This window comes from Copadichromis virginalis, linkage group LG7 (assembly GCF_057382275.1).
Source record: "Copadichromis virginalis isolate Kocher_CV1m ecotype Utaka linkage group LG7, C_Virginalis_male_GT1.1, whole genome shotgun sequence".
In the NCBI taxonomy this organism is placed as follows: Eukaryota; Metazoa; Chordata; class Actinopteri; order Cichliformes; family Cichlidae; genus Copadichromis; species Copadichromis virginalis.
This window is the reverse complement of record NC_140624.1, coordinates 21,456,012-21,577,907: the sequence shown is the minus strand read 5'-3', so window position 1 is coordinate 21,577,907 and position 121,896 is coordinate 21,456,012. Positions and strand designations below refer to the sequence as shown.

General features: G+C 39.9%; 1 protein-coding gene and 3 long non-coding RNA genes across 5 annotated transcripts; 2 read left to right on the top strand and 2 right to left on the bottom strand.

Moving 5' to 3' along the window:
- Positions 1-2,116: 2,116 nt before the first annotated feature.
- cspg4 (chondroitin sulfate proteoglycan 4) lies at positions 2,117-74,698 on the bottom strand. Its single transcript, XM_085462448.1, has 11 exons — positions 74,483-74,698; positions 31,147-31,310; positions 25,333-28,866; positions 23,787-23,975; positions 23,312-23,587; positions 18,205-18,381; positions 10,943-11,141; positions 10,319-10,450; positions 9,185-9,345; positions 6,575-6,752; positions 2,117-5,595 (listed from the first exon to the last, which is right to left on the bottom strand). The coding sequence occupies exons 1-11, from the start codon at positions 74,556-74,558 to the stop codon at positions 3,770-3,772; spliced, it is 6,912 nt and encodes a 2,303-aa protein (XP_085318574.1). The 5' UTR covers positions 74,559-74,698; the 3' UTR covers positions 2,117-3,769.
- On the top strand, positions 64,818-66,349 carry LOC146704969 (uncharacterized). Its single transcript, XR_014921676.1, has 2 exons — positions 64,818-65,389; positions 65,589-66,349. It is a non-coding gene; the product is annotated as an uncharacterized LOC146704969 (long non-coding RNA).
- Positions 74,699-100,051: 25,353 nt separating the features above from the next.
- Positions 100,052-101,345, top strand: LOC146704967 (uncharacterized). The gene is made up of 2 exons (XR_014921675.1): positions 100,052-100,465; positions 101,015-101,345. It is a non-coding gene; the product is annotated as an uncharacterized LOC146704967 (long non-coding RNA).
- A 3,649-nt stretch (positions 101,346-104,994) lies between these two features.
- LOC146704966 (uncharacterized) lies at positions 104,995-108,700 on the bottom strand. Of its 2 annotated transcripts, XR_014921250.1 has the most exons (5): positions 108,646-108,700; positions 107,880-107,945; positions 107,374-107,529; positions 106,830-106,922; positions 104,995-106,529 (listed from the first exon to the last, which is right to left on the bottom strand). It is a non-coding gene; the product is annotated as an uncharacterized LOC146704966 (long non-coding RNA). The 2 variants fall into 2 exon arrangements; XR_014921249.1 differs by lacking the exon at positions 108,646-108,700 and having other exon boundaries at positions 107,880-108,636.
- Positions 108,701-121,896: the final 13,196 nt, after the last annotated feature.

Here is a 121,896-nt window from a genome sequence, read left to right as displayed (position 1 = left end):
TATTCCTTTAAAAAATACATTTATTTTGCCAGAGCGCGCGACTTGTCATGCGCGGCGCTCCTCTGAGTTATGACCTAAGCACACACATGTGGAGGGACAGCTGTGCCAGGTAGCTTATGAAACCTGCGTGACGTGAGCTCGAATCCGAGCTGCAGCGGACCAATGAGAAGCCGGGAGAAGACAGCAGAGCACATGAAACGTAAGGAGCTCGGAGAAAGCATGAATGCAAAGGCCATTCACTGGAAAGAGTGACGGATGGAGACAGAGCGGGATTTTGAATGTGAGCTCACAAATTCAGGAACACTTCAGCCCTCCACACTGGCCACCTGCACCCTAACGCCACCTGGTGGCCAAAAAGGGAAACATTTCAATTCAATTTTATTTATATGGGCCAAATCACAACAACATAAGGGATCAGTCAAGGAACTTCTCTCCGCGGTAATCTCGTTAAAAAGAAAGTCTCTTTGTAGAAATCACTTTGTTTATGCCTGTAAATATCAAAACAAGCACATGAGCAGCAATGCAGGATGATTTGATTTCACATTTGTAACTGGCAAACTACTTAGTGGGAAAGTGCAGACTTCCTCTATTCCAGCATGCAGCAGAGTCTGGTTGGCCAAAATGAAATTTAAACGGCTCACTTCTGAAATTCAGAAACATCTGTCATAAACATTTATGTTTATAGTTTTGCTTTATGGTTCAGCTTAGAGCCCAGTGATCCAGTAGTGTCCAAGAGTGTAATAAGCACTAACTTAATATTAATGTTAACTAAATATTAACTAAAGCATGGAAGAAGTGGGGTTACTGGTAACTGTATTTTGCAGTCTTGGCACTTATAAAAGTCAGACAGATTAACGAACACAGGTTTTGTTGCGCAAACATTTTATTTCCATTAGTACTGAGAAATAAAGTCCGAGACATACTGAGGCTTTAAAGGACATTTCTACTGTTCCAGAAACAAGTTTTCTCCTAATAGTGCTATTTATTGTTGTGAATGCACCTGCAGTTTACAGATAAGTTTCATCTCTGACAAAATACACATAGCCTGAATATGAATTGATGCGTGGGGAATGACAGAAATAATAAATAATGAATGAGGAGAGGAGGTGGTGATGAAACCTGCAGTAAGCAGGAAACAGAGGAGTGACGGGCACCTGCACAAACACACACACACACACGCACACGTCATATCTATATCATTTCAGTCTAGCTGAATGTAGTTCCATGTACATACAGAATACCTTATGATGCAAAACATGATATACACTCTCCCCTTGCCACTTTATTGGTTATATCTGTGAAATCTATCCATGCCACTGCAACAGCTGTGCCTATTTTTTTCAGTGTTTTTTGACCTCAAAGTATTATGAAAGCATGGGACAAATATCACCCCACAGTATGTGTGTGAGAGCTTTGTAAAAGTGTAAAAGAATCAAAGGCTGAAGTCTTTTACTGGACTGGAATAAATCTCACAGTGTAAATAAAGTGGTCCACGGGTTTAGATTTCAAAATGTTAATAGGGCCCAAAACCGTACTCTAAATCACAATATTTACACATAAAACAGGAAAAGATGCTGCAGGAGGGAAACTAACTTTTCATTTACTCAGTACGCTACAAAAATAGACGATCAATAGAAGAAGAATACTCCATTGTATATTCAGTATATGACTAGAAAAACAAAGCTGTCATTGGTAGACAGCATGAGGAAAAATGTACAGCAAATAATCAAACAGTTTTAAGAAAATAAGTTGTTTAAGTCTTTTTTTTTCTTCCTTTTTTTAGTGGATCAAAAGTTGTATCCAGTATTTTTATTGTGCACTTTCACTTCCTCTTGCTGTGTTTCATTTACCTTAAAAAAAATAAGCGTCACAGGTCAGAGTGACCAAAAAAATGCACATTAAAAAGAAGTTTCCAGTTTACAGTAGCACTCCTCTTAGTTTTAGCATACATATATATATTTATAGATAAAAGTTGAAAATAACTTCTATGTATTCCACTTACATATGGAATGCTTAAAAGCGAAACTAGCTTCCAAAGACCTCCTGTCAGCTACCTCTTTAATCAGCATAACCTAACAAGTGGATTGTTATATTTATTATTCCCAGTACAGTACCAAATACACACTGTGTTCTGTTGATCTTATGTGCTGCACAATAATGTTTAACATTTAGTATTTACTGTCATATTCCCATATATCATTGTGATGTTGTTTATTCTATTACTCTTGTTCTCTTCTGCTTGCTTTCTTTTTTCTTTCTCAGCAGGTGATCCAGGTGATTGATATATGCATTTTTTTTTCTCTGCCCGTTCTGTTGGTTTTTGTCTTTTGCCCTTCTCCCCCGTCCCTCTTCTCAGCTGTTTCTCTTTCCCTCTTTCTTTCTCCCCTTCTTTCCCCCAGTCAAGTCTGTCCCGTATTCAGTAAGTGAAAATAAAATAAACAATAAAAGGTGAATCAAATGGACCATTACGGCAAGGCTGGGATGGTCAATTTGGTAAAGTAAATCCGTTGGGCATCTTTCTTTGCCTTTAGACAACAATTCTGATGGCAAAAGAGCCAAACGGGACAGGCCAAAAAAAAAAAAAAAAAAAAAGTACCAAATATTATTATAGCCAATATTTTATTCATTTCATAATTGCAAACCCAGGAACTGGAAACATCTCATTCTGAGATGACCTCACACCCGCCTGTCGGCCAATGCGGATGTCTTAAAGTCCAGCATCACTGAAATAACGTCCTGCCTGCGGTCTGCAGACTGTGTAGTGTGTATTTATGCGGTCAGTGCTGTGCCAGTCCAGTAAATATTTACAAGTATTTTGGAAGCATTTAGAAACAATAACATATGGCAGATGATGGCGTGACTCAGAGCTAAATCCAGTTCATTTTGTGTGCGCTGTCACAAGGGTTTGATTATAAACGCCTTTTAAATAAGCGTCTTTTCTCTGTAAAATTAAAGTCAAATCAAATCACAATGAGATTAAAGTTCTGCATTTCAGGGAAACACGTGTATTCAGTCACTAGATGGAAAGCTTGGTACAGCTTTTTTATTTGTGTATTCAGTACAGCAAGTAGACCATTAGCTTAGCTTTGCCTAACGTAGCATAAAGACTAAAAATGAGATGAAACTCGAGACTTTAGCTTTAGTTCGTGCTTTGATCATTGACATGCGATGTAGCGAAATGGTATCAGTCTTTTTATCTGTCTTTTTCAGTAAGAAAGTGAATGAAGGCGTGTTGGCCTTTAAACTAGATTTAGCCCTGAGGTGCAAGGACCTTTAAACAATTAAAACAAAGAGGCAGTTTTCCATCTTCTTGAAAATATTACATTTCATTTCATATTCATCACCTAACACGTTTAGCTTTCCTGAACCAAGAAAATAAATCTGACCAAATCCGGGACTTGAAAATTTCTAACCGCTCACTGAATAATGTCAGCTTACGATAAATATGGAATACACAGACAGAGCACAACCTAAATACTTCTTTTCAAACATATGGCATGTTTATGTCTTAACGTGCGACCTGTGACAAAGAGGAATGGTAAAACTAAAATAAATAGACATGGCCCGAGCACCTGTAGATAAGAAACTGCCTGTTTCTTTGCCAATAAGTATTCAGTGTTTCATTGCCTGAGAATCTGTCCAGAGTTATGCTGAGTTGAGTAAAGGGCTTAAACAAAATTAGCCTCGTATAAACTGCTGCTTTTAATACTGAGAGGAATGATTTGAGGAGACTTCCCAATACTCCCTCTGTGTCCGATCTCAGAGTGCTTCAGACCCAGTACTGGTTCTTTTTCAAGGCCGGGTTTGTTGTCCGACAGTGCTGCAACAGCTCAGGGTCTGCGTCTTTGGAGTCCATCTTGGACATTGGGATGTTATTGGCTGGGTCAGTTTTGCGAAAGGTCTCTGTGGTGGCCACCTCGCCGTTTTTGGGCTTGGATGCTGCCGTCTGGACATTGTGCTTACCCGTCTTGTTTTTGCGAATCAGATAGTAGGCCAAGACAGCCGCCAGTAGCAAGAGAATGAGGATTACCATGATAGGGATGATAATAGGCCAGATGTTACTGCGCTTGGCAGCTTGTGGTCTTCCATATGAGCCAGATCCAGAAGCTGTAGTGGCATCTCCGTGGGGCCAGAGAGGGCTAACTGGAGTGACTTGAGGGATCCCAGGAAGATGATCAATGTCTTTGGAGGGAATCCTCAACAGAGTGACAGGGTAAATTCCAGAGGCATTGTAGGGACCGGTTTGGAAGGAAAGCACACATTCTGCAGGAGGGACCCCGTGAGCTTTGAGCAGGAAGCGAGCCTCATCCTGAGTGGCACCACTAGGTGATCCAGAAGAGCCATTTAAGATTTCCATAGCTACACGACCCTCATCCAGGTCCTTTTGGCTAAACGACTTCACTGAGTCACCTGCGTTTGGGCCTCCAGACTTTACAAACCGAGCACCTCTCGGTTGCTGGATGACAGTGAACGTTGGGGTAACTTTAGTCTTGTTGGCGAGGGAAGTTGCATCTAGAAGCTTTTTATCCAGTTGGACAAGCGCACCCTGGGGTAAGAGAGGATCCCTAGCAATGTTGGCCAGAGGTTGCACAGTGATGTTGAGGACAGAGGAAATGTTAGCAGCCCGGCTGCGGGCTGTAAATGAAACACTGTCTCGGGGTGAAGTGGACTTGACAAAGCGGACACTGACTCGGCCTTCCTTAATCAGTTTCTGGGTAAAAGCAGATGTAGGCTGCCGGTCTACCATGACAGCGGCGTACTTGGGAGCACTTGTGATTTTATAAAGGATGTCCTCCTCAATAGGGCCACCAGTGCTGACCTTCAACATCTCTTCAGTCACTAAGGTCTCATCGTTGCCCTGCTTCACCTTGATCTCAGGGGCTATGTCAAGAAGCAGGGTGTGGGCCAGTACGACGATGTGCAGCATGTATGCTTCGGTTTGGTGTTCTCCATCTGATACTACGAATTCCATGACGCTATCTACAAGGCTGTTGTCACTGTAGAAGCCCACCTCTCCACGATTGACCATCTCTTGTGTGAATTCAGAGATTGCCTCCATTGTGCCTGAGTCAACTAGTCGACCATTGCTAGGTGCTTTGGTCACCTTGAAGTGCACCTCATCTGGAGGACTGTCCTCATCATGAGTGTTAAGTTGTCTCTGGGTCAAGAGGGTCATGGAGCCTTGAAGAACCTCAAAGAGTGTTTCTGTAGTGACTAGTTCAGGGGGGTCTGAGCCCCTCCGTTTGATTGAGATGTTAAAGACTTCCTCCAGGACCACAGACTTAGCAGGTGAGGCCAAACTACGGCCCTCAGACTTAAGACGGGCTCTGAAAGCAAAGCTGTCAGACGAGTCTGCCAGATCATCATGGACATACTCCACCTTTCCTTGAATGACATCTTCTTGCATGAAGGACGGGGTATTACGGGGCAGGTCCTGACCATCCAGCATGATACGACCACGACCGGGGAAACGCTTAATTTCAAAAATGACATCCACTTCCCCTCGGTTTTCTTCTGGTAGGCTAGCCAGAAGGTTTGAAGCATCAAGAATTGAATCATCGATGGTTTTTCTGTGACCCTGCACAATATCCAGACCTAAGCAGAAAAAACACAAACGAAGAGAAATGTTAAATTTAATCCAGTTGTTTTTCCCCCCCAAAGATACCTACTATCTATTTTTGTCTCTCCTGTTGATATTTAATTATGCAGGAGATTGAATCTGGAATACATTTGGAGAGACAGATGGAGCAGGGGGCTTGTTGTTTTGGCAGCAACAGAAGTACGGCTGACAGGTCCTTTTGTGACTTCAGACTCTTAATAGTAAATTACTGTAAAGAATAAGGAAGAGAATCTAAAATGAAGAACAAGCTGCAACTCACCAGCACACTCCCCAGAAATAGAACTTTTTTTCTTCCCTACTCAGTAACAAACGCGTGGTTGCTGGGTGAATTACAGTATGTTTCCAAAATGTCTGAGCACAGTTTTAATTTGAATTTTTTAACCAAAAACAAAACAACATATCCTAGAAATAGCATCTCTTTTTTGAAATGTATCACTAAACATTTATATGTAAAGTGTGAGAATGACAAACTGCATTCAAATCATCACTGATGCACATTATTTGAATCTTTGTGCTCTCTCCAAAGATATCAGCAATTACAGCATTGTGCTGTATTCACCAACATATTCAGTGACTCTTACAACACTTCGCAAAATGCCAGCTCCAGGATACAATAAAAAAGACAAAAACTATTTTAAAGTGCTGCAGGAACGCTCTGCACTCAAACACACAAAGTAACCCTTTTTACTTTTACAGCATACAACAACGTGTGGTAAGGATAAACTCAGCTAACTAACAGAAAAATACTTGAAATGTCTGTTTGAATAATGACTTCGCTGGAGTCTCATCTCTGCTTCCTAACATCTGTGCACATGTATTCATAATATGTATGCTTTTGGTAAGTACCAGAGTGATCATTTAGGCAGGCTCTCATTTATCAGTGTGGCCTGTGAAAAAAAACATGCAATTTACTTAATTGAAAGTGTTGCATATGTCCCTCATTTCATCATTTACCTTTGTTCCTCCACAGCTGTGAGGAGATGTTGCTGTGAGCAGCATAATAAGACACGGTTATGGGCAGGATGTGATGGACGTCTGATGCTGACTGGGACAAGAGCTCGATGGTGTCCTTCACTGCCCAGAATGGTTTCTCGGGTAGCTGGTGCTCATAGTAGACCATTCCTGACTCCAGCTGTGCATCAGAGGAAGCGAAAACAGAAGGTGGTAAGTTGTTTCAAATAAAACCATTTCTTAATTTGGCGATCACTTCAAAGCAAGTTTTATTTTAGCAGATACTTTATTTATTTATTTCATTCCAACTAACTTTTGTAGAATCTGATAGAAATGTCGAGGATTCATTATCTGACATGTGGCTCACTGCAGTCAGTCACTTGTTTGCTTGACTAACTTTATAGGCAAAGACTGGTATTTTAGCTCGGTAAGATATTTTTATTCGGAGCAGTGGTTTGGCTCAGCTCAGCTGGATTGCCTGAAGTCACTGTTGCCTCTTCTCTCTCTCTCTCTCTCTCTCTCTCTCTCTCTCTCTCTCTCTCTCTCTCTCTCAAACAAACACAGAAAGGTGCACATATGAATTTCTGCATGCAGGAAAAAAGCAAACACACGCTGCCGAATAACTCAAATCATCAAATGCTTTCGGCTTGACGACGTGTTAGATTTTCTGTCACAGTCCAAAAGGAGCAGTTTTCGGGGAAAGAATTTGTTCTCATGCTCGTCCAAGCACGGTCAGATGTCAAGAATGGAAATGAACAGATAGTCTTGATCCGACTGTTGCCAACACAGCTGCACGTGCGGCGCTGCTAAACTATCGACGCCGTGTGCCTCATAGTCCTAAACCAAAGCCATTAAAAGCTAAAATTAGCATCAGTAAAGTTTCAATATTCTTTATTTTTTGTAATCTGAATATTTGGTTATATAATAATAATAATGCTAGACAAATAAACATAAACGTGGTTATGGAACAGCGGAGCTCTTTGGAATCAAGAACCCCACCCTGATGAAGGGTGTTGCCAAATTGGTTTTAGCCACAAAAAGCCACAGAGATTTTATTATACTCAGAAATCCTTACTTTCTGCCCTTTCCATCTCTGCCCATTGCATGTAGACTTAACAGTCATAAAGGTACAGGCAGAGCAAAGCTGCACACACCTACTCTTCAAACAATATTAAAAGGATTAAAAGGATATCAAAGAAACAAAAACTCCTAATACCAGTGAGACATCACTAGCAACGATGCCCCCTGGTGGGAAAGAAATGTTCATGCTTCACATGTTGTCAGTTTGAAAGAAAAATACATTCAGATTCAACAAACTGCAGTTACAGACATGAACGTGGAACAAACAAAAAAGGGAGTTTAGACAGCATTAGACAGTAAAGCTCATCATTCATGACTTTCAGGGCTAATAACTTTTGAGTTACTTTCCTTATGAAAATACAGTTATTGCTATCATCATGAATATGCTTCCTATTTAAGTAGTAGATTACAATTAATTTTACAAAAAATACATATACATTTACAAATCATTCCTTATCTGGATCTGTGAAGATGCTGATAGGGAACGTAGGAAGGAAAGGAATGTGGATTGCAAAGTTATCTTCATATTCATTCATAAATATCTAAAAAGAGCATTATTAAATGCTACGTCCAGTTGAACAGAATCAACTTTTTGGGAGAGCGTTATTAAATTCTCCCCAAAACAGTCCAAATAAACCTTTGGAGACAAAGTTAGATCGGGAATCCTGAGGTGGAGAAGAGGGATAGTAGATTTACTGGACAAAGGATGTTGAACAGACAGGAGGAAAAGAAGGATACCATTCATGGATGGAGTAAAGGAGGACAGAGGGCTGGTGTGGCAGAAGAGGTGTTCTCAAATCTTGTTTGAACATTTGCTAAAACTGGACAGCATTGTTGCTTGGTTAACAGCAACTGACACCACTAATTTGTTCCTTGGAGCCAAAGTACAAACTGAAACATTTAGTGCCAGCAATCAGAGGGCTGTACAAGAGGCTGGTTTTCAGGAAGCAAAAACAACACCGAAAAATCAGCACTATTGATTGTCTGAGAACATTTAATACAGCAAGAAGACATTTTCTATCATGTCAAAAAGGTATGGGCGTATGCAGAGGAAATAAAACTGTACATAAAACTGCACAAGTTGATCCTGTGCTGCCAGCTTGTGCTGATAGGATTAGCTGTCTTACACGCATGGAAGCAGTTTTATGTCTTATATCTCCCATGTGCGCTTGATGGTCTGTGCAACAGATGAGTGACGTGCCTTTTACAGCTGTCACTTCTTAGACACGCTGACCTGCTATTAATAGTGATGTTAAATCTCAAAGTAAAGAGGATTTACTCTGCAAAAAAGAACAGAAACACATATTTTCACTGAACCCCAAAACTCTAAAAGTAATTATTAAAAGGAGATAACATTAAAGGATCTAACGTACATTTTAGTTTCAATTTCATTTCATGGTTTATTATGTCGATCTATATCTCCCTGCTAACATAAAATCATTTACAACTTCTGATAAACAGAAAGAAATGTCTCCTAAAGGAAACATATGCCAGAAATGCACATTTCGCAGCTCCCGCAGAAAAAGCAATCACCTGTGATTGTGAGAATTGACTAATTTCCTCGTACTGGTTCCTGTCATTGGCCAGGATGAGTCTTCCCAAACGAGGCGGGCGGAAAAGCAAGTAGCTTATCTCATTTCCATCCCCACTGGTTACAGCCCCCACATTGGCGCTTGTGATGGGCTGCCTTGTTCCTGTGAAAAGACAAACACACACACATAGACAAGCGGTCCTCTGATGAGTGCTGATGACTCTACTGAATGTGGCCTCTTTGCAGTCTAGTTCAGCTTGTAAAATTACAGCCCCAAACTTTAGAGGTTACTTTAACTCATGCACAGGGCAGATGAGCTTCCTGGGGGCCAGAATCGGTTCGACAAAGACTCCAATAAGGCCCACTGGACGAATGTGGAAAATGTGAAAGAGTATACATTTTGGACTCTTAACTGTATTGTCAGATGTTTTTAGAGCCAAGCGATTCATACTACACCAAAGTAATTAAGTAACAAAAAAACAATGCCATGACAGAAATGTTGCTGTTTTTTCAGTCTGCTATTGAACAATCGACAACTTTTTTTCTTACGATTCGAGCACAAATAACCTACTACAGCAGCATTTCTTTGTCATGTATAAAAAGTGTAAACTGTATTGTTGAAACTGCAATGTCTCATGGATTAAATGCACTGATGAACTTCTTTATACTGACAGAAAGGGGTGTTTCACTGGCTCGATCCACTTAAGATCAATCATATGTGGCCCATGATGTAAAATGAATTTAACACAGACAGGAAGGCAAAGGAAATGGAAATAGCATGGACCCAGCAAGCTGTTACTGGCTGAGGGATTCACACACACCCACACACTTCCTAAAGAGTGTAAGCCCAGAAGCATCCCAAACAGCAAAATATGAAAAAAGTAAGAAGATTACACCTCAGAAGTTCATAATTGAAAAATGTTGTTTTTTAGGAACATCCTGTGTATTACACGTTAAATAAGTTTTCCACACACTTTTATTCTGTGTGTTATAAGTCTGACTAACAACCAGTTCTTAAAATAAAGGTTGTCGACGTAACTATACTGTGTGCGTGACTGCGCATTCATCATCATGGTTATCTTTCTATCATTGTCATCTTCAGAAGGTTTTTTTTTTTTTTTTTTTTGGCATCTTACCTGGAAATACCATGAGGTTCGCCTGCGTTACCATGGTGATGGTGTGTGGCCTGGCTGTGACGACAAATTTGTAGAGAGGAGACGTGTGCTCGCCGTCTGTCACTGTGAAACTGAAGCTGCCAGAATCCTCACCTGGAGCAGAACAGATTGCACAGTTTTAATGGGTCACTTGTTAAGTTCGAGCTTTGAATCTGCTTTTGTTTGTTTCTGCCCCTTTTTTGTCTCTCTGAAACTTTATTGTCTTTACACTTGAAAAGGCAGAACATTGTTTAAAGCTTGCTACACCTTTATTGCCTTGTTAGAACGTGAAAAAAAACCACCACGTATTTGTCACAATAAGGTACAAATAAATATTACATGTACTACTTATTTAATTATTTTTTTTACAACCTAGCCACAGTATATCTCTGGGGTTTAATTGGCCTATTGATCAATACCAGTGACATTCTGATTACATTACAAGTTTATTGAGATTTCTGCTTGGAGAAACATAAAGACCTGTGTTTCAGCTCGTCGTGTTAGCAACACTCTGAGGTAGACGCAAATAAAGGTCACAGAGTAATCAGCGTGTCAGCGGAGATACAGCGTGATCGAGCACTTAACCTCTAATTCTAATGAGCTCACCCTCGTGGACGAAGACGACCTCGCCTTTGTTTACGTGAGCCTGCGTAAAATTTAGGATCTCATCATCAGGCGCCTCTTTCAGTGCAACCCTCCCATTGATCGGCATTTCAACGTTGTAAACCAGTTCCTCTGCGGGAGTGTCAGCGTCCTCAGTGCTCAGCATGCTGGAGGTGATATCAGCTTCCTCACCAGCAAAAACCTGTGAAATACCAAAGACAACAGGAGAGAGAAACACAGTTAAAGACACTTTAGGGGTTGGGGAAAAACATCAATACAGTATCATGATATTTTGTGCAGTATTTTTATTTAATATATGAAAATACATACATAAATAACAAATAAAAATAAGAGATGGATAGATAGATAGATAGATAGATAGATAGATAGATAGACAGACAGACAGACAGACAGACAGACAGACAGATCGATTGATGGTAAGTACAAAAAGAAAACCCAGCCTATCCGTGAAACATAAAGCAGCCAGCTCCAAAGTAAGAATTTAAAAGGTTAATTATTTCTCCATGGCAGTCTGCACACGCCTGTTATCAGAAGATGGAACACAGCAGTGCAGACTGAATGACTCTCCCTAGGTGGAGGGCCCTTAATGGACTTCTAATGGTCGGATGGCTGAAAAGAGCATTAATTGAAAGAAATGGGCCAGATCTCTAGAAAGACATTCCTAAATAGCTGGAATCAGTTGGGAGAGTGTGCTTAGGGTGCCTTGCAGTGAGAAGTAAATATCGATCTAGAAAGCCACTCACCCTTCAATACCACACTCCCTCTTTTTACAGACCCGGGATAAAGACCAGAAAGCCTCTGGGCAGAGGAAAAGAGGACACTTCGGTGGTAGATGTTAATGTGGTAAGTGTCAGTCAGTGGGAGACAGAAAGCGACAGATCCTAACAAAGCACAGACTCAGTGACCAGAAACTGGTAATCGAACTGGGGAGGACACAATTATTGCCCTCTGAGGACAAAACAGAACATGTGATCACTGTTTAATACGTGAGGTCAAACCAGATATGCATTTCCTCCTAAAACGAAAATCATTCAGTAACGCAAGGATCACTTACTTTAACTGATTCAATGCTGTAATTGCAAATTTCAGTGCGCTAAACAGCGTCTCTTAATAAAAAAAATTATCCATAGTAGAAGGAGACTGGGCACATCTGACTGGACCTGGTTTTTCAAATCTGTCTGTCAGTGTCGCATAAAGTCTCGGTATGAATTTCTGGGTGGAAGTGCAGATTAAGACACACTGACAAGAACACAGCCAAAGCCTGGAGAGCGTTTTGGTGAAAAAAAAAAAAAAAAAAAAAGACAAACTATCTCGATGGGATTCTTTTCTAATGAGGATACTACCAAAGGAGAAAAAAAAGAAATAGTTGCTCAGCTTCTGTGACCGATTTCTCTGTACAGATTAATGGTGGCTGTTTATCAGAAACCCTGTTGCTAATGGACGATGTCTAAAGAGAAAACTGATGCTACTCTTTCTGCTATTATCACAGCCATGGTACTAAAATCTTTTAGTAAAGTGTCTACACTGCTTTCACATCTTCTGTTTTTTCACGAGGATTCAAAAACACACCACCAAATATTGTAAGTAAGGCATGGCACACAAACAGTTTCAGGTCTTAAAGTGGGATTTAGTTTTACTCTAATAGCAGGTGAAACTCCTAAATTAATAGTTAAGTTTATGCTGTAGGCAATTCACACATTTAAAACCAATACTGCTTTATGGTAGGAAACACTCTTAATGAAATATAAAGGATTATTTGCAACAAGATGAAGGGCCTGTGAGAGTGTAACTGGGTGCAGTAGTGCTTTTAGCACGCTCACACTGAATGTGGCAGACTACAGATGTTTAGCAGGTCTTCTGGTATAATACTGACTGTGCATGCTTACTAGGTTTGGTCTCAGGGTTTATGTGTTTCTCAATGGAGGGTCCTTTATGGGCTCATTTTAGTTTGGGTAACTGTTTGGATTTGATTCGTTACAGAGTTTGAAAATGTTGATTCCTTTTTTTGACTTAACATACTAATAGTGAGCTGGATTACTATGAATAGTCCTGAGTTTTCATTTATGTCTTTACTTCATCTACATGATTTTTGTAAACAGTTTCTGTTTTATGATGTTTTGGGTCATGATTTTATTGTTATTCTAACATGAAATAGATTTATTTGTACTGTTCAGGTTGGTGTCTCGGTTTCAAAGAGTTACTGATACAAGTTTACAATTTACTCTTGTGGTAAATTTTAGCATATAGGAAAGCTATATGCTAACAATGCCATACCGCTGTATTTAAAACTAGGTTCTTTACTGCTGTTGTTTGTATTGACAACATGTAAGCCTATGGGGAATAATATATAAGGATTCTTTTATTATGACTTTGTTACAGTAACAGGTCATAACCATTTAAATACAGAACAATTTCAGTAGCTGTACAATCTCCCAAAGTGTTTTTCTTTTCTTCTGGAAAACAAAATTAAATTAATATTCCCTTAATATTCGTTACAAAACATTCTAATGAATTCTGCTAAATAAAGAAATGAATTCCATATATGCACTACATAATTATGTCAAGTATATGGGTCTTGTCTCTTTGTCTAATATATGTATTTTGGCAACTTCCTGTTTTTATTTTGAAAGTTTTTTTTTTTTTTTTATCATGTTCTGGGTTAGTTTTGCTTCCTGTCCTCCCATTTGCTGGAATTTACATTAAAGGCTTCTGTTACTGATGTCAAGCTAGCTCATGTGTTCACTGGACAAATTAAAATAATATGACTGTCAATAGAATTTAAGCAGTCACAGGCAGAAAATCATCTTTAGTAAGATGTGTACAAAATAATTTGCCAATTGAATCTATTTTTCTCCATATTCTCCAGAAATGTGGCGCTGCTGCAAATATCAGGGAATAGATGTTGAGGGAAAACCTTAAGACTCATCAAGCAATCAACATCCCCAGGGCCGCATTATCTTCCATTTCCCTATTATAGACGCTTTCAGAGAAAGTTTAATCTTCAGTTCTGAAGCTTTTGTCTTTTTAAGTGCTTTATGTCACTTCTGGTTTTTCACATACCTCCAGAGTTCTGCAATGTAACAAATGTTTTATGAAGTCTATAATTTAGTTGCCTTTCAGTCCAGTGCTTATAACATCCCACTCAATTTGACACTCCATCAAAGCCCTTTCAAAGCCCAGACTGCATCAAGAGTTCAAAGCTGTGATCCATCATTATACACTTACTGCTTTTTCTGTTGCTAGATTTAGTCTTTGTTGCTCTCAAACGATAACGCTTAAAAAATGGTGATGAGCGCAAAGATAAGTAGGCTTTGAGTCAAAGATAAATCAAGAGTCCCATTCATAACAAAAGCCCTATGTCTATAGGTCTAATCTCAGTGTCGAGCGGCAGAAAAGACCAATATTTGTCGCTTGCATAATAAAAAACGCATTTAGAATATGCAGAAGTCTATTATTAACAAAGGAGACATAAGCAAGATATAAAAGAAGACTTATGTTTGCAACAGATAAAAAGGAAATAAGACGGGGGTCATTTCATGTGAAAGTTACCCATGTGTTGCGTATTTCTGCGCTGAAACATGTGCGTGTACAGTCAAACAGAATTAGCACCGACAAGTTCATGTGTAGTTCAAAAGACGTTTCGACACCTCAGTTAAAGAGAACCCAAATTTATTTGAATGGTAATGTTTTTGAAAGTCTAAGTTACACATAGTTATTGCTTCAAAGGCATCTATATGAGTATATGTCTACTCCTTGGAGAGCAGAGTTGGTTGTTTTGAAGCAAATATGTGGCAAAATTTGGAATAATGCCCAAACTGTCAGCTTGAATTTCATGAATTTTGAGCCAAAAAAAAATCTACTAAACATGTATCTCACACTGTGGCACCACTGGCACTGCTGGCTGAAGTCCCTGCTGAGACTAAGATTGTGACTGGACCTGGTGATTTTTTTTGGTCTTTTCACCATAGAGGCTGTGGACTAAGAAAAAGGAGGGACAATAAGCTTACATGTGTCAAGTTCCTTCATGAGCAAAAACATGTGTCGCTAGGTAGGTGCTAGGTAGAATCGACAGCTCTATCACATCAGCCTACAACAACAAACAGGAAAGCGTTTTATCCTCGCTGTTGCAGAAACCTGCAGAGATCTTGTGATATGGGGCTTTAGAGGAGCTCGTTCTCCTTGGGGCAGTTTTCTTCTCGCGGCCTGCAAAAAAGCACAGTCTGATAGTTTGTCCAGGGGCACACCGATGGTGGGGGAGTGCAGACTAACCCAAACGTTCCCAGCCAAATCTGGACTCTATCAGAGAGGTTTGCAAGTGGATTGCCTTAAGGCAGAACACCCACTTTTCCTCTTTGCACCATGGATGAGACGGCTGCTCAGTGCATGCCCACCCCTCTATTTTAGCCCTATTCTCGCAGAAGCCTTCGGTGTACAGTATGCAGACATGACTCAGCTGAAAATAGCACCACCCACCTGGACAATTTCTCAGCTTTGAGCAGCACTGCAGACAAATTTGGTGTCCCATCGTTCAAGCTGAGGGGACAAGCTACTGGCAATTATCTGTGGGAATAATCATGTTAATGCTGAAAACTGTTTGCTCGACAGCAGCCTAACACATCCTCAAGAAAAGCTCTCAAGTCATCTAAAGCCCAGGATTTATTCACCTTTACAAAGAGATTGCTGTTAAATGCCAGCTCTTATAGGAACTAGGTTTAACTAAGGTTTTCCAGAGGCTGACATGAGAAGCTTTCCTGTTGGTCTCCAGCAGGATTTAGTACACAAACAGTTTTTTCCCTGTTTCCCATTCAAATGTTTTCTGGTGTTGTCCAAGAGCCATCAGATACTAATTAAATGCTGAAATGTGTACTGTACCTTTTTCACAAAAAGGCATATGTTTGCTAATGGCAAACAGAATTTACACTGTTAGAAGGCTGAGCGATGCTATTACAGAGCAATTCCCGGTCCTTTACACTAGATGGCCACATTAGCCCATTCTCAACCACAGCCAATCTAGGACAGGCAATCTGAAAATGGTCTCGCAAACTGATAGTTTATATAACAATCAATGCATTTAGCACCTAGGAGGACGGGCCGCAAATTCAATCTGATTGGAGATAATGGCTGGCATTTCATTTTGAGGGAGTAATGAAGTAGCTGCCATAGGCAAATGACTTTGTTTGCCAGTGACTCAACATCATCCTCTAAACGTCTGAGACTCTGAGGGGCGCCAGATGTTTGCAGCTGCATCCAAAACTGCCTAGGCATCATGTTTAAGTACAAATCCACCAGTGTGTTCGTAATTCTATACTCGGGAGCTAAAGTTGACAGCGGGAATAATGCTATTTAATTTCGATTTCTCCTCCCCTCGTCCAGCCCATTCCTCTCAGAGATACAGGTTAACTACATGCCCTCGCTCCTACTTTGTGTCGTAATGAGAGATTAAACAAAAGTACTTAGCGAGGGTAATGAGGCTATCACTCAAAGTCAAAGTAATCTTGTAAAATGTGAGAGATGCAAAAGCAAAATAGATTGGCAGGCTGTGTTTCTGCACAGAAACACAGCAAAGTCAGGCGGAAGCAGACAAAGACAGACAGGGTTTAAATTCTAATCAAGACCAGCTGTATCCTGCAACACCAGGCCAAATGTGATCAGACTGAGCAGAACCCGATCACGGTCGTGTTAGTCATCATGTCTACAGAGGTCACTACACACACACAGAACACACACACACTTCCTGCTCTAAATCAATCCAAGTGCCACTGGGCCAGCCCCTTGCTCTGTGCGGGTTAGACATCCACATATTATTATGTTACATTCTGCAGCCGCAGCAGAGGAGTCGCAGGGATTGGATGCTGGCCTCACTCTGCCAGAAAGCCGCGGTCTCATCGACCATCTTGGTTTTCCAAAAATACGGGTTGCCAGGGAGACGAGGAGCCACAGGCAGAGCGGGGAGGGCTGAATGACACAGTTGGTTTCCAGTTCTGTGAGCTGATTACTGTCAACTTTTTCCGACTGCGTGACTACTCCTGCTGTAGAATCTACGTTATTCATCCCCCTAAACGTTTCTTTCATGACTGACGTAAATCAGTTTAAAAGCTTGCCACAAACTCATTATAAGCCTTCAGCAGAGTCATTCAAATATACACCTTTCTTCTTACAACATAAAGTTCTAAGAATTCAGTGCGGAGGTGTTTCGTTCTTTGACAGTCTGCCACTACCAACTTATGAAACATTATCCAAATCGCCGGGGAGAAGCAAATATGCACGTCCATCAAACTTCTGTGTCGTTATGCTGTAATTTCACTTGGAACCCAAGCACAACTTACCCCTCAGAAAAGTGACAGTACAGGATCAAAATGGAAAATCTAGACACATACTCAGAAATGTATACCTGAAATTCCGCCTGATGCTTTATAGTGGGCACAGTGGTGAATCACTGCCCTTCTATTGTAACGTGACTTTGCACAACTTACATTCTGAATTTTCACTTTATTAAAAAAGCAAATACTCTTAGGGAGACGGTGCATGTCTGAGATCTGTATAGTTCAGACTCGATGTACAAATTCCATGCATTCGTTTGCCTTACTGCGTGGAGAACATTTTATATGCAGGTCATACAAGATTCATGATTTTGGACTGTTACTGCGGCTGAAACTATAGTGTATGGATGTGAGAACTGTCAGCAAAGCATACACATTTCATTCAGAGAAGATTAATCTATCAGCTTCTATAGACAGATTGATCTGTCTGTTATTTTGTTGGAAAATCAAACTAAATGAAGACTAAAGCACAAAGCACTATGGGGTAATTCTGCTAAATTGACCGCCTTTCAGCACGCCAGAATCTCATCAACCGTTATAAAGCCATTAATCTGTCATTCTTTCATATTTTGCACGGCTTGAGCATCAGACCAGTGTTTGAAGCAGGTGGTAATGCCTGTAGCCTGTCAATCACGCATGCACGAGTCAAACTAGGTCTCTCTTCCTGCATACTGCAGCAGAGAGACCAAATACATACACTTTCATCTAATAACTTGCTCCAATAATGTTTGAAATACTGCAATAAACATGTGCTCTTTTCTCTTTCACAGGGAATGAAAGCTGGTGGTCAGCTTGAATTGATATCGGGTAAAATGTACAACACTTTATAAGCATAAGGGAGTTTCAATATGTTAACTTTTCTGGCTTGATGAGCATGTGGGAGAATTGGTCACCTATCACACGTTCATAAGAGCAAAGTATTACCTCTGTTCCGGTGTTGCGCGTCAGTTTCGGGGGCTCGTCGTTGACAGGTATGACAGTAACCGAGATGGTGAAAGGGAGGCTCCTGCGGTCAATGTCATAAGCAGAGAGCGAGAGTGTAAAATTGTCCTCGGTGCTCTCTGTGCTGTCGTGCATGTAGTAGACTTCTCCACGTCTCATCTGCAAGAGACCAAAAGGATGCCAGTTGTTATATAGATCTCATCATGATTCATGAGTGGCAGAACACATAATAAAAGGTTAGATGAACTTCAAAGGTGGGATTCAATTTTACAGTGTGATTGTGTCTCTTAGCATCTGTACACAGTGGAAACCAGGGAGCCGTAACTTCTCTATAAATCTGGTTAAATCTTTTAGGAGGAATTCAAGATCATGACCTGCACACAGCATTATTCAAAAGTCTTGAGCCATTCCTCAAAGTGATCTTGAACAATAGCTTTCTCAAGGTATTTCAAAGACCTTAGCTACTGGCTCCAAACTTTGAACCAAAAATGTATCACTCCATATAATCTATTGCCACTCATTGTCAGACCAGTACTTATAGCTGTGCATTGTCAGAGGAATGCTTTTTCTTCTTTTTTGTTTTTGTTTGTTAAGCCACTTAACACCTATCATTTAATTATAACAAAATGCAGCTAACTCAAGGTGACAGGTCAACATATGACAGACAACAAAGAACCATTCTTAAGGAAGAGACACAGAGAAAAGGACAAGGAATGCAAAATTAGACAAGTACTGGAGTAAAAATCAGTGGCAACAGATTTGATGGAGTGATGAATTCAAATTTTTGGTTCCAATTGCTGGTATTGCTTCAGCAATTATCTCAGTATTTTCCTGACTGAAGTTTGGTCCATTTACAGCATCCTGCCATGCGATTGCATTTGTCCCTAACCACCAGGAACCCTCATGTTAACTTTTATTGAATGGAAAAAAGTTAGCTTTCATCCTCCAGCTTCAATGTGTTTGCATTATGCTAACCATAGCTGCGTAGCTAGCCACCATGTGGCACATCATTATATCAGCTAGCCCAAATTCAGTAACCATACAAACGTCACTGCTGTTTTCTGTCTTCATTTATGTCAGAAGTGATAGCAGAGCTGTACGTTTAAATTTTTCAGAAATCCCTCAATAAGAACATGCTATATTATTTAATCTTAATTTTTGGGGGGAGACTTCCCGCAAACCACTAGAGGGAGCCCACGTACCACCAGTGGTGCGCATACCACAGTTTGAAAATGACTGCGATACAGAAAATGACAGAAAATGTCTGATTGGCAACAACTTCATTCTTCATCATGACAGTGATCCCAAACACACTGGCAATGCAACAAATGATACCTGGAGAGAAAAACAGCAGTGTGGGATCATCTTTTTCAGAGAAAAAAATTCAGAAACATCCAAAGAAGAGGTTTGAATGTCCTTCAAGAAATCTGGAGAACTATTCCTGACTACTGGTTAAATAAATTATAAGAAAGCTTGCTTGAGGGAGTTCAGATTGTGAATAATGGTAGTCATATCAAATACTGACTTTCAAGCTTACTGAAAACACTGTTTTTGCTTTGTATACTGCATTTCCATTTGTGTTTGCGCATTTCAACAAAATCGCTGCAGCTATTTCCCATTTTCGTAGAAAAATAAAACAAAATGAGGGTCGGCTCAAGAGTTTTGCGCAGGGCTGTAGTTTGAAACGTGGATGGATTCAACGTGTTCGTCACATATGAAGCACAATATGCTTATTCTTCACAGCAAGTGAGACAGTAAAACTACATCCACAATACTGTATTATTACAGTCAAGTGTAACGAAATCAAGGCACTGATAAGGGTAGTCCACCAAATTGAGCTTGGAACAATTTGCAACTGCACTTTGTTACAATGCTCTTTGTAACTTTTAAAAGCAGTCTACAAATAGGCTCTTTTGCTTTCTTGCCTGGAGTTACTGTAGATGAGAAGATAAATACTATTCTCTGGTCTGGGTCATAAATCAATTGGTTAAATATGCCAAATTTGCCAGGAGACAGTTTCCCCAGCTCAGCATAAAGATCGGTCTTTTGCATTGATTAAATAAACAACTTACCGTATGTAAGCGGGCAGTAGAGTTGCTGGTAAGTGGAGTTTTTGATAGACTTTTTTTTAATGTGAAGCCAGACCCACTGTCTTCTAGATGTAACCTAATATTCATTGGACACATCTTTGCAAAGAAAGTGTTTCAAAGTATAGTTTCAAACATTTTCTTTAAAAGGATTATATTTTAAAAGGATGAGAAGAATATATTGTTTATAGCGCACCCTGTATTATTTTTGTTTTTCTCCAATCAGATAATATGATACCAGCTTTCAAAGTCGAGAAAAGGCTATAATCAGGATTTAAATGTCTGTCTGATAGCAGCTCAGGAGCAAGTGAGCTGACACCTTGAGAGAAACCAGATGTAGAAAAGAGTCAGTCATCCATTGTTAAGGGAACTACATAGAAAACAGCGGCTGTGGCTGGGCCGAACAAAGAGCTTTACCTTTCTGCATTCCTGTTTAAAATCTTTGCCGAATGGCTCGAATAATTTAACTTAAACATCCGTTTTCGCTGATACTTTTTGACACATTTACAGATTCAGAACACTTCTCTGCAAAGAGAACAATTAGATCTTTGTCTAGACAAAAGCCAGAAAGCCACAGAGATGAAGGGACCTGCTTCAGAGAGCAGCAATTGGCGAATGGATTCCATATGACGGGCATCCTTTTGGAATAACAACCTTCATCATCATTACTGATCAGGGAAAGTCGGAGAGAAAATCAGTCTGCTTGCTGGAACAATAAACAGTTGCTGGTAATTGGACACTTGGCCAACTCAGCAAGGCTGATGTGTATGGTTGTGTTTATTACTAGCTGCAGACTTTATGTTAGTCTAATTTTAGGCCGATGAAAAGTCTCTTGGTCTGGTTGGCTATTGAACTATGGAGTATAAATGGCAAAGGCATGCTTGCAGTGTTCAGAAAACATGCACTGTGTGAAAATATAAAGAAGACAATGCAGACTTTAATAGGTTACTGCAGACCTAATGGAGACCTGATGGAAAGCTGAAACTGATTAAAACAAAGACATATTGGAACAAAGTGTTTCATGTTACTGGATGTTCATATGACAGATTCTGTGCTTATGTCCCATCTGGACCACATGGCACATAAAGTAAATTGAAATTATTGTGGCAGGCGTTCCTGTGAATCTGTATGAGTCACAATTTTTTCTCAAAGTAGACTCTTCTGTGTAACCGTAGGCTTACATAACCTCAGTGCCCAAACTGATGTCTTCATTGCAGCACTACTACTAATAAGTCCAGTGTGCATTCCCAAGTGACATCTGGGGACTTTCCTACTTGAGCTTCAAATAATATTGAACTTAGCAGAAAAAAAACACAGCTTTCCCATGTGGCACCTTTGGGATGGGAAAAATTAAGCCAGTGTACAAAGTCCCCCAAAAAATGCAATTTGTCTAATGGCCACTTGAGGCTGGCTCCAAAAGCTAGTCAGTCCTTGTCGACTGTAAATTTCCTAATTTATGTAGGAATGTTTAAAGCGTAGTACAAAAGCAGATTTGGTCATTAGTGTGTAATAAAAGCACGCCTGCTTAGAGTGAAAGGTGACTGTCGCTGCGAGCTGTCTACTGATCATCACCTCGTCTAATTCAAGTCATTCAGCTGGACTTCTTGACTTTATGTTTTGGATTATTTTACAATTATCTAACGAATAACATGACCTGCTGTGTGGCTAATTGTGCTAACAGATGGCCGAAGAAAACGGCACTAGTTTTTTTCCCCTCTAAGCTGTTTTCATTTATTATTTTATTTATATATTATAATGTTTATATATATATTTAAAATATTTATTTTATATTTATTTTATAATAATTGCGGGTTGACTCAAAAAATATTCAAAATTAGGCTTGAACCTGAATTCCTATTTGGGATAACTAACTGGACTGGATTCTCTGAGTATAACATTTGAAGAAAAATTAAAGAAAAAGTACAAATATGTCAAAAAAAGTATCACGATTTTTTTCTCTCCCAGCGTTCATTGCAGCAGACTCATTGGAGCTGCACATTAGACTCTTAAAGACACAACATGAGTGAGTCTAGTAAAGTGTGGGAGAGCTTGTGTGCACTCACATATTATTATAGGAATTTAGCAAGCCAGTTTATTTTGGCTGCAGGCGCTCCAAAGGCATCGTCAGTTTTTCCACAATGCTTCAGCAAAGTAGAGCAGAGCAGTGGGTTAGATGTAGGAGCTATAAGATATATGTCTAACTAGCTCCACTCAACTATGCGGTCCATTCAGAATGCATGAGGTTTTTCCACCGGTAACTACTCATGCATTTTTCATATTTTCCTAAAGCTGGGGTGTCTGAACCACATGGAGTGAGACGAGCTAGCTGTGCTGCAGAAGCTCCCAGATTTTCTCTCCTCTCTCCATCTGGTGTAGCTACACAAATCCAAACAGCACCGAGTAGTAGCTGAGAAAAGTTCCAAAGTGACGCATTGTTGTGGTAATCCTCTTGAACAACTGCCCTTCCCTACTAGTGTGAGAAAGATGTTACACTGCCCATTGATGGCTTTTTTTTTCTTGTGAGAATATTTTTGGACCCAGTGTGACAAAAATATATGAATCTTTGTCCAAATGAAATTCAGGTTCCTTGTATGGACACAAGACACAAAGAAATCTGTTTAATCCTTACAATGTTATACTGAAAATCAAATGTTTTGGGCCACTTGGCACCACATGTGTTGCACATAAGCTAACCATTTGGTGCAAGCAGCCATTTGGTAAATAAAAAGTTTGCACTGCTTCTTCCTGCCAATTTGCAGGGCAACAACAAATGTCAGATTTTTAATAGAACTTCAAAACCCACTTTCCGAGTGGCTACAATAATGATTCTTCTTCCTACACGTGCTCGTTCCTCATGATGCTGGCAGGTTAGACATTTCTGGCAGGTAGTAACAGTTAATGGAAGTGTATCATTGGTGTACGCATGTACTGCAAATAATGAACATCAAAAATGACATGCATAGAGCAGAAGAGCTCATTAACGATGTGCTTTGTCTGCTTACCTCTTCTAATGAAAAGTAAGAAAGCTCCTGTCCACTCAAGGAGCGGATATCCCCGTGTTTTGGTGGTTCATCCACAGAAATGTCAATGGTTGATGAGTTGTAGAAGGGGTCCAAGATGTTAATAATGTCTGCATTAATTACTCTGCTGAGGCCCTCCTTCACAGTAAAGTTGAGGGCTTGGACAGGGATTATCCGGGGCACGATGTTCACAAACATGCGCAGGTTCTCCACTGTGTTAAAACCATTACTGACATCCAGTGTGAAGACATCATGCCGCTGAAAGAGATAAATGTAGGAAATAATTTATTGATGTTCAGAGAAAAACCTTGTACCTTAAAACTGTCAGAAGCTGTGGTCGCCTTTCGTCTAGTTTTAGTTTCATTGTGAATATGAAAGGGAACGGGATTAAGAAGAAGTAATTGACTAGTTACAACTGAATATGTTTAGTGAAAGAAAGGAAAAAACAAAGCAAAACCTGGGTGGGTGCAGACACGTAGAGAATGTGTCCTTCATCAATATCTTCCTGAGTGAAAGAGTGGATGTAGTCGAGGACAGGTGAGGCCTCAGCGTCTGGACTGGTTGTCAGCTTGACCACATGACCGTGCTGAGGCGGTTCTTTGATTGTGAAGATCATTTCACTGGGCAAAATGTCAGCTTGCTCCACCTAACAAGTCAAAGGTATATCCTGTTAATTTAATATTCAAGATTTATATGTATCCTAAGTGTTTGGTAGCTTGACAATAATGCAGACTGTACATAGCGAGCATTGGAAGAACCCTGTACATTTGTAGCATTGCATGTGTAAGAAAAAATGTTGAAATCTTTTGCTGTTTCTAACTCTTTTGAAGTATGGTTTAGATATACTTTGTTCTGGGCAAAATGTAAAAAATATTGCACAACCTCAAGAGTTAGCAAAACCAAGAAATTAGCTACTTGTCTAAAATTCTGGAAAATCTAGATTGGAAGTGGCAGCACTGAAAAACTGCAGCTATTTTGTTGTTCCCCTGTTTGAACATCCACAATTGCGTACACAAATATACAGTACAGTTGTTCTCTGTAGCATTAAAACAGTTTAGTTGTATTTTTAGTTCACAATATATAATTAATAGCCCTGCTATAGTGTCTAATATAGACTTAAGACACATTGTTAGACAGCATTGTGAACAGAAACTTCAATAGACATTTGTGGCATTTGACAACAGTTAGAGCCGTGCTGCAGATTTACGCGCAGGCAGATTTATGGTCATCTCGCTTTGAGAAGTTTTAATCTCGAGCCTGCGCGGAGCCTTGGAGTCTGTAGGAGCCATGCTCACTTACGGCAATATTTCAAAAGATCATACCGCTTTTCATTTCATTGTACAGACACACACATTGGAAAAACTCCCAGAAATAAAGTCAATATTTTACCTCTTGTAAAGGCCATTCTGTCAAGGCTTTGTTCCATACATATTTCAGTACTGTGTATACTGTGCAGTCAGCACTGTATATTTAATATGCATCTCATACTGTAAAACCAGTGTATGTTCAGATTTATTATTTAGACCTTAGTCAAGGTCTTACATATAGCTTGCAACGAATGGATCAGCATTTTAAACTGCATTAATTGCTTCCATGATGAACTGCATGCAGGCTCATCTTATAAATTACAGTGGGATTCAGGAAGCTCCTCGGGGGATACTTAGTGCTCTGTTTTCTGCACTTAATAGAGTGCAATTTAGTACATAAACCAAATTAGAAGCAGCGACTGTAAAGTCATATTTAGCCCTGCTTTCATGTGGTTATAATATAGATTAAAAGCAGGGTCTGCTTGGTGACTCATGGGAAAGATCGTTTTCACAAAGAGAAAATATGTTTCTAAAGACGATATTTCTGTCATATGAAGATCATATCTACTACATAGTCTTTCTTATTTAATAAAAGCAAATATGTGCTGCACAACTTGAATGTCAGCAAAGCAAACTGTTGACTGTAGCTCTCTTAATACAAAAAAGTATTGTAATTACAGAATCAGTAAACAGTACCTTGAGATGATCATTGCTGATTACGGTGTGCTCTCCTTCGTAAGAAATGATGACCGCATTGACGACCACCTCAGGCTCAGACAAGTAACCTTGCTTAAATATTTTAATCCTGAACGTGCCCTCTTCGGAAAGTCCATTTGCCTGCACAGTGAAGCTGAAGGAGTCCTTGGACCTCAGACTCTCATAATTGTGCTCATATGAGACTACACCCTTTTTCAGGTCTTCCTCTGTGAAAACTGATGCCTCAATCCCACTCACAATAATTCTGCCATCCTTGGGTGGGGATGTAATCTGAAACGTAATCTCACTGTCATGTCTGATGTCCATGTTGGATTCTGCACTCAGCAGGGCGGTAGTAAGGGTTTTGGTGCTTCCGTGATCGATGACGATGATTGTGTTGTTCACCACTCGCAGGTAGGGTTCACCTGCCTGGATCTCAAGCACCGCAGTGGTCTTGTGGAAGCCATCTGACACCTGGAGTGAAAAGCGCTCCCGATCTGCTCCGTGGTGAATGAATAAGACTTTCTTATCTTTCAGGTCGGCTTGTGTAAAGCGGAAAAGGGGTTGTGATGGCTGTGATGTTGAGACAATATTGCCCGAAAGGATTCCCTCACGAGCGTAGACGATTTGACTGTCATTGAAACCCGAGTCATTGTCCTTGAACTGAATGACATCTGTTGTTAGCAGGCGCTGACTGTTACGGACCACATTGAAGACTTTATCCACTGTCCTCACAGGAGTATGCTCATTTTTGGGATGGATTGATATTCTGAAAACATCGCTCACAGTTCTCTCTGCATTTTCTTCATTTGCCAAAAAATGGAACTCATCACTGCTTGTCTTGGAGCCATCGTGCTTGTAAACGAGCCTTCCAAACTCAATATCTTCATTACTAAAAACTCTTATCGCCCCCTCAAATCTAACAACTCCAGGTGGGGAATCCCTTATTAGCCGCCCATGCTTTGGCTCTTGAGTCACCCGATACAGGAAATTAACAGAACTTGAAGACTCCAGCCAAAGGTAGTTTTTGTTAAGACCATGCTCACTGCCCTCCAACACAACCAACTTCTTATTAGTCAAAACAGGGGCATCAGCGCTGGCAATGATATTGATCGGAAAGGTGTACAGAGGAGAGTGCTGATCCTCAGCAAAGACTTTGAACTGGAACTGATCTGTAGTATCCACAGCTCTTCGCACTCGGGCCCTGTAGCTAACGGCATTGTCTAAAATGTCTTTTTGGGTGAACATGTCACCCTCACCCAGCTCTCTGTCTGACAACAGGAGGCTTCCCAGTGTTGGGGGTGTAATGAGGATGTATTTAATTGTCCTGGGGTCTGGGGTTTTGTCAATGAATTCAGCTTGAAGGTCTGTGATTGTTTGCTCTTCACCAGCCTCCATTTCCAGTGGTACCAGCTGAGAAACCTTCACTTGAGCAGGGGCAATCATGACTGCAAAAGTATTGTTCCAGAGGGAGAACCGCCCCAGATGAGCGCTGAATTGGATCTGCTCCAACACAGTATTTTCCTGGTCACTTGAGTCTGTGCTGACATACCTAAGGCGCTTCTGATCTAAATCAGACTGATGAAAAGTTGTGACTTGTTTGTACACTCCGTCATTTGTCAGAATCTGCAGTTCTCCAAACACTAGAGGTTGTGTGATGTTATACACAATATCGCCAATACGAGGATGAGCGAGAGCAGCCAACTTGTGATTGTCTATGGATGCATTGCTTCCTTGTGACAAAAGAAGGCCAGAGTTAGTGACCATAGTTAAATCCGGTTGTATCACGGACAACTTAAAAGTAGTGAAAAGGCTTGATCCTTCAAAAGGCACGTCTAGGGTCATCATACCAGTACTACCACCTCTGTGTACAAAATAAATATTTCCATCTTCCAGGTCCTTACAAGCGAACTCTGAGATGCTTACTCCTGGTTTCTCTCTGTCTTCTAAGTAACCAAAATCCTTGGGAGGCTCTGAAGTAACAGTTATAATTAAGTCATCACAATTCAAGTCGAAATCCAACAACCTCATGATGCTGGTATTCAAATGAGTGCGGCCATTTTCAGCGATGGAGATTTCATTTATATCAAGTTGTGGTGTATCCTTAACTGGAAGAATTTCAATTGGGAGGACATAATTGTGAGGAGTTTTTAAACATTCTGGAAGGTAGAAATCACTTTGAGCAACCACCTGTAAATAGATTTGATCTGCAAGCCTTTCATTTCCATCATGCATATACTTGATTCTCTTATTGACAATATCAAGAAGAGTAAACTTTTGAATGTGTTGTCTGTTAATGTTTATATCGACTAAGCCATATGAGGGAAGACTCTCGAGAGTAAAGGTAATCTGCGACTGTTGCATGTTTGCAGCACTGAGGTCAAATGTAGGGTTTAAGTTGTTGATATCAAGAAAAACCTCTCCACCTTCTGGCACTTGTAATGGGGTGACATCTAGAAGCTTGGTCACATTTCTAAATAACTCTGTCGTGTTTTCTGTTGGGTAGCAGTGCTGTTGTTGATTAAAGTCAATGTAAACATGTGGGGTACTGATTGTAGGGGAAGTTGAGGTTAATTCCCCGTCATAATTTGAGTAGTCATAGTCCTCTCCTTCACATTTAACATGAATATCTTTGGTCACCAGAGCATCCTGCAGGTTTCTGTCTTTCTGATTCACTTTAATTTCTCCCAAGCATCCAATGAAGGATTCGTCTGTCAAATCTTCCTGATAGATGCGACCTAATGAACCATTGCCATGGAAGAATTCCTTCCTTTTTGCCTGGATGCCCCCTAAATACAGGCTTCCGACCAAATCCAGTTTTTGTGATGGGTCAAGGGAAAGGGAGGAAGACTGGCTGTCTACATTAAGAACAAAAGAATCCTGACTGATCTCGATCTTAACTCTGTGCCACTGATCGTCATCCAGCCGCACTTGCATATTCTTCAGGGCCTCCATACCACTACCGAGGTCCAGTAAACCTTTGAGATAGCCTTTCACAACACCAACAGCAATGAAGTCCGAATCTTGGCCAGGATGGAAAACAAGTAAGGCATCTTCAATGGTGGTTTTCATTAGAAATTCCAAGGCCCTTCGAGAACCACTACCTCCACTCCAGGTGGAGAAGGATATAAAAGAATCAGGGGTGCTGAAACTGGTGGTCTCGCCATCTCCAGCCTCAAACTCATTGCTGCAGGCTTCCTTTGTGTCTTGGCATCGTTTAAATGTTGAAGTGAGAATATCAAATTGATGGGATTGAAATTTGACTTCAGTCATACAGCCACGAAAAGGAGTAATGGCATTGCTAAGGTACGAAGTATGCAGGTCTTCAGTTCCTCCAAGCCAAATGCCCTGGTCAATATTGAGCTGCCCCCCGTCATTGCTCACAGGAACATATGTTGAAAAGACATCATTAATTGTCATGGTAAGCCTGCCTTCTTTCAGTGTCAGTGAGACTTTGTGGTCCAGAAGATTGTTCAGGTATGCTCCTTCAGATGAGGACAGCGTGACCTCACCAGCCCCCATGTTCATCCGAGCCTATGTGGAAACAAACATCATTTATTTCATTTGAAAAATTACATTGCATTGCATCTTTTGTATATTGTGGAACACTGGGTATTTCTTTGTGTTCATTTAATTGGAGCTGCTATTATATGAATTTATCTCTGCACTCTTATCTGGACATGATACTTAACATTAATGACTTACTTCACTATGGTTTAACTAAAAAAGGTTATAAAAAACAACCCTACTGTGCAAAGGTTTTCAGTCACCCCTCGTTTTTGGTCTTGAGCAATCATTTTGTAGACTTTCTTTTTTGGCTGCTTTTTTTGGGTCATTTTCAGTCTAGTCCTTGTACCTGACCACTTTCAAAATAATGCTTTTTTTATTATTTGTTTCTTGAGCTACTTAACACTAACCTATAACTCATTAAAGCATTAAAAAAAGCATCTAACTTAAGGAATGAGCCAGTACTGTGGCTACACAAAATACAAAAAATCCAGCAATGATCCTACACAGGACTTCAGAAATGCATCTAGTCCATCTACTGTTTGCTGAGGCATCATCAGAAATGGTCTTACTGGAATGTTGGGTGTCCTTAAGGAAAGGAAATGAGGAGAAAAGGTTGAGCTATGCCAAATCACACAAGAAATGGTTTGAAAATCAGTGGGAACAGTTCTTATGGAGGGATGAATCCAAATTTGTATATTTTGGTTTAAATCATCAGCATGGAGAGAGTCATGGCTTGGGGGCTGCATTTCAGTCAGCGGTGTTCGGGATCTTGTCAAAATTGATGAAATTAAGGAAGAAGAAAAGTACAGTCAGATTTGGCAGTTTACACCATGCAGTGACATCTTAAAGCTGTCTGTTTGGCAATGGCTTCGTTTTTCACCATGACTATGATACTGCCAATTCACTAAAAGAATACCAGAACGGAAAAACACACAATGTGACACCGTCAGTCATGTATTGGCCTCCCCAAAGCCCAGACCTCAACGTTCTTTAAGCAGTGTGGGATCATCTTGTCAGAGTGAAAAGCAGTTTTTTTCCTTATATATTGTATTTTCATGTACGTTTGTATTTTCTGGGTTCAATAAGACACTCCACCAATTTCCCATTTTCCAAGAAATATAAAGAAATCAGTGGTTGCCTCAAACGTTTTGTCATAAATGAACTGTGGTCATTATCATTGCCAGATCCTGTCAGTTACAATTGATTGCAGGTTAATTATTTGGCTAATGAAAGACAAATTAAATTTTTTTTACAATATAGAACATTCAAGCAGTGTATGACAAAACCAAAGCAAATGACAAAGAAGTCATAATTAATAAGTAATTAACTCATTTAGAAAATGAATTAATTCCCAGAAGTTTCACTAATAAAATCAGAGATCTGAATGTTCTTTAAAAAAAATGTTGAACTACACGATTCTTTAACATCCCTCACAGAAAAGGCAATTTCATTTTTGTGGCGCCTCGACTCTATTTGTTCAATGTATCTGATATCCCTGAAAAACGTTGACTAGTAATATTTCCTTTTATTACAAATAACCTTTGATTTCTCCTCACTGAAAATGAAGCAATATTGTCCCTTCTGGGAAAAGTCTGTATGTCTCGGTCGCACCGTAACTGATGAGAGTTTTACTGCTTTAATTTATTATTTATTTATTATAGACATAAACAGTTTTCATTTAAGTGAGAGAACTAGAGAAGACAAAACCCCCCAAAAGAATATAATCAATCCACCTGTTTTAGAGGGACTCACGATGAAGTAATCGTAGCTTATTGAATTGAAACAGAGTTCACGACTACTTTAAAGGTCACGTAGTTCATAACCCATTCATAACACATTCTGTTTCTTCTAGTAATTTCACTCGTGATCTCTTTGGGATTTTAATGTGTGACAAATTAAGCAAATTACCCTGATTAAATGACTATTTTGAGGTCATTTCTCCATGTAAATCACTTTAGCTGTTTATTATTTCACTATAACAAAACACTCTGAAACAGGACTCTCTGTACTATGCATAGGTGACTTTGACAATAACATATTTCGCACTGTAGCTGAAGTTGAAGTGTGGAACTACACTTCTCTGCAAATACAATAAGTTATGCTGATTTCAAGGTGTTTTTGTTCTTTCTGAGTCCTTAGACTTGATTTTCCCGTAGAGCTGCAAATAGAAATGCAGTTGTCTGTTTTAGCCTCTTCTTTTGAACAACTGCTCTGTTTTTGAATTGGTTATCCAATGGGTGCCAACACTGCTTTGTTTAAAAAGAGTTTTAAGGGCTCAGATTATTGCCATTTCTAAATCCGCACCTGTATTTTCCCATTTTGGAGCTCAAGGAACAGGTAGTCCTCGTTCCCAGCAGCCAGGAGTAGCAGCCCACTTCGTCGACTTGTCTTGAACTTTAGTGACAACTGGAAGGTGGAGACATCTTGGAAGGCGTTTAAATGACAGAAGCTGTCCCCAAAGTAGGATTCTGTGAAGAGTGAATGTAGGTTATCTGAAAGTATAATATATGGATCATGTTATCCTATACATCAAAGACATTTCTGTTTTTATACCCCGGATACATACACGGACACTTATTTTCTTTCACTTTGCACCATATGTCTTGTTTGTCATTTCTCTAGGAAAAGGCACCAAAACTTTTGTAGCTAAACATAAAATAGCCTAATTTGCATGATCATTTGCATTGTCTGCACTGTGGAAGCATAACATGGCCTACTACAGTGGCCCACACAAAAAGACACCTGCACAGGATGACACATTATCAACTCATCCTACAGCTGTTGACTGGCAACTCCCTGAATTCTGATGTGGAAGTTTGGCGAAACCAATTAGAGGAGCATTTTTTAATACAGTCTCATTTGACAGTGCAACGTTCTCAGGCACTGATTTCTATATTATCAGGTGTCCTCCAGCTGCTCCTGGCTGAAGAGGAGCTCCTGTGGCCTCAAAGGGATTCTCTCACTGAGACATCAGTCATTACCCCTGCGGAGATTTTTCCGGGCACATAGAGTCATGGGGAGCAGGATTTCCCAGGCTTGAGCTGTCTCATTTTCAATGATATGCTAATTCAGCCACCTGCCCCGGACTGTGCTCTCTCGAGCCCTTGACAAAATGTAAACCGGGGAGGAAGTCAATTATTTTCCAGTGCACATGCTCTGAAATTAAACTGGACCACCTCCAACAACCCGTTTCCTCAGCCATGGGTTTTCCATGGCTTTAGCCAAGAGATATAGAATTAGACACAGAAGCTCACAGTGAAGAAAGCAATGTTCTGATCGGCCAGTGCTAATGCTTTGGAATATTTGGAATAGTCCAGCAGCGAGATAGAGACAGTGTTGTGTCAAAGTTCATAAATTCCTGGGAGATCATGAGGGACAAAATGTTCCCTCAAAATCAGCAGCAGCATTAACTAACCTAGCAGGCTTCATGCGATAGGGCATTAAGGAGAGGAGAAGAAAATATGACAGGCTCGAGAATTCACATTCATAACTATAAATGGAAAAAAGTACTTTCTCAGGGCTGAAACAAATGAGTGTGTGTGTGTCTGTAAAGGACAGCCTATGTCTGGGTTGCGTCTACATTAATGTCATGCTGCCAACTTCAAAACACTGAAGGCTAACTTTGTTCTTTTGTCTCTCATCCTGTAAGTGAGCCTTTCCATTGCGGATCTGCAAAAACATTGAAAATGTAAACAAAGACAATCATTTTGATGTCAGCAAGAACGAAAGCAAAGCTTTTATCGTCACGCCCACGGTTCTGCGTTTTAACTAAGAGGCATTTAGTTTTGGGTCCAGGGCTGCTCTGTCATGAACAAAGTCAGTGATGAATGGTCTAAGCACAAGGCCAAGCACACAGAGAGACTTTTTGCAGTCACAGAAACGCCACGGATATCACACGTGGATTTGACATTATCACATGTTAAACTTTGTAATACATACTGTGTGAATAACAACAAAGAAAAGTGAAAGAAATCACAATGACAATGAAACCAGCCCTGACAACTCAACAAGGAAATGTTACAGAACATGGAAATGTCATTTGTACAAGAGAGTTGGACGAAATTGTTGTAGTTACACATCATTCATTTGCAAAATGTCACTTTTTGGAGTCTATTGTCGTTAGCTGTTACTGACTGCGCCAGAGGCTATTATAGTACAGTTCAGAGAGTTTTTGGTAAAGCTAAGGTATTCTAAATGAAATACTAGTGCTAATTGCATAGGACCCTCTAGGCTGAAACTGAAAAATGGGGGAACAGAATCTTTTCTTACAGGCAATTGCATTAACAAAGAAAATCGCAATGAGCTCCATGGTTCTTAAACCCGAGCTTTTGTTGGATTGTTCACTGAGCATGGGGATAAAAAGCTGAAGGAGAGAGTGATGCCAAGACAATTCTGCCTGGGGATTTTCTGGTTCAAATTCAGCTTGCTGCTGTTGCCTTCAGGAAAAAGGAGCACATTTTCTAATGATACACACAAAAGCTTTACTCTCTGCAGTGTACCTGGACTTCATTAGTTCTCCATCTAAGCTGTGTAAAGCTCTGTGTAGAATAGGCTTCACGTAGGAAAAGCACATTTTCAACATGCTATCTGTATAAATGTCTCGCTCTGTGGCACTTCTTTTGTCTCTGCACCCTTGGTGAAACCTGTTCAGTGTTAACAGTTCCTAATATGTTTGCAAAGAGATACCTCCAGGATGACAGAAAATGAATTGTACATCACACAAACCTCCTCTCTTCTCTTTTCCTGCAGTGTAAGACTAAGCCACAGTCTCCATCTTCCAGGCACTCAGTACTGGATGTAGATGGGAACTAGCTGAGGGGATTTTGCTGACAAGGCATCATCATACAGAAAGGAACATCATTGCTCCCAAAGGATGTAAGCTGGAGCTGTGGCTCTTCTGCCACACTTGGTGTCAGTCTGTGTGTTGAAGTTTAACCACCCAAGAGCACAGTCTCTGATAAGCTTCAACTACCACACCTCCCCCTTAACACCACTTTAACACAAACCATTCTGTGTCAAGCAGAATCCTGGTCTCAGGCCAATGCAGATGGCTATAATTTGATGACTGACTGCTCTTGTATTTATAATGCTCGGAGGAAACTGAGTCTTCCTCCCTTTTAAGAATCGCTGGATGAATTACCCTTTTGTCTTCCTCTCCCTTTCCTCCTCCTCTTCTCTATCCTCTTTTGGTCCCAGGCTAGTGACACATGTCCGGAAAAGCTATAGGGAAGAGAGACACGCTGACCACAAGTGCCGGAGACAGTGAGAAGACTTTGTGTCCTGTGACATGTCCGTACTGATCAGTCAGAATCGCTTTAGTCCTACTTTAAGTGAGTGTGAAGATGTGGCAGATACACATGAACTAAGGATTCAGGGTGCTAAATGACTCATTACAGTCACTCAAGGAAATCTTTAAACTATATGCAGAAAATTGTGAAAACTGATATCCTTGAACTTTGTATTAACTGCATAAACAGAATAATGCTATTTTATTTATTGTACTTATTCTGTTTGTTTGAAATATTTAGCAGAAGAAAGGACCTTGTGTGTGGTTCTCTTCTCAAATGTTGTCATGGTAACACTGCTTGGAATCCAAACAAACCACCTACTTGCGTAACCCATGGTTAAGCTATGGTTAGATTGACTATAAATAGAGGTTATGTTTGCCATTTCTTTCCTTTGCTGGGTTTTGCCTACTGCAACAGGGCACGATGGCTCAAGGATATGAAAAATAGAGTCTGCTAACCACAGACAGAACCTGAGAGCTTATAAGTGCAATATTGTTTTTGCCACATGGCAACTCAGTCATTACTACGAAACAATTATAATCCTTTGCAAGGGTCAATAGCACTTAGACCTGTGGTAAACATTTGTTTTCTAATTGTGTCTGCAGACAGCTCAATGTACTGTTAGGGTTTGGAAGAGAACAGGAGAAGTTGCACATTACAACTAATCAGCTGAGTGAACAGCCTTGATAATTTATTGTTATTTATCAAACCAAAATGCCAAGTATCAGCTGTGAGTATTTCAAATATCATAGTGGAAGAGGATGGATGGCGTTTCAACACTGCACTAAAGCTGCAACCTTTCTTTAAATGGATTTCTTTACTATCCTTTACTACAGTTACAGAGCCTGTGTTTCATATGCCCACCATCCACCCCAGCCACCTCCCTCCAATTCTTTGCTTTGACAGATGCTAAATAAAATATGCTGCTGAGCATAATCAAAGCAGCATTAAATAATTAACATAATATTCTTAATATACCATAAGTTTGATATAGGGTGTGCTGTAAGTCATAACTATATGTCAGAACCAACTTGTTGGGAGCATCAAACTCCAGCTGTTGGCCCCACCCAGCCAGGAGGTTCAAATCAAGAATCTTCCTGTTGTAAGACAAGAGTGCTAACCACTGGATGACATTGTCATCCCTCAATAAACATTCAGATTCACTATATTAATACAGATTTCAAAAAAAAAAAAAATTTCCAACAGAAGAAAAATGTTCTTAAAATGTCTCCAAAAGTTCATTCTGTTCATCTGGACGTAACGTTTTCAGTGGGAGAAACGTTTCGTCACTCATCCAAGTAACTTCTTCAGTCTCAGCTGAGTGCAGGTTTCCCCAATCTTATAAACAGTACATTTGCATAATGACTGAAACCAGCCCACTGAAGGAACAAAACACTACGTCTAGATGAACAGAATCAACTTTTGGAGATTTACTTACCTGGATGATTGAGGATGCATCAAGACGTTCTTAAAATGTTCTCAGGAAGTGAGCATTTTGGCAAAAACATTTAGAGACTCTGAATACAGCACTCTCCATAAGACAATAGTCCTAGCTCCAGTGCTTTTAAACAGCAGAGAGCTGAGCCACAACTCTACATACTTTGACAGTGCTGCTTTATGAGGATCCCTTCCAGACTTTTCAGAAGTCACCAGGGACACACTTTTACAGGCTTTAAGGAGCCATTTCTCAGACCCAGCTATGCTAGCGTGAAAGCAGGCTGCATAATTCTAGCCCCCTCCCTCCCTTTCAAATCCCTATCCACTTCTGCATCCCTCTGAGACACTCCAATCACAGCCAGATTGAAGAGGTACAATACTTAAAAAAAGGCTTGTGGAGGCCACAGCTGGAAGCCTCCTCCCTGGCAATAACCTACAACTTTTCAGGCTGTCTCTCTATAAAACGCACGCTTACAAAACAGACAAGGGGTAGCGGCAGCAACGAAAAATTATGACCTTTCTCTGTGAAAAGAGAATGGAAGTGCAATGTAATTTTAGCTTAGGTAAATGGACTTGTGACAAAGCGTGGAGTGGAGGATGTGAAAGACTCATGCTGTCTGGATTTGTGCTCTGCTCTGAAAAGCTTGGTCTCCATGCAGAATGAAAGGAAAAGCACTCCCTTTGGAATGACATAAAAGTGGTAGTGTCTTTAATTAGTGTAACTGAAGACTTTCCAATATTCCAATAAACAAACAAACAAACAAACAAACAAACAAACAAACAAACAAACAAACAAACAAACAAACAAACAAACAAACAAACAAACAAACAAACAAACAAACAAACAAACAAACAAACAAACAAACAAACAAACAAACAAACAAATAAAAACACATAAAACTGACAGAGATATTTCTATCTGTCTTTTTATACTCATTTGTTTAGTTTAAGAAGGAAAAAAAGCAGGATAACTCAGGGCTTATAGGGGAGTACCCTACCACTGCGTAACATCCAATCCCATGACTGGAAAGCCAAAGAGCAGTCTTGTTGTATACTCCAGAAAGTTGCCACGAATGCCTTTTTACAGCATGTACACTCTCTTGCACAGCTTTCAGGGAAAATATCCCCTCAAAAGTTGGGCTTCATTATCCTGAAATGCTAACTGAACTCTTTCAGGCCACAGCAGACAAAAATATATTATGGTAGTTTAAAAGCACACAATGGGACATTCTCAAATTTTCAAGCTACGCTTTTCCTGAATTTCAATTTTCCAACCACTAAGGTGTTTGATTAATTTGCAGGCTCTTGGCTCCTAAAACTCTGCTAAAAGACTTGTGATCCTAATGACTTCAGTTGATGATCTCACTCACCAAACAGCATTGTAAGACAAACATAGCCATGAACGGATGCATTGTAGTGATTTGGGGCTCTGCTGTAGTTTATGACTGACTAATACAAAGCGTGCCACTGTCAGCCCAGCTGAGCTACGGAAACCATGGTCAAGGTCCCGCACAGTGAGTCCTGTTAAAATAATCTCTCCGTGACATCAGAGGAGTGGACCGCCCCATAGGATTTCAACCTGCAATCCCCCTAACAATAAATGGACCTCACTACGCCTGAGCACACACACTTTCTTTTGTCATGTTTTGAAAGAGATATTCTAATGTGTGATTATTTATACATGTAGCTATGCCTTTCTCTGTTTTCCCTCAGCTCCTGAAATTGTTTATGGAGCTGAAGGACATTTAATGAAGTCTCACATGTGAGAAGTGACTGCAACAGTGTGTCAAGGGAGCAGACAGGAAGGAAAAAATTGCACACAAACTATCAAATCTAAGACTTTTTTTTACAGTGATATCTTTCGCATCGTTCGGTAAAGAAAGTGTACTGTCCTTCTGCGCTTTCACATCTGAAATCTAATTAGAGGCCAACTGAGGATTTTCATTAACCTACAGTGCTTGATTGAAAAGAAGCTTAAAGGTGAAAAAAACAAACTGAGAGCGCAGCATGTAATGGCTGGGTAGCTAGAATGGTTGGGCCTTTTTCCCCCCACAGCATTGATGGACCAAAGAGTAATAGCAGCAGGAAATTAGCACACAGTTAAGTACAGCCTCTTAAGTTTCTAACATTTACAATTTCAACACAAAATGGGAGCGCAAAGACGTTCTGTGTCCTGTTGTTGTGTCGTGATTAGCACGGATAATTAAACTAAATTATTTTAATGTCGGTTATTTTAAGCCCCTGTTTCAAAGTGTGATACCACATCATACCCAGGTTAAAGTCTGGATTTAATTAATAGACATCATAAACCCCTAATTTTCCCAAGATCACGGTTAATATTAAATGGAACCTTTTAGCAACTTTTCATCCACCTCTTGGGGAACTTCTCTTGGCAGAAGCCCTGAAGTGGGGCTTATGCTCGGTTTTGGACATACACAACTGCAGGCTCCATGGACCAGTAGCCATTCCTGTTATATTTCTTTTAAGTCCACTGGAAGACCAGCTGAAGGGTGCATGGGTAGTTGGCACATGGTAGTGCAGTCTCTGTGCAGATGAATCCAAAATGACCCAGTATGTGGCTGTCTGCTTGGAGCCTCCTGCTCATCATCTGGTGATGAAATTTGCATCACTGCACACTTGTTTTTTTACTTTTTATTTTTAATCTCTCTTGGGTTATCCTCAGAAACCAAAAAATCTACTGGAAGTACATGCATCAGCTTATTTCCTGAATGTACTGTGTTTACTTTAATGAGGCAAAAGAGGTGTTTAGAAAGTATTTTTTTTAAAATATTTTTTATATACCGCTTTCTTTATTCTTTATCACACTTGCTATATATGTGTTTAAAAACAGTTAAATCGAAGTTTTAAATCTTAAACACACCTATTTGGTTTTTTTTTGAGAGAAAGCTAATCTGCCTCAAGTATGGTGGAGCTGGAGCCAGAGGTTAGTTAGCATAGCTTAGCATAAAAGCATGAAGCTGGAAAAAGTCATTAGTTTTGATAACAGTAAATGCCAACATATCTCTACCTCAGTGCTCCACAAACAAATTTTAGTTTGCATATAAATGCTACAAGTTGAAGGGCATATGGCTAATATATGTAGCAGCATAGCAGGCTAAGCTAAACAGCGCCTGCTCTCAGTTCATTTAGCTTACACAGAATTCAAATAGGCTCTTGCCCCCAATTTTTCACTTATATCAACTGAGTAGAGAGCATCTTGGTGAAAGGAGACATTTTGGCATTCTTTTCAGTTTGCAGGCTTTGTTAGATAAGTAGTCACAAGGGGCCTGTGTTTCTATGTTGCACCTCAACTCTCCCCCTACAGTTAATATTTCTCTTAATATCTCCAAACTATGCTCTTGAGGTTTGTGTCTTCTGTTGTGCCTTGGGTTTTAATGTTTTCACAATACATATGGCTGGTATGCTGTTGCACACTACTGAGAGTGCCTAAGGCACTTTTGGAACTGCCACAATTGAAGTATGAATAAGAAGAGAAGACGTGACAGCACCAGCGTTTGGTCGTGTAATTTCCACAGCTACACTTTTTTTGGGGGTATTGAAAGTACATGTCTGCGTGTTTGCTCTCATCCTAATTCTTTTATCGTTAACAGTCATTTCTGACAGTATCAATAGCTCCATTCAGCTTTCGCACTGAGTACCCTCGTGACTGCAGTTATGAGTACGATTGCATGCATCAGTCACTCCTCCACTAATTATCAGCATGACATTGGCTTTTCAGTGCCTTGGAACGTACTTTGCTGAATAGCAGTTCACTGTCATAAATCATTCCACTTATATGTCAGCACAGGGAATGAGATTTAGCACCTTAAACCAAGAAACCTTGCTCAGCTGGGGTCCAGTGCCTGGGAACACTAGATAGAAATGGCTTTATGTTCCAGACAGATCAGTTAAATTATTTTTATGTCTTTCTCTCATTTGGGTCTCACTGATTCAAAACAGAAAATGACTTGTCAATTTTATGTGGTCCTGGCTGCAACTTCACCTCATGCTATATAGCAGACAAGGTATGTCATTTTACATTGGGAGCCACATACTTTGATCTTAAGTGGGCCGGACCTAGGATGGGAAAAAGTGCAATTTCAAAAGAATGCCTTGTGTACATTAAAGAAGACGTCTTGGCTTGTTTTTGCCCAGGTTGTCCTGTAATTATAAAATATAAAGTTTTTGTTAATTAAAAAAAAAAGTTCTACAGGAACTTTTCTGTCATTTAATTATTTAATTAATATTTAATTATAATAGTGTGGTTATAAAAAACCATGGAGGAAGTCTTTATGTAAGGAAGAAATACAGTTAAAAGTGCAAAAATGTACAAATTCCTTCACAGGCCTTATGGTTGACACCCCTGTAACAGACAATACAAAATTGGATTTATTTAGTTGTAAGGTGGATAGTATTCAAACTCTTGGTACCTTTTAATTTTATGTCAGTTACCCAAAACGCCACATTTTTCTCTCCTCACAATAGTTAAATGTTGAAAGGAGCCTTTGTCACATCAGTTTCAACCTTCACAGCTACACACTCTTTCCATGACCAAATCTAAAGGTGAGGCTTATCTGTAAATGAGGCCTCTAGTCTCTAAAGAGGGGGAACTTGTGATACAGAGGTTGCAGTGTAGGGGCCTCTCAAAACCCATATCCGGCTTTAAACCAGGTCTGCAGACTCAGTGTGTGTTTGAGATCAGAGTGTCACATTAGCTCCATAATGAGAACCAGCTGAAGGCACACACCACCAGACTGACCCTTTCCAGCTCAGACTGCCCCCACCTTCATTTCCCTACCACCCTCGCAGCCGTACCCCAGATAAATGCTTTATCCAGATGCTTTCTCTGAAACCCTTCCATCAACTGGCGTTACTCTAAACCGTCTTAGTGCACACACCCAAAAACAGAAGTACACGGTGCAAACATAAACACCCATACTCACCCTTGCACCTATTAGTGGCTATGAGCACACGCACACACGCTTTCCCTCCCTTTGCCACGGGTTAAGGATCTCACAAGCTAACAGCCATTCCTTCTGTGCCCGCTGGCTGAGTCAGCCCTCCGTCTCCCGCCATTCAGATAAATGTTTTCCACCAGGCTACCGTTGAAGAGGCCCACCCTGCTCCACCCAGCTCCTTTTCTCCAACTGTCTTTTGGGAAAATGTTACTAGCGCTCCCTACCCCCCAACCCCAAACCTCTCTTTAGCATCCCTCTGTGCAGAACTCACTCTTCCTCAGCCCCACAGCCTTCAGTCCAAAGTAAACAGCATTTAACATGGAAAGCCCGGAAACGCTGCGCAACAACTTAAACAGCAGTCTAATGTCCCAGCTCCAACAAATACATCTATTTCATTTTTCCACAGTTCTGCAGGGTTTGGTTTTATTATTGAAGCACTGGCTTGAAGATGGATAATACTGGTTCTTAGTGGAAAAATTTTAGTAGCAGGCATAATAGACGAGGAGGAACGCACAGGGGATTTGGACTTTATACTCAACTACATACTACAGTACTGCTCAGCTGGTAAATTTGATTTGTAGAAAAAAAAAGAATACATTTTAGGATTTTATGTAATCCTAAGATTTATTGTGTCCTTACAGGATTATTTCAAGCAAATACAAATATGGCTGAAACCAAAATATTCAAAATAGACCAGTGTGAAAAATATATTTATTCAACCCTTTATTAGGGCTCCAGCAATGCTGAGCATAATTAGATACACACACCTAGAGGGTCTCTCTCTCTCACTCTCTCTCTCACACACACACACTTGCCCAGATCTGTCTTTGCGCACAAACCAGCAACCTTCTGATCACCTTCTTTTTCTCAGTGAGAACACTGACATCTGTCCAGTCACAGCACGCCTGCCTACACAAAACAGGGAAGGCTACGCATTAAAGGCAAACACTGGTTTTGCTGGATCTTAACATTCATGCCACATCAGTGGTAATGGTTTAAACATGTGGTGACAAAACTGACCCGGGGGAGGGGAAACAGAACCCGTGAGCTTGCCAAGTCAATCAATGACGGCGGCCACTCCGCGCACCGCAGTTAGCCTGAGGGGACGTCGTGGCAACATGCATCCTCTAACACAAGCCACTGTTTACTGTACATAACTCACACCCTTTGGCAGTTGTGTCGTGCGTGGATGTAGCAACAGTACAAGTCCAACACTATAATCTGTGATGACTATAACAACCCTTCATATTGCCCTTCTCTCATAGAGCCATCTGCCTTTCAAAGCAAAATCTTTAAGACCACTTTTAGTTGAAATATCTGCCGGCCATTTTTCTTCACCTCCAAATATTGTTATTCACATATAGGCTTGCAACATTTGACACTACAGTAAAGGATAAAAGCAGGGTGGCCACTGTGTCTTACCCATAATCCAAATGTGTTATTTGAGCAACAAACCACTACCATCTACTGTGTAACCAACATGCTATTCCTAAAATGTTTTTATATTTAGACAATATAGAGGGCTGTCACAGAAACCAAAGAGTCTAAGAGAGAAAGACAAGTAGGCCAGTCAAACGATGTTGAGAGATCATGTTCAGGCAGGTGAAACAACCTAAGTTTGAAACAGAAAGACTGGCTTAAGAAAGACAAAAACGATACTAATGTTTAATGGAGTTTTTGATGCCATTCAAGATCCAAGATATTTTGCAGTTGCAAACAAAGTGACAAATTAAGTTTTCCTTTTAGAAATTTGAATGAAAAACCCATGCTACTTTTTTTTGTTATCAGTTGAATCTGTTTGGTTTCTTGTGTGAAAGGACTAACTTGTGACAAGGGTCATGAGTCAGAATTGACGCCACAGTGCCACGAGTTTGTAAGCAGCATAGCTCACCGCACCTCAGAGATGCCTTGCAGACAGAAAGCAGAAAAAAACAAAACAAAAAAACTTTAGAAAGACAAACGCTTTCAGAGGAAGAATATGATGAAAAAGAAACCGAGTGAATGTTGTATCTGGAAAACAAAACAAAAAGTCTTCAGAAATCCAAAGAGTGAGCACAGAAAGAGATACATCAGAGAGCTTTTTCTGTTTGCTGTTTCTTCAAGTTGGCATGGAACTTCAGCAGATTGACAGAGGTTCTTATTACCTATAATTTGCATTTAGATGACAACAAGAGCAGGGAGTTTGAATTGAGTGTTGTTCCAACAACTACTTCTCAGCTCCAACAGATGTAATTACAAGTAATGCACCTCATTGCATGTGTCTGATTACAATGCTATTTCTTCATTTTATCTGAGGGAAGTTGCTCATAAGCATCCTTTGTGCATCATCCCCCACCTCCCAACCGTGCACGGCTGATTGAGCTAAATGCTTTTCACTCTGTTAGAAACTACCATATGTATTGCAGATGACTGAGGAGAAATCAAACATCCTCCCATACTGTACCACCTACCTCTTGCATGACAGCAGATCACAGCAGTTACTGTTGGAGTTGACTGCTTTTTAACTTCAGAAATGATCTATGGTAGTGTGTGTCCTGAAAGTGAAACTCTTTTAGAGCAGTCAAAGATATGTCTGAATTGCCAGAACCCAGGATACAAAGTCTTACAGACTGTGACAGCTGAATGTAACCACAGGTAAGCTCAGAAGTGATCTTAAAAGAGACAAAAAAGCCTTTGTTGGTGCATGAGAAGTGAACATTTGAACCTTTTTTTATGGAATCATCCTGTGAAAACACTTATTAGAAAACTATTAAACATTAAGATGGCATTTATAAAGCATTTCTCCTCCCTAGTATGTAACTAACAGAATGGATATAAAGTGTTGCTTAATAAGCTTATAGACAAACAAATTATTTAGGCTATGTCAATGGTTCATCATATCTTTAATAACTAAAGTGTGAGATGACAGTTTGTTGGAAGTGTGTCTTGGTGAATTTAGCCCAGTTGAGCTGTGTTGAGCTAACCAGCTAATTAGCCTTGCAGCCCTGTTGTCCATTGTTGTGTTAGCACGGCGGCATCTATTTTCCCAATTTTGATAGGTGAAGTTGACTTTACATTATTGTCTTTAAATCTTTAGTTAATGTTGCATATTTCTGCCTTAATAAATTGAATGGGAATTTTAAATATGAATTGCAACTTTGTTTATTTGATGATTAAATAAAAGATCAAAAAATTATGACTGCTGCACTAAACACAAGTACTGTATCAATGTGTGGATTTACTAATCTATTAGAGTGGTATTTTGAGAGTTGATTTTATATTCCTTATGGCCATTTAATATAGGTAACTATTTATTTCATGCAGTAGTAAAACTGGGGTTTTGATATTCCATGCAAATACCATTTGTTTTGGGATTGTCTTTGAAAAAGGAAATAGAAAGCCATACCTGAACTTGATCGATTTCTTACCCCGAGGAGCTGCTCTGATTTTTTATTATGCTGGAGAAGGAGACCATCCATTACTTTTTTACGCTTGAATTCACCTGTTTGAACACGACTGGACAACTTCAAATTCAAATTCAAATTCAAATTCAAAACTTCACTTCTTTGTTTGATTTAGGAGCACTTTGGAACTGAACCATACAGGACACTGACTTGCCTCGCCAAAGCTGTCTACATATCAGAGGAAACTTGATGAATAAACTAATGATATTCCAAACACTTTACAGCACTTTGCATTTAATCAGACCTATTAATCTCTGACTCTCCTCCACAGTCTATATGTGCCCCGTCTTCGTCCCCTCATCCCCAACCGGTCGTGGCAGGTGGTTGTCCCTCCCTGAGCCTGGGTCTGCTGGAGGTTTCTTCTTCTTCTAAAAGGGAGTTTTTTCTTCCCACTGTGGCCAAGTGCTTGCTCACAGAGGGTCATCTGAGTGGGGAGTTTACTCCCATATTATTGTAGGGTCTTTAAGTTACAATGTAAAATACTGTGTATATAAAACAACAGTTGTTGTCATTTGGCACTGTACAAGTAAAACTAAGCTGAATTCAGTTGAGATCCAAGAGATATTTTCCCACACAGTTTATTACACCTACACTTGTGAAGGTCTGTGAAATATTCCCCATTGGTTTGGGATATTCTTATTCATGTTTACTTTAAATGAAGATGCTTCAATATATTTATGTCACGTTACCCTGGAGCTCTCATTGTACCTACAATTTACTATTGCAGCATTTTTGTATGTTCTGCATCACTTTGTACCTTGTCTGGTTCCTTTTTCAATTAGGAAGATAGCTGAGACTTGGCTGAAATTATTCAGATTTATGTATAAAAAGAATTGAAAAAAGAAGCAGTTCATGGTAATAAAATGGGTCAAAATATATAGTTGATGAAAGTTTTAAAAATCCTATGTTTAGTTTAATGAGGCACTCTTTTAGAGGTAAGAGTTCAATAAATAAAAGGATTTCATGTTTGTTTATTGTGCAGCGGAAGAGAGTTTGGTTGATATGAAAAGGTAAAGTTCATTCGTCTTTAAAGGTATAAAACTGGGCAGACACTGTGCGATTTTTTTTCAGTCGCGTTATTCAGCTCCTGCTCAAACTGTACAATTGAATCGCAGGGGTGAGAAGTTCTAAGGTCACGATGCAGGGTCTCACACTATACGGCCCGACACTCTGATGTGACCTGAGTGCTCAAACTGTGCGTCCCCAACATGAAGCTTATAACACAAAATCTGTCTCTCGCTCTCCCTCTCTGTTTTTCACTCACACAGACACGCACACCACCACCATCAACTTTGCTAAATTGCTAATGAAAAACATTGACCAGGTAGCTGTGATTGAGCAGCAATGTCCATCCAACTCTTTTCACGGTTGTTGTGGTCGTGACAATTTTGTGAGGCCACATTGAAAAGGCTCTGATGAGCTTGCCAAAGTTCTCCAAGTTGTACCTCCATGGCTTGTGTCCAGATCACACGCTGCACTGCCGTGCTGCTCCATCTTTCTACTTCCATTTCTGTTTGCGCATGCGCAGTGTGAGAGGCTGCGTTGACACCCTCACGACGGCCGACAGGATTTCAAACAGGTTTGATTTTCTTAGGACCAAACGACTGATGATCGGGAGCCAGTCGTGAGGTGTATACCTCATGTATACTACATGATACACGACACAAGATTGAGGCGAAACTCGATCCCCAAAACGGTTGCACGACTGAAAAATCGGCTCAAAATGGGCCAATAATCGCACAGTATATGCCCAGCTTAAGGAAAAGGTTTTGAACCTTAAGAAACCTGGTGTTTTATTTTGAAAATCTTTATTGCTATCCAGTGCATTAATTTTCACATTGGTTTCTTTTATTTTAAATTATTTCATAAGAGAGCGTAACTGTCTAACATTTCATTTGATTTATTTTTCTTTCATCAAACAAATACCTGTTGAGGGACAATTTTTGTGGTCCTCATTAATGTAATCAGAAATATACATAGTAATAATAATAGATACAATGCATGTATCTATATTGTATATTTAATATTGATATGCATCTGCAATTATGGGACATAACATTTTTAGTTGAAAGTTAAAAAACATAATCATTTATACAACCAGCAATTTAAACCAGTTCACATTTGGATTTGGGGTAAATGTTAATGAATTTCCAAGCGATCAATTGATGATTATTCTCATTATCAATCACTCTTGAAATGATTTTCTTGATACATTGTTTGGTCAATACGAAAAAGACAGAAAATTATGATGAATGACGATTATCTTCTCACACGGCCCAATCATTAATCAATTATTAAGATAAATTGTTTTATGTTTTGATGAATGACAAATCAATTAACCAGATTGCTGAAGGTCTTGAATTCCACACCCTGAAAAACTGAAGAAGAAGAACTGATGATTCTTTTAGCACAAAACAATAAGGTACGTGCTTTCGGCTGCTGGAGAGATTTCCGTTTATTATTTCTCGCTGTAGAAACAAGAAGACTTTAATCTACAGGTTTTGGCAAGAGCTTAATTATTTTGTTAGCTGTTCCAGTGCTTTTGCAATGATCCATTAGCAACTCTGAAAGCCTCATGAAACCTACTGTTGAAAGCAACAAATACTATAGCTGTATTTGAAACAAGTAGGTTAATCAATACCCATTTAACTCTTGACTGTAGCCAGAACATAAATTGGGGCAAATAAAAATAACAATGCACAGTGATGAGTTACAGATCAATTTGTTTTCATGTAAGCTGCTTTTAATACTAGAAACTTTTGGCTAGGGATTGTTTTTGTGTTTTCTGTACTTTGAATACACAGTAAAGTATAAAAGCATCCCTAAAAAGAGTCCTTAAAATTAACCAATTACACAGTCTATGTATCAGACTACATGTTCCTTAGACTTGTGTGGAAATGTATCTGTTAATCTAAATCTGGTTCATCTTCTGAGCCTTTCATCCATCATCACGTCGGCAAATCTTTAATCTTGGCAGAGCATAATTACGCGTACTGATGAAAGTGCCACACACGGGTGAGTAATTTGATGGCATAAGACATGCCCGGCCACAGATGGCTTGCACAGATTCCGTGCATAGTACCCACATCACTGCATATAGCTTTACATACAATCCTGACAACTCCTCATCCATATTTAGATTTATGACCACATTTGTTCCTCCCGTTGAGGCACAAGATGGCTTTTTTCACAGGATATTGACAAGGCTGTCAGACTTTGATGAATGCAAGGGTTGGAGGAGCGCATTGTTTGAAATAAGTGTCAACGGGAGCGAGTGAGAGCGAGATCATCAGTGGGGCTGTGCGAACGAGCGCAGGCAAAGGAGAAAATGTGGAATATGTTTTTTATTCACCGCTGGAGGCGAAAGCTCCACCGAGACAGAGTCACTGTCTTGACTGAAGACCAAAGCGAAGCCCAGGACTAAAATCAATGCTCGCCTTCACAAAACCCTGCAGCTGTAAACAGAAAGGAACTTGAGAGGGGCAACCATTGTAAACTCTGACGTGGAAGATAAAACAAAACAAAACATAAATGAAAAAACAAAAAAACTAAAGCTCTTAAAAATCGTTCTGGATAGCTGGCGATGCTAAGTATTGATTGTATGAAAGGTTTTACTTGTTGTTTTTGTAATTTAAATCTGAGTATATACTTCAACTGTTGTCCAGCTTCACAGACACCGCTGGTAAGTGGAGATTTTAATTGCGTTGACGGCATGTTGTGGTTAGCACCACAGTAAGACGGTACTGGGTCAAGCCTATCGATTGGTTTGAGAGCCATTGTGTGAAGTTTTCCTGTTCTCCCCATGGGCTCCCAACTGGATACTCTGGGGTTTCCTCCGACAGTACATGCGAAAGACATGGATGTTAGTTTAATTGGTGAGGTGGCATTGCCCATGAGTATGAATAGTTGTCTGCCTCGCTCTTTTAGCCCTGCCAACCTGTGTAGGCTGTCACTCACCTTGTGTTTACACACCACTCTCCATTTAATTATGTGTTATTATTAATGTCTGACTCTCTTCCACAGCATGTCTTTTTTCCTGTCTTCCTCCCCTCACTGCAGATGGTTGCTCCTCCCTGAGCCTGGTTCTGTCTGAGGTTTCTTCCTGTTAAAGGGGAGTTTTTTCTTCCCACTATAGCCAATGTGTGGGCCTACAGGGAGTTGTCTAAATGTTGGGGTTTCTCTGTATTATTGTAGGGTTGTTATCTTGCAATATTGAGGCGACTTTTGTAATTTGGTGCTATATAAATTAAATGCAATTGAATCTAGGGTTGGTGCAGTTAGTGGGGTTAATTGGTATATTGGTAAATCGAAATTGCCCATAGGTGTGAATGGTTGTCTATCTCTATGTGTTAGCCCTGCAGCAGACTGGCGATCTGTCCAGGGTGTACTCCACCTCTCGCCCTAAGACTGTTGGGATAATGTGGTGGCAGATTTCTTTTCTCATGTAGTAATCACATATTTAATCATATCACATTAGTTATAGTAATATCACTTTCTCACTTTACTATAGTAAGAGCACTCTTGTCACTAGTTTACATGCATGTGGAATGTTAACACAGTGAGGCCATTGTAATGGGAGACGTTAAACAGATAGTGGGACTCCCTCTGCTTATCAGGGATGTAAATCCTTAGGTGACAGCCAAGCAGAAAACAAGGTCATAATTCTCTCTATGAGGGAGGAGGTATAGCCCCCTGTGAGAGGGGCCAGCATGTAAGAGTTTGTGGAATGTTCTTTGTCTGTGTCTCTGTATATAAGATGTAAGGGTGGTGGCCACGATTCAGAGATGGTCCTAGGGTTTCACTGGGATGCTCTCTCCACATTGCAATGTGTTTATTAAACCCACTTCAAATCAAGCTCACTGGGTGTGTTGCAGGTTATTGTTAAATTTTCCACAACAATAGGCTCCAGCAGCACCCCCCCGCAACCCTGACAAGGGTAAGCAGAAGAGAATGGATGGATGCGTGTACCCTACCTCTCACTCCAGACTCCAGACCCTCCATGATCCTAAATTTGGATACATTTAAGAAAATGGTGGATGAACATTAAAAAAACAAAAACCCTAGAAAAACTCTTAAAGACCCCAAACTGTGGGTAAAATTTCAAAAAGTGACGAAAAAACGTTTCAGTTTGCACACCAAGTAAAAAAACATACTGTTTAGCATTCAGTATGCTAATAAGAAATGTGCTTTCTTTAAACTGTTTAAAGATTTAAGTTCTCACAAACTTTATTGGCATTGTGTAAGCACAATGGAATTGAAATGAGTTACATTATAAGTCTGCTCACTCCTCCCTATGCTTGAGTGAAGGTATGCTATGATTATAGCTCCTTGTCGAGCAAGCGCTCTGTCCTTCACTCTTTTTCTGCACATCTTTCCTATTTTAGGTTTTATGAACATGTGCACAACATGCTGTCATCTGGCACACAGTGTTGCTAAACACATGTACTTCATGTTTATGGTTTTGTAGATCAGATATGTCATCCTGCATATATACTGGATCACCTTTATTCTTGCAAAGCAGACTTTCACTTTCTTATTCTTTCTTATTTTCTACTTTATAATTCAAGCTATGTAAACTCTGAAGTTATTATGTAGCCATAAATGGTAACAAGTAGTGCTTTCTACCTTAGATAGAATCAGTAAGCTGATTTCATCTAGTTTCTGTAGTTTCATATCAAAACTCTCATGTGGCCACAATTAGCTTTTCTACACAAACAGAGTGCTATGTTATTAAGACAACAACAGAATTCATTGCGACACACTCAGCAGATCTGGATGATCTGTCACGATGGAAACTAAAGCTTCATCACTAACCAGTAAATGTTGCTTAAAGCCAGTACGCAATTTTTTCTGTAATAGTTTTAATGTTTTACTGAACTCGCACATCAGAGTTAGATGGAAAACTCAGAAAAATTGATGTAGGAAGTTAAAACACAGGCTGCACTATTCAGAGGGTCCTGTAGTTTACCCGCTGCTTGGAAACATCTCTGTTTTTTATCATGTTAGTTATTGTTTTTACCAGTTTCTGAACAGCTCTGAGGAGGATCATGTTGTAGCCTTACAGCCCAAGGGGTGGGGCCAGTATACAGCATAAAAATCATTAACTGTAGTACTACAGCATTGATCCAGTGCTTTATCATACTTAGTGTGCACATTGGTAATGACTTCTTCAAATTAATGCCTCTAAATTCCTGGCGTTCCAGCTCTGGGTAGGAGTCTTCCATTTCAATGATGTGTCTAATAGGTGCTGGGCTGCCTCAGTGACTGCTACTTTAGGCTAATACAATAGGAGCAAACAGTCTTGGCAGGTATTATGGGCTTCATTTAATAATGAGCGTCTCCAACACCAAAGAGCAGGCCCGTTAAATCGGTGTTGCCTGTGCGCTGCCTCTTGTTTACATAGAAACACACAACTCAACCTTTCCTCTTGTGTGAAGCCTCTGTGCAGTATAGTGCTGACACCTGCATTCAGCCAAGTTTTGGTGAAGCACAGTACGGAGCAGTCTGCAATATCCTGTCAGCTGTTGATAAGCAATTCATCAAGCTTATTAACCAGGGAGGGTGCATAACACAGTAAAGTGCTTGATGTTTCCGTCTTAAAAGCAAAACAAGAGTGCCAGCTCTTTTGCCTCACTTTCTTGGCTGTAAATGGAATTTGGGGCTTATTTTGTGCCAGCTCTGGTATTCATGGATCCAACAACAAAGTCACTTGTAGAAAAGATAGTCACTGGTTGGTAATAGACCATGATGTCTCAGATATGTAGTAGAACCAGGTTTACATATTTGAACAAGCTTTCAGCATAGTCCACAATAACACAACAGACAGACTAAGAAACAAGGAAACATCTTGGTTCTCTAAGACGGTGCTGTGTTGAACACATGCGTTTCTGGGACTGTTTAGCCTGACCAAAAATGTATCGAAACATTTATTTAAAGGTGCAGGGTGTAATATCTCACTGCTAGATGCCAGTAGATTGCAGGCAGCTGAATACTGTTTTTTTAATCCCTCCCAATTCAAGTGCGTAATCCTAGCTATGGTGGCCCCTGAAGGACAAACATGACTTTTTCAGTCAGTTAGCGCTGCTGTTTTTTCCACTGCTAGCTGCTGTTAGCCAGTGTTAGTGAAACTTTCTTTGAAGTGGCCCTAACATAGCTGCACTCTGACACTTAGTGAATAAACTCTCATACAATGTCAGAATATAATCAGAGTATTCATCAGTGGGACACTGTGACTCTTACGATGCTTGAGCCTAACATGAGGCAGGATTAATATTAGCTTTTAACCGGCTATTTTTATTGTTTAGCAGCAGTTGGTTGCAGAGATGGGAGGCTCGTATGTCTAATCTGCCTACAATAAGTAATTGTAAAAATATCTGGAATAATTAAGCATGTCTGTGCACGTTTCTGTGTGTTACAGCCCTGCCTTTAGTTCAGGTGATGAGGAAGACGATGACATTTTATTAAGATGCCATTCATGTTGTCTCTTTCTTGAAGGTGCAGACGCAAACTGAAATTTACCTTCACGACACACGAAAGCCTATGCGTGCTCTTCTCCTCTGCCTTTGGTGTAATATGTGGTCAATCTCTTGCCATGTACATAGAAGTCGATTAGGTTTGAACGGTAAATTTGTTTCTTTGCTGTGCATATAATAATACAAACAAACAAAACAAACAAACAAACAAACAAACAAACAAAATACTGACTCTACCTTTAAGTGTAAATGGTACAGTCAGTTTACACTGTAACATCACCAAACAAGACAAAATGTGCTTAAAAGCTAACTGCACAATGTTTCATGGAGACAGCATTTTCTAGTTGAAAGCACCCTTGGTGTTTTCACTCAGTTGATGAATCTTTTTGATTTTGACAAACAACCAAAACAACCAGTGTGGCAGTAAACACATTCGATTAATGTATAAATTATTCCTGGTTTGAGACCAGGAGAGGACAAAAGCCGCTGGAGGACTGTGTGACGGAGGGCTTCTGATGCAACAGTCGGCCAAAACCAGTACGCTGATCCATCTGCAGAAGCATTTTTGTCACATTATTTCGATTTACTATTTGTATACACACACTTACAATTGGCCTAATTTACCCTCAAACAATACACATATTTCATATTAACTAACTCTGATCCGTCTCTGCTGACATATGAGTTTCTGAGCTCATTCGAAATCACAATATGCCATTAAATCTCTCTTCCTGGGATACACAGAGGAAAATATCTATGGAGGGATTACAGTCCTAATCAAGCCAAACTTTCAAACTGCCAGAAAGCACAGAGTAAGCCTCTTTTTAAAACTTTTTTGTACTGACAAGGCTTTAGGTAGACTTTTCCTCATAGCCTTGCTCTTCTTCTGACCTCCTGCAGAAGTCCCTGTTGGACACCTGTATTTGGGATGTTCATTGTGATTCATTAATTGTTACCTGAGTTTCGATAATATAATGAAAATAAACTTTTTGAACTTTTTCCAAAAAAGTACATTAACATGCACAGTGGTCTGTCTGGATCATTTGGGAAGGGGGAGAGTTTGTGGTGATTAATATTATTCATTCTGCTTTTGGCTCGGGGAAACTAAAACTGACATTTCTGTTAAACAAAGAGGGAGGCAAAATAAGTCAGGAGGCCTCCTACAGCACAAAATCCAAACTCTAAACAATCTACAGATGTGCTTACCAGTGCTGAGTAAACAAACTCTGAGAATGCGTATATATGCGAATATATGTGAGAAGCGATGCACCACATGGGCTGAGGATGCACACATCTCATACCTCACAGGGAGATTAAATTCCATGTCAGTGGATATGATAATCATAAATCTGAGGATTAGCTTTTTGAGTATTTCACAGATCTGGATGATCTGTCAAGCTGGCAACCAGTTTTCTGTGGCAGCTCTCGCAAAGCTTCTGTTTCACACATCAGACAAACAAGTGATAAAATCACAAAGTTACTTTATCATGAAAAAAACATCTGCCACAACAAATCTAACCTCTGATGAATGGAGGATTTTGATGTTTTCTGAAATTTTATCCCGCGTTTTTTTGTTGTTTTTTTTAAAGTAAAATGAAATATGTGACTCATATCTGTCAAACACAGCTTGAAGACACAGAAATGCGCAGCGGCAGTGTCTCACGAAGACTGAAAACCTGACACAGACACAAGTTCTCGTGATGTGATATGTAGATTTACTCTAAGGCCGACAAATTGCTTTATATTTTTATCTGTTTTTTAAAATTATTAAAATAGTTTTATATCACCTGTGATGCTCTTTTGTACTTAATGTGCACTTTCAAGGAACTCACATGTAAAACCGTTAATTTGCCACCCAAACTAAACAAGCAAACCCAGCTGAAAGCCATCTGAGTGTAATTAAAATTTCTACAGATTTAAATACATTCTCGAGTGCGCATGCTAACAGCCCTTTTGGGAGCTTCTTGGACTAATCGGAGAGAGTGAGAAGTGTGTTCCTTTTACTAATGGGTGAGCACATGATTTCACAGCTCCCAATGCGATTATGCTCTTATTAGGGTCAGACATTCATAAAGGCTCATTAGCAGCTTTTTCCCATCATGCGTGTGGGTGATATCATCTCTATCTCTTTTTGGTGTGTGCAATATTTTTGCTTTGATTTCAGTGACTCAATCCCTTTGAACGCATTTGTAAGCCACTTTGTTCTCACACCCAATCTTAATGCAGACTTAAGACAAAAAGACGAAGAGACACTCAGCTGGTTTGATCTCGCGAATGGCCTGATGGTTTGGCGTTTAGGTGACTTAAATAGAATAGAATAAACAAAAAAAAAAAACACAGATCAATTAACATGCTTGCTCCACTTGGTGGCCGATTTGTTAGGTACTGCTAAGAAAGTGACCTGCGGTAAATCCATGTTGCAAATCTCCTATTAAACCACATCCCAAAGGTGCTCTATTGGATTTGGGCTCTGGTGACTTGGGAGGCCATGTTAGTACACAGAACTCAATGTCATGTTCAAGAGACCAGTTTGAGGTTATCGGAGCCTTGGCAACATTATTCTAGTCTTGTGTTGTCCAATTTTGATGAGTCAGTGTGAACTGTAGCCTCATTTTCCTGTTTTCTACTAATAGGAGTGGCACTTGGTGTGGTCTTCTGCAGCTATAGCTCATCTGCTTCAAAGATGTTTTGTGCATTCAGAGATGCTCTTCTGCATAGCATGGTTAACGAGTGTTCGTACATAGATTATAAATGTTGCCTCCTACAAGCTCAACGCCATCTGGGCAGGCTCTTTTGACCTGAACCATATACAGTGGTAACTCGTTTATTGTGGGAGTTACGTTCTAAAAATGACATGCGATATGTGAAATCTGCGAAGTAGCCAACTTTATTTTTTTTTTTACAATTATTATAGGTGTTTTAAGGCTGTAAAAGCCTTCACTACACACTTTATACACTTTTCTCAGACAGGCATGAAAACTTTTCTGTCTTGTTTAAACACTCTCAAAGTTCAAACCTTTGTAGAAAAATAAGTCCAGTATTACAGAATGAAACCAAAGTTTCAGTAACTAATTACTGATTACTTCCCCCAAAAAGTAATCCCGTTACTTTACTGATTACTTATTTTCAAAAGTAATTAATTACTTAGTTACTTTTTAAAAACACAATTTACAACCTGAATAGGTGATAAAGCGATAGATCTTTCAGCCCAATTCTACTTTTTCTACATAATCCATCATACAAAATGTAATCAAATGGAAAAGTCTCTTTTTAAAACTAGTTTTTTATGCATCAAGCAATAATTTAATTATATGCAACATTCTCTGACTGGAAGAAATTTGTTTAATATAAATTTTTTTGTGTGTTTACACTCAGTCTTTCAAATAGATGCAAGTAAAACACAGCAGAAAATAAATAAAGTCAAAGAGTCAGCGGTCCTGTTGCTCTATTTTCACCTGTAAAGCAGGACCGCGGTAGGCGGAGGTTTACCCTGGTGCAGGTGTGCCGCGGCGGTCAGTGGAAGAATCCGTGAGTTTCTCTGTGAGTTTCCCATTACGTCATAGCGCACTCGGTGCTTGCTTGGAAGTTTTCACTATAAAACGAAGTTTTCTTCCCACGCACGATGGATGCTAATGTTTTTGTCACTTTTTATGGAATCAAACTCAAAGTAAGGTCAGTAAGGTCCACGCTTTAAACGCTGCACGCTCATACTCTCTCCCGCACTCGATATATGATCCATTGTTGATCTGCACACAGCTGTTGTCACGACCGGCGCACTCGCTTACGTCACTGTCATGAGACATTCTGCAAAAAAATCACGGTTTTAGTAACGCAGTAACGCAGCGTTCCTACGTTACGTTACAAGTAACGCGTTACTCCCCATCTCTGATCAGGACGCAGAACACAATACGCTGTAAAAAAACAAAACAAAAAAAGCATGCAAAATTGAACAAAAAAAAAATTTGTGAAACAGTGAGGCCGCGGAAGGTGAACCGCGTTATAGCGAAGGACCACTGTATTTTCACCCAGAAAACTGCTTTGTGGGACCATGCTCTATAAACATTAGGATGGTTTTGTGGGAAAATCTCAGTAGATCAGCAGTTTCTGAGAAAACAACCACATCACGTTCAAATTCACTTACATCTTCTTTCTTCCCCGTTCTGATTCTCAGTTTGAACTTCAGCAGTCTTGACCATGTCTACATGCCTAAAAGCACAGAGTTGCTGCCATGTTATTGACTGATTAGATATTTGCGTTAATAAGTAGTTGCACATGTATATCTATAATGAAGCGGCTGGTGAATGTAGTTATTTATGGCAACAGCAACACGTACCCACGTTTTCAAACAGGATTACTGCAGGCAGTGCTCTCCTGCTTTTGCTCTTTTTAAATAGAAAAAACTGCTAAGTATAAGGAGCCAAAGATTTGCAGAAAACTGGAAGCCCACCTGCTAAGATGGTTTACATTCAAGATAATTGAATAATGTGCATCTGCTCAGTAATGGCAGCATAATTAATGGTTAACAAGGCACTGCTGCAAATACTTGGCTGTGTATGTGGCTCCTTCTCAGACAAGTGGGGCTCTGTCGTTTAGACATGTTACGTGCAGCCGGGTCAGTAGTTTTGTAAAAGCTGCATGACATTTTGTTTCCTTTCTTTGAGTCACTTGCAGGGTGTGGTGCTGGGTTTTACCATTAGTTTTATACGTTTTTTTTAGTTCCCCATAAAGGTAATGTGTTCTTTTTGTAACCTTTTATAACCAGCCTTGGTATATGGCAACCATGTTTGTTTTTATTCTAGTAGTACAATGATGGGTAAACTCTTATGCTATGATTTATGAGAAGTTTAAAATAAATGAGTCATCTGTTTGTCTCATGCTACAGATAGACACACACATGAAGAAAAACATAAACACACAAACACACGAGGACTCCCATTTCCTCTTCTCACAGAGTCCGTCCAATGAACCACAGACACACTTAGTTCAATCCTCTCAAGCAAACACACACACATGCACACACATACACAGCTCTTGATACAGAGAAAGGACCACCTGATGTGAAGTGAAAAGCATATGCATGTGCTGATGGCATGAAGGTTATAGAGGAGGTTTTATGACTGCAGGGATGTCAGTTTGAATCTCCAAATGAACTCTGGGTTGAGTAATGCCGTTTCCTCCCACTAAACAGGTTCAATGAGGTGCCCTTGAGCAATACTTGTAAGCTGCAGTTACCAGCGGTGGCTCCCTGGTGCGAATATGCCTAATGACGTGAATATCAGGCACAGTGTTGCTAAAATGTTGAAAAATTCACCCGTCATCCTCGACGCACCTGCCATGCAGAGAATCCAGCAGCAGCTGCGAAAAAGCAAACTGTTGCGAAGATGCATCCTATAAATCCAGGCGGATTTATGTAATTATCAAATTAGCAGTTGAGGGTGAAGTGACACTAAACGACCGTGCAGCCTTCGCGTGGGGCTGCGGGTGGGCAGAAGCAAGGTGATCTTTGGAGAGCTTGAAAAAACTGTTTAGAAATGAACAACCTTTCGCCTGCACAGCCAACAGGGTTTTCTGTGGCTGATGACATGGAATGTGTTTGATACGTTTTTACTGCATTCGCCCTTTAACTCTGCCAGGCTTTGAGGTGGTTTTGGAGCGAGCAGAAGGAGGCTCTTTTTTTAAACATTTATAAGTTGCAGGGCGACTCGGTTGCAAAAAAGGGAGGAGCTGTCCAACCCGGGCTGTGGAGGAAACTGCCTCCTCCTCCAAAAAAAAGGGAAAACCAAACAAATGGCACAGAAAGTTATTTTTCAGATGGCTACTGTAAAAGGATCCTTTGTGTCCTCAAAAATCTGTTCCAACCGACACTTGACTAAATGCAGCGAGGGAAAGGACAAATGGAAAGAAAGACTCAAAGAGAAAGTACGCAGTGTACCCGATGGGAGGAGGGGATTCTGTTTTTCGGGGGGGCAAAAGAGCTCGTTCTGGAGGCTTCTGAGCCGCTGTTTCACCAGAAGGCCTTGGCGTAGCATCAGGGTGTTGGTCTTATTTCCAATAACGTCACTCTCTGTGTGACAGCAGCTTCATAAGATCTTAATAATGTGTTTTATTTTTAACTGCTTCAGATATCTGATGTGGCAACAGTCATCCTCGGCAGGAAGCTCTAGTTCAGCCGGAGCATACACACACACAGAAATACAGAGGGTAGTTTTATCTTGACAAAGAACTTGCCAACATCAAGATCAATCACTCCAGCCATTTTTGACAAAATTATACTAATCTTAAAGTTAAGTCTTTAAGACTTTGGTGTTCTGAGCACCTAATAACATGCTTCACTCTTAGAGCTCTCAAGCTTCCCTTCCAACTGTGCCGAACACATGCAGACTGACTGAATTATACATGAAAATGAATACTGCTGACGCTGTAACTCAGTTCATTCACAGGTCTCCCATTTCTTCTTTCCATTATTGTCAAACCTAGACTTATCAGCGTCTCCTATGTTACCACCCTGGATACAATAATGGGTTCGAGGCATGCATGTAACACAACATATGTTGTTGAGAAGTTGTTCAGAATGCATGGCGCTGTCCCCATAGATCAAATGTAAATGAGTTCTGAAGTTAGTTATGAATATATTTACAGTTGTTTATAAGAATTTAAATGAGGTTGAAGAATTGAATTCCACAGGCTAAGAGAAGCGGCGTGTGTATTTCTGACTGCTAATGAATGCCGCTCCGTAGTGCACTGATTCTCGTTAATCCCACCAAAGGCATCCACTACCATCCAGCTGGCATTCAGATGCTGTACAGATGTGCTCGATTCAACCAGAATAAGACCCATGGAAATAAACACATCCAGAACACTGAACTGCAAAGTACAAAACGGGACAATGCTGCTTTTTCATGAACATGCTTAACCGCTGAGCTTCCAAGCCAGCAGTGTGAATGTGAAGCAACACTGTGACGACACAATAGCTCATTTGTTATTGAGCGGGGCTTATTCACTCATTTAATGTTTTTTGCCCATGTGTTTTGATATATATACATCATCCATCCTTTCTGTTATTGCTGCACAAATTTAGATATTTGATTGCATATATTTTGTGATTTTGTTTTAGTCCTGATTTCTCCATTTTAAAAAGCAGAAAGCTAGCATATCGGAGTGAGGAAGGGTGAAGCAAAGCGGTACAGGACTTGCCTTAAAATGTCAAACTATAGTGTCCCCCTCACACAACATGTGTTCCATGTCTTCATATTGATTCCCTAAAATCATACCACATGCCCATATGAAACGATACTCATGAGGTTCTATGGTTTAACATTATTTATCTCTTTTTCACTCAACAAAGCATAGTACCACTTTTTCCCTCCCTTGACAATATACTTGTTGTAACTCAAGACTCACAGGAAAGACGTTTATTATATCGGTAACACTGGACACCTGCTCATAGTTAAAGCCTCATTCATAAATCCAATACAGTGGCCTCATGTGGTATAGCTCCCCCTTTCCCCCCCACACAGACTGACTATTTTGGGGCCACTAAGTTTGTTTCCAAATGACCTCACTCCTGAGTGATGTGATTCAGGAGTCAGCAGTAAGTTCAAATGCGGACCACCATCAATAGTTTATGACTAGCATTTGAAAGAGGCCCGAGGAGGTCTTTTCTGGTCAAGGAAAAAAAAAAACCCACCATTGTCTGTAAATGGATCATGCACTCCATAGTTACATTAAACATAACTGACAGCATAGCCCTTAAAACACATGACTTTGGAAAAAAAGAACTTATTGTCAGGGGGTCGAATGGAATATATGACACCATGTTCTTCATAACTCACAACATGGAGGTAACTGAAAAAAACAAACAACAAACAACAAATAATATCTGAGCAGTTATGCATCTGTTCTAGAACTTTACCCATGAAGGGTTTAAAATGTCACTTACGTAACTTTCCCTGAAGAGTGGTGCTGCTCTAAAGAGTAGCACCTTTATGCTAACCCCACACCACCGCCACCAATTTTCTCATTAACACTGCAGCAATCAATGTTGCGCTTGATAAACATAGTACAACCTAGTAGTTATATTAAGGGAAAGACACAGAAAATAAGCCACGAATTTCACCGAATTTCAGCCATTAGAGTCTGAAATAACTTATCTTGACCAAAAATCCATAATAACCTTTCAGCATGTTGTAAATCAAATGGTCTGAGAGGGAACCCGACTTATGCACCTCCTCTGGGCTCTGTTTTCTGCCTTTAAATTAAATCAAGGCCATGATGTGAGACTTTAGCCATTTGCAGCTCTTTCCAGGCCAGATTAGGTGAGTAGTAGTAATGGCAGCAGTATAAAGAGAAAAAAATTCATAATAAGTTGGAAGTAAAAGGCAGTGTGTCAGTGCGCTAAGCCAGAAACTTGAAAACAGAAAGTGTAAGTGGGTTTCGAGCCTTTGTAAAGCCATGATTCTGCATTATAAACTGTTCATAAAGAATGGATGTAATACTGATCTGTGAATTTACAATCTAAAGCCTTAAATTTAGCCTTATGGTCACCACCACTGAGTACCCCCTATATTAAGATCAAGATTAAGAGGGTGGTGCGAAAGGTGTTAAAAAAGGGTTACACAACACAAAGTTAATAAAAGAGAAATGCATTTACCAACATTGGTGGAGACTTTTTGGAAGGGATCTAACAATAATCTGTAGTAGTCATCACATAATTGCAGTATAAATACACTAATATCCCAAACATGACCTAAAGTCTATTTCCAATTGAAAGGAAAGGAACAAAGGAAAGGAAAGCCTAGTCGTAGAGGGAGAGAGGTTGTCTGTCTCCCGAATCCAAATTGGGAGCTGAAGGTTCGGCCTCCCATTTTACTTTTAAATAGGAATCACAATTAAGGTAGTGACGATGTAGCTATAGACTGTAAATTTGGATATATTAACATGGGAGTAACTGACTTACATTTGGACCATTTGAGGCACTGCTGTTTTTGAAACTTAAGTGTTGGCTTCATTTTTCAGCTCCAACTTTCCTACTTGTTCACAGCATTTCCATAGTAGGACTGTCATCTATCATCTAGCTGTCATTTCTTTTTCACCTCTATTACGGTACATTTCTTCCGATCGCAGCCGTGTGCTGTGCACGGCAGAAACTCAGAGTTTGCTGATGCTTTAATGCAGCTTTTTTGCATTTGATTTCTAATGGCAGGTCCTGCAAAGGTAAAGCAAGGTTTGCTACATTAGCTCCAAAGTTTTGCGCACACAGCACATACAGAGACTCAGGAATGCTGATCTACATGCACAAAGACAGATGTCAGGTAATAAGTGAACATTCCCTGGCAGTAATTCAGTATTCCAAACTTCAAGAGACAGTACCGAATCATGTTGTTTCCAATCTGGACTGGATTTCACCTTCCAGCACAGAGCTGAGCTATGGATGTAATGTTGAAAACAGCCTCTTCTCCAGGAGCAGAGTGCGCCCGGTATGAAGAGTTGGCTGCTTGGGAGAGGCTTTTTTGCAGAGTTAGTCAATTTTGAGAAGCTGGAGGTTTCCCATTTGAGGTGAAGGGAAAGGTTAGAGCAATGCCAACATGTGTTTAACAAGCACAATCTGTAATATGGTATGGGCTCAAAGCTGCAGTGTTCATTAGTACACCTAATCAATGAGTCAGAATTTGAGTCTATACTTGAGTCTATACTTGAGTCTATACTTGAGTAGGTGCAATTTCAGTAATTATAACCTCAGTTTTTCTATCATGAGATGTTTCACTCACCAGTGCTGCTATCTCTGCTATTTACCATGTAAAACACTAAGAGCCTTTAACATGAAGCCATAGCTTTCCACATAACTGACTGTGTACCTTTACATCTCAAAAGAGATCCACATTGCCTTTGGCAAGACAGTGGGTTGAGTTTATTCCACTTTGAGCTGCCAGGAAAATATTTTTCCTCACAAGTAGCTTGCACGTTAGACGACAGTATGAGTTTGCTGCAGCAACAGCTGCTGAGCAAGTTAGTGTTGAGACCTCCACCAAAATAGACAATATGACAAATTACTGAAAGGAAATCTTCACTCCTGCAGAAAGATAAAAAGGTTTTTTTTTTGTTTTCTTGTTTTTTTCTAACTGTGATTGATTGTATCAAGCTCCATTTTTGTCCAGTCAGTTTTCGAAGATCGTCCCCTGTCAACAAACTGATTTACTGTCTGGGCTGATAATGTCTGGCTGCAAAGTGGAAAACATACATTTTGTTTAGAGAAAGTTTATTGTGGCTGTGATACTGCTTTTCAGAATCACGGGGGGATATTCTTATTTTGGCCTACACTTTCCAGGGATCAGATATTTCAGTTTTAAACTCTTAAACTCTCCTTCACTGTCTGCTAAAGTATGGTAGTGCTTGTTTGTATGTGTGTGTGTGAAACCCAAGACACACCCTTCCTAATCATGCTTCCCCATCCATAATGTCTCACTTGGCTCATACTACAACTGTAACTCACCTTCACCTACTTATCTCATTTGAGACAGAACTCAGACTAATTACTCAGTAAATGATGATGATTGCTTTTTCACCTACTGATGTAGAAAGCTGATGTAACTGGTTGTATATTACAGATATATAGACATCCACAGATGGAAACCAGTGACCCAACTTATTAGTTCAACATTTAAAAGATCTAATCCTTTTCAAAGTTAGTAGGAACTACAGTCTTGAACTACACTCCAAAGCTTCCCTCCAGCCTGCTTCGACTAAATGGCCATCTGTTTATATAACACAGTTTGTTTACTTGACCATTTTGCCTTTCCATATATGTACAAGATTAGTTTTTACTGGAAGGGCAAAGGGCAAAGAAGTACTGTGAGTTCGGTAATTTAAAAAAACAAAAAACATTTGTGTGCATTAAAAAGCAGGAAGACAGAAAAACAAGTTCAGTTTTCCCCCCATTAGGCTGGCCTTGAGCTAATTGCTATCCAGCAGTTATTGGTTCCCTTATGTGTAGCAAATGTTCTCTCTTTCACTGCAAATTCACTATACAGCCTCTGGGGAGTATTCAGCAAGGATTGGACCACATTTCTAGGAGATTTTCATACTTAAAATGGGTTTTATATATATATATCATTGGTTAGCTTTATGAAATCAAGTGGAAACATTCTTTTACCTGCATAATTTAAACCTTACGCTTAACCTTCCCCATCAGAAGACCGTAAAAAGAAAGCAGCAGTTGTGAGAACACAAGAATTCAGTTCTCTTCAGTCATATTTCTATAGCACCACTTCTCAGGTCACTTTGCATTGTAGCTTGAAGACTGTACAATGTTGCAGAAAGAAACCCAGCAATTTACTACGAGTAAGCACGTGGTGACAATCAAGCTACCCAAATCTAAACCAAACTCAATAACATTTCAGATATCTGAAGTATCTCCTCTGTGGTAAAGTACAATGAAGCGTTGCTCTGAAGAGAAGCTTAGGAATGTGTTTTTGGCTGTTAGAGGACAGGATGCTCTGGGGTCACACATGGTCAGCTTCCCTTTTTCTGTATCTTCACATTCCCATGGGGACTATCCAATGGCCCAGGCCGGACTCAATATAGTACATCAGACTGCATAACTAGCCACAAAAAACAGGTTGTTCTTGGATCACAGTAATCCTTCCTTATCATCTGCATTTTTGGTTTGGCTGATTACTTGTTGACTTCAATGCACCCGCCTGGTGCTGTCAGTTGCTTAGAGTCCCGATTTGTTTTTCTCATTTTCTAATGAGAAGTTAAAGGGCAATATATATTTACTTCTTCTAATTGTTTTTAATAAAGCTTATTGTTGTTTTTGAGCTTGATCTCCCTCCCCTTTGATGACACGTTAATAATGCGTTGAAATGGGAATACATGCTTAGTGATGATAGAGAATTATTGGGTAATGTAATGCAATGGTTCAAAATGATATGTGTTTTATGAGTGTGTTGGTCGTGTTCATGTAGAAAACGCTGCAAAGGCTTTAAGCTACTAAGTGAAGATGCTTCCAAAACAAATACAGCGAACAAACAACCTCTAAAGAGCTTTATAGACATGGGAAAGCCAATATTGTTACCATCAGATCAAGCCCAGCTAAGAACAGAATATTTTCCCATCATCAAGAGGTGTCTTGGCAAATGTGAGATGAGCCTTTGTGTTCTTTTTGGTCAGCAGTGGATGCCTCAACTCTTGCATGGATGCCATTTTTGCCCAGTCTATGTATTATTGTTGATTCATGAACTCTGACCTTAACTGAGACAAGTGAGGCCTGCAGTTCTTTAGATGTTGTTCGGGGTTGTATTGTGAACTCCTGGTTGAGTTGTTGAATTTTGGTTTTCTCCATTTGATAATGACTCTCACTGTATAACTGTGAAGGTTCTCAGTCATCCATGTCATCGTAGTCTAAGAAGCTTGGAAAGAAAAGCGTCTGGACTTCTTTAAGTTGCTTGAAGATGTTTCACCTCTCATCCGAGAAGCTTCTTCAGTTCTAAGGTCAAATGCTGGAGAGAACCAGAGGACTTAAATCTGGAGTCCCAAATCCTTAAAAATGGCTTTGTAACCCTTTCCAGCTGGATATATGTCGATGACTTTGCTTCTCTGTTGTTTCTTTAGATGGTGGCATGATGTGTTGCTTTTAGAAGTCTTTTAGCCTGCTTCACTTTGTCGGACAGGTTGTATTTAAGTGATTTCTCGATGCAGCAGGTCTGTCGGTCATCGGGCCTGGGCATGGCTAGTGAATACGGTTAATCACAGTTAATTCATGATTCATGAAAAACTGAATTTTCCTCAATATCCTGAATCATCTAATTGTGACAAATTTGCAAATAAATAAGTAATCAGGAAGGGAGCAAATACGTTTTTACAGCAGGTTTTGAGGATCTGTTTTGCCATCACTGTGTGAAAGATTCAACACATAATTGCACAAGGAGCTTGTGTAACTTGGCAAAGCAGTGACGTGTGTTTCAGCTCCTCTGTGTAGCTGTTCTCTGCTTCATGCTACTGCAGACAGTCAGTCAAACTAAACTTCATGGGACACATCATTTCCTCTGGTTATTTTAAGCCTTCGTAACCAATGCAATGACGACATTTGCTCTGGTCCCTCAACACTGGGATCTGTGTGAGCCACAATGCATAAAGAAAACACACATAAACACTTTCTCTTACACGCACACATACACACAGCCAAAATCCCCACCCTGGATCCCCTTTTCCTCCCTTCCTCCCTTCCTCCCTTGTCTCTTTCGTCAGCCTAGTGTGAAGCAACATGCTCTTGCTTGGCGCTACTGTCTAGCTATATTTAACTAGGCCATGCTATTCCAGAATGCCAGATCCCAGGGCTGGTGCTATCCCCACCCCCTTTGATTCTGTATGAACCCAGCTTGTAATGAGGCCACCTGGCTTCAAATTGCTCAGGTCCCTCTGTGGTGTTGATCAAGATGTTCAACAGGATGAGATCTGGCGCTGGTCTGCATGCTGTGAAAAGTGTCTGTCCTAACCGCAGCCCCCCGCTGCTGTGTTTTTGGAATAATATAGCAGGAGACTAGCTATTTGATAGCAGGAGACTAGCTATTTGGATAAAAAGGGGAATTTCATCGCTGAAAATCATGCATGTGGAAAAAAACACATCTGTGTTAAATTTTTTGGAGAATTTCCCACGTCACATCTAAGGAGTTTGCAGGAAAAACTCTAAACTCTGTCAGTCACCAAATGCGCCAAGCAGAACTATGCTGTTTGTCCCTGGAGGTTCTCGCACTGCAGCAACTCGTCTTGCCGTCCTGGAGCAAAGGCTTATAACAACTAGGAGTGGACGACTAATTAGAAGCACAAAAAACTATTAGTCTGGAGTCTGATGTCTCATGATTAACCACTGCAGCCTTGTGCTTGTGAGTCATACACCCTCTGGGCTGGAGGGAGTCCCCACAGTTGAAGTGGATTTCTCTATATTTAAAACAGTGAGTCATATTCATCTGCACACTACCACTGATTCACTTAAAAATAGCATGCTCATTTCTCTAAGGAACAGTGTGAACAAAACAATTATACTTGAGAAATGTGCAGTTCGACATATAATATATTGCCATCTTTTTTCATTTGCTGTACAGCATTTGATGTATTTTGTTTGGCTGACTGTATACAAAACTTCGTTTTCAGGAAGTTGGAGGGCTGCCAGGAGATTAATAATGGCTCCTGATAACAACCCAGTCTGTACATCTGTTTCAAGCAAAAAGCAACAAGCAACCCTGAGAATACTTCAAAACTTGGCTAATTGACATTCTTCCACCACAGATGTTTTGTCTATATTCGGTACGCAAAATCAGTGGGACAGTCTGATTAAAGCCTCCAGCTTTGCCTCGCTCCTAACTGACCAAGCCAGCTCCAGATGTTGCAGTGGAAACCTCAGGCTTTTTCCAACATGTCCTCATATGAATCAGCTCAACACTGGAAACATTTTTCCCATGATTCATGCTGCTTTTCCAGCGCCTGTGCTTGCCTTTTGTTACCCTACTGGCAACATTTGTCTGATTCCAGGACATGTGAGTAACAGGCAGTGCAGTGTTCAACAAAGAAGGCACTGTTCCCCAATAAAAACACAGACATAATTTACGTCATATGATCATTAAAAAGAAAAAAACATCTGATGAGATGATCAACAAGACAAACAAAGAAGAAAGATTTTGAAAACTGATTTAGAGGGAATAAGTGATTCCACAAAAGGTCTTTGGAATGAGAAAAAATTTTGTTAATCCCTTTCCCCTCCTCCTTTTCATGTATTTTCAATTGATAAAGGAAACAATGGCAGCCAGAACAGAATGGATTCTTCTTTATTCAAATGATAAAATAGACTGTCCTCAAAAAAAAAAAAAAAAAAAACCCAAACAAAACAAGAAAACCCCATAGAGGCGGCTCATATCGAGACATCTGGTCATGCATAATTCCTGCTTATTGAAAACTTGGCCGTTCTGTGATGATGAGAATTTTCTCTAGAGTTCTCATTTTGGGCACTAAACTCCCCGACAGCTCTTATCAAAAATAAACACAGTTCATTTGGTGCAGCCAGTTAAGAATGCAAGTCCATCATTCTCAGGGTCATAACACACTTTGAATGTAAATGTCCCACACAGATTCTGGCCCCATTGCGGTCCTACAGGTATCATAATGTGCATAAAATTATCACATTATTACAGTTTTGTTTTGTGGGCTTTTTGGGGGGGATGGTGGTGGTGGGGGGGGGGGGGGGGGGAGCAGTACTTTACTGTACAAGGTTGCCTGCTCCTATGCCAAAAATGTATTTTAGGGTGTGTTTAACACGCTGGTTCCTTAACAACGCTCATAAAAAGTTTCAGTTCCTTTGACAGACTGAACCTTAAGTTTTGCTTTTTACATTCATAGCACCAAAACTGGAGTACACACAAAAAGTATCTTCAGTGACAAGAAGAAAAACAAGTACTTCAGCAGGTGGTTTGGACTCCAAAGAGTCATGGTCTTAATATTTTTGAATTAGCCTGAGGAGACAGAAGGCACTCTGACAGCTTAAATCCACAAGGACCCGGAACAATCTACCTGCCGCCACCTTAAAAAGCTGTGTGTAACTATTTTGAGGAGTTTGGCCACAAACTTGGGCATCTTCATATAAATACTTGCCTTGAAAATCTCATCCATTTCAAACAGAAATGAAAATTTACACTGTCAACATGCATCAAATTTGCAGGTGTTTCTCAGTTTCAGTGTCTCAAGGTGTTTCAAATCTGGACCTTACTGTATGCGTGGCTAGATTCCCACACAGATATACAACCTCTAGTAATTTAAGCAAATGACAAAGCATGGCAGCAGGATGTAAATACAACACATTATGTTGCAACGAGTGTAATTAAATATTCCATCAATAACCTTGGACAGATTTAAAAGGAAAATATATGTTTTAGCATGTGATGTTTCATAATTATTGCAATTTTTTTATCCTTTGCCTACACCTCCACCACCAATATCTCTCTCAAGCCATTTAAATAATATTTTTTCTCAGTTATATCTGCCAGTGGTATTCATTCACTACTTTGTTGTTTTTGTCATGGTTTTAGAGAAAAATTATTGGTCACACTTTTTGTACAGTGTGGTGTTTTGATAAATGTCAGCTATTTTCCTCCCTTGCCGGCGCAGCTATAACCCCGTGCTGTTGCTGCTGTAGCTAAGAATTGCCGAAAATTGTATGGCGACGAGGTAATTGTAACAATCTGGAATTCCAAATAATCACCTACAGACCTGAAATCTGGTTACAGAATCTCCATTACTCAACCGTACCACCAACTTATCTGATTGCCTTGAAAGGGGTTAAAACAGCACAGGAAGCCCTGCTGGAATAGCTTCTGAACGTCTAACTAGGGACAAAATCTGGGCCTGTGTTTATGCACAGAAACTCTTTTGTGCACACACCCCAAGCTAAATGACTTCTGTGTGTGGGCTGTCTGCCTGCTCTGAGCAGATCATAACCCTAAAAAATAATCTGAGCCGCCTTCCAATGACAGCCAGCAATCTCAAAGAGAACAATGTTGGAAAGATCATCTGCCAGAGGAGTACAGAGTCTTCAAGGCAAGGGACATGTATTTGTATGTTTTGTTTTTCAGGGTTCTCGCATCACACTGAGAATAAAGTGATATGTACTTTATCACGTGTGCTTTTGAAGACACTGAATGCCTCAATGTCAGAATTTCTCTCTTACTCCGACATTGACATCTACAGCTGCATAAAAGACAGCTTGATAAACTTGATATCTTCATCCTATGTTATGATTACTCTGTTACTCAGATTTAGTTATGTATGGCTCATTTTTTTTGTCAATGTAGTGATCTTTCCTGTCAAGACCTATGACAGGAACAGAAGGATTTGCATTACACGAGCCGAGCTCAAACTAGGACTATCAAAAATGTAACTCCAGATGCTCTCATGGCCCCTCATCAATTATATTTTTATTATCATATGATATTTTAGAAGCATATGCACTAGACGCTGACCGTCTGGGGCTCCAAGATGGTTGTTCCAAGGTCATCCAAATTCTTGGGATCCCGCTAGCTAATGCAAATGACGGAAACTATGAAAACACCTTGTAAATTGGCTGGGGCTGTGCTGCTGAGGTGAAAGAAAGGATAAGGTGGTCAGCAAGCCCAACTGTTCTAAGGCCTTTTGTATTTTACATTTCTTGCTTGTAGCTGACTTGCTTATCTGACCACAGCAGCACGTTGTGAATGAGCACCAGTGTCTTGCTCAAGGACAAGCTGACAGAAGTTATTGCTTTTACAGCAATCAAACCTCTAAAAAACTCAATTATTGGCCCGCCACTGTAATCACTGAACAGACATGCTGTTCATTCTGTAGCTGCAGGTCAAATATAAAATTCTACCTGTAGTAACAAGATGAAGCTATAGAAAGGAAAGGAGCAGGGTAAGGCAGGTTGCCTATACAGCTAATTTTGGATTCTCGCAATGATGTTTGCCTCAGGCCAGAATCCTAAAAAAAAAAAAAAAAGTAGTTAATAAACCACGACTCACTGAAACTTTCTCTCTGAAAGTGGCAGGATGAAACATCAGGCAGGCAGAAGTGAGGAAGGTTATATCATACGAGAAACATTATCAATATTGATAGTTGTCCATGCTTCGAGATGAAATAAGGGTCTCATTTCCATGACGCATTAAAGAAGGAGCTTGGCAGTGAGCAGAATGTTGTCTCAAGTACAAGGGCCACTCATATACTGCACTTAAGTTTTTGATGACATGCACTTCGTCTGCAGTGCATAAGCAATCAGAGTTGAGGTTTTTTTTGTTTTCTTTAAGGCAAATGTTAAGATAAAACAACATAACAAAACCCTGCTTTCTCCTCAATGATGGGATTTGTATTATTGTGTTTTGAAGCAGATTATAGCTCATATTTTCTTGGGAAATAAAACATGGCTGTGTCTGAACTGTCCACCAATTCGCTATGTAAGTGCATAAGCCTTCTATATCTTGACTGTGAATTTCCCCTATAGTGCACTACAAAGCAGTGAAGTGACGCTATGAAAGGTAGTGTACAGAAGAAGGAGCGCTACATCCATCGAGACATCATGTGTTGCAGCCTGTTTATCTGTTATGAAACAAACAAACCCCCCCCCCAAAAAAAAAACAAAAAACCAAAAGAACAAAACAAAACAGAGACACCAGATATGGAGCTAATTTGATTTTCTTACTCTTTGAGAGTGCCTGGCAAGCATAATGCTCCTCAGATGTTTCAACCGTGCAGTGGCTCATCTCCTTCTATGCCAGAGCAGCATGACTTTCAAATTACAGATTTTAGCTGGTCAATTTAAACTGTAAATGTGTTAGTGGAAAGTAGCTTGCTTATGAAATGAAAAGCATAATGATAATTCATAAAAGATTTGTAGCACAGTTGCAGTTTCTCTCATCCTTTTGTAAGTGGATACATTTACGGTAAAGTATGCAGAAATGAATAGGTGTGCATAGATTAATATGGTAGTAATGTGTATAGATTGTGCTGTTATCCGTTACAGTGTTTACTTATTCTAACTGTGTCCACTATGTAGCAAACACTATATAGTGGATGGGTGTGTCTGATGTTGGTCCACTAGGATCAACATGAAACTGATAAGTCATGTTGTGATGCCGTTGCCCTGCACTGTGGTGGAAAAGAGGAAAAAAGTCTTTCTTTATACAAAACTCTCTTTTGGAACAAATGGTAAGCATTTCTAAAGTTTTCTTTATGAAGTTATGCAAAACAACAACTATATTACCAACTTAGCTTTGCTTTCAGCCAAATTTAGGTTACTTATGTTGGTTTGCTTGTGATAGCTTTTCATCGCATTAGCTAACTTCTTGGCTAATGCTAACTCTAAGCTTAGAGAACGTGATTGGTCAGCTGCAATGTTGAACCCAGCATTGTTATGACAGTGTACTAACTACACTAACATGGATATAAGACGCTCAGTTTTAATACAAAAGCATTTCACTGTGAGCTACAAGCACCTGGTCCTCCCTTGAGAGAGAAAAGGCAGATGAGGAGCTGCGTGTTCTTCCCTCCTTTTATAAACACAGATTTTCTTGTTTACATTTACTCCAAAAGCTACTTTTCTATCCTATCTTAGCTTTACGTTGTGTTTAGACTAAAAGTTGAGGGAAGGGTCACGAAGCATGTCTGCGGGACCAGTACAACCTGGAATAAAGGCTAATCTCATCAATTTCCCAGCACAAATATTGGATTTATTAATCTTCTGTGCAGACACTTGTAGTCACACCATTTTCCCTGCCAACTCTCAAGGAACATGTGGAGGCCTTGTATACGGACACTTCACAAAGCCGAGGCAAATTCCATATTTATTTTTTTTTCTTGTTACCATAGTAACATTATACCCATGGGGAGATAGCTGGCTCATATGCAGTCTTGGGATGCAAATCCCTTCGTTAAGCTTTGCAATTGAAAATGCAAACACATTCAGCAGAAAGACATCTCTGAAACACTTACAAATGTGCATAAAATATTTGATATTGTTTGTAGTAGATGTTCTCTTAATGTGTGTTATCTGAGCAATTTAGGAAAAGCTTCCTCAATTAGGTATATGGGAATTCAAACGGTGCTTTTGCGATGATAGATGGTATGTATTTCATAACATATTCATTGGCAGCAATTTGCACAGCAGCATTTGTTCTGCCAGCAGGGGCTTGTCTGTTCATATCTGTATTTTAGAAATGCCTACATCTCATAAAGGGATTTTCAGAAAGCAAAACAAGACAACAAACAAGATACCTAATTTAGAAAGATTTGCAAGAAAAAAGGAAATCAGTAAATAAGTAAATAACAGCCAACAGTGGGAGTGGCAGTAGATGTGACTTCCTTAGGAACATCAAACTTTGTGCACTTATCAACAGACAGAAAAATGAGGAAAAACTCTGTTACCAGGGCAACCAAACAACGTGTATGCACTGGGGAGCTATTTATGATTTGGAAATAACTACCCATCCAATTTTTCCAAACTTTGTTAAAGGGCAGCTTTAAAGTCTGCTGAACAGATAGAGAGCTGCAGGGTGTTTTAAAGACTCAGAACAGGAACATGTCAAGTCCAATTTCAGACACAACCATGATAAAGCGAGTTTCTCTTGATATGAAAAAAGTGCTCTCATAACGAATGAATACAGAATACTACAGATTTTCTGGCTGTGTGTCCAAAAAATATCGCTTTTGTTGCAGGAATTTGTATTAGAACTGCAGACATTACTTGCCACTGGCCTTACAGATAAGGTCAGAGTTCATGATTCAGAAACAAGAAGGTGACTGGGCAAAAATGGCATATGTGGGAGTGTTTCTAGGCAAAAAAAAACAAAACACTGCTGACCAAAGAGAACACAATTTCCCACATTTTTAGAAAAGCATCTGGTTTTAAACTAACACACCATTTAATAGAAAAAAAAGATAATAGTAACAGTCAAATATAGTGGTGGTAATGTGATTGTCTGGGGCTGCTCTGCTGCTTCAGGATCTGGATGACTTGCTGTAATTGACGGAACCATGAATTCTGCTTTCTATTCACAAATCCTGAAGTAAAGAATATCTGGCCATCAGTTTGTGCCATGAAGCTCAAGCGCACTCTCATTTGGGTTATTCAGCAGGACAATGATCCGAAACACACCAGCAAGTTAGTAGCATGCAATACAAAATGGTTTTGGAGTGGCCTAGTCAAAGTCTGGACTTAAATCCAATCAAGATGTTTTGGCATGACCTTAAACAGGTAGTGGCTGAATTAAAAGTATTCTGCAAAGAAGATTGGGACAGAATTCCTCCAGAGTTATGTGAAAGACTTTTTTTCTGCCTTGATAAATAAAATCATCTTTTAAAAACTGCATTTTTGCATTAATTCACATGTCACGTGAGTACTATGAAAAAATTTGGGGTGATTTTTGGTAAGTGTGACATTAAATAAAAAAAATAAAAAAATCAGAAACAGAGCAAATACTTTTTCACAGCAATTTAAGTGGATGAAAAACAGCAGCATAAGACTCAATTGGAAAATGGGATATTGCACCACAGAAGAAAGCTCATATAAAGTGTTGTGATAGTGGACGTCTCACTGTGCTGCTTGCTTCTGCTGTTGTGGCAGAAGTGATTATATTTCTCTGGACTTGGAGAACTGCAATAAAAGTGACTACAAGTCTACCACTTCAGTATGGGCATCCCCAGTAGAAAGGTGCAAACGACTACAAAAAATACCAAAGCATCTGGACACTGTGCATGCGTGCATGTCCCGTGACAGCTGAAGACTTAAACACTGGGAGGAAATGAAACCCTCTGTAAGCCTTCTAGGATGCCTATGGAAGAATCCCCCAACAGCTTGTGGCAGGCATTTTGTAGAGCAGAGGGGGCCAAAATCTAATCAGTGACTTGGTACATCTGGTCAACATTAGCATTTAGTTCTCTAGGGTCAGTGGGTGAGTGCTGTTCACACTGAGGCACAGAGGATTGTGCCAGCAGAAAATTAGATGAGGAGAAATCGTTCCCCGGTGCAGTTTTTGTGTTATATTCTGCCACATTTTCAATCAAAGGAACATTTCATCTTAAAAATGTGGAGAACTGCAAAGCTACTGTAACTATAACACCAACATGTGAATGTGTACTTTATATCTAAATAAAGACATAAATTACAGTTATGCAAAAGGCTAGCAAATAAATCGCTAGCAAATCATATTTTTCTGTACTCAGACAGCACTGTTTGCTCAGTGTAAAGCTAATTCTTCAGCAGAGGGGTCACTGTCACGCCCGTCAGCGGGGTTTATCTAGAAATGAGCAAACAGAATGGCAGATGACTCTTTTCATGCTTGCCGTGAACAGATCACAGTGCTGAAGAACCGAGTCCAGCTCCCTGGCCGAGCTTTGACTATGTGCCACTAAAACAAAGCAATACTCCTACATGCAGATCAAGGGACACTTTTTCACTTTAGCTGCCAATGGAGACATTTGTCCAGACTTAATTGGAGTGGAATTTTCAGCGAGGGTTTGAAAATCTGACAGCAGGGGGAAAACAATGGGCCCAACAGCTGCTCAAGTCCAAGGCTGAACATGCCAACTTGCCATGTGTACAACTTTGTGGCAATGTGAGTTATTTAAGCTGTTTGAAGACAGGGGGGTTTCATTTCCCATTAAGACACACAGCACTCTGCATCTCACACAAACTGCACTTGCATCCAGCAGGACTAAACTAGCTCATCATAGTGAGAAAGTATATCTGTACCTCTTTACTCTAAGGGATCATTGTATAATCCTTTGGCCATCAAGCGGCTGCTTCCTGTAAACGCACACACACTGCCTCTCTCACTCGTTTACTAGCACCTCTCTCTCTCTCTCTCTCTCTCACTGCTACTTTCATCTCTCTTCTCTCTTGTTGGATAAGGAGCGGCTCTGCCTTCCACTGTGCACTTCCCCTCTGAAAGAGCCATTCATTGCTGCCGGCAGCAGGACCTCAGCTAAGAGGGCTTCAACTTCTCTACCTCCTGCCTTTTGGCAACACGCTTTCAATGCAAACATTCCCAAGGTAAATGCGCTCACTCATTCAGCTCACCACAGACTTGAAAGCAAAAAAAAGAAAAAAAAAAAAGAAGAAAAAATGCGATAGAGGAGAAGCCGACAGATGTTGCCCCAGCCTTTGGACAAGTGGTCAGACCATTGCTCATCTTTTCCTCAGTGTATTGAGTTTCATCGAAGAATATAAAAGGTTTTACAACAGTGAGTGACATGTGTCCCGTGAGAATGAATAAACAACAGTAAAAGGGAGACAACTGAAGATCTGATGTGGAGTTACTTAGAAAGTTTGTAGCCCAGTGCAGCATCTGTAAAGGATAACGTTGATACTGGGTTTGTTTTGAGGGATTAACTTGTCAGCCAACCATGGTTGGATTTATGCAGAGGGGAAGCCTCAGACAGAGATGGTGATCTGATCTTTTTCTGTGGATCTCTGACAAATGGGAGCAGAAGGGGAGAGCCAGGACACTAAAAGAGGGATTTGCAGTGGCACTTACCTCCATGACCAGGGCTGGGGAGGCAGAGCAGTACACTCAGGAAGGCACCAACAAAAACCAGATGCAGGGCTCTCATATTTTCGTTGCTGAAGAGTTAAGTCCTCCACTGTTGTGTTAAAGACACTCCATTCAGAAGAGACTGAATGAGTTTCCAGTTTTGGGACCTGCTACAAGATACTTCTCTATGTGAAGGGGCAGGGCTGGGGAGGGACCGCTAGAGGGACGCCTTCTTTCCAACCCCAGCCCCTACCCTTCTCCAGCACACTTGCACGTGCACACGTTACACACACACAGATCTTCAAAGAATGGAAAATCATAACCAGACTCTCTTTGCTGACCCGACACTTACATATTTTTACAAGTACAATACCCGTTTATACATATATTTGTCTCTCATACGCACACACACAACAAATTTACACGCATCAATTTACATGGCTTTTGTAACACCACACAAATCAAAACTCTGACACGACAAGCTCACTACTCCAGTGGATTTTTTCCCTTTTGTCTCAGTCTGTAATTGGAGTGCCCTTTAGAGACCAGCAGCTCCCGTTTGCAAGGATAAACCCTTTACTTTTAATTAAAGACAACTCAGGTTGCCATTGGTGCTTTATCTTTCGAGCCTTTCCCTTGATCAATGTCTGGCTCTTCATGTTTTTGTTCAACAAACCTGCTCCTGAAGCTAATTAAGCTCACACTTGAGTGTGGAGTAGAGGTTGGTTGCTCTGGATTTGCATTCTCTCTTGTCTCCCTATTGATAGGGCAGGGACAATAGAAAAGTTTTACTGCGCAAATAAAGCACTCGGGGAAAGACTTTATTTGTGGTGAGTGCTGTCGCTGATTGTTCTCCACTTGGCTTATACTTTCATTTCTGGTAATGAACATGCATACACTCATCACAAGGATTAGTATTTTCTGGCTGGATGCTAAGATTAAACCTCAAATTCACTCGCAAAGCTTGAACGTTCAATTTCATCTGTCTCACAGTCAGCAGATTGGCAACTTATTCGTCACTCTTGCTGACAGCTGAAATGGGAATACAATTAGAATATTCTGAACACTTCCTCTCAGGTGTGGAATGACTTTACAATAGCTATTCGCCGTTCACTGCAGCCCGTGCAGATTAATTAGACTTTTGCTTTTCAGCTGAACAAACAATGCCTCTGAAATTACCTTCAAATTAACTGGCATGTGAAATATTACAGATAATTTCAAATGACTTATGACAGTCAGGAGAGCTTTTTGCATTAACTGTGGATTGATTGGACTGCATATTTGTTAGTCTCAGACTTGGTGAACGGACAACCTGAAATGTTTAAAATAAGCACTTTTTGTCTCTCAGTTGTATTTCATACATCTGAGGAGAAAATAACAAGCTTCCTTTCAACCACATGGTCTTGTATGTGTAAAACTTCCCATCCCATAATGTGGATAGTGCATAATCTTAGCTACGGTGGTCGCTGTAGGACAAACATATTTTAGTTAGCCAAGAGAGACCTGTTCCTGTGTTTCTGCTATTGTTTAGACTGGTTCTGGAGCTGCCCCAGAGTTGTCTCCTATCTGTAGGAGTCTACTGTTTACCTCAGCTGTCAGTGTCGGGTTGTTGCTCTCTCTGTCTGACCCTTACTGAATAAACTCTCATATGATGTGAGAATGTAATCAAACTGTTTATCAGTTTATCAGAAAATATTATTTTTAGGATGATTCAGCCTAATATTAGTTGGCAGAATGTAGGCTTATAACATGTCACTGTTGTTGCTTAGGGTCGCATGTCTAATCTGCTGACAATAAGTAACTACAACAATATCGGGAATAAATAACATGTTTATGCACATTTTCATGTGTTAGAGCCCTGGCTTCAGTTCAGGAGATGAGGCCTGAGGTTATGAGAAAGAGGATGACATTTTCGCTTCTTTGGTGTAGAGTACCCCTTCTCTGGCAATATGCTAGTATGTGGCCAGTCTCTAACCACATACCAGCCACTATATTCAAATATGATGCTGGGAACATGGCGGCCTCCACAAACCGCAAACCTGCTCCTGTGTATTTTCAATGTAATAATTCTAAGTTTGAATGCATTGTACACATAAGCACTTTTTATTTAAATAGCATAAAAGCCCAATTCTCCAAAACACGATTGTGTTGAATAAAACAAAGGCGTAGATCCATTTAACATGAAGAAGACCTCATTTCTCCACATTTCAAAAAAGAGCATGAGCCACTGTAACCATTGGAAGACCTGTAAAAACATATCATACTTGTAACACAACACCATTTATTGCTGGCAACCTTTTCTGTCACCAAAGCCTTACTGACTATTTCAACATGACACAAGCTACAATTAAAACGCTCCCTCTGAGCCTTAGCCAACCGTTTGCACCAATGACATGCTCTCACCTCCCTGGGGATGCATAACTCTCCCTGGAGGGATGTCACCCACTGATATGAGTGGGCTCCTGCAGTATGTGAAAGCAAAGGCAGGCTTATGTAACCCACAACACCAGGAACCCCTTTACCATAAGCATGACAGATGATGTAAGTAGATATGTGTGAACTTGTCTATATTAAAGTAAATTGATGCTATTTATGAGACTTTTTTTTGGTAATAATGAATATGGTCATGCAGTGATTAAAGGTGTCCTGTGGAGGCTTTTAAACAAACAGGTTTTTGTTTACATTCAAATATGCTCACAAAGTACATAATACGTATCCTCGAGGTCTACAAGCATGTTGAATGTATTTCCAACCTCGTAAAACATCTGCTTTTTGTTTACATCGCTATGTGTAATTCTTTATGCCTATTTTTACAGCTGTGCTGTGCTGTCTGCAATTGCTGTCTCTTTACATTATGCTGATATTCTGCATGTATGCATTTAATGTGGTGCAGCACAAGACAAAAGCAAATAAAGATTCACTCAAACATTACACTGCAAAAAAAAAAGTGAAAAAAAAACATGATATACCATTAAATCTGTTGGTTTTTTTTTTTTTTGCCACCATAGTCCAGCAGGACTACCTTGAAGCACAGTGTCTGTGATAGGGATGCGGTTATTGCTGCGGACTTGTTAGGAATCATTTGCCTGTGAACATTTCAAGGAGCAACATTAGCATTCATTTAGAGTAATGTTTCTGTCCAGAAGGTGAAGATAAGGTTCTCCATTCACATGGATAACATGGTTCAGTTCATTCCACTGGCTGGGCCATAGCTCAAGAGGTAGTTGGTACTCCTTGCAAAGTACTTTTTGAGACATAACTAAACAACTGCATTTTATTTACAATTGCCCATAGTAAGACCCAACCCATCAAAAAATTAGCCCAAAAATTCTGATTTTTTGGAACTGAGATGTTTATTGACCCTTATAACAAAATTCACAATTTTTTTTGCTATATCATTTTGTGTATGATATATTTTTGTATCACATTTGATACATTAGGTGTTTTTGGCAACTGTTTGTTAACAACAACAATGTTCATTTTAGAATAAAAAAGAATTTTGTTCCTAACATTTTGAAATTATGGCAAGTATTGATCATGTTGATGAGATAGAGGTCTCAGAAACTCATGTGTCAAATATGATACAAAGGGCATTATAGAATTAATTACAGTTCTGTCATTAAAACAAGGGAGAATCTGATGGGTTGTAATTCAGCATTCTGGTAAAGAAATGTTTAAATGTACGTGAGACAGTTTAATTTTTTATTTGTTTAGTCACAGCCCTGGTGATGTTTTTCATAGCAAGTAAAGAATCAATGTAAAAACAAAAATAAAACAATCTAATAATTAATCTACTTGTGATATCTACAAGTACATATACACTTTACTGCCAAAAGTATTCGCTCATCTGCCTCCACACTCATATGAACTTGAGTGACATCCCATTCTTCATCCATTAGGTCCTAACCTTTGCACCTATAGCAGCTTCATCTCTTCTTGGAAGGATTTCCACAAGGTTCAGGAGTGTTTATGAGAATTTTTGACTATTCAAGAAATGCATTTGTGAGGTCAGACATTGATATGTGATGAGAAAGCCTGACTCACAGTCCCCACTCCAATTGATCCCAAAGTTGTCCTATCGAGTTGAGGTTGGAAATCTGTACAGGCCAGCCAAGTCCTTTTACACCACATTTTCTCATTAAAACTTGCACAGTCATATTCTAACCAGAACGGGCCATCCCCAAACAAAGTTGGGAGCAAATTGTCCTAAATGTCTTAGTATGCTGAAGCATTTAGATTTATTTCCACTGTAACTAAGGGACTAAGCACAACTCCTGAACATGCAGAAAATATTTTTAAGAAAATCTGAGAGCCATTTTTTTTAACCTCCTAGGACCTGGCGTTCACATATGTGGACATCACATTTTGGGTTGTCTAGAGCAAAATATTACATTTTGCTCTACAAGGGCCTGGTATCCACTTACGAGGACATTATACTGCCACTGTGCTATTGAAATTTTAAACAAATATCCTCATATGTGAATCTCATTTTTCTCAGGAACAAAGATTTGGTAAAAAAAAAAAAAAAAGAAATCTGGTAATTCTTTGTTTTTACATTCATTAGGTGCCAATCAACCCAAATATTGAAGAGAAATTAAAAATGCATGCCATTGAAGACTTCGGGTCTTAGGAGGTTAAAGAAAGTAGAGATTATTTGCTAACTGGGGAAACAGTGAAAATGTTTTGTTTTCCAACTGTCCTCTCTAATCTTTAAGTCACAGCGGCCACTGATTTCACTCATTGCCATGTAACAGTAACGAACCAATATGAGTGCACCTAGTGATATGCCAGGTAAGTAGCAGGTAAGTAAAAATTGCCACTGAATCAATCTTTTCCTCCCAGCATTTGAATTTCTGTTTAAGCTAAATTAGGGCATTTAGCAGACCTTTCAATGTTGTCTTATTGTACCATCCTTTTACATCTGCAAAGACACATGAAACACAGATTGGAAATACTGAACTAAAATGATTCTTATTTGACTTTGACAGGTTTATGTTAGTCTGATGAAAATTTGATATTGAAACATTTTTAATGTAAAAGATATTTTTATAAATGAACACTGTAGATTGTCTCCCTATCACTTGTATTTGTGTTAGTAGCATTATCACTGTGGGAAGGACAAATGATTAATGTATATCGTAATATGTATCTACCTCAAAGGATATCTACCTATGTATCTAGAAGTGTTTATACTTTTCTGCTACAGTATAACACACATTGCTTTTTCCTGTTATATCTCACTAACTTGCCTGAGGTTAGCGTCAGTTCAGGTGACAACAACAAGTTTTATCAGATGTCATTTGTCTTTGTTAATGCAGTCTTTTCATAGAGCAGAAACTGGACACATATTGCAGAAATATCACCTCTCAATTCATGCTGGAAAGAGAGAGCAAGCTCGACTTTCAACACATAGTCTCAAATATCACCTTCGTGCATTGCTCCAGCCGTCTGGCCAGACCGCCCCGCGCTCTCAAAACTCCAGACTTGATTAAACCACAAAAACTACGTCAATGTTATGTGAAGCCTTTTTTCCAATGTCAAGATAGAGACTTGAGCTTAATGCCAGATAATCGCAGTGGTCTGTTTTGATCACCATGATTTAATGCTTTTAAGACACACTGTAATAATCAAGCACCCCCTGAACAAAGACAGCAGTGAGAACCTTATAGACGAGAAAATAGAAGAGAACTGCATATCCTTAACTTTTTCCAAGAGCTATCACTTCTCCATGCCTTTTTAGCTAATACGAACCCACTCTCTTTTGGTTTTCTTAGTGAGTATAATAGCTCACTTTTTATTCATTAGTTCAATTAATCTTTGTTCTTTGATTCTTTAAGTGCCATTCAAAGTGGAACTACATGAAAATATAAAGCAAAATGAAGCTTCATAACATTAATCTTTTACTACCCAGTCATTTTTTTTCATTGTAATTTCAGTTTAGATTGAACTTAAAGTGCCTGTCTAACATCAATGATCACTATAAGGTGTGCAAGTCTTTTACAAAATACTAGGTTACTTGAAACATGTAGTACAACATGTAATTATATTTTAGAAATTACAAAGGTTAGCTGCTAGAATTGAGTGATTAATAATCTCTGCATCAGAATGTATTTTTTTAAATGACTTTCTAACACTATTCATGACTCAGTGCTTGGATAAGATTTTGTAAATTTTAACTGTTTCTGTTGAGGAGTGAGCACCAGAGCCCAAAGTGGAACTTCTCATATACCGTGTTATGATTAGATTAGCATTTGAGTGTTTTTATATAAATGTTTATACTGCCAGTTTAATAAATATGTCCTGCACGAGAGATGTTAACAAGCTTCCACTGTCTAGATATATACTGGTGGGACATCAGTTGAGATGTATTTATTTTAAGCTATGTCAAGCTATGTCTCCCAAAATCCTTAAAGGTAAAGGTGTTACAGCGTGAATAACACCCTTAACACTGTCAGAAAGGTGTTGATTGGGCTCATATTTTGAAGTTGAGGCCTGGTGTTTATTTGCTATATTTTTCAGATAATGACAAAAGCATGGAGAAATGACTTTTTAGGCTTTTATTTTGCATTGCTGGATTAACAGATGCTAGCTGTCAGAAACACTTTCCTCCCACAATAAACCCATTACTCTCCCTTTTTAGACAATCCATCAGTAGTGTCAATTTAATTTGCTCTTCTCACCAAGCCAGTATATGACAGCACTGGAAAATTTGGAATACACATGTGTCTCATATGTGTAACGTGTCCCAATTTATTGATGATGCTAATCATTTTTGACAATATTTGTGTCATGCCCTTTGTTTTTGTAAATATTATTCTCAGGTTATGGTGACATGCAGTCATTTTTTACAAAAAGAAAAAGATGAATAAAAACAGGAATTTGTATTACCCCATATATCACAGCAGCACATCTTTTTTACCCTTTTGTTTTATCTCCTGTCTGTTATCCAGTCTGGTGTGACCAGCTGGCCTGGTGAAAACAAGGTAAAAGGACATGTGTCACCAAATTCAGTGAGTGTAGTTATCAGCTGTACCTTACGATTTTTATCCAGGAAACATATTCAATTATCATGTGATGATTTAAAATTGATATTTCATTTAATATGAATTTTGTCTGTCCCTAAATATTAGCCTGGGTCACAGGCTATAGCTAGGTTATAGCTAGTCACAGTAATGCTAATAACAGCCACAATAAAGTCCTACCACAAAGGATTTTTCTAAAGAAAAGATGATCTTATATACTGGGAGTATAACACACTTGAATCATACATATACAATAGTCAACAAAGCATTTGCCATGCTTGTAGCTGAAGACAAGCAAAAACTACTCCCGTCAAAAAGTAAAAAGTGATTGACTAGCTGTTTAATACTTGTTTCTATGGTGACATAAATAAGTGACATGGGAAACATTTCTCTGGGAGATAATTTTTCACATTCTTTTAGAATCTGGGCTTGGTAATTTTTACAGAGGTTTTATATACACAAAAAGGTACACAATAAAAGATAATCCAAATCAAAAGAATCGCCCAGCCTCTTTAAGGTGATGATGGTGATGAGTTAAGCTTGCTAGTCAAATCACTCGACATCCTTTACGATTATCTAACTTAATAATAAGTGGCCTGGCATAAACTTTGTTTCAGGCTCCCTAACCTCTATTCGTATCTAGTTTCCTCAGCACAGGGCTCCTCGGCTAAGCCCTCCCTACATCCAGTTTGTTTATCTATTCCCTGCCTGTGGCACAATGTTAGCAGATGGATGGCAATCCTCAGGTTTTAGATGATGCTTCTGAATAATATATTAATAAACTGACCTTAGAGGGAAATGAGGGATAAATAACTAAGCAGAAGTAAAACATTAGTTGCCTGGCCTCACCATCAACATGTTTATCAACCAGGTTAAATTAGCTATATATTCAAAGAGAAACTAAGCATATTTGATAGGACTTAACACTCTGATAAACACACTTGGTTTGCTACAAACCTCCCCCAGTCTTATTTCTGGGCACATGTTTAATACTGTAAAGCATGAAACCACAGCTGATCATGTAAAACTGGATTTTCTCTCCATCAAAGCCGTGTGACAGAGTGGGACAGAAATCTTTCTAACAATCAAGTGTGCGCCAGAGTCAGCACGTAGTCAGAACTAAAATCTGAATTTCATGCACTGTTTCACTTGATAAAGAGGAAGGCTGTTTAGCTGCTCATATATGCACTCGCTAAATGGTAGGAAGGATGGAAGGGTGGCAAACATTGTTTCTGTAACACTGAGTCCCCCTGCTGTGAGTGAAGGGCCTCAGAATATCGCAGAGCTTTAAAGCAGAAAATGTGCAGCGTGAAGTAGACAACGCATATGAAGCTGCCAGTTTTCTTTAGAGAGAAAGTCAGGTAGTGATTGAAATGGAAAAGAAGAAAGGAGTCCAGGCTTATGAGACTGTGAGGCTTTTATATTTGAAGTAATAGAAAACATTCTTTGATTTCTCACCTGAAATCAATAAATAATGCGTTGTGGCATTTTTCTGAAAAAGGGAAAGTGCTGTGAGCTCTGCATGAAACACTTGTTTCTACAAAAGTAGAATTTGCAATATGCAAATTGCTTAAAAAAAACTTCATGGGGATTTTGCCATAAGGGTGGACTCTCACCGAAGAGGAAATTCACATTAAAAGGAATTCTAAAAGCCCCAAAGTCAATGTTAGTATGACCAGCCAACAAAGTCTGCCTTTGTCAATATTAAATGGAGCTTAATAATAAAACATGCTGTAGCTAATAAGAAGAAAAATGCATATATAAATTATACTGTTAGGCCACCACAATTGAATTATTCTATGAACTTACCTCACAAAGTTAATTACATACATATGCTGTTGTCGCACTAGGCTGCCGACTAATGTGAGCTCTCATTTCCTTAAGCCATGCTTGTACACTTCGAGCCTCCTTTGATTCAGACACTTCACTTCCTGCCCTTAGGTGTTTCCCGCCATTGTGATCTTTGCGCCTTTCCTAATGTGCATCACCTGTATTTAACCATGTTACCAACTTTGTGTACTTGGTCTGTGTCTTCCCCTCTCTGTCTGTGCCAGATGGGCTGGAGTGTCTTAAGCACTGAGACAGCCTTTGTTGTTGTTGTTTTTTTCTTAGTCTCCTAGTGTTTTTCTTTCTTCTTTTTACTCTGCCTGTTTTCCCTGGTTCCTCCCTCTGCTCACTCTATGGCAGACTTGTTTTCCTCCCTCTGATTGATTACCCATATACAAACCCTTTTTTCCAAGTAAAGTCTGGCTTTTTGTGCTTTTCCTCCCGAGTCTGCGTTGCTCTCTTGAGTCCTGTTTCCATTGTTACTAGCTGTTAGAAGTATTGGCGATGCCAAGATGTTATTGCACCCTTTCAAGAAATATCGGTAAAAACTCAAATTTACGCTTGTGTTTTTTTAAATTTGAACTAAATAGACAAAATGTTGTTTCAGTCCAAATCAGTTTAGCTCAATACAATTCATTTATATAGTGTAAATCTCAATAACAGTTGCCTCAAGGTGTTTTATACTGTAAGATAAACAGAGAAAACCTTAACAATCTGAGTACCCTCTATAAGCGAGCAAACATAGAAAAAGCTGGAAGGAAAAACCCCCTTTTACCAAGAAGAAACCTCCAGCCCCTAGCAGCCTCGGCGTATTGCAGGGTAACTAAGGGAGGGTTCAGGGTCACCTGATCCAGCCCTAACTATAAGCTCTATCAAAAAAGAAAGGCTTAAGCCTAATAAAAGTTTGTTTTTATCATTTCTCTTTCCCGTATCCAAACAGGGAATTGGTTCCACAGAAGAGGGGTCTTAAGGCTGAATGCTCTGCCGCCCATTTTATTTTCATATAATCTAGGAAGTCTGAGAGTCTCCAGTCTGAGAGTGCTCTGTTGTACTTTAAGATTAAATACCTTAAAGTACGATGTTGTATGCTAAGATTTAAGATCTTAAAGATAAGATGTATCCTGTATCAGGTGGTCTTTATCCTTCAAGCTCGGGCCTGGGAACATGCGAGTCGTGGGCAGTATCTTTGTTGTTCCTAGGACTGCGCTCTTCTGGACAGAGATCTTGGATGTTGTTACTGGGATCTGATTGAGCCACTCGCCTAGCCTAGGGGTCATTGCACCTAGTGCTCAGATTATCACTGGGACCACTGTTGCCTTCTCTTTGAGTTCTTCTCTCAGCCAGTGGTCTTTCTTGAGCTTCTCGTGTTCCTTCTTGCTGATGCTGCTATCACTCACAATAGCTATATCTATCACTATGGCCATCGTCCTCTCCTTGTCCATCACTACTATATTCTGGTTGGTTAGCCATCACCAGTTTGTCCGTCTTTATCTGGAAGTCCCACAGGATCTTAGCTCAGTTATTCTTGTCCTATTTTGACCATAGGACTTCCAGGCCATACTCGGAACAGATGTTCCTGAATACTATGCCGGCCACTTGGTTATGGCGTTCCATGTATGCCCTGCCTGCTAGCATCTTGCACCTTGCTGTTACAGTGGCTTGCAAAAGTATTTGGCCCCCTTGAACTTTTCCACATTTTGTCACATTACAGCCACAAACATGAATCAATTTATTGGAATTCCACGTGAAAGACCAACACAAAGTGGTGTACACGTGAGAAGTGGAATGAAAATCATACATGATTCCAAACATTTTTTACAAATAAATAACTGCAAAGTGGGGTGTGCGTAATTATTCAGCCCCCTTTGGTCTGAGTGCCCATAGACATTGCCTGATGAGTGCTAATGACTAAATAGAGTGCACCTGTGTGTAATCTAATGTCAGTACAAATACAGCTGCTCTGTGACGGCCTCAGAGGTTGTCTAAGAGAATGTTGGGAGCAACAACACCATGAAGTCCAAAGAACACACCAGACAGGTCAGGGATAAAGTTATTGAGAAATTTAAAGCAGGCTTAGGCTACAAAAAGATTTCCCAAGCCTTGAACATCCCACGGAGCACTGATCAAGTGATCATTCAGAAATGGAAGGAGTATGGCACAACTGTAAACCTACCAAGACAAGGCCGTCCACCTAAACTCACAGGCTGAACAAGGAGAGTGCTGATCAGAAACGCAGTCAAGAGGCCCATGGTGACTCTGGACGAGCTGCAGAGATCTAGATTAGATTAGATAGAACTTTATTAATCCCTCGGGTGGGTTCCTCTGGGAAATTCGATTTCCAAAAAAGCACAGCACCGACAGAAGTTACAGAGTTACAGAATATTATATATATATATATATATATATATAATACACACACACACACACACACACACACACACACACACACACACACACACACACACACACATATATATATATAAATACAGAGACAATATAAATAAAATATACGAAGGGGATAAATAGAATAAATAGGAATAAAAATAAAAATACAAGTGAATTGCACATTTCAAGTATTGAGTCTATTGCACCGTTGACTATTTACAAAAGGTATTGCACAGTGAGGTGAAGAGGCACTACAGCTTAGTTGTTCCCCCCTCCTTTGTCCTCCTGTTTCCCCTCCCTCTCCCCTCCAGGGAGGAGTTAAACAGTCTGATGGCGTGTGGGACAAAGGAGTTTTTAAGTCTGTTAGTTCTTGTCTTTGGGAGAAGCAACCTGTCACTGAACAGACTCTTCTGGTTGTTTATGGCCGTGTGCAGAGGATGTCTGGCATTGTCCATAATGTCCATCAGTTTCTTTAATGTCCTTTTCTCTGCCACTGTCACCAGAGTGTCCAGCTTCATGCCGACCACAGAGCTAGCCCTCCTGATCAGTTTCTCCAGCCTGGATGAGTCCTTCTTTGCTGTGCTGCTCCCCCAGCACACCACAGCATAGAAAAGTACTCCAGCAACCACCGACTGGTAAAACATCCTCAGGAGCTTCCTGCAGATGTTAAAAGACCTCAGCCTCCTGAGGAAGTACAGTCGGCTTTGGGCTTTTTTATACAGGTGCTCTGTGTTGCATTATTGTCCACCCACAGCCCGAGGTACTTGTACTTGTTGACCACCTCCACCTCCTCCCCCTCTATCTGAACCGGCAGTGGACCTGCTCTAGACCTCCCGAAGTCCACAACCAGTTCCTTAGTCTTTGAGGTGTTGAGTTGCAGGTGGTTTGTGTGACTCCATGCGACAAAGTTCCTCACCAGACTTCTGTACTCCTCTTCCTGATCATCCCAGATACACCCCATGATGGCTGTGTCGTCTGCAAACTTCTGAATGTGGCATAATTCAGAGTTGTAGCAGAAGTCAGAGGTGTACAGGGTGAAGAGAAGAGGGGACAGCACAGTTCCCTGTGGTGCTCCTGTGCTGCTGACCACTGTGTCAGACGTGATGTCCTTCAGCCTGATGTACTGTGGTCTGTCGGTGAGGTAGTCGGAGATCCAAGCCACCAGGCAGGGGTCCACCTCCATCCTGTTCAGTTTTTCTTGAAGCATACAGGGCCGGATGGTATTAAAGGCACTGGAAAAGTCAAGAAACAGGATCCTGACCGTGCCTTTTCCCCCATCCAGGTGTAAGTGGGCTCTGTGTAGGAGGTACAGGATGGCATCCTCCACTCCGACACCCGCCTTGTATGCAAACTGTAGTGGGTCCTGGGCATGTTGTACCTGTGGTCGGAGGAGGTTGAGGAAGAGCCGCTCTAGAGTCTTCATAAGATGTGACGTCAGTGCCACCGGTCGGAAGTCATTCAGCTCATTGGGCCGGTTCTTTTTGGGGACTGGGACGATGCAGGATGTCTTCCATAGGGCGGGCACTCTCCCCAGTCGCAGACTGAGGTTGAAGACTCGTTGTAGCGGCTCCCCAAGTTCAGCAGCACACGCCTTTAGCATCCTAGGACACACCTTGTCTGGGCCTGCTGCCTTTCTGGGGCGAAGCTTCCTCAGTTGTCTCCTGACCTGATCCACTGTGACACTGGGAGATGTTTGGGAGGAGGGGAGGGGGGGAGATGTCTTGCTGTTGAGAGAGGGATTGGAGGAGGGGGGTGTCATGGTGTCAGGAAGGGGGGGAAGCGAGGGAGGTAGGAGAGTGGGGATTGGACTCTGTAGTGAAGGTGAGGGTGGGGGAATCTGTCCATAGGACAACTATTAGTCGTGCACTGCACAAAGTTGGCCTTTATGGAAGAGTGGCAAGAAGAAAGCCATTGTTAACAGAAAACCATAAGAAGTCCTGTTTGCAGTTTGCCACAAGCCATGTGGGGGACACAGCAAACATGTGGAAGAAGGTGCTCTGGTCAGATGAGACCAAAATGGAACTTTTTGGCCAAAATGCAAAACGCTATGTGTGGAGGAAAACTAACACAGCACATCACTCTGAACACACCATCCCCACTGTTGAATATGGTGGTGGCACCATCATGCTCTGGGGGTGCTTCTCTTCAGCAGGTACAGGGAAGCTGGTCAGAGTTGATGGGAAGATGGGTTGAGCCAAATACAGGGCAATCTTGGAAGAAAACCTCTTGGAGTCTGCAAAAGACTTGAGACTGGGGCGGAGGTTCACCTTCCAGCAGGAGAACGGCCCTAAACACAAAGCCAGGGCAACGAGGGAATGGTTTAAAACAAAACATCCATGTGTTAGAATGGCCCAGTCAAAGTCCAGATCTAAATCCAATCGAGAATCTGTGGCAAGATCTGAAAACTACTGTTCACAGACGCTGTCCATCTAATCTTACTGAGCTGGAACTTTTTTGTAAAGAAGAATGGGCAAAGATTTCAGTCTCTAGATGTGCAAAGCTGGTAGAGACATACCCTAAAAGACTGGCAGCTGTAATTGCAGCAAAAGGTGGTTTTACAAAGTATTGACTCAGGGGGCTGAATAATTACGCACACCCCACTTTGCAGTTATTTATTTGTAAAAAATGTTTGGAATCATGTATGATTTTTGTTCCACTTCTCACGTGTACACCACTTTGTATTGGTCTTTGACGTGGAATTCCAATAAAATTGATTCATGTTTGTGGCTGTAATGTGACAAAATGTGGAAAAGTTCAAGGGGGTCAAATACTTTTGCAAGCCACTGTATGTGCTGAATTGTCTCAGGGGCATCCTTACACAGCCTGCACCTGGGGTCTTGCTTGGTGTGATAGACCTCAGCCTCTATGGATCTTGTGCTCAGAGCTTGTTCCTGTGCTGCCATGATTAGTGCCTCTGTGCTTTCTTTCAGTCCAGCTTGGTAGGATTTTTAGATATCAGCCACTTCCTCTATCTGCTGGTGGCACATACCATGCAGGGGCCTGTCTTTCCACAATGGTTCCTCCTCTTCTTTCTTGGGTTTCTGCTGCCTGAGGTATTCACTAAGCACGTGGTCAGTTGTGGCCATCTTCCTGATGTACTCGTCGATGTTTGTTGTTTCATTCTGGACAGCTTTTCTGACACTCACCAGTCCTATGCCTCCTTCTTTAGCCCACTTCGCATCGGTGTGTCCTGGCTCCTCAACACCTGATTCCTGTTAATTCGGCCGACGTCCAAGCTGGTATGGCTTTGGCATTACCACTATAGTATCCAGTGTATCCAGTGTGTGTGTGTGTGTGTGTGTGTGTGTGTGTGTGTGTGTGTGTGTGTGTGTGTGTGTGTGTGTGTGTAGACCAAAGTCTTGCAAGTCTCCTCTCTGGTATATTGTATTTAAGCAAAACATACCATATGTCTCTTAATTTACACCCACTAACGAGGAGATAATATTCGCTTCAGAGTTGAACTTTATTAGTATCTGAATTGAAAACGTACAGAATATTTATATCCAAGAATGTGTTGCGATTGTGCAATCTCAGTGTCAGGCAGTGGGTGTTCAGACACTCGTCTTTCTAGAGGTCACTGCACAGCTTTGCCATACCATTGAATAATCAGCCTTCACATGGTTTAAGAAAAAAAATATAGATCCTACTGACAAATGCGTGGTTTACAGAAATACAAATTATTTATGGAAGTGTCACACAGATGGCTGGCACATTAAAGGAAAAAACACAACACACAGTATCTTAGTAAGGTTCCATCAGAGTTCAAACAGGGTGCTCCCATGAGAATAGGAAGGCTTCATACTATAGGTTTATAGGAATAAAGTGATCACTCATAACAACTTTGCACTGACTTGCTTTAAGGGACCAGATGGACCAAAAGCATACCGACATGCTAAAGTAAGGAGGTCATAGGTTTCAGGTTTTTCCCTGTCATTTGTCACATTCCTGCATGTTTCAGCGCTTTTATTTAAAAAAAAAAAAAAGAAAAAAAAATTAGGCAGCAGAAGCAGAAGCCTGAGCTTGATGGTGCACACTGGAGATTACTTTATTGCCTTCTATTCTGTAATGCTGACTGAGGATGCCATGTGGAGAAGGGGTATTATTCATTTTTAAAACTTTTAAAGAATCCTGCTGGGAGCCTAAAAAATGTTTGAATGCCTTCTGTGTTTGCGTCGAGCTTGTTCAGACACAAAAGATACACTCAAAGCTTACCACAGTGCGACAAGGCGATTATTAAAAAAAGATCCATTTTGGTGTGCTCAGTGATTTTTGTGCATCCTCTGTTCTTACACTCCTTTTGGCAGAGACCAAAGCACTTCCGCGTCTTTGCTTTGTGAAACGGAATGATGCATTTTACCGTATGGAGTCAAAGGAAGAAAAGTTTCATCCTACAGTCTGCATGTTCAAGCTACACAAACAGCACAGAAATCTGCTGGACAACATTTGAAATTATTCTGTGTATGTATGTGTATCTGTATATGTGTGTGTCTGTGCTGAGTGCCTCTACACACAGCTCTGAGGTAGAGTGCTGAGATACAAGTATTGCACTACTGGGGAGTTAAGAAGAGCTCTGAGGTCAAGAGAGCACTTCGCAGTGCCCTCTGGTGGAGGATCAGATGAGCTTTGATGGCCACCCATCAGGCCTCTACTCCTGCACATACTTAATCGTGTAATTACAATCACGGTAATGAACAGATTCTTGTGAGGGGCATAAGTTTTTCCTATTAGTTATGTGACTCACCGGGATATCTTCCAAGGGAAAATTCCCACATTCACAGAGTGGGAACTTTTAGTCTTTTTCAGTGACTTTAAGCACTTGATGAGTTTTTGTAAACAAAAACTGTAGATGAAGTGGTCAGAAATGCAGGGTCAATCTCTGGGTGCCTGGGAAAAAGACAGTGTGGGATGTTTGAACAATGAAATCACGCATGTGAATAGGATGTCCGCGGTTAGTTGTGATCAAAGGTTATCATTAAATGGGAGCTGAATAAATGAGCGTGTGCATAAAACTGCATGCAGCCATGCCCAGTGCAATGTTTTTAAGTGATGTTGATTTCTTATCATTTCTAAAGGACAACTGATTATATCCTTCGAACCCCATTTTTATTAATAAGAATGATAAAAAAATGAATCTCATCACAGCTCATAATTTCAGTGACATTTAACAGCGAGTGTTAATTTCATACCCGCAATCAATCTGAAGAAGATTTCCTGTTGTTTTTCTTATTTTATGAGCTGTGTAACAACACACGGCGGTTGATTCTGCATTTCAATGATACACCGCAGAATGATGTGAGGAGGTTCTGGTGAGCTCCATGGCGAGTGCTGCATGAATCGATTCTAAATCACTGTTCTGAAATTAACAAGATGGCCTCCTGTCGGGTGGTGCAGGATCTTGATAACTTGAATAATGCTGAAGTCGTTTGAAAGGAGGTTTTGTTCATATCCCCCCTCAAAAGAAACAAAACTGTCCCATAGACACTATTAGGATATGTCTATGTGTGTAGGCTTCGTGCAAAATTGACACCCACTCTTGTGTCCCACCAGTGTTGCAGCTCAGCTCTATGAATTCAGCAGCACTGGGCCTATTTTTTAGGTGTTTATGTGAGTTACGATGTTTCTCCCCAACAGACCTTGGCTGTCTTTCTCTCTCGATCGGTGCATCTCTGTCTCTTTTGTTTCTCTTCCTTTGTCTCTTCATCTCACTCACTCTGCTTTTCTCTTCCTTTCTTTTTACTCAGTGCACAGGGGCCATTGTAAAACACTGGCCTGAGTCCCAAGCCCTCAGGAGGCTCAGAGGCTCAGGGTTGACTGATCGCTGGATTTCACCACAGGTTCCCTGAACGGGGATTGTTGAAGAAGCTTTTCCTTCCCACTGAGACCCCTGTGGATTAAGGATTCCTGGCTTCTGTTGCAATAATAAGGCCTCACACACTGCCAAAAGAAAAGACTGCAGCAAAGCTCTGCACTGCTTTAACTGAACATTCTGTACATTGTCACATTTTGCACCTTTATAATTTGTTCTTTTTATTTTGCGATCTGCTCACGTTGAAAGAGTGCAGTTAAATCTGTGTTTGCAATTGAATAATCTAATTCCTGACATATTTTCTCCATGAATATGTACTTAAAGATTGAAAAGGTTGTTGCATAGGCTCCTGCCCACATACAGACACCAGTTCAAATAAACACATCGGTGTCTACATACATTACTGTACATATATAGATGCCAGTAGCAGCTTTGTAGCAACTAAGATGCACTGAAAAAAGATGCATATGTTTCCCTTGTTGCTCTTTGCTTGCACTTTATTACTCACTCAGCACTCTCTGCTGTGAGTGCCAATAGGTCGAATCAGAATGTCAGAGTGAGTCAAGCGCAATAAAGCTGAAACAAATCACAGAGCCTATAAAGATACTAAGAGGGAAGATGGAAAAGGAAAAGTTTATAAAAACAACAACTATAATGTCTTTTTAATCATCTAAACAGCAGTGTCTGCAGCTTCAATAAATACATGAAATGCTTTCAAACACAGATAAAAAGATATGAACATATTTGGTGTTGTTTTTTAAAAATATTAGAATTTCTGTAAAAATGACAATAATATGTGAAAATGTTTAAATATCATGTATAATGCATAGATATATAGACTACACATTGTTGTTAGTGTTTGATATTTCATCTTATTATTGATAAGTCATACATTTTTGCAGCCCAACATCACGGCCATATTCACACTAGCAGGAAAAATGTAAATGTTATGGCATAAAACATCCAAGCTAGGTTTGAAAAAGTAATGAAAGGCTGATATTTGCATTCTTAATATTTTTATGACTGAAAAGGAGAAACCAGGTGATCTCAGTTAAACCGGAACAGCTTTAAGCAGTTTCACTGACAGCTGAGCTAGCACTAGCAGCTACACAAATCGCTGTTGGTAGCTGTACCTTTACACAGCTGTACAATAACAACCATATGCAGCAATTTAACATCTATACCATGTGGCATTTTCAGGTAAGCTGAGTGGCATGTTAGATTTTTAGCTCGCAAACTGACATTAGCCGTGCTTGTTCCTGGGTGGATGTTCGTTTGCTAGCTGATTCAGGAGATCAAGAGAAGCAGTAGGCACATTTCCGGCTTGTGGAAGGGGAAGTATGTTTGTGTTCTGCATTTTCATCTTGGTGTAGAAGGCAAACCGTCTGTAAACAGTGTTAAGCATTTTTTAGAAATCATTTCCCAACAAGCAAGTCCCACATCAAAAGTAATTCATCTGTTTTAAAGGATTTATACAATATGCTGATGGACTGTTGCTGTGTTAAAACATAAAAGAATGAACTGAGACTGGAGAAGTCTCAGTTGGATAAGTGATGCAATATCTCTCCCACTGAAAACAAATTTCCTAAGTAATGAAAACGGGGGACTTGGTATCCATCTATCTCTATCTAGCGATGCACTGCACCAATAAATATCCATTAATTTGAGCTCTTTCTATTTTTTTTAAACTAATTGAGTCTATAGGAGAAACTGAGAAACAAAGACACAAGGGACAGGATGGAACAACCAAGATAGAGACTGGGCCTAAGTCCCTGTTAGCCACCTCCACACAGTGGGACGCTTATGTGATGTTGATTGGCTTTGGTACAGTAGCAGTACTCATTGCTAATGACATATCCAGGCAACTGCAATTGAGCTGTAGTTCCAGATGGCTCTCTGCGGTGTTTTTGACGCCACAGCCTTCTCCATGCAAATTAGTAGCAGAGACTGACCACCATTAGCTCTTTATGGAAGTCAGAATCCATTAACACCATTGTGTTAATGGAATCTGACTTCTGAATTTCAATCTGACTTGGCACTGCCTCAAAAAGCCACTGCTCTCTCATCATCATGCTGTCCTTCTAGCCCTGCAATAAAGCGGGGACAAAATGATCTGTGTTTTGGACACAGTTGTGAACAGTCAAACAGAGCCTTCTGGAGCCACAATTTCTACCAGTTAATACAAAGAAATGTAATTTAATGCAGAGAAAGAATGTAGTAAATGAACAGTAATGACAAAGTTGGACTCTAACACAGCAGCACTACTGATGCGACCAGATGCTAAATTCTGCACAGTTTAGAGACTTGACACACTGCCAGTTAATTAATTGTGTCTCTCTAGTGCAAAATACTACCAACACACCAACCGACATCCTCCAGGCTGAGTAGCTCAGAAAGCATCCATCTTAGTGGCCTCCTTCAACTTGAGCAGTATATTTTAAAGTAAGCTGGACAAATGACAAAGGGACAACTTTCCTATTGTACAATAGCAGGGATTACAGAAACCCTCTTTCCTGCTCTCCCTAAGGTGAGGGGAAAAGTAATTGCTGGACTTTTGGACTTGATAAAACCAAGCTAGAGATAAATGGGCAGCCTCCATGGTTGAGTCTCAAAGGAAAACTAGACAATAAGTCTTTTGTTAATCCTTTCCCCTTGCTTTGCGATCTCTGAAAAAGCGGTTGACAGATGTTTAAGAGAAGGAGAAAGTGGTAGATGTGGTGGTGGATCTCAGTGCTGTTAACAGTCAGATACTTGCTTTGAGTTATTCTTTTATTTGGGTTTATATTTTGCTACTGCAAAAATGTGGATCAAACATGATCCTACAAAGGTCTTTCAGTATCTGTCTACAGGCTATGAGCTACTGTGGAGAACTTGTTTGTCTTTCTACTGATATTGATCGGTCAGATTTCATAGTACCACAAAATTGATAGACTGTATCCCTCAAAACATGATGGAGATACATGAGCTGATACATAAGTTATGAATATTAGCTCAAATTCACACAGATATGCAGCAAATCAGCCTTTTCCACTGTTTACAATGTCTGCACACCAGCAGGTGCATTGCAAAGATATACAAAAAGCCAATGCTATTAGGGTTTTTCACTCTGTTATAGCTGCAAAGGCCTGGTTTCAAAGCAAAGAGCTAGAAAATGAACACTTTACACAAATTTATGAGCTGGTTAATTATTTAGACACACCTCCACCAGTTCCTTACTGAGGTAGTACTTGCTGAGAGGCTGGAGTCAGGAAGCATGAGTAAATAGTATGATACTATCCGATGGTAGCAGGTGCTAACCTACCTACAGCTAGCTTGATCGGTTAATAACTTGCTGATAGTCCCTTGAACACCAGCAGAAACTGTGTTGCTGGTGTTTGACGTCAGCCTCCACCGCTATTTTCAAATATCTATGTGGTGATATTTGGAGAATTAGCAAACACTAGTTGATAGAAGTTGCATATTTGTGGAGAGACCGTACCATGCACAAAAACAAAACAATTTAATTTCAGTCCTCATCTTATTGGGTGCACAGGTCATGTGGCACAGTAGGTTTAGTCTAACTCAGACCCAGAGCAAACAATATTGTTTGACTGATGGCCCTTAATATAAAGACTTCGGACTTTACGTTTCCCAATTTTTGCTTTGAGTTATTTTGTTATTTACATAATAATGTAAATAACCTAATAATTATCCTTATTGCTGTTTTAGAGGAGCGGTGCTTCAAAGGATAGTTGCAGATTTCTGTCAGAATCTGCAGATTATACAGTACAAATAAAATGTTCACGTTTCTCCAATGTTGTCTTCCCAACAGTTTCACTAACATCTACACTTATTGGCCAGGAAGCGTTTGCGATGTCTTCTCCGGTGCTGATAATTGGCGTCTGTCTTGTGTCAGTGACGTAAAAGACGGATTTAATGCGACATGACCGTTTAAACAGCAGTCGCTTTCTAAAATATCGGATATGTATCGGATTCAGTGCCACATACGAAAGTGACCCAGATCGGATTTGAAAATATCGGATTTGTGCCGTTCACACTGTCATACTACGATCGGATATGGGTCGCATAGGGTCAAATAAATCTGATTCGATGCGCTTTCACCCGCAGCGTGAACGTAGCCTTTGAATATTTGTTAGTGTAAGCCCACTGTGTCAATACCTCAAACCTCATACATGCACTGTCAGAAATGTCTGACACACATTACCTTTATAGTCTAAACGCCTTTAGACTTTAAAAGTTATCGTATTCTGGCTGACTGTATTCAGATTTATGTCTAACAAGCCTTACAAATATCACAATTTATCAGTTATAGCACATCATGTTTTGCATTATTTGTAAATTCTGTTGTTGTAACCAGCTAAAAGACCTTGTAGATTATGATCTGCAAAACTCGAATTAATCGCTGACCCAGGTGTATAACTGATTATACTGCATCTTGTTACAAGTCAGCTTGGGGTAACAGAAATTAGCCAAAATCAGTAGCCAAACAAAAGAATAATCAGAGATGCTCTTTCAGAGGTAATTAATCAAATTCTCGTAAGTGAACGCTGGTTTGTGAGCCTTGCAGAATAGCAAATGAAGCCCCTGCTGTAACCTGCTGAGTCTCTTCAAGGATGAGCTTTCATCTGCAGCATCAGTGAGAACCAGTGCAGTGCTAATAATGGGCAGGGTCTCCCTTTGCTCTCAAACAGCCACAGCGCTTTATGATTTGGATTTTTCAAGATTTTTCATTAATTCCTTTGAGATTCTGCTGACATGATCGGATGACATCAGATAATTGTCAGCTATGTATTCCTGCTATACATTTCCTGTTGCCAACGGCAGAGACCACTGAAGTCCACTGAGCTCACTATTAGGCTCATATTTCAGACAACTTCTGTTTTTCTGACATGCTGCGTTATCAGACTTCAATTATTCATTAGAGTCTTTAAACAAAGAATGACTGACAATAAGTGGGCCAAGAAAACGATCTCCACACTATCATGCCTTAGCCTCAGATGTACTGCATATACTGTTAAGCAGACACTACTACACACAGCTGCAGCTGAAAGAAAGAGAGAGATGCACCACCTCCCACTTCCAGCATAAAAGAGTAACATAGGCTATAGTAGTCAGTGAGTACCAAATGCTGTTAACCTTCTTTATATTGGTTGAGATAAAAGTAAAATTAGGGTAATGAAAAGGGTAAAAGGTATCAAGGCACCACAAAATCTTGTTATCAGTTAGTTTTCTTGAAGCTTAAACTAACTCTTTTAAAATTTTGTTTAAAAATGGTTAATACTGCCAACAATAGTATAAATTAGCTAACATGACTGTAATAACTTGTTAAATGTTAAACAATGTTAAACTGACTTTTTCTCCTAACACAAGGTTCATTTTATGCTGTTTTACAAAAGCAAATACTTTAACAATGACAAAAACACACCCAATACATGAGCCTTCCTCATGACAGTAAATGTAGTAACTGATGATACTTCGACTGTTTCACTCCTGTTGATGTCTCTGAGCTAACGTCAGCATTTGTTTTATCCAAACCATAGATGTCTCCATTAGATATCTCCATTAGACACAATCCATACAGGGCTGTTTAAAAAAAATCCTACCTTTGATTTTAATTATTATCAGCTCATCATTATTAGTAGGCTACGAACAACAGGCTTTTAAGGCTGCTGTATTCAAACCATTACACAAAGCCCTTACTTTACCCAACTGTCTTAGCTAATTATAGACCAATGTCCAACATTTCATCATCTGAAGAGTTTCAGTCAACATTTGGAGTTCGTAACAGCACAGAGACAGAACTATTCAATTCCATTTTATTCATATAGCGCCAAATCAACAGTTGCCTCAAGGTACATATTGTAAGGTAAGACCCTACAATAAAGAGAGAGAGAAAACAGAAAAGTCAGATGATCCACTATGAGCAAGCACTTTGGTGACAGTGGGAAGGAAAAACTCCCTTTTATCAGGAAGAAACCTCTGGCAGAACCAGGCTCAGGCTCGTTTCTGTTATTTGAGGAATATTGCTTAAAATTAAAACCATCTCAGAGTAACACTGAAAAGCTAGTTCGTGCATTTGTTACTCTGTGTTGGGCTTTTGTAATGCCCTATCACCAGGCTCTCCTCAAAGCTCCCTGAAAAGCCTTCATTTGCTACAAAATGCAGCAGTGAGAGTACTTCTCTTCTTTGGCTCCCTGTTATTATGCCAAAAACACACTTCACTCTCAAACTGCTGCTTACTGGTGCTTCCTAGAGTCTCCAAAAGTAGAATGGGAGGCAGAGCCTTTGGATATTAAGCTCCTCTTCTGTAAAACCACCAGCATGGGTTTGGGAAACAGACACCGTCTCTACTTTAAAAATGAGGCTTCAGACTTTCCTTTTTGAAAATGTTTATAAGCAGGGCTGGATCAGGTTACCCCAAAACACGATGGAATGAATATTTCTCTTCCACTCGCTTCTGTTTACTTAACATGCAATTGTCATTAATGTCTGTCTCTCTCTTTCACAGTTTAGCATTTGACTCAATTTGTTGTTGATTGTCTTTGTGCTCTCCTTTTCTCTCTTTACTTTCCCTTTACCTCCAATCAGAAGCACCAACCTGATCCTGATTCGTCACGTTTCTTTCTGTTAAAGACGAGACCTTCCGTCACCAGGTTCTTGGAAGTTGTTGTGAAATTGTGTTATATAAATAAAATTGAGGTGAACAGCATACTCACTGTTTATATGGCTGTTGTTACAGAATCAGAAGCTTATTATTCATACAATAAATAAAAGTTTGCACTTTACACCATTAGTGTATTTATGAAATAGACATCTGTGACAGACAATTTGATTTATTTTACTGAGGACAATTCTTACTTTTATTAAAAGCGAAATAACTCAGACACACTGACAGACCTGTGTAATAGAATTATGCTTGAAACATACCCTGAGACAGACAGAAAGATTTATAAGGAATAAGAGGAGAAATGAAGGCAGACTGAGCATAAGGACCATCTCAGAAAGAGAAAACTCATAAGAATCTGAAGACAACAACAATAAAAAAAAAAAAAAATCCCCAAACAGCCAAAGACTGCAGACTCAGAGTCTGCTTCCAGACTCAGCCTCCTGTCTAACCCATTGTAGTCAGCATAAAGACTGTGGAGTTCAATGTAACGCTAATTGGCCTTATTTTTTCCTCTTCTATATGACACAAATTTTGGAACTCACCATGCTCAAAGGGGGAGCTGTTGCTTAAAGCTCAGCATATGCTGACTTCCTGATCAGCAGATCATCATGCAGCAGTGTAGGCCAGTTATAGTCTGCTGAGAGACAGCTTGTCACATCACAGCTCATGGGAGCTAAAAGACCTCATTTGCAACCAGTCTGTCAGGAGTTCAAGCACTTAACCTGATGGAGATGGTTCAGCAGCTTGACTTTCCTAACCTCTTTCTCTGTCACCAATTCAAAGCTGCAGGCCTGGCAATTTCATTTGTAGCTGTCTCTTACAATAACAGTAATTGTTTTAATCTCAAGGGCTCACTGTTTCGTCTAGTGATTGTCATTTGCATGGTAATAAAGCAGACCAGCATTCAGCTAAATTATTCAGTTTTTTTCTCAAATGATTGTTAGTATCATATTAAAGGTTCAGGAGTGTCATTGTAATGTAGGACATGAGATCCACGTCATCAGTAAGCCCACATGGGATTTCAGAATATAAATACAAGACCATTACTTCCACAATTGCTAACCTAATCCTTAGACAACTGCAGTATTGTTCAGATTTTTGAAAACACGTATTAAATAAAATAAAGGAAAATATATCAGTAAATGGAGGGTAAGACATAGAAAAGATCATTCAGGCACAGTGGCTAGAGCTGGAGTGATGGTGCCTCTAAAATAATGAATAAAATGCAGTACGGTAAATGTGATATTAGTCACTGAACCATCATAATTAGCAACAATAAAAGCTACATACACATTAAGAGTTCCATCCATTTATAAATATTGTGACAGTATGAAAATTATAAGTGGATCTTGAGAAGAATCTGTGTGTGAGCTGTAAAGCTATAATATGTCCTTTAGCATGTTGTTGGCCACTAGAATAGTAGATACTATGTACCTTTCTGCCCTCTCTACACAAGGCACTATTGCTAGTGCATGTGAAAGGTGTCAGTGGAAACAGGTGGTAAGGTCTGTACAGGATGTCAGAATGGACCTCAGATGAAAGCTGTGGGCCAGTATGGGTAATAGGTGTTAAAACAATATTGTCTCTAAAGGTTTGACATCAAAAACATCCTCCCCTGTCAACTATTGCATCACCTCTGTAACATATGTTGATGAGGAGATTGCAATAACAGCTGTTTGGTCTTTTGTATTATAAAAGTTTGAAAAGCCATGGGAAATGTAGCAGGTCAGTATGGAGTTGGTGAGGTGTTAAAAATGGGGTTGTTGATGGTGCCTGCAAGGTGAGATGGCCTTTAACCTATAATAGAATAATAATAACAAATATTCAAATACAAAGTGTAACCCAGTGTTAAAAACAGGATTAAAAGTATAAATAAATATTGATAAAAACAAAGTTAATTATAATAAATACTGATAAAAAGCATGTAAACAGAAGTTTAATTAATATGTACATATGTATATGTAATGTATAAGTGGTGTGGGGGCAGGACTTAGTCCTGTAGAGTGTGTTTGTCAGATCCACTGAGCGACCAATCATTGGCCGGTCTGACCCTCCCCCAGTCTGTGCGCTGCTCAGACACCTGTGTGTGCCTTCGTGTGCCAGTCAGATACGCCAGAGACACAGACGGTGAAAGATCAGTTTACCCGTGCGGCAAAGAAGCTAGCTGGATAGAGAAAGTCCTTTTTTCGGCAAGAATAATAAGAGTGATACTGTATTCCAGAGGCCGTGAGCCAACGTGAGCACTGTGAAGCCCCGTGTAGCATTTGTTGCTTCGCATGGTAAGTCCCAGGCAGCACACGTGCGCTAGCATAGCATGCTACTTGCCGCTAGCTCTGATGCTAACTTCCGTTAGCCATTTTGCAATGAAAGTGCCTTTTCCGAGGCTAAAGCAATTAGCACTGAGTCTGCTGCACTTTATATGAGATGTTCTTTAAAGGTTTATGTCACATTACTGTGGTATTGATGTATAATGTATGGTGTTGTGCGATGTTATGTTAGCACATGTTCCCTTTTCTCATGGTGCTAATTATAGTTCTGCACACTAAGTATTAGCAATGTGAAATTAAGTGCCTTCACCTGCACTTTACTTAGCTGAAACTTGATAAGTCTCAAGCCAATGTGTATTTCTAATGCACTACTGAGCTATTTTGTATTGTTTTAAATGTGTGTTTCCTATGCACTTTTCCCTTTGAAATGAGAATAATTTGTTGTACAACATAGAATATTTTGAAGAAAATTTAGAAGCACTACAAGCAACCAGTAGTAATAATAAGTTACAGGCATGATAGCTTAAATGTTGAACTACTGTGTTCTGGCCTGGTCCCCAGGTCAGGTTTTTTCCTTTGCTTATTTGGATTGGATTGGTTTTGAGGACCTGAGAAGAATCGAGGATCCCTTTTCCAGTACTGGATGGCGAGCCCAGCCCAAAGAGCCGGATGAACTGGTAGATTGTAACCCGACTGGTTACAAACACATTGAGTGACTACTGAACATTGAAAGACTGAAATTGACTTTTAAAAAAAAGACACAAAAGACAATATATCCTTAGGTCGACCATTTGTGGGGTTTATTTTATTTTGTTTTTAACAAGCGCGCTCTACTTTTGTTAAATGTGCACAACTTTAATAATTGCTAATAAATGCAATTGTGTTTTCTACACCTACTGTGTACAAGTCCTCTGTTGTCATACACCCTTGGCTCCTACGAATCTAGAACCTGTCTGATCTGGTCCATATTTCCCTTCTGTCCGCGTACTGTGGTTAAAGGTAACTATACTGCCCGCACTACATGCAAAGAAGGCAAGAAGTAGCACTAACAGGTCTAGTATTGCACCACCAGTGTTACAAAAGCATTTTAATATTTAATATTTAACTTTCTCTCTGAAACAAAGATCCTTGTTCTAAAGATGAATCACATGCATGCATTACAGTGGGCTACCGAGGCTATGCTTAATTTAGCCAAAAGCCAAACCAGCTTGTTTTTAATTAAACTATTTGTGCAGCTCATCTCCCCCAAGATGAAAGTTGTGGGGGAAAAGAAGCTGAGCAGTATGGTTGATGAGGTCTTAAAAAAGTCTAAAAAGATGACAAAATACATGCGTTGTTATGGTTGCTATGCACTTGGCTTCCAGCGTGCCACTGAAGGTTTTGCAGTCTTCTCTTCATGTCCGAACAACTTCTTGCTACTTGCTCAATTTTCACTCAACTTCCACAAATGATACATCAAAACGTAGGTATTTTTGCTGGCTTTCAGGAAATGTCACTATCATTGTTGTGGGACTTATAGAATTTTTGCAAATCTCCTCAGACCAACACAAAGTCGGAAAACTCTCCATAGAAAGTCAATGGAGAGTTTGTTCAAAATCACAGCTTGATTTCTGTAATGAGAGGCATTTTCGAATCGTCATATCTCCTTAACGAAGCAAAGTTAAGACATGAGGCTTGTCCCAGTATATCTTCAGACACTCCTGACGCTCTCAATTCAAGAATTTCTTTCTCACCTATTACCGTTCTGAAATGAGTTAGACTTGTTTGAGGGTAGGAAATTCGTCCTTCGCTCAGATTTCTTCAGATTTCAAACTCTGGAAATGAACCACTTTTTTCTCTCATCATAACATTTTGTTGGATTTCCACAGAGACCTGAAAATTTCCATGACTGTTCACCAAAGCCTGCTGTCTTTTACGGTGAAAGAATGATATTGATACTCCAAATAGATTTAGAGTTAGAAAGCGTTGTTTGAGGGCAAGTCAAGGCAGTTTTTGCCTCTACTCAGTTATGGTGCATTACAAGTCAAATATCTTTAATAATTCATATTTTAATGATAAATTGTCAACACTGGAAGATTCCCCCATCTCTTCTGAACAAAACGATCTAAGAATGACCGTTCTAGCCCCTACGGTTAGGAAATTATGGCCATTTGTTTGAGGGGAGTCCTCACTCTGAGAAATAGACTGCAGAAATCCTGTGTCTCTCTGTGCTGCGTGCACCTGTTTTGGCGGGAAAAAGTACACAGCCTCTCTGATTGGTGGATTCAAATTCAGCAGCTCCCAGTCTGCTTGACTGAGCTAGAAACTTACTTCTCTCTCCCTGTGTGTGTGTGTGTGTGTGTGTGTGTGTGTGTGTGTGTGTGTGTGCGTGTGTGACAGAGAGAGAGAGAGAGAGCCTTTTTATGGGATGATCTCATTGTAAGATTTAAATTCAATATATTTAGACTGGTTGACTGAATTGGATCTTGTGAGTGTGTCTCTCTGTGCATGTGTGTTTCCTTATGTGTACATATTTGTGATTGTGTGGCTGTTATATTTTTTTTTTGCTGATTTTTTTCATTTAACAAGTATATTTGAGGGACCCTCAGCATGTTCAGCATTTTTTCAGCTGTCCATTTTGCTTTTCCAATTTTTCTTTTTAAGTTATTGCTATTGTGCTAAATCATACTATTTCTGCTATTTTATAAGATTTGTGCTAAATATAGTATTTCTGATTAATTATAGTTTTTCTACCAAATCATAGTACAGTATTTTTGCTTTTTATAGGATTTTTATAGGATATTTATATTGCTTAATATAGTATTTCTGCTTTTTATAGGATTTGTGCTTAATATAGTATTTCTGCTAAATGTAGTATTTATGCTTAATCATACTATTTCTATATATTTCTGCCAGGTCCCCAGGCAGCCAATCCTCTGTGAGGACTCAGACATTCAAATTTACATATCAGGGCCTGCACGGCTTCCCAGCCAGCCAATCATATCTGAGGTCTGCCATTTCCTCTCTCGTCATATCTCAGCGACGGTTGCTCAAAGAGCAATGAAAATCGCAGTCAAAGTACACCAGTCCGCTGATTCACCCAGTACAAGAATTATGCTTCTAGTCCACCTAGTTTTTGAGTTACACAACGTTTAGTAACTCCAAAAAACTGCGTTTTTCGCCTCTCACCGCGATCTAATTCTGACTGCTCATCACCCTGTTTTTCAAGGCGCCCGCTCTCTTTCCCAGTGGCGCAGCTGGTCTGCAAGACAAAGGTCGTGGGTTCGATTCCACCTTGGTCAAAATGTTTTTTTCCCTACAAATTAATACACTATCACAGACCAGTAATTCATATTCATCATTTATTACAATTCTGCAAACTTTTATGGTTTTACCAGCTTTTCTAATATGGACCTCAGATTCTTGTTAACACCCCATGGCACAAATATTGTTCCCTTTAGGCTCTGTGTATGTGTGAGTGTATATCAATATTTCTCCCATTTTAAAGTATTACTCCTCCATAATTGTATTTCTGTTAAATCAAAGTACTTTTACTACATCTTAGTACTTCTGCTCAATCATAGTATTTCTGCTAAATCATAGTATTTTTGCCAAATCATGATTTTTGTGCCAAATCATAACATTTGTGTTATGTTAAAGTATTACTACTAAGTGGAGGAATTTCTGTCATGTTACAGTATATGTGCTGATTACAGTATTTCTGCTAAATCATAGTATTTCTACTATATTATATTTTTCTTTCTAAATATAGCATTTCTGCTATATAATTGTATTTCTGCTATGTTATAATATTTGTGCTAAACCAGAGTATTTGTGCTGAAACATAGTATTTCTGCAGAATGATAGTACACTCAAAAAAATGAAATGTTGACTTTAATTAAAATTATTTTGTCAACAGGTTCCACGAAATTGAATTATGTTAGTTTAAAGCAAAAATCTTTAGTTCATCTAATTTAAAAAAACTACTTAAGATTAACAAGACATATTTAAGACTAACTAAATCAAGTTATGTTGTATGAACATAGATGATATATTTTCAGGTTAGATAGTTTAGATTAGTTACTTCAACACATTTCTTATTTGTGGCAGTAAAATGTTAAATTTAAGTTAGATTAATTCAAATATTATATTTTCAGCCACCTTGTGCTTTATTAATTAGTTTTACATAAATCTATTTTGTCAACAGGTTCCACACAAATGAATTAAGTACATCCAACTTATTTTTTAAAATTTCTTTTATTGCCAACACATTCAGTGAGCATTTGTGTAAACCCAGTCCAAAATAAAACACAACAGCTCATTAGGGTTAGTAATTAACAGTATGTAGACAGATGCAACATCAAGACTTTAAATTAAATGTCTGTATCTACCAGAAATAGAAGAAAAAAAAAAACGCATTGAAGATCACATAACACATTGATAAGATGACACTTGAGTTATGCACATGTGATGCTAGTAAGGTCTGTGAGTGTTTTTTTCTTTTAGTGTCTAAAATGGATAGCAAAGTTGCTATTTGCAATGATTGCTTAGGGTCAGTCCAGTAACACAATGCCAATGAAGTGCTTTCCTTTAACAATGCAAAGTGAAGTGTCCACCTCAACAGCCACAATTAAAAAAAAAATTTATGTAACAACAACAACAACAACAACAACAACAACAACAACAACAACAACAACAATAATAATAATAATAATAATAATAATAATAATGATAATAAATAGTCCACTGATATTAGCAATCAAAGAAAATTACATCACCATCCCAAATAAAACTTTAACAAAACATGCCAACATTATGGTCTAACAATAAAACAGCTTGTCAGCGTTCAGTTTTTTTGCAACAGCACAGCAGTAACCATTTAACACTCGCCACTGTCAACATTTATTTTACTAGTGTTTGGGCAAAAAACTTCAGATGGAAACATTTTAACATGGAAACAATTGTTCGTCTTTAAAAGTCCACAAAATATACATTCATCCTGCATTCCCAACTTGGATGATCTGATATCGTCGTGTTGGTGTTGTTCCCAGACCATCATGAAAATGTTGTTCCAGGTTCAACATTGCAAGTGACCAATCACATTGTTGTGACGTTATTCTTTTGCGCGCCAAGCCATTTGTGCATTTATGAAATTCCAATGTTACAAGGACAATATCAATTCTGCTTAATGTTTATTAAAGGGTTACGGTTAGGGTTAGGGTCAGTTGATCGGCGGACAGAGGCGGTTTCACGCAGCTTAAGTACAGTTTTTTGTTTTACGCCGTTTTTTCCCGAAGTCGCAAAAGTATGACGTCACAACATTCTGATTGGTCACTTGCAATGTTGATCCTGGAACAACATTTAGTATGATGATCTGGGAACAACACCAACACGAGGATATCAGATCAACCTCCTAACTTACCCTTATTTTTAGTATGTATTGCAATTACCTTTACAATGCACACAATGTAACACAAACTGAATATGAACATATTTCCACCTCATAACAATATGCCTTGAACGCTAATATACACACCACCCTTCAACATTTCTGGTGCAGTATCATCTCTCAATTAAATCCTTTAAATCTCAATACTTTTGATTGTCTCTTACTAGCCCCCCCACAACAGTAAAATCTCTCAAATTGTAGTAGTTTACAAACTTTTCAAAATGTTCTAAATTTCTCTTAAATGTAATTTTCCCGTTATCTGTCATTTACAAATTACCATTTTATTCCCATTCAGCCTCCGAAAAACTTCTGTCCATCTGACAGAACATTCATCATCCAAATTAAAGGTTGGCTTATTCATTCAGTGTATTCTGGAGCAACTGTACCTTGGTCAAGAGTCTGCTGACATACAGATGAAGGAAGAGCTTCTGAAGTACTTCAAAGAAAGCTTTCAGTCTTGAGGTTAACTGAGATTCAGTGCATATATCCCACCCATTAAGAGTGCACATGCAGAGGCCAGGTCTTCCAGGTCATGCAGGACACACTAGATGGTTATACCCACATCGGCTGGAGGAGTGCTGGCATCAGCTCTTTCGATGGTAAAGATAGCAAGGGTAATTTGTTCCAGCTCCCTCTGAACAGCTGTAGCTTAGACACAAAAACATAGAAAAATGGCATCCAGTTTTAAAAAAAGAAAGAAAAAGGGCCAAAGCTACCCTTTAATGACGTAAACACAATATTAGGAACATGCACCCCAGTGCGCCACTATTTCAGACTACAGATTCAACGATAAATATAAATAGTTTGGGTATACAAGAAGATTTCCCAAAACATTTAAACAGGTTCCATGCAAATTACAACAACAACAACAACATTACAACATGCAACAACATTAGTTATTCAAAATTTGGTTTAATACAGATAAAAAACAAAACTAAAATTACCAACCAATTATTCTTTGAAGAGGATGCTTGGGTCTTCATTCAGGTAAAAAGGTAGTGCCCTGAGGACACACTCCCTCCCCTTTTCAATAGTTTCCTTCTGTAGAGAGTGGCAGAGATACAGGAAGAGAAAACAGATATACTTTAGGATGACAGAAACTCACATTATACGCAAAATGAATGACATATCCACTGCACAGATAGACATGTACACAAGACCAACTAATCATCACATGGACATGAATAGTTAACCTGTTGGGCAGGGTTTCCACCACATTATATATGTCAATAATGGAGGTAAAGACAAACTAATACATCATCTTTTTTGCATTCAAAACATAACATAAAAACATTCACTTCTGGTTTAACCTAAATCAAGGGATCAGATTTTACATATGTTTAGGTAATTTAAATTTTCAACATTTTGAGTACCAAACTTTGTCTTGCTTAATATAAATGTAAGTGCACTGTGCAGCTACCATACACTAGCTGTTTAAATTTGAAAATGATCTTATTAGCCATAATATTTTGCTACCAACAGAATAACGCACCTGTGTGGCTGGGGCCAAAGTTTGTCTAATTTTCTTCCCTGCAACGCCTCCTTTTTTCTTGAAGACTTTTATGAGCTGGTCAGTGTATTGGTCAAGTTGTGTAAAAAGCCTTGGAACATGTGCAGCAGTAGTAATCCTCACATATTCTGCTTCCACCTGAAAATATGTCAACAAACACAACATACTGTACTGTAAATATACATACTATATGTACACATATACAAACTAAAACTAATGTAGTAAGACCTCATTAAAGCTATAATTTTAACACAAACATTTACACAAAATGCTAATGGAGCCATTACAGCTTTTATTGTTATTTATCAAGTTCCAAAAAATATTGATCACAGCTGATCTGAAAAGAATTTCATGCCTCAGGCCCTTGAACTGCAACCTTTACCATGGTTCAGATGTGGAGAAGAAATAACAGGGGCATGGGATGGGTCACAAAAGAAAACTTAACTTATAAAATAGTTTTGTTTTTAAAAGTATAACAGTTCACATACCACATACAAGCTCAGCAATACCACATACACCACATCAGTATAGGAGGGAGCAGGTAAAGGCAGGATCTGAGATTTATAAAGTAAAACAAGAAATTCATTACTTAATTTCAAGAAGCAAATTATTGTTTGAATTACAACTAAATAAAATACTACTCAGAAGAAAAGCAAGAGATTGACACTGCCATGTGCTAACTTTCTATAGAAGCAATTATCACCAGGTCTGTCGACCTCCATTGTCTGTCCACTCATATGTCTTGAATAATTTTATTAAAAAAATTAAGTGTGTACTTTCACAAACTGTAATTTATAACTACATTGATATGTATAACTCCGCTAGGAAACATGCTGTATTTACAGACCATTTTTACATAATACAGATTACTGATAGAGCAGAACAATGGTGTCACAGTGGCTTTCGCCCTTGACTTTTTGGATTTTAAATGTCACTTTATGCTATCCTTGCTATCCTATTCGATATTTCCGACTCTCGGATTACAGAAAAGGAATCCCAAGAAAGCAAATGGAAAAATAACCCCTTGAAAGAATAACCCCATGAACCCCTGTAGCTAATCCCTTAATAAAACAAAAAACAATAAAAATGTTTCTTACACAGTCCACAAAAAAAGCATGTCCAGGACCCAGTAAAACTAATGTAAAACAAGCGCACGCAAACGATATAACATGTCTTGTAAGACAAACGCAAAATATAACCATGCTGGACATATAGATACTACACAACATAGTCAAAGAAAAAAAGTGGTCTTACCTCTCAAAGAAACAGTAGCTTGGCGCCAAAACAGCCTTTTTCAGTTAAATTTGAAGTCTTGTGCAAGAGCAGGCACAAGCCGTGAAACCTTCTTGTTCTGCGCGGTTTCATTACAACTGTTTTTGCATTACTGCCACCTTGTGGATATACAAGGTATATCGATCCTAATTGACTTAACTTAAATGTTATGCGATCAAGTAACACATTAGTATTATGTACGTTGAATAATAGACACAATTACGTAGACTTGATTAGAAAAACATATGTTAACTTAACAAAAACATATATTTTAAGTAAAATGAAAATAAATAATTAATATACACTGAACAATCCACCTCATTCATTTTTTTGAGTGTATTTCTGTCAAATTATAGTATTTGTGCTAAAACATAGTATTAATTTAAAATTACAATATTCATAGTTCATCACAGTGTCTCTGGTAAATCACAGTATTTGCTATGTTGTACTATTTTTCTAAATCATAGTGTTTCCGTAATGTTTAAGTATTTCTGGCTAAATATATTCTTTCTGTTATCTTATACTATTTCTCCTAAATTCTTGTATTTTTGAGAAGTTATCATGTATCTGGTAAGTTACAATATTTCTGCTAAGTTCTGCTATGCTATTGCATTTCTGCCAAGTATTATGTTTCCTCTAAGATATTGCAGTTCTGCTAAGTTATTACATTTTAGCAAAGTTCCTTTGCTTATGCAAAGTTTTTACAATTTCTGCAACTTTTCAGCTTTTTCAGCTAGTTTTTGCATACTGCTTCAGCTTTAAAGCATCCACACTGCATTTTCGCAGGAAATGCTAATTTTTCTAGTTTTTTTTTTCTTTTCAGTTTTTCATAGCAACTTTCACACCAAACTTTTTTAAAATCTTGAACCTCAGTGAGTGCCACAGTGAAAACAGTATTCACCCCCCCGATTGCCACTTTTTATTTTTCACTAATTTTCAAACAAAACTCTTGTGAAAATACTTTGGAAAGCTGCCTCTTTACTGGCACCCTTATCAGATCTCGGACTCTATTATTATGGTTTCACCAGTTGGACTTAGTGCAAACTTCTTCTCTCTCTCTCCACTACTCTCTTCACTTCACATCCTGGTAAATATATTTCCTTATATAACTGAAGGTGTAGCTGTGTATCGGTGGTTTACAGGCAGGAATCGATGGATTTAGAATAAGATTTACAGAAATGCAAGGTAGTAAGAATAAAGTTTGCTGTTTCTTATAATACAACTTTTAATTAGTACTAGTATTCATTTTAAAGACGTATGTTTAAATATTACAAGACAGCAAGGCCTTCATTTATTCTTATGGATGGCCAGAGGGACTTCTAAATGTATTCATGAAGTTTGAAAATATTGATAAATCCCTGATTGTGCATGAAATATTCCGCTGCAAGATTTAGGTACAGATATGTGCACAGGCACTATTAATGAATGAGGGCCCTTGTCATGTCATTGTCAGGGTTGGAGTTTCTGGAATGCAACATTCTAATTAATTTACTACATTGGTTTCAATGTAGTTCTGTGGCAGGCAGAGTTAAGACCCAAACACAAGACTTAGACACAAAATGGATAAACTAAAGGAGGCAGCTTTATTAGCTGTACCATTCTTTACCACAATACAAGAATACAAAAACCAAGAAACTGGAAACTAGGAGATAATTAGGAAGGAAATGAGGAGTAAAAGGAAATAGAGCAAACAGGGATGATGCAACGAGTAGAGGAAGAGAGAGGACTTGAATATGCACAGGATATAGAGAGGATGGGAAACAGGAGGGAACACAGTTGGAACGATACGGACTAACGTGAAAGGGAAAGAAAAACTGACAATGAGAGACTGTCAAAATAAAGCAAACAGAAAGCGAACACCGAGACAAGAGTTAAACAAACCTGAAGACAAGGCTGAAGACCCGATAACAAAACTAAGACCAGAAGCACAAAGCAACCCCCCCCCCCCCCAAAAAAAAAAAACAACAACAACTAAAGAACCAGAACCAAGAACATATACACTAAATCTTAGAATATTAAAAAAAACCCAGTACCAGGACAAGTTCTGTCTTCTTATTTTTGTCTCACTCTCTAGTAACTTCTCTCCTGTTCATTCATTCATGGTCCTGCATTTCTGTGTTTCAGGTGTGACGTTGTTCTTTCTGTTTTTATTGTGATACTTATGGTCAAGGACACTCCTGGGTCATGTACTATGAAGTGAGTTTAACATACCTAGGGCATTTACCCTAACACTGGTGATCAGGTTAAGCGGTCACATGAAGCTAAGTTAACCCGGGATTTTCACATGAAAGCGGTGGCAATGAAAACAACTATTGTACCGGCAGCTGAGCGGCTCATTTTACAAAAGAAGATAAAAGTATAACATTATAAAAACACAGCAGCTGCAGATAAGTCAGTGGTGTGAAAGGAAAAGCTCTGTTCAACAGTTTAGTGTAAATGTGTGTGTTTTAAAAACATTTTGGTCAGTGAGACTAGAAAATAATTTAATTAAATTAATGTTTAAATTTGCATAAGACAATTTTAGTTTTTATTCTTTCAGCTTCAGCCTCGATTGTGTTTAATGGTCCGAGAGCAAGTAAAGGATAAATGCAAAAACAGAATTCAAATGTTTGCTTGTTCTACTTGCGATTGAGACAAAGTCCACACGTACAGTGCAATCGTCCTATTTTAGGATCATTAGTTCTCATAGAACAATTAAATTGCTTTAAAAATGTTGTCAGAGAACTGAAAAAATTACATTGGAGAATAATTATTATTATTACTGATGCTCATCAGAGAAACATAAAAACAGACACTACTGAAAATCTTTAGACTCTTCTTCTCTCTGCGTATAGGTGCAAAGGATCTTGCAGGAATAGTGACACTATAGTCAGTGGGCAGAGATCTCATGCCTGTTGATCTTTAATCTAGAACAGGTTCAAGATATAAAGCGATGTACTGCAGTAAGAAGTGAAGCACCTTCAAAAAACCCAGAATTAACCCTGAAGTTAGCTGTGTAAGAAGCAACAATGCTTTGTTATATAGGCCTCTGTTTTTCAGGTGTGAACCCACTTTCTCTTTGTCTCCTTGATGAGCTGTGAGTGTATGGGTTGAATAACTCTGAAGAGAGTGTGGCTGTCATGACTTTAGATGATGAACCTCATTACACTTAAGAGTCCCTCATTGAGGAGAAGAAAGTGGCATCATCAGTGGAGATATGCTCCAGAATTGGGCAGGCGGTGGCAGTGTTCGCTTCCCTGTGCTGGTGCGTTTGGAAGAAGAACAACATCTCATTGCCGACAAAGATCCGCCTTTACCGAACCATGATCCTGCCCATTCTACTTTACGGCGTGGAGACGTGGACAATGCTCAAACACGACCTGAGCAAGCTCAAAGTTTTCCAAATGCGTTGCCTTAGATGCGTTCTCGGCGTTTCCCTTCGTGACCGTCATTCGAATGACACCATCCTCACCAGCTGCAGCAGCCAACCAACGATCGGTGACCTAATCCAGCGCCGCCGACTCCGTTGGTTTGGCCACATTTGTCGAATGGACCAGAGCCGCTACCCCCATGGCCTACTCTGGTTGACCCGCCCCACCGATTGGAGGGTGCATCGAAATGCACCAAAAAAGACAGGGATGAGACAAATCCAGGATGATTTGAAGGCCCTTCAACTTGACCTCGAGCAGGCAAGAACCATCGCCTTAGATTGAAAAGCGTGGAAGATAATCGTTGGTCAAGCAAGATGGCAACTACAGCAGCGTACTGGTTGCGCGGCCGACCACCGCCGCTGGTCGCCCGCTAAAGGACAAGAAGAGACACTTACAGTAAGAGAAAACACTCACTGATGGCTGGTTGAACTATTCATTCGGTTGTTTGCTCAGGCCACTTGGTGTCTTGCATTTGTTTAACTTTTTCGTGTTGCGTCATGTCTTCATTGCCACCTGTTTCTTGATACCCCACTGCTTCCACTCCCCTACCTGGTTAAATCCCTCACCATCTTCACTAACTTAGTATAGTATATGTGTTGAAAACAGCTGTTCTGTCGAAAAGCTACAACAACTACACATTTGTAAATTGATTTTATGCTACAATTTCTATACAAATGAGAAATTACTCTGATGTAGAGAATATTTACATACTGGAATACTGTTAAGTACACTGGCGATATGTCAAGACAAGCAAGGTGAAAGTACTGATGAAATACACAAAAGTAAATCTATTTTTCTCTTCTTTCATCTCAGACAGCACTGTCATAAAGCGCCTCGCCTGTTTTCAACCATTCTTTATTGCCATCTGAGAATTTGTCCCCATTCAGAAGATAACCTGAAGCTGAATGTCCTTCAAACAAAAGAACTCATAATGGACTTTAGGAGGCAGAGACAGGTCACTCCTTTCTCATTATAAATGGAGAATGGGTGGAATCTGTCTCCACTTTCAGTTTTCTGGGCACTCACATCTCCGCCCCCTCACCTGGACCCACAACACCAACACCCTGGAAAAGAAGGCCCAGCATAACCTGGACCTGCTAGGACAGCTACTGCTGGCCTTCAACCGCTCCTCAGTGGAGATCGTGCCTGAGTGTTTGGTACGCAGAGGCTACTACTAAGAACAGGAAGGCTGCGCAAATGGTAATTAACAACCCCTAAAAAAATAATTGGCTGCCCTCACAAACAGCTTCTAGACCCAGGCCATTCGGACTGTCAATAAACACTATCCCCCCACACCCCAGCCATTCAGAACAAGTCTTTATTCTTTGCACTACTTCTTGAACATGCAAGCTGAGAGGCCCTCAGTGTTTTTCTGGTGGTTTGCGCATGCACATTGCACATATGGACGGCAGCTCTGATCATCTCAAATAAAACAGACAAGCTGACCAGATGCAGGCTCAGCAGCTTTCAACTTTAGTAATATTTTTATATATAGCTACTCATAAATATTTTTACTTTTGAAACTTGCACAATTTCCTAATAATACAATGATAACAGGGTGTTTTCATGGTGTTTTATGTTTGTGTGTATGTTGGTATTCTTTAAAAGTCACCACACCACCGTTCAGTAATATACTGCGGCTTTTAATTTTGACACTGAAAAGAATTTCAAAGTGTTTAAATGGTAGAATGAAAATTAAACTGGTTAAGAGAAGTGAGACTGCACCAAAAGTGAGCGAATGATGAGACAGTTTCTTCTGCAAAAGTCCTGTTTCAACAGGCAGTGACATTCACATTTAACAATGTATGCAGAGACACCAGAGACCCTGCTGCCTAACAAAATCACCCAGGAACAGATCTACTGTGACATGCAAATGAATATGTAAATGGAAATTTTCGAGCCTCTCATCCACTCAGCTGAATTAAATATCTAGTCCCAGAGAATGATGAGTGACTTTTCTGACATGGACCTAGGACCTTCTCTGAAGAAATGCAACAGCGAAAAAAGCTTTGTTCCTGAAGAATTATATGCTTTGTTTGCTTAAGGTTTAATACATCAGATCTGGTCACTAATCAAGGTTTTGTTGGGGTGGGAGATGCAAATGAAATATTAATAGCTGAAATAGCATGAACACAGTTAAACTTGCAGGATGTCATGAAGTGTTTGAACAGGAGGCTGTCAAAATCCAGGGAACTGATTATCAATATAAATTCATGTTATGGTAAGTTTGCCATTTCATTGACACAACAGAGGGTGTGACACTTATTTAAAGGCCCGTAAGATATCTCATTCCTGCAACTCATGTAAACATTATTGGACTGTTTCATGGTGAGACTTTAGTTATTATGCAACTTTATGTACTGTAACAGACAAAAAGTCCTGTCACATAGAATACCTGAGCTGACACAGAAATGTCTTTTTTTTTTGTTTAAAGATGCCACAAGACACCACCTGCACTAAAGGATTCAGTGGTTTCTTGTGAAGCAGCCAGTGATCACTAAAACAGATTGCACTTTTCTTTTACAGCACAAAAGGACAGAGAGGACAAGAGAAAAAGGGGAGCTGCCATCTTCCAATCTCAGTCACATTGTTCTCCTGAGTCATAGCCTGACTCTAGTTAGAGTAGAACTGCGGTAACAACAGGAACAGACTACAGCTTTATATTAAGAAAAGAAAAGAAAATGTTGAGACACATTTCCATCATACTGCTTTTGCAGTAAAGGAAGTATATATGGATTTAAATAGACTTGTTGTAAAACCTCAGAAAACATGAAACGTATTTGCAACAATGATGAGTAAAATATTTAAATGTGAAGGATAACAATCATATTACTATTTGGTTCACTTTGACAAAGCTGTAAGCACCTCAGCACCTAACATTCTCTAGATTAAATCCTCTTATGGTGAAGTGATGTAGCAAGATGGTTCCAATGGTTAGCCTTCACCAAAACCAAGGTGCTGAGCCCTACTTCTGAAAAACAACCCATGTCATAATGCCTCTTCAATGAAACTTGGTACAATGCAGTCAGAGAAGTGCCATTCTCCTGGCCACCACCAGACCCGGAATCATCCATTGCATTGTGAGATGGAGATAGAAGTGGGACAATCCTCAGTGATTTTACATGGCCTACCACTTTGTGGCTTAGTTGCTCTCATTCCCAATTGCTTTGACTTTGTTATAATACCAGCATTCTATGTTGGTACCAGATGGGTGAGGAAATACATTTGACATATTTGTCACACTTAAACCATTAAACAGATTTTCTCAGATGAGAAATAAAGTTATTCTTTCAGAGTCCAGTTTATGAGTCTGGAAAGGCTTGGGGACTTCAGGAAACCGAGTGAAAATAATTATCCACATATGAAGAAAACTTGGAACAGTAGTGAACCTTCCCAGGAATGGTTGGCCTACCAGAATTCCACCAAGAGTACATTGAACCATGAACAACATTGAAAAAACCACAGGCTTCAATTGTCTCAGTTGAGGCCAGAGTTCATGATCCAACAATAAGAAAGATTTTGTAAAAATGGCATCCATGAGAGTGTTCCAAGGCAAAAACCACTGCTGACCAAAAAGAACACAAAGGTTTATCTCACTTTTTCTCCAAAAACACCTTCATGATCCTGGCATTACATCTGGCATAAAACTAACACCACGTTTCATAAAAAGACAATCATACCAACAGTCAAACATGGTGTTGGTAGTGTGATGGTCTGGGGCTGCTTCAGGACCTGGATAACTTGGCATAATTGATGGAACCATGAATTCTGCTCTCCGACACAAAATCCTGAAGGAGAATATCAGGCCATCAATTTCTGCCCTGAAGGTCAAAAGCAATGAATGGAAACACGCCAGCAAATCTAACTCTGAGTGATTAAAACGGCATACCTTACCATGACGTTTGTTGGGTGGGTTGTTATACAGTCATAGCTGCATACAGTAGGGGTCTGAGAACGCAGCTCTGGGGGCATCTGATGCTGAGTGACAGTCTTCGCTCCAGAAGCAGATGGCAGGGGGGATCTGAAGGTGGTCCAGTTTGGTGGTGAGGATGTCTGGAATTATAATGTTGAACGCTGGAGCTGTAGTCCACAAAGAGCATCATCACATAGCTCTTCCTGTTCTCCAGATGGCTCAGCAGTCTGTGAACAGTGATGGAAAACCTCGGTGGACCGATTTTCTCTGTAAGCAAACTGATAGTTGTCGAGATTCTCTGCTGAGAAACTATCCACTCAAAACACTTACTGATTACAGACGTGAGGGCTACAGGTCTATAGTCAGTGAGGCTGTCTATTCCAGTCTATTTGGGGATAGGAATGATGGTGGAGGCCTTCAGACAGGTGGGAACAGTGGCATGAGTAAGGGAGACATTGAACAGCACTGGCGAAGATTCCTGCCAGTTGGTCTGGCTTTGACCACAACCCCTGGAATGCCGTTGGGAGGTGTGGTCAACAAAAAAATAAAAAATAAATTAAAGTTTTGGTGTGGCCTAGTCAAAGTCCGAAGATAAATTGGATTGAGATGCTTTGACATGACCTTAAACAGACCATCATGCCCCCGAACCCTCCAATGTGACTACATTAAAACAATTCTGCAAAGTGGGCCAAAAATCCTCCAGAGCAATGTAAAACACTCATAGCCAGATACAGTACATTATTGTAAGGACTTATATTCGAAAGCAGTGTTTTGCTACAGGTTTCAGGTTGGCTTAGATGTTTCAGAAGAATGATGTGCAACCACAAGACACTGCGATAGATTTACTCTTGACCGGGATAGCGGTCATGTCCGGTTAGGGGCTCTGTTGGCTCTCAGGTGACTGTTTCCTCGCGGCTGCGTGCAGCGGGGCTAGGGGAGGGTCTGTGCTGACGGACGTGGGTTACTGACCTGGTAGCCTGGCTGCCCCTGGGTGGGTCCGGGATGGGCGTGAGGTTCTGGGGGCGCTCCGTCTCTGGGCTGGGGCCCGGGCCGGGCCTCGGGGGCTTGGGTCCTGGTTGGTGTGTTGCCGGGGTTGTGGGCAGGTGGGTGCATGGGGGCCCAGCCCTGGAGCAGGGTGCCGCCGGTGCATCGAGCCACCTGGGGGGCTCTTCAACTGGTGGGGAAGATTGTCACATCTTGCAGGAGCTTTCCTCTCCTCAGGGGCTCTGTCTGCAGGAGGGGGAGATACAGGAGAGGTGGAGGAAGATCTCAGCCTGGGTGTTTATTGTCTTATGTAGTCTGGAAGATGAGTGGATGGTGGGGTGGGTGCAGTTTTCCCTGTGGTGGGGTTGGGTGGACTGTCCCGGGCTCTGTGGGGCCGGGAGGCGCTGCTGTGCTGGGCCCCGGTCTGGATGGGCCTGGGCCCCCTTTCCCTGGCGGGTCGCGGAGTATGGGAGTGCCTACTGGGGTCAGCGGGGGAGCTGGCCCCAGGGAGGGGTCACGTGCCCCTCCCTTCCTTCCCTCCCCATCTCCAGCTGCCTCACTCTTCCCGCTCCACCACAACCACCCACATATGCAGGACCTTGGAGTAGGGGTATATCACCAGGGTGCAGAGGAGGCTACCCCCCCCCCCCCGTCCCCCCCCCCCCCCCCCCCCCCCCCCGTCCCCTTCTGGCTGCCTCTGCCTCAATTTTATCCCACAACTTAGACATTCACATTACTCACACTCTCATTACACATACATATAGGATCTTGGGGGTGGGCACGATACACGGAATCCAAAGTACCATCAGGGTGTACACCCCACCCCTGGCGTCGTTGCCCACCTCTCAATGTTAAATACACGTAGACATTGAGGGCTAGCAGGAGGGACTATGCGCTTACCTGCTGCTCTCTGGCAGGTAGCTCCATGCCCTCCTGGGTTTTAAATGCACCTTAGAACACACATGCATCAACACCACAATGAGCGGGTGGAGGGAGGTTTGGAGTCTTCTCTCACCCCCATTCTCTGCGACCTGCTGGAGCGGGGGGGCTAGGAGGAGGAGTTGGCCGTCCGACTGCGGTCTGGAGTGTGGGGCCTCCCTGCTGCTGCGGAGTCGGGGCGGTCTGCCTCTCCCCACCGCAGGGAAAAGGGTAACACCACCTGGGTCTGGGTGCAGCTCCCCCCTCCAGGGGCAAGGGTACCTAGACCCGGTTTGTAGAGTACGCTTGGGGAGTGTGATCGTGTGTACAGCGTCTCTTTATGTCTGTCTCCACGTTGGTTGAGTGTGGAGTAAGTGCATATGAGAGCATGAGGGTGGGAATGGATGTTTGTATATGTGTGTGCCTGTATTTCTGTGTCTATATGTCAGGTTGGGTGTCAGGCGCCACCTCTCTGGGGACATCTCAGGCCCTCCAAGGTTTGGAGGCCTATCTCCCCCTACCACCACTTCCCCTGCCAGTGGCGGACTCCCTCAGACATCGGTGCGTTGGTGGTTATTTGTGTCCGGGGATGGGCGTCCAGGTACACACCAGCTCACTCCTTGGCGGCCGCTTATCGGGGCCTGGAGCCTGGGGCTCGCTCGGGCCACTTCGGAGGTGGGGTGCCCCCGGCCTCTCGGCCTGGGGCTCGGTCACTCAGGCACGGCTGGCTGCCAGCGGAGCCCTCATCTGGGACTCTCCTCAGCTCTTTCTGGGACAGTGGCGTGGCTGCCCCTCTGTTGGTCTTCCTTGGTCTCTTGTGTTCTGGGGGCCTCTGGATGTCTGGAGTTTTGATCTCCTCCATACCTGCTTCATGCCCTGGAGGACGGGGCTGTGGCCCCCCCACACCCTCTAGCAGATCATTACATGAAGGAACCTTTTAAAAAAAAAAACAACAAGCGCGTCCATGCTCACAGGTGTACACACGGGTGATCACACCCACAAACTACACCCTTTTTGGCTCCTACCTCAAAGCACACTGTGTTCTGTTGATCTTATGTGCTGCACAATAATGTTTAATATTTAGTATTTACTGTCATATTTCCATATATCATTGTGATGTTGTTTATTCTATTACTCTTGTTCTCTTCTGCTTGTTTTCTTTTTTCTTTCTCAGCAGGTGATCCAGGTGATTGATATATGCATTTTTTTCCTTTTTTTTCCTGCTCATTCTGTTGGTTTTTGTCTTTTGCCCTTCTCCCCCGTCCCTGTTCTCAGCTGTTTCTCTTTCCCTCTTTCTTTCTCCCCTTCTTTCCCCCAGTCAAGTCGGTCCCGTATTCAGTAAGTGAAAATAAAATAAACAATAAAAGGTGAATCAAATGGACCATTACGGCAAGGCTGGGATGGTCAGTTTGGTAAAGTAAATCCGTTGGGCATCTTTCTTTGCCTTTAGACAACAATTCTGATGGCAAAAGAGCCAAACAGGACAGGCAAAGAAAAAAAAAAAGATTTACTCTTGATTAGTGGAAGCTACCAATCAGGAGTAATATGCAAAGAAAAAAAATATCAGTGTTTGGGTTATATTATAGCATGTTGCGTCTATCTATCTGTATGTGTGCGTGTGTGTGCATACACCTTTCCACAGTGAAGTAGTAGTAGAAGTAGATCTCAGCAGTAGGTATGTCAAAACTATCCACCTATCTCTCCTTATGTTCCTGTACTAATTTTATGGCTTGTAGTGCTAATTATAGTGTATCGTGTGTGAATGTAATTTTGAGTAGCTATGGTGTCTGTACTGGGGAAATTAAATCTGTCTCTCATAATCCATCTACAAAAGCTGTAAATGAAAGAATCTCATGAATGTCATGCCATGCATGGAATGATGATATGAGTGGTCACAATTTGTATTTCTGCGGAGGTATGACAGTGCATTGTGAATTGGATCAGCTTTCACTGGTATCATTTCCAGACTTTGCAAATTTACACAATCTATATATGCAGGTGATAAAGATGGAAAATGTGTCTGTGTTAGACCTACACTGGTGTGTCTACCGTATGCCCTGTGAATCTGATAGCATAGTAACCATATATATATATGCTCCTCTTTACATAACCACAGTCAAAACAATCAATACGTCCTTGAAATGCAGACTTACATCTCTGATTCCAGGGATTTGGAAAAAACAAACTATTGCATCATTTAGGAATTATAGACATTTTTGCACATACTATAGTCCTCCATTTCCAGAGCCTCAAAAGTAATTGTACTGAAAAGTACAATTGAGTATATATGCTGACAAATAATAAATTAAGCAGATAAAAGTTCAAAATTCAAAAATCTTAAACTTGCATTTGTTAGCTTCTCACTGAACGTTTCAACTTAAGGTCCAAGGATACTGTATGTCAATGCAAGTGAAAGAGGCGATCGTTAGGCTGATAAATACAAATCAACTCAAAATAAAGTGAGATAGCAAATACAGAACACAGAGGGATAGCAAATATAAAATAAAGAGAGACAGCAAAAAGTTTATGAGTTGCCAAATATACAACTTGGAATATTCTTAAAAAGAAGGAATGCAAAGGCCAGGCAAAGAAAGTAAAGTTAACAATTGCAAAATCTTTTCTTGGTTAAAAAAAACAAAAAAAACCCCTCCCCAAACAAACAAGCTCCTTTACAGAACCCTAGTCACGTCAAGAAAACTCAAAAGGAGAAATATTTATCTTTGTCAGAATCTGCAATCAGAATATGCTTTCATGAATTTAAAATCAGACGGTTTCCTAGTTGTGCTCAAAAACAAAAAGGTCAGTTGATCTAACTGGAAAACATCTAAAAGAGTATGGCCAGTCCAGGACAAAAATATCTTTGGATACATGAAAGAAAAATGTACTGTGTAGAGAAGGAAAGAAACCACTCGTGATCAGATACCACATGTCAAAAAACATGGTGATGGAAATGCTATCACATAAGTGTTTATGTATTCCAGTGGAACCAGACCATTTAGATTTATTGATGTGATGGCTGATAGAAGTAGCAGCAGGAATTCTGAAGTGTACAGATTCAGCTAAATGCCACAAAACTGAGACACAGTGCTTCACAGTGCAAATGTATCAATGACTCAAGCATACTTTAAAGCATCCCAAGAGTTTCTAAGGCAAAAAAGAGATATTCTTCATTGGCCAAGTTAGTCATCTGATCTCACCTCAGTAGAGTATCCTTTTCAGTTACTGAAGAGAAAAATGAAGGCAGAAAGATGCACAGAAAGGCATCTGCAATAAAGAGTGTGCAGAGCATTTGAAAGGAGGAAACACAGCTTTTGATGATGTCTATGGGTTCTAGACTTCAGGCAGAATTTATGGCAAAAACAAAATCAGTTATTATATTTATAAATATATATTTTTGTCCAAATAGTCACAAGCTGCTAAAAATGTGTGTACTTTATATAAAAAACAAAACAAAGAATAGTAATATCTAAGCAGTTAATACCATCATTTAGTTAAACCTCTTGAACTAAAGCTTAAAGTCTGCACTTCAATTCCATATTGGTTGTTGGATTTGAAATCTTTTCTGGTTGTGGACAGAGAGAAAATTACAAAACAAGTTTAATTGTCCAAAAACATAAAAACCTAAGTGTACCTGCACTGCTGCACTCCTATCTCCTCGCCTAACTTTTCTGACATACATATATCTGCATAAGACATTTCAGTCTCCTGAATGTTCTTCTTGCACGAGTAAATGTGGTCTCATAAGATTTCCACAACAGATGTCTCTCACATTTAATTTCTACAATCTGGCTTCAGTTCACCATCTTACCATCTGCATCATCAATTTCCCCAGTCTCCATAATGTTCACATGCATGGGTCAGAATGTCAGTACAGGTGAGCACATTCTGACATTTAAAAAGAAGATCCCAATCTTTTTCTTCAAGTTTACATGTACCTCTTTATTGTTACAGTTTATGGTTATGTAGTTAATAATAAATGCCTCATTTATAACATATAGTTATAAACTA

Bases quoted from the DNA above. Each gene is read 5' to 3' on its own strand.
- cspg4 (XM_085462448.1), bottom strand. From the start codon at position 74,558: ATGAGAGCCCTGCATCTGGTTTTTGTTGGTGCCTTCCTGAGTGTACTG. The intron at 31,311-74,482 runs GTAAGTGCCACT...CACTCTTCACAG, and splicing joins CCCCAGCCCTGGTCATGGAG to AATCCTACTTTGGGGACAGC. The intron at 6,753-9,184 runs GTGATTGCTTTT...TCTGATGCACAG, and splicing joins GTCAATTCTCACAATCACAG to CTGGAGTCAGGAATGGTCTA.